The sequence below is a fragment of the Gymnogyps californianus genome, chromosome 25 (assembly GCF_018139145.2).
Source record: "Gymnogyps californianus isolate 813 chromosome 25, ASM1813914v2, whole genome shotgun sequence".
Lineage (NCBI taxonomy): Eukaryota > Metazoa > Chordata > Aves > Accipitriformes > Cathartidae > Gymnogyps > Gymnogyps californianus.
The window spans coordinates 2,074,192-2,208,015 of NC_059495.1; the positions used below are offsets into that span (position 1 = coordinate 2,074,192).

Sequence of the window (133,824 nt, forward strand, 5' to 3'; positions counted from 1 at the left end):
GTGTGACAGAATGAGGTACGTGCTCCAGGCACCAGGAAAAGCACCGGGGCTGCCCTGCTGCCTGGTGCCTCTGCCGAGGTACGGCACACGAGGGCGGGTGGGAGAAGCTCGCACAGCTTCATGAGGATGGCCACGCTTCTGCAAATAGAGATGGGAGATCCTGCGTGTGACGCCGGGCTGTAACAGAGCCAGATCCCAGCTGAAGAACCACATTTACACCTCCAAGCAAATATTTAGGAGTCAGTTCTTGCTGGACTCCCTCAGGCAGGGCTCAGGGGCTTGCTCAACTTCAGCAGCCTGCTGACACCAGGGGCCATGGAGGGGGCACCCTGTGCAGAGCCAGGGAGGCAATGCTAATAGCCCCAGCACAAAAAGGCATCCAACATCTCCAAAGCACTTTCCTTCAAACCCAGAAAATTTTTCCTTATGCCTTTCAGGCTGCAGATCTTTTCAGCATTACCATTTCTGGCAAAGAAAACATCCGTTCTCCTTCTGGTCCAGGAGGTAACTGGCAAGCGTGGCTGGCATTCAGGAATGCAGTTCAGACTTCACTGTGCCAGGGGAGAAATTTGTTTTCTCACTAAGGCTTGTGCCCACACTGTTGCTTGCTCTGACATCCATACACATCCACACAGCTAGCCACACATGTTCAAGCCCCCTCACACCTATGCACCACCCAGTCCCATGCGTTCTTGCTGCTTCATATGTCCTCAAACACTCCCAGTACATCCATCAGTGTAATGGTATGCACATTTGCACTCCTGCAACCATATGCACAAGCACGTGTGCATTCCTGCCTGCATTTATTCATCTGTGTGCACACCTTCTGTAGCCTCTCACTGCAAGGCTGCTGTCAACTACAACTCCCTGCCGTTCCCAGGATGACATGAACACTTTGGAAGCATGCTACGGAGGCACATCCCAGCTCAGTCACTTGTTATCTTAGTCAAGAAGCTGCTGTGGGAGGGATTTCTATTCCATTCTCCTGTTATTACCGCTTCTATGAGGGGCTGTCTAACCAGATATGACTCAAGAATAATGGTGAGCCTAGCATTTATAGAGATTATTTCCTTTCCCATCCAAGAGCTCACCTCTGTTGACCCCCAGGCCTCTACCCTCAGCCAGTGTTATGCTCCAGTTTCCCTGTATTGTCTGTTTACTATATTGACTTTTTCCATCTGCCTTCTGTTCTCTGAAAAAAAAAAGGACGATAAGGCTTTCTTCTGAAAGCCTGACATGGAGAATCAGCTCTTTTTCTTCCTGTGCTGTTGGTGTGAGGGGGCCATGTAGGGGCTGAAGTTCTGGGCCCCTGTTCTTTACATGATTCAAGATAGAAACCACACCTTCCCAGGGAGGCACATGGCTGCTGCTGCACATACCTGTGCAGGCATAATGGCTGTGCATGGTACTGAAAGACTGTCAGCACAAATCTGCCTGACCTTACAAGGTCCCTGAACAGTCAGGCATGGGGAAAATACCAACAAAAAAACCCCACAAAGTCATTCAAGAAAGAAAAGTCCCCTTGCAGATTTACCTTCAGCTGCGGAGCAGAAAATTTTTTTCCTCTTTCTTTTCCTATCAAACACAGAACTAAGGCAGAAAACAGCCTGACTAGAAGTCCCTAAAGGAGCTTGTGAACTTTGGATAGCTCACACTCCTCTCTGGATCTCCAAAGGAAGTTCATATATTAAGACTTGAGTTCTTGGGGCACTCCGCACACTAGGCCAAGACTCCTGGTCTGTGCTGCAAAGACAAACACCAGAAAGGCTGCTGCATAAGACCTTGGGTTCAGCTGACCAAAAATGACAAAAGAGGTTTTGAGAGAGGGAAAGCATCAAAAAGGAATGAGATAAAACAGGCTGGAGCAGGAGGGCTGAGGGATCCCACTGAGAGTGGGTGAAAGTTAGATGTTTGGTTTTGATAAGCACTCATGGCTTTTGAAGTGAAAGATTCAGGACTCATGTGAGGTCAGATCTTTCACTTACCCTCAAACAGGACACCCTGACTTCACAGCCAAACATAGGATAACACACCAAGCACCACCAAAGAGTCAATTGCATTTCAACAATGGTGAACATCCACACCGACATCTTTCTCCATCCACTACTGCAAACCCAGGCAGGCTGCTCACAAGCCTACAAACACCAGTGATGGCTGCTATCATCAGTTTCTCTGTGCCCAGAATTATTCAAATACTCAGATGAGTTGGGTTATTTCTCATTATTACTCTGCTGCTGTGACAACAGTGTGCCTCAGAGATCAGAATCTCTGTACAAGATGCTGTACAAACACACAGCCAAACAACAATCCCTGTGGAAGGGATAAGCAGAGTAGGGGCATCCTAAGTGACACTAAAGCAATTACAAACAGCAGAATAAGCTGTGACTGCAAGCCTGTGTATGTATATCACTAGCATTTCTGCAATGGGGGACAGGCAATTTGGAAAATCCAGCCTGATTTTCTTTGCAAAGCCCAAGGGGATGCTTGGCAGCATAACCTTCTGTCTGAGCAGTGGATACAATTAATACGAGCTGTGCTAATGCAGCAGGCACAGCTGTATTGGACCCAACATTCACTGCTTCTGGTGTTATTTTTAATATGTATTCACTATGCTTGCCTTTGTTGTGTGACAGCTCCTGACCGATCTGGTTTCTGTTGCACTGACCTAGCAGACAGGAAAGGAATCACATCTCACTGGAAGTTGGCTGGAGGAACAGCTTAATGAATACAGTTACCAGGCTTTGACTCGGTTAGGTGGTGAGCCAGCACCAGTCGCAGCGTGTGCCCCGCCTCTGTTTTAGTGCAGTATTACTAGCACGTTTGAATGCTTTCCATAGAGAAAAGGAGCGTGTCAGGAGAGTTTAATAACATAGGGCTGCATCAATGTCAGCTATATCTGTGCAGCACTTCCCATGTCTGCAGCTGCCACTCAAGTTTTTCCACCATCAGAGGCTTGAAGATCATTTTGTCACCATCTGGGAGCTGTTGTAGTAGAGTTGACACTTAACTTGCCTCTCGCAAGTAAGGCCAGCTACCTGCTAGCCCCTAGGACTGGAGGAGCCCAATGGCTTTTTTGTGGCCCTGATGGCTGGATGGCTGGCACAGGATCAGACCTTTTTTGGACCACAAAAAAGCCATTGGGGTCCTCCAGTCCTAGGGACTAGCCATGAGATGGGCAGAGAAGGAAGGCTGTGCTCTCCTGTGTCATACCATCCCCTTGTATCCTCCTTCCCTTGACTTTGTCATTGCTGAAGCTGGATGAAGACTCCAGGAAATCCCATTATACTAGCTGAGAAGCTGTGACCACTGAGGCTAGAAACTAGTGTGTTTCTAATTACTGGAGCTGAGAATTTCCCAAGAGCCTCTGTTTTGGCATCACAGATCTGTTTGAGCAAGGACTGGGCTATGTGACTCCCAGCTGCCCCATCCCAAGCCCAGGGCTCATTCCAGAAAGCAGGCCACATGGTACCTCAAGTGTATCCCACTGTGTTTTGGCTTGGAGGCTGAGAACAGGCACCTCCCAGAAGGGGACCTGTTCTTACACCAAGCCAGGATGCAGCCCCGTTACAAGCGATCACAAAATGTCTCAGACTGGCCCATTTCTGCTGGGAGTAGACGGCGTCAGAAATCTTGGTGGATAACTGAGACATATACCTGGACAAAGGCAGGCTCATCTGTATCATCTCCAAAAGCTGATCTCAACTCTACTCCTGATGAAGTACAGGGACAGTCCTAAAGCAGAAAAACAAGGCTCAGGAGAATTTCACAAAGAAAGCCTTGCTCCAGCATGTGAGCCCTCAGCTGTGTCAGTGCCTCCTCTCCCGGCAGTGGAGGGGTTATCTGGTTTTGAATGACACTATTCATTTTTAAGCAGTGAAAGGACACAGGAACTATCAAGGGTGGAAGGAAAACACCTGAACATTTAGTGAGAGGTGATCTTGCTTAGGGGTTCATTTAAACAATAGCAAAGACTTACCAGTGATAACAATTCTGACGTGTTCAAAACAACACGGACAAAAATACTTAGAGCTGACCCTCCCCTTGGCACATGAGTCTTTGATATCTTAAATTCCCTTCTTAGTGAGGGAATTCAGTTGCTTCTGGCAGCAGTTTCTGGCAGCCCTGGGGCTCTGTGCAAGGATCACCCAAAGCACCAACCTCTTTGCTATGCCAATGGCACCTCCATTCCTGGACAGATAGAACCACCCCGAACTTCAAGCCGTAACTCAGCACCTGAGACAACAGTGTTTGCATTGTGCTTCCTCTGACAGATCATTTTCCATATTTAAAAAAAACAAGACAAATAAATTGTTACAATCCAACAAACAGGTGGTAAGGAAACAGCTTGCATTAAATACTTATTTGTAATGAAGTAAATCTCCTGGGATTAGGGCTATTCTTGCCAATATGAGAAGTTTATCTGTAATTTTCCATCCTTACAGGGAGCGAGCTGCATTAAGACCAAACTACAGCTATTGTTTAGTGCTTCCAGTCCCCCATCTTCACATTAAATCACAGCCTCTAGAAATCAGTAGTGCCTATCTCTCATGATGACACAGATTAGGAGAGATTTTGAGCAACGCGCAAAGCTCTGTGATTATATTAGAGTCCTTGGATGTGCTTGGATTCAGTGGGCTATCACGAAGCTCCAGCCAAGCAGAGCCACTTGAGCAAAGCAAACAAACCACCATGCAATTCAGTTATAGCAGATTGCACAAACAGCAGAAAAGGGCAAGCAAAGAAGAGCAAAAACCCAGCTGTCTTTTTCTGAGGGCTGTGGTAAAACTCCAGTCTGAGTAGCCCAGCACAATCATTGCTTAAGTCACAATTAGTGGGACTTTGGAGAAATGTCCAGAGAGTTCATTTTTAAGGGACTGCCTTGGACACTTACAGCAGGGGAGCACATCTCTAGCTTGAAGAGTAAGATACTGCCACTAGCAGAGTGAGCCTTCCCTAGGGAAGTGGTGGAAATGAGTCTCAGTTTGGGAGCTCATGTCACCTTCCTGAAAAGAAGGGGCTGGGGAAGGAGGGACAGCAAGGATCATCCCTATCTGCTCCCCTCCTCCCCAGTGAGTCCTGTCCAGTGACAACTACTTTCCCTCCAAATGCTGCCTACCTTCTCTTTTGATGAGACCTACGGTCCAACCAAAGGTGACCTCTTGGCACCAGGTCTGCCAAACACATCCCCTCCCCAAGCCCCACATAGTGGTGTTGACGTTTCAAATGAGAATGTGAGGGCAGAGGCATCCAGGAAGATTATTTCCTTGAGCAGTGTAGCTCTCTACATTGATCTCTAATAATAAGCCTGCATGCTTTAGTGTTTGTCTCCAAAATGGACTAATTCAGGAAAAGTAAATATGTCAACTAAATTGCTAAACATGTTAAATATCCATTGTCTTTTTAAGTTCAGGTTTCACAACTGATATAAAACATGATGCATAATCCCCAGAGCCAAGTGGGATTTGTGATACTGCAGAATGCCACATTAAACTCAAAGCTCCTGCGCCAATGATTGCAAGTCCATTTTGCAGTAATGAATTGTTTGTTATAGAACACGTCATAGAGCAGATGTCTCATCAGTCACTGCGCCAGGGACTACAGCACTCTGAGAGGCTCAAAAATCATTCCTGGATTATGGTACAAAATTATGAGAAGAGAGAGATGCGAGTGTTCAATCTCAATCAGAGCAATGTTTCTGTTCCACACGTTAATAGACAATGCTTATCCAGAAAGTAACTGGCAGTTTTCACTGCATTGTATATTGGACTATAAACACTTCAGAGAAAGGCTTGGCTAAGTTAGAGCTCAGAGAGCCAGCCCCAGGGCTTAGAAAGAGAAGAGAGGTGTTTGTCTTCAGCAAACAGGGTGTTTGCTGGAGACCACGCTCTCCTGGCCTTATTCACATCATCACTCAGGGCTTCCACTGTGCCATAAGGAGGGACTGATACACATAGCAAGTGACAAAGCATTCACTTAGGAGCTGAGAGCCAAGATGCAATGAAGTAAACAGATGCAAAAGAGCTGGTGACATTTTCTTGCAAATTCACATGCTCCAGCTCCTTAATAATGTACACAGCTGCACACAAAGTATGCCTTTAATTAACAAACTAGAGCAAAGTAACAGTAACTGATACATGAGAATGAGCCATTAGTAAATCCTCCCTAAACAATTTTCTCATGGACTGGAGTGTCTTCTGCTTGATGATTTCCCCACCTCCATGGGGAGTCCTGGAGGACTCCTGTCTTGCAGATCTTCCCAGGAGTGTACTTGGCTGCTCTGAGTTCCCAGTACCACCTCCTCGCAGGTGAGCCCAGACTTCCCGTTTCAGCTACTCATACATCTCAGCTTCTCTTCTCCTGCAGACTGAAATTCAACTCCTTTCTTCTGCCTCTGCTCTTGGAGGGTGAGTGCAGCCTCACACAAGCACTCAGACTACAGTGGGTGCAACAATGCTCAAGGGGCCAAACAATTATGCCCACGACACAGAGATCTGATGCCTGAGTGGGGAGCACTGCATTCACTTCCTACCTCTGTCCTGGGCCTCCCACATGACCTAAAGCAAGCCATGCACATCCTAACACCCCCAGCCCACTGCCCCTTCCGGCTTTGCTCTGCCTTGTGGGCTCATCCAGCACTTACTCCACTGAGCTCACACTCATATGCATATTTACACTGCCTCACACAGGGATGACCCACAACTCAGCTGTGATTTCTGAGCAATCCTGTCCCAGTTTAAAAAAAAAAAAAAATCAGTTCACAGCAGCCTTCTTCCAATAGCAGCACATCAGGACAGCAATCATCTCTAGGGGCCAGGGGGAGGAAGTCATTTGATCATCTGTCTGATTTCTGGCACACACGTGGCTCTGGTATTAAGATGTATCCCCACCTCACAGCTTTAGGAGCATTACGGGCTTGGGGGGGGGGGAGGGAAATCAGGAGTCTAATATCCAGTTAAATCAGAAACAGTTAAAGGAGCCAGGAACTGTCTTTCACTCCCCACATAATGCTTGGTTATTGTGCTGGTTTTGGCTGGGGTAGAGTTAATTTTCTTCATAGTAGCTGGTATGGGGCTATGTTTTGGATTTGTGCTGAAAACAGGGTTGATAATACAGAGATGTTTTCGTTATTGCTGAGCAGTGCTTACACAGAGTCAAGGCCTTTTCTGCTTCTCACCCCACCCCACCAGCGAGGAGGCTGGGGGTGCACAAGAAGTTGGGAGGGGACACAGCCGGGACAGCTGACCCCAACTGACCAAAGGGATGTTCCATACCATATGATGTCATGCTCAGCATATAAAGCTGGGGGAAAAAAGAGGGAAGGGGGGGACATTCGGAGTGATGGCATTTGTCTTCCTAAGTAACTGCTATGCATGATGGAGCCCTGCTTTCCTGCAGATGGCTGAACACCTGCCTGCCAATGGGAAGTGGTGAATGAATTCCTTGTTTTGCTTTGCTTGCTTGCATGGCTTTTGCTTTACCTATTAAACTGCCTTCATCCCAACCTGTGAGTTTTCTCACTTTTGCTCTTCTGATTCTGTCCCCCACCCCACCAGGGGGGAGTGAGCAAGCAGCTGTGTGGTGCTTAGTTGCTGGCCAGGTTTAAACCACGACAGTTATTTACTTCAATTAGGATAGACTTTCGCAGAGAAACTGCTTGGAGTGGGTTGGGGGGGCGGGGGGGTTGTTGTTTGTTTTTTTAAATGAAAATCATTTTTTAATCAAATTCAACTTGAATGTTACATCCAATTTCCTGAGAGTTCAAAAGGAGAAGGCAGAGGGAGCACAAGTTACTTTCTGGCATTCTTCAAGGTCAGAAAAATCTAGAAAGAAGGAAGAGGAGAATATCTCCATTGTGTACCGATACCAATTAAGTTCAAATTTAAGTCACCTAAGTGACTAGCCTAAATCTGGAGTCTCTTATGGTATTCCAGGGGGGAGAAGGAATTGGCAGAGAGGTCAGATTTCTCAAATGCAGTCTTTTGTACCAATACAGAACACACAGTCAAACCAGAGAGGGTTTCCTTGCCCTGATTGCTATGTTGCCACGTATCCAACCCCTAATGTCTTTTGCCGAGCTTTTTCCACACCACCATCCTACCCAAGCCTCTGTGGAAGGCTGGTTTTGAACACCTTTCTTTCCCAGGAATCCCTCTCCCTGCACCTCTTCCTCATATCCACCCTGCCTGAAATGCGACATGCAACAAAGCCCCTGGCTAGCAAAATTAACTCCTGAACAGACTCATACATCTTTCTTTGAGGTACACATATGTATCTCTGTGTGTCCAAGCTGAGCCCCAAGGGATGAGATCTTTTGTACCTTGTCCCTCTGAGCCAACCCCTCCCTCATTCATGCCAGGAGTACCCAGAACAGGTTTTCAGATCAGCTTACCTGGCCTAGCACTACTGCCTCCAGATGAAGCAATGGAGAAACAAAACAAAACAAAAATCAGACCCTTAATCACTAGTTCATTCTCAGCACTACAAAACAGTCATTATAGCTGGATTTTCCACTTCCTTCCACGTAGTGGAGATCAGCATTTTAATAGACTTAAGGCTACCCACCAAGAGGCAAATTTGATAAAGTGTAATTGCATGTCTGGATATCAGCAGCCTGCCTCAGTGGTGTCTTTCTCCTGCATCATCATATCAACAAATGGAGAATGCGACATAAAAACACAAGCCAAATAAGCCTGGATAATGGTCCTCCTAGGCCTGATGAGCCAGTGGGTCCTCTGGGAGAGAAAAGGGTCTGTCATCACCTGAATTCAGATAATGAAGTCAGTTCTGCAATGAAGTGAACAAATGCACGCACCAGTGACGTATGCTCATACCCAGGGATTCCCCTCTCCCCTACCATCATTGTCCTGGTTGATTTCTCTTTTCTATTTTTAGTTTCTCTTCCTTCTTCCTCTGGGCTAAATTAAAGACAGCTTTTCTCAGCCTCGTCCTATCAGAGAGAACACCCAGCTCTGACACATATACTCACACTGCTCTGCAGAAAAAGATGAAATCATATTGAGATGTGACACATGTCTACAGTCATCTCTCCACTATGTCCCCGTCAGATATGTAGGGCAGAATCCTAGGTCTCTGGTATCACACTCGCACATTGCCTTTCAGCTGGGCTGATTTGCTCCAGTTTTGGTGAAGGCAGATAGGACCAGTGGCAGCACACAACTTCTTCCTCTGCAGCACATACTGGTCTGCTTGCAGGTACAGCATCCTTCAAGGCAGGACCTCTAAGGCCATTTCACGCTAAGTAGTGATAAAAGCTCTGTTCCCTGCAACTCTCACCTCTCCCTCTCTTGGAAATCAGAAACTTTACTCGGAGGATTATCCATCGTCCTGCTGGCTGTTACCACAAGGTGTTTTATCTGGTGCTGTTCCTGACCTCAGTGCATTAACTCAGCACGGGCCTTAAAGCGTACATCCAAGCAGCGAGACTGAGCATTTGCCTTTCATAAATCATTGGGGAGCAGCAATAAATCCACCATAGGATTATCGTTCTGATCTCCCTTCCATCCAGTGGTTGCACAAAGACTGAATGATAAAACATTTATTGTAAACATTCATATATACCTATTAAAAAGTATTTCCAAATGAAGGAGCTTTATAATGCACAGCTCTAGCATGCTTTGGCCTTGCTGCCCTTATTAATCACCTGCAAAGGTCTCCTTTATTTCAGCAATGCAGGACAAGATTCCAAACAATCCTGGAAGCCTCTGGTTAAAATGGGATTGGCTCCTTTAGCTCAGATGTTGCTGCATTCAGGCTTTTAAAGAGAAACTTTTCTATTACCATCTTCAATCTAAGGCAGCAAAATCTAATGCAGCTACAAGGAACTATCAGCTAAGAGCAGAGGTCCTATTTTTTGCCAGCCAGTGGGAAACAAAATGCAGGCAGCCAGTGTGTGCCTGACTGGAAAAACCTTTACACTTTGTAGTGAACCTTATTCTGGAGCAAAGCAGGACTTCTTGAGGGAGGCTACATAATTGCTGACAAAGAAAAGCTTGGCCTTATTTCTTAGCCTGCGTGTAGCACCTTCTAGTAACAAGCTGTGACTGAATGCTGTCTAACACTGCCAAAAACATTTTAATTCTTACAGCTTTATCACATTATTAGAATATTATGCAAGTTTTTAGTTGGTTAGTTTCCATTGTTGATTACTGGTGGTAAATAGCAAAGCAATAAAGTATATCAGTGACAGGTTCCACCACCGGGCAACATCACAAACGAGAAAACTGATTAATCGGGTTGTTGGAGTAAGGCAAATTATTGCTACATAAATGTGTTAGAGATTACTGAGCACTTGGCTAGTTCTTTCATTTTTATCAACAGCAGTTCTCTTCCCTTCAAAAGCTCTTACAGGGGTTTAGCCTCATGGAAATGCTCTTTAATACTCCATCTCATTGCATGCCTTTCCCACGTACTTACTCATTCTCCGTCAGCCTCAATAGATTTTGTTAACTATTCTTTGTGTCTAGTAGGCACAAAACCCCAGAAGGTAAAGCTGTACAAGCTCAGTAGATCATGGATTTCTCATTGCTATGACCATTCCTAGTCAGCAGACTCAAGTCAACATTACAAAAACTTGAAGTACAGCAAAATTTGGAGCATATTCAATGCACATATCCAGAACACAAAACTTATATTCCCTTTAACAGCAGAAAGCCAAAATATTCTGTATACATCTATCCACATTTTACAACTAAGTTCCTGCTTATGTCTTACCTCATTTTAAGCAAAGCATTCCAACAGTTCAGCAAGCTTAAAGACCTAACACTGTATCCCAGAGCAGAATGCATGCTATTCAGGAAAGCAATTGTTCATTTGATTCTGGTTTTCTTCTAGCCCAGTCTCAGGACCATTGCAACTTTGATGAGATTAACATAGGCACAAAACATTGCAACTCTGATTCACAGTTGGGTTTTGCAGGTTAAATTTCAAATAGGCTTTTCTTTCCTGTGATTTTGTAAGAGTTAAATATTAATACATCAGCACATAGCATTAAGCAGCACAGCAGCTTCTCAGCATAAAGGATGTGCAGTGTAAATATGTCAACGGTTTCATTTTCTTTCACCCTTCACTTGCCACTGTACAGTGCCAATAAGGAAGCCTTGCTGTGTAGCTGTTAAACAGCTTACAATGCTTTAGCTCAGCAGTGGCTGCATTTTCGACTTCAGCCGGACACTAGGCTAACAGAGGATGCACTTTAAAGGAGAAATGATCGGCTTGTGATTAATCTACAAAAATAACACAGTGGTACTCAAGAGATCTTGCTTAATTTCTAACTTTTGCTACAGGCTTCCTTAATTTCTCCCTACACAGTTTCTCAGCGATCATAACACTATTCCCTTCTAGTCTCTGCACATCTAGTGCATTTAGTATATACACTCCACTGAGCAGGGATTGTTCTTCATTAGATGTCCATACAATAACTCCACAAATGAACCCCTGATAATCTCAGACATGGCTCTGGGTGTACCTGCAGCGCCACTAACAGTTATGTTGGTGACTTCAGTGAACTAGGCTTTTAAGAACAAGCAGCTTAAGGGCTTAGTTCTTTCAGGTTTTTTTATTCACAACTGATTGACTCAAATGAATTTGTAATTCACCACACTATTAAGATGGTCCCCATTTGCCTTGCAGAAGTTCAGCAAGGCAGAAAGAAATCAGGTTTTTGGGCCAGCTTAGCTTTTACTGACTGAGTGTTGATATTCCATACCTCTGTTACCCCTCCACACCTACCTGTGGAGACCCTCCTGGGGAGCCAGGCCAGAGGGGTCCATCTTCCAAGATGCAGCTGCCATAGAAGGGCCATGGCTCGGCTGCGCACACTGCAGGAGGGAGGCAGGCCTGGGCTGCATCCTGGGACTGCTGTGCAAACACCAAGCCATTTTGTTCTATAGCAAGTTGGAAACCCTGGAGACTTTCATCAGAAATGCCACTAATGTGACATTTATGCTGTGACATATTCTTGTTATTTACAGAGATATCACTCAAGCAAACTCTCTCATATTTCTGTTTCAAACCCTTTCCTGCTCCTCAGACCTAGAGGGGCTGGGCTTCATCCAGGTTTAGCAGGGACAAGAGAGAAAACACCACTCTGCTTGCTTGATTTGGTCCTGTCTTACAATCCCAGCCTCACATTCCCAAGCCCCAAAAGCACCCACATTAGACAGACAGGAGGGCAAGCAAGATAGTTCATTCCAGAATTCCCAGAAGCCCACTTGGTGACTGCGGCATCCCTGAGCAGCTCACCATCCAGGGTGCTGTGGATACAGCATCGTACAGTGCTAACCCCCCTGTGCAGTTAACTCTTCCTTTGCACCACTGCAGAGCTCATCTCCTTGCTCTGCTCCAGCTATTTGCTTTCCTTCTGCTTTCCATTGGCTAAGTCAGGAGCAGGATAACAGCCTGGGTCCTCCACCCCTTCATCTATTTTGGGTGTTTCTGTGGCATCTTAATGCTGTTGCACAACAGCTGCTCTATTGCAAGTGTCGACCTGGGCTATTTTTAGCTGTATTATAGCAAAAGGAAGCTTAAAGGAGGCAACTGTCTTCATTGCAGTCTCAAGAGCAATTTCCAGACATTAGCCATTGTCTACATCAATTCTTTTATTAATTTGAGTGTAGTATTCAGGCCAGGGAATATGTATACACGCACTCTTAGGCTTCATGCTATCCTCAGCTTAGTTAGATCCATTTAATTACCTCCACTAATAAGCAATAAGGCTCTTAAGAGTAACAATTTCCTTCTGCTGATCATTTCTCAGGCTCCAAGACAGAAAATGCTGTCTTTTAACTGGTAGGACTGAGGGGGTAAAAAAAACTTTCAAAAGTTGTGAATCATGGAGGAAATTGCAAGCAAACTTGAATGACTAGGATATTTTTAATGCAAATTCTGATACACTTTGCTGTTTTAATTGCACTGGTTACTTACAAGAAATTTACATAATCAAACTCACAGCCTGTTACTGTAGGGAAATTGTAACAAAGGATGCCCAACATCACCAGAGCATGTTCATTAATGACAGAAGTCCATCTCCACTATTGACAGAGAAGAAAAGGTATGGAGATGGGGTCTGTGGGACTGACAGTGAAGTCTCCCCAAAGCACAGGTCAGTCTTGGCATCAGTTTCTTCCTGGGCTGATTTAAAGGACAGGTAGCTCTGAAAAGCCCTGTCAAACATGTCTCAAACAGCAAGGCAAAAGTAGCTTTACAGGGATGCAATCAAGTGCTTTTTATCTCTTAGATGTGCTCATTTTTGAGCTTTTTGATTCTGTGATTTTATTTTTATTTGCCTATTCTTTAGATAGAATTATATGCTGATAAATAGTACTAACCTGTTTGATATCCTGACTGATGAGTGAAGCCTTATAGACAGCATAAAAACCCTAAACCATCCACTCACCACCCATGTCTGTACTGCATACAAGGGATGACCCGCACACTCTTAGATCCAACAGTCAGGTTTGCCAAGCAAAGCCAGGGCAGTGGCTCCCTAGCAATAAATGCAGATGCTGATCACTTCCAGCTGAGGCAAGGGTTGGTTTTGATGATGAAGGATTTCAGCTGTTTTGAGGTCAGCCTTAGACACTAATATTTAAAAAAAAAAAAAAAAAGGCAATCTTCCCATGCCTGTTTCACCAGGAAGAAACAAAGGAAGGTTTGGAATTTTCTTAGACATCATGCTAAGTGAGCTCTCTGGAGGCCAAGCTACGTGTTTACATGTATTTTGAAATGCAGATGTATTGACGAGAGAGCTTTGCATGCTGCTGAGCTGGAGGACGCATATTCAATGCTGGGAGCAGGTGACTTGCTAGAGTTGACTTTCCTCCCAGCTGCTGTGTCTTTACTCCTAAGGATCTAAAGTCAGATCTGTTGCAGAATCACTGACAGCATTGTAGATTTCCTACTTTTCCCTTTTTGCTACTACTTGTTCCTTCTGTAGACACTTGCCTGCACCCTCGTCTTCCAGAGTACTTGAATGAGAGCTTAGTGCCTTTGCTATTCTTCTGCCACCGGTTAAAAAAGATCCCATTTCTTAAACTCTTCCATGCAGAGTGATCAAAGTCTGACTCAAATGTCTGGCACACAAGTCATAGCAATACCCCAGGAGATTTTATCCACAGTACTAAAAACAGAAGGACCAAGATGCAAAATGCTACTGAAAATGTTTTGTAAGAGAAATCTGGCAAAAGAAAAATCCCATCCCGCTAGTCCCTGGACAGACAAGCCTTTAGAGGATTCCTGTCAGAAGGAAGTTATCCAAGACATTTGCAATTATACAATATCTACTTGCTTTTAAATTATAATGGTACCAGAAATGGCTCATCTACAGCCTATACATTCTCTGGAAAATGTTTTTAATGTAACGAGACAAGAAATGTTTCAAGATCTTAGTGTAAAATTCATGAGTATTTTTGAGGCATAAGCTGAGCAAAAATAAAAGAGTCCAATGGTCAATTTGAAAATATACTGCTTTTCATAGCAAGAAAAGAGTTCCTGGCATGGAATCTGCAGCGAAGACTCCCTCTCTGTGATGGAGGCCATTTTAAACAGGACCATAGAAACCCAGATAAGCCAGAACTGAAAACGCTCATATTAGAAAAGGGCACAATTCATCTCTCTTCTGAAGCTAAGAAAACACAAAACATTGGACTCAATTAGATTTCTAGGCCATGTTCCAATCTGTACAAATCATGCTTCAAAAAGCAGGTAGTGCTGCTTCTCTTGTATCTGAAGGGTAACCTCCAGCTATCTCAAACTCCTGCTGAGCACATGAGCACACACCACTAATACAAAATTTGTTTAAGAAACTGGACTCTCCTGTGTGCCCCTGAAAGAGCATCAGGGCTCTTGGGTGAGTGCGTTTCCCTGGCAGAAAAGCTGCAGAGTCTGCCTTTGCTGATACATTCATGAGGAGCAATAGCAGAGGCAATGCCCTGGCTATTTTCTGGATAGCCCGGAAATACCAAAGCAGTGTGTGTGGATAGCTGGGTTCCTGGGCCCACCTGTGTGTCAGCAAATTCAGAGTGGCTGTCAGGAGAAGGAAGACCCACTCTGTTTCAAGAAAGATTGTCAGAGACAAAATAATTGCAAGACTTAGGACTTTGTACCTCTTGCAACAAATGTCATGGGAAAATGCATGTGCATGCTAGTCATTGGAAAAATTCACGCTCAGCTGCAACGAGTTCATCAAAAGCCACTGAAGCAATTGGTCCTTGATTTGTTGCCCTATGTTTTCATTTAGTTTTCCCAACAACGGCAGCACTGAATATCAGAGTCACTGGCCCATGAAGAAATACCAAATAGTAAGGAAGAGAAGCAGAATATATTCCCCCAGCTAGTGGAGCTACTGAACTGAGAAACCCATGCTGTGGAAGGTACATGAGGGACAGTGTAAGAATGGATATGGTCTAATCGCTGACATCACTGAGCAGCCCCATCTTTGCCTCTTCATATGCCACCTAAGACGCCCACTTCAGAAGCACTCCTGCTTTTGGCCACAGTTGCTGTTCATACAGAACCCACAGCAGACTCAGACAGCACTCCTTAGCACAGTGCCCTCTAAGCGGGCAGGGGCTGTGCCTCTGCCCTGCAGTCAGAAAATGGAGGCAGACAAAGGCTAAGGGATTCGACCAAGTTCATGCAGGAAGTCTGTGTCTGAGCAAGGCACTGAAGTAATGGTCCCAAATTAGCACATTCCCCATCATAGTAGCAATCCCCTCTTTCTTGACTGCCTATACCGAGGCTGTTCCTTTCCCCAATGGTGAATTATATGCAGAAAGTTTGCTCAAACATCTGCAGACAACCTGTCACTTTATTTTCCTTCTTTCCAACTTATTAATCTCAATTCTGTCCCCTTAAGGCTCCTGCCCAAAGCATACGAGACAAGGAAAAAATAACAGCATTTCTTCCCTTCATATTAATGTTTCAAAGCCAACTGACTCAGAATCACTGCAGCAAAGCTGTAAATTATGCATGGCAGACAACCCTTGCAGCCCATCCCCGATCAGAGCAGGAGGAGGCGGGGGAGTATGGCTTTGCCACGGCTGTTCAGTAGTCCTGCCTGTCCGCTTGCTTCTGCAAGGTACAGTCTCACAAAAAACCATCCCATGCGTGTCTCAGAGCCCCCTCTTTCCAGTCTCCTTCTCACTGCTTGAGACCCACCAAATCCTTTGCTTAGGAGCCGCTAGAAGCTCCAGCTGTGAGATCTGGGTTGTCATGTGCTGGGGGGGGGGACAAGGGGGAGGGCGGATTTACAGATGCACTGCGAGGAACACCTCTCATTCTCATGAGCTCCACATCTGTGTAGACAGGGAAGAGGGTGGAAGGGAGAAGAAGGGCTGCATTCCCCTTGACAGAGATAAGCAAGTGAGATGTAGGCTTTCCTCTGATCAATACCCTAAATGGAGCAAGAACGGGGCTTGCTTCAGCCGTCACCGTGAGGATGCCCAAGCTCCTGGCCCAGCAGCTGGCAAAACGCGCCGTTTCCTCGGCTGATCTAGCTCCAGCAAGTCCGAGCAGTGCCCCGATTTTCGCTGCCACGGCGCCGCGCTCCCTCCACCCTCCCCGCACGCCGGGGAGCTGCTGGCTCTCTGCCGCTCCGCACGCCCACGCGGCACGGCCCCGGGGCCCGGCCTGGAGGGGCTGCCGCCCGGCGGCGCGGGCAGCCCCGGGGCCAGGCTTCCTTCCCCGGCTCCGAGCGTGGCCACGCACTGCTTGGTCAAGGATTGCCATCTGCTGGCACTGAGGGGAAAGCCCGTAGCCCTGCCACCGCCCTCTGCTTGGGCTAGCAGAAGACACCCTGCGCTGGAAGCAGAGCTGTGGACAGGGCGAGATCACAGAATCATCGAATGGTTTGAGCTGGCAGTGGCCTTCAAAGATCAGCTAGTCCAGCCCCCAGCAAAGTGCTGGCATGGCAGAGTGACCTCCAGCTCTCCAGGCCCCACCAGCCCTCAGGCAGCACTCCCAGGCACCCCATTGGGTGCCTGCGCCCCAGCCTGTGCCAGCCTGCTCTCCCATCCTGGCACCTGGCCTGTTTACTATTATCTTTTTATTTACCTGGTGCTAGCCATTTGCCAGGTCTCCCTAGGACAACTGGTGCAGGCAGTTAAAATAGTGCACGCTCCGAAGAGGAAAGATCAAAGAGCTGACCAAGTGCAGCTGTAATTCGAGTGGAAACAGAGCAGATTGCAAGACAGGGAGGAAATATGCACAGCAAAGCCTTTCAGCCACAGTCCAGGTTTAGGTTTCTGTCGGTTTCTTTGATGCAGCATGCCTAAGAAATGGAAATGCTGCAGCTGTTCATCACTTTCCCCTGGGTCAGGTGGGATGCTTTGCCTTCAACGGAAGTCTGTGCAGCTCCTTCCCCTCAAGAGGCTCTGTCCCCAGCCTGCACGCTGCAGCTCCCCGCTCCTCCCTTAAGCTTTAAGAGAGTCCAGGCACACAAACTTCTCTCTGCTTTAGCAACTTCCTCTTGCTTTCCTCCCTCCAGCAACATTGCTGCACTTTCATGGCCACGCAGTGCCAACCAGAAGCCCAGGGCCTCTGCGCCTGAGAGCCTTTGCTGATATAAGCAAACTCTTAGGACCTGGGATGTCTCCTCCTTCGGTAGGAGAAATTGGAGGGCTCTGAGCTCATACAGAATCAATCCCATCCACAAAACTAGGAGGAGAGATGTAAACCAATTTTCCTTTCCATCAGTGGATCCCAAAGCATTAGAGAGGTCTGAGGGAGCTGGATTCACCTCTATTTTACAAAAGGGGAAACTGAGGCCCCGAGTGAGGCACATTGCTCAGCTGGCCAGTCGGGGTGGACCTTGAGGCTGCTCCCAGCTCATATCATAACACCAAGGCTCCCTCATCCTCCACTGCTCTGAGCCTCTCTGGGCTCCTCACCCTGCAAACCATCAGCCAAGAGGGCAGGGAACAGCCTGTGCTGTCTCCAGGCCGAGAGCTGTCTGTGAACCATCAGGCCCAAGGAAACACTGAATGTGCATGTTCACCCTGGTGAGCAAGTTGCCATGGTGATCCTTTGGCAATGCGGCATAGATACAGAGGGGCAGTGAAAATGACTGTAATTAATTTAAGGCATTAAGAACGATTAGCGTTTATTAAATGAAGTTTATTGAAAGAAGCACAAAGCAAACAAATCAGATTCTTAACCCATAAAATAATGAAATCTGTTCTTTCTAATGCAGATAATGCTCAATGGAGAAAATAGTCCACGGGAAGGATAAACTGTATTACCAACCATATACAAACAGCAAATCTCATTCCTCAGCATAACAATGTATTGACTGTTCATCTGAAATGAAAACTATGGCCTGTTAATCCATTTCATCCAGAACAAGCATTTCTGAAGATTAAGAGGTTGAGAGGAGTAGGTTAGTTGCAGATAGAATGCCTTGGTTCATGGCCATAAGCAAAGATCACTGTGGTCAGGATTGATAAAGCATTACCAAAGAGCAGGAAATCCATCTGTCATTCTATCAGTCATCAGTAACTATTAAAGACGATGGTCTAGAGGTGCCCTCCAGCACAGGAAGTCCTTGAGACACTAACAGTCTGACAGCAGCACTACATATACTCTATGCTTTTGCATTCATCTCTAAATATTCGCTACTGCTATTGCCAGAAACAGGGTGTGAGACCCAGTACAGTAATTCTAAGCATTGTCATCCATCCCCCTATCTTTATGCTGGGTTTACCAGCATCATTTCTTTGCATAAACTGTGATAATGAAGCATGTGTCATGCTCACTTTTAGTGGGTCACCTCAAAGAGATTAACAGCCTCCTCATGCTGCAAGCACTTGGAATGGTTCCTGCTTAAACACGCTATTGATCTGTGCAAAGAGAAGGTCCAGCAGTCAGATCTGCTCTGCAGGGATCATTACATGACCATCAAACCTAACACAACGCTTCAACCCAAAACCAGAGCTGGAATGGCTCATCTTCATTGCACTACACAAATGTGGTGTCTATAAAATCCACAGCCCCTGACGAGCCAGGGGGATAGATATTTCGCAGGAAAGGCCTGTACTTTACACTGCAGTATAGGATGTGCTCAGCTGAATAGCAGCTCTTCTTTGGAGCATTTTCCAGTGGACACGTTTTTGCAGCTGTTCCTAGCAAGCAAAGGGCCTTGAGTGTACAGCAGGCAGCAAACAACCTCTGCAACACTTTTGAAAAGATTTGTCCTGCTTTATTCCCCAAATCCTCTTCTTGAGGCCTCTCTGGACTTCACAAAGGTCACTGACAAGCGTGGGGATATTTCCCCTCTACTATGATGCCGCAAACACAGAAATCCAAGTGTCCAGTTCCATCATGGGATGGTATAAACTGGAATTTAATTAGGTCACTCCCTGGATACATTAAACACAGATGTCCAGATTCAGGAGATTACAGATTTGTTGGGCATTGATTAAATGAAAAATCAAATATCAGCTAGGAGAGTCACAGATGACTGCTGCAGCCATTCGCCAGCTCTCCCTGAGGGCATCTGAGGCAGGCTATAATTAATATTACAGGCAAGATAAAAGTTCTGGCCAGGCCAGGACGTAATTTAGCATCTATTTATTCTCCAGCATAATTTATTAACTTGAACAAACATAGTGTGGGCAAATTGGTAGCTAATACGTTATGACTTCTCTGTAAAGGGTGTCAGGAGTACACTACACGTGCTGTTGTTCTCTCCCCCCAGACATGGCTGAAAGCTCCACCGCAAACAAACAGAGCCTCCAGCTAAAAATCCAAGTCCAAAGAGAACTTCGCAAACAGAGCTGCCAACTGTCCTCTGCAGGCAGGGAACACTGGCTCATGCCACTGCCATCCCATCAATCCCTGGGAGGTTACACCAGCACCAAGTGCAGAGCAAACCTGGGCCACGCTGCTAAAATAAATGCTTTAGCAAACCCCTGCATTCATGCCCTTGGATTAGTGCCTGCTTTTAACACTGTTAGTGACAGGAAATTCTGACTCGAATTAAATCAATGGCAAAAGTCCCATCGACTCCAGTGAGCCAGAATTTCAGCCTGGTTCCCATAACCTTGTGCTGCAGCATATATAGCTCTGTCCCAAACCAGTTCTGTTGATCTCAGTTCAGCCTTTGTGGAGCACTATTCATAACAAATACGGGCTTCAGAGGCTGGCCTTTGAGAGAGCTGGTATAAATAACCAGAAATACCTAGGCATAGCTGTACAGGAAGAAGGTAGCAATTTCTAGCCAGCTTTCAGGTTCCAGCATTCAGCTTTCCTGTACATTTGAGACAGATACTATTTCTTCTGTGATGTTTGATCAGCCTGTAGCATGACAGAGGCATGAACTAGTCTGAGTCCTGCATTGACTGTCAAATGCTTTTTAAAAAATGAGAAGTTAGTGATGCACGTCCCTTGGGATTCATAGCTGCACACTTCCATTTGGTCAATATTTTCTCCTGAAGGAAGACAGGTGCGGCTTTACCAGAGGGGATGGAGTTTTTTCCATTTAAAGCAGGCCTAGTTCCTTCTCCTCGCTCCAAAGACATGACCAAAAATGGAGATAGCTGTGGAGGGAGCTGTAAGGAGGAGATTAAATTAGTGAAAAGCACAAAAAAATGAGGACTGGCATTGTCTGTGCCTGTGATGACCCCATGCTCTGTCTCCAACAGCCAAACAATATTTCAGTAGCAGTATCCACTGTAAAGCAGGGCTGTACTAATGTGGTTAATGGAGATGAAACACCTTGAGACTAGCAAGAGGCCAAGGAGCTACGTTTCTGATTGATTGGTATCATATGAGCGAGCCATAAGTCACAGGGCACTGAAAGCCTGTGGCTGGCAGCAGCTGTCTTGTCCCAAATGAAGCAGATTGAAAAATCCTAAATTTGTTCTACCAAAAAAAGGGGAGGGCAGTTTCTCAGGGGAGCTTGGGGGGCAAAAGTGTCCACTGGGAAGTAGAAAGAAATCACCTGAGATTTGGGTGTTATTTCTGAAAACCAGAATCTGCTCTTTCAGCAGAAAGATAAGTCACAAAAATAAAATTCTTCTGGCAAGTCATACAGTTAGTTGGGGGAAAAAAAAAAACCCACAAACCAAAAAAAAACCCCAAACAAACCCCCCCAAAAAGCTAATGTCTGCTTTGCTTTTATTTTCTGAAAACAATTCCTTACCCCTTCCTCCATCTCTACAAAAATACCCCCTCCTTTCAGAGTCTCGACTGAGGCCCAGATTGCAGGCAGCCCCTACCCTGGGTTTATCAGGTGGCTTGTTCCCATTGTCATTGACACGACTGTTTATAATCCTATTAATCAGGCTGTGGGCAACTCTATTTGTTACTGCGTCTGTGGAAAGGTAATACCAGCTACACACAGAATACTGATTCTGAGCAGCTTCTAATCTCCGAGTTGAAATAATTGCTTGAAGTTAAGCCTGTCTATTGAGTATAGTGAAGTCAAACTTCAGAGCACTGGGCACTGCCCTAGCGATAGATAGCCTGACAGTTTAGCTTCCAAAACTTCTGGATCAGTTATTAAACCTAGAGCCTGAAACTTAATGTGTTTTGTGTGAGAGATGAGCAGCAAGAAGAGGAGAAAATACACGTGGCCATCTCCATCCCTCAGTGATCTCTCTCAGTCTGAAATCAGACACTCTGGAAAGAGTTGGGGAGTCGGGAGGTGGAAGGTTTCATCACATAGGGTTTATGCAAGGCTGTCTGTCTCTTCCAGGTTGCAGGCAGGAACAGCCACAAAGTTAGAAAACATCTCTCTCTTTTTCCACGATGAAACCCTGACTCCTGTAGTTTAGGGCTGTCTTGAAAATTTACATCAGACTGGAGCTGGCAGCCCAGGTCCTGTCTCCAGGAATGAACACCAATAAAACCGTCAGGGTGTTTACCACGCAGTTCTGAGGAAACCTAACTTTGTCAAAAGCTTTCTCAGTGTTGTATAAGCTCCATCAGAAAACAGCTTGAACCAAGACGAAGGTGCATCAGCATGGGTGCTGTCAGGAAAAGGCTGCCACTGTGATGGCTGACCTCCCAGAAAACAAACCTCAGGCTGAGCCAGGCACTGGCAGAGATAAAGAGAAGGGGGAAAAAAAAAAAAGAAAAGAAAAAGAAAAAAAAAAGCTGAGCAGGTGCAGCGGAGGAGTTGAGCCTGCCAGCCTGTGACTGGGGCACAAGACAGACCGGACCCACTCTCATTCATCCATCCCAGACATAGCAAATAACAGAATTTGTTTCTCCCCTGTATTTAAGACTGCTGCTTAAAAATTACCTCCCTTTTTCCAAACACCCTGGATTTTGTGTTGGTTGCTTCCTTTAACAATAGAAGTTGACATACTCAGCCAGGAAGAGTAAGGAGTTCTTGTCCCCTCTTCCTTCTGGCCGTGAAGCCAAGGAGAGAACAGTGGGAAGAACTAATTGGGATGTTCACAGTGGATGCTCAGTGGGTCTGGAGAAGAGATCAGCCCAGCAGTCTTCCATCAGCTTGGGACTCCGCAGGTCACAGTTTTGCTGGTAGCTCCCCCCACAGACAATCTCTGAAGTCTGTCAATCTCCACACCGCAATTCCTTCTCCTCCACAGCTTAAGAGAAGTAAAAGAAACCTCCCTTTGGCTAGAAGATCCTGAGGGAAAGTTCCATGCGATGTCACCTGATCTGCCCACATATCAGTCATATCTCTCCTGTCTGCCCACGTGGGCCCTCATCACAGCAAACAGGCATCCAGAGGCATTTTGTACAGCAAGAACTGACCCCGAGCTGCAATAGACTTTGCTGCTCCATTATGAGACTATGCACATGGAAAAGAGAATCACCAAAGAACTTCTTATCATGCTCCATTTAGGACAGTGATTTCCCCTCCATTATCAAAAATAATTGCCTGCCACCCAACCCACGCACAGCGCAGTTCCAGCTGCATCTTGCACAGAGAGGGCTTGAAAGGCAAGTTCATATGTGACGCTCACCCATCAATCATTTCTGAAGGACATGCTTTTCTGCACTGAAGGTATATGGAAGCCAGTGCAGATGTATCCTCTCATTTATGTGGTCTTCTCTTTATATCTCCCCTTTCCCTGTCCCTGCACCAAACACACTTTTGCCACAGTAATATGAGAACATGCAGACTGTGCCTTGCGTTTGGCAGGATTACAAGGCACACAATTGGTCAGCGCAGCCAAAGATTGTTCCCCGTGCCATTAAGTCCTTTGTGAGCTGATAAGAAAGAAATGGATGCCAAGGCGCAACACAAAAGCTTGTTGAGACAGGGCTAAATATGAGGTCTCTAATGAAATGGGCTTTTGCCAACATCCACTCCCTCAGGTTCTCATTCAGATATACACTGCTTCAAGCTGCATCTGGGCAGATGAATGGGGCTGCAAAGCTCGACAGGGACAGTGGTTACCAGCAACGTACTCATTTTTAAATGATGTAAAGTTAATGTTCCTGAAGAAAGAAGGTGGTGCCACACAAGAGCATGAGGTCTGGCCCCAGGTACCAGAGGGACCTAATAGAGCATGAGTGTTTTGACATCCCTGTGCTTCAACCTTCCCACTGTTCCCAACAAGCTGAGCTGAACTGATCCTGATTATACCACTTAGTGGTATAGAGCAGTGTTGTGCCTTTGGATTAGTTCTGTGTCTGGGGAGTTTAACCACCAATTACATGTGCCTCACTGCTGTAGACCTGATAACAACAATAATAATCATTCATAGGGGTCTGTGCTGGTTTTGGCTGGGGTAGAGTTAATTTTCTTCATAGTAGCTGGTATGGGGCTATGTTTTGGATTTGTGCTGAAAACAGTGTTGATAATACAGAGATGTTTTCGTTATTGCTGAGCAGTGCTTACGCAGAGTCAAGGCCTTTTCTGCTTCTCACCCCACCCCACCAGCGAGGAGGCTGGGGGTGCACAAGAAGTTGGGAGGGGACACAGCCGGGACAGCTGACCCCAACTGACCAAAGGGATGTTCCATACCATATGATGTCATGCTCAGCGTATAAAGCTGGGGGAAAAAGAGGGAAGGGGGGGATGTTCGGAGTGATGGCATTTGTCTTCCTAAGTAACTGCTATGCATGATGGAGCCCTGCTTTCCTGCAGATGGCTGAACACCTGCCTGCTGATGGGAAGTGGTGAATGAATTCCTTGTTTTGCTTTGCTTGCTTGCATGGCTTTTGCTTTACCTATTAAACTGCCTTTATCTCAACCCATGAGTTTTCTCACTTTTCTGATTCTGTCCCCCACCCCACCAGGGGGGAGTGAGCAAGCAGCTGTGTGGTGCTTAGTTGCCAGCTGGGGTTAAACCACAACAAGGTCTTTGCATTTTCAGAGCTCTTTGCAACCATTAACTAATTAACACCATTAAAACCTCTGTTTAATTTAGAGCATCTTCAGATGGAGGTCATTCTTCCAGCACACAACTGCTAACATGAGATGTCTCTGAAAGCAGCTCTTTCATTTGATTTATATGCATGTGCATGTGTTCCCACCTTCTGACTTCAGAAGAGAAAGAAGAAAGGTGGCAAACAGGTTCGGATACAAATACAACATAGAGACTATACTGAAAACCCTTACAGAGGAGGACCAAGTGGCCTGGAGTCGGGTTACACATGATGAGTATCATCTCCGTTTCAGCCCAGATGGCCAACTGACAAGCATTTGAGTGGGACCAGCCATGTTTGTACAAATCCCAGAGCACTTCATCACACATGCGCCACTTTGACTCCATGCCTTGTTTTCCTCCTGGTCAGGCATCACGCCAGCTATTCCCTTCCATGCACATTCTCCCCTTTCTCTGTCCTGCATGATTTATACAGTATTTAAATAATAAATTGCATGGACATTGTGGAATTTATTGCACTCAGAGTAGGTCATTAAATAAATCACTGTATAATTCACATAAATGAACCTGGATCTTGCAGTGGGAGGATTTCATTGGAAAAATCAATCCACAGAGTTTATAAAATTGAAGGATTGTCAGGGATCTGCAATATTTAAGTACTGTGTATATTTAGGGTAAGAATATGAGAGTGATTTATGCAAGATGACACCTTGGTTTCCACTCACTCAGCTGGACATCTCTGGCTCTGTCCCCCAGCCTTGCCTCTGAAGGATTCTCATCTGGGAAAGTCATTGCCCTCTGAGGGAAACAAAACCTTCCTCCCTAAATCCTCCAGCAGGAATCTTACAGTAGCCCTTATTAGAGCTGTACAGAAACAACAAGGCACAGTAAATTAGTATTTTGTCAGAGAGTTAACCCTGGGGTGTGACTTCACTGTGAGCCCATGGGGTGATAGGCTCCAGCGGACAGCACTGGAAAGTCTCGATGCCCAAACAAACCCACTGTCTTCAGAAAAGGGTCAGTACAAACGCAGGGTAGGCCAGGCCAGGAGGGAGAGACAAGTTGCCTCTAAGGACAGAGAAAAAGTCACAGAGCATCCAGCACAGAAGTTGCACTTAAACAAAACTTCCAAGAAACAAGCTTGCATCTAGCAGCAGCTTAGTAATGATCACTGAAACATGAAGAAAAAACAAGAGCTAAAGTTTAAATAAGCATGTCTAGTAAGAAAGAACGTGTTTACCTGCAAATCCCTTGGCCAAAGCAAACAGGAAGGAAAACCTGGGACAAGGCGAGCTCTACTTTCCTCTAGGACATGACAGCAAGTCAGAAAGATTTGCATCCCAGGGAACTAACAGGATCCACTACCTGCGCACTGAACAATCAGGCTGTGAGAGGCTTAACTAAAGCCCTCCATGTTATATTAATATAATTCTTGGTATAGAATTAACTCTAGTCCCTCTTCACCTTTGATAAATTGAGCACTGGTGCCCACACGTGCTCTCCAAATAGCACCATTTATTAGTTTGTCATTCCTGGATGCTGCTATTTCAGAGGAGATGCTAAATCTTACCCACAGGCAAAAGGATCAACCACAGCCAGCTCCGACTGGCCACAGCAGTTGAACTGGAGCAAACTGATCACACTGTGCCAGGCAAACAGCAGGAGAGAGACCAGGTCAAGTCTCTAAGCTGGGGAATCCCACAGCGCCCCAAAATCAGTGAAAGGCAGGAGTCTCTCCCCTAATTATTCACCAGGTTTCAAAGTGGCAAAAGTGTCCTTCTCCTGTGAGGTCAGCTCAGGTCCTTCTCTTGTGCAAAATGTGGAGGTATTCGTTTATTGGCTTTATGCTCTCTGTTGTTCTTCCTGAGCCAGATCTTCCTTTTATTCATGGTTGTTACCGTTGAGGTTAACTGCCAGCTGCTTTTGGTGTGCTTAAAGTTGCTCAGAGCTTAGCTGAAAGTTGGCTGTGCAGTTAAAGCACAGGAGTGGGAATTAGGAAGCCAGTCTTGGCACTGCTATAGACCCTCTTTATGGCCATGGCACATCACTTAATCCATCTGCACCATACTTCCACCTCTGCAAAAGAAGGTAAGAATAGAAATTTTCTCCTCCTTTGTATCTCTCATATTCAGATGGAAGCGCTTGAATGAAAAGACAAGCCTTATTTCTCTCAGGACAGCAACTAACACAATGACTTCAGGAGACACGTTTCATGTTTACCATAATAACACAAGTAGATGATGATAAAGGGCAAACTGAGTAACTTCATTTTCCCTGATCAGGACAAGGCAGCTGTGTTCTGTTTATTTCCTCAATTTGTATGCTGGCACTGGCAAACTCCAGGCATTTGCAGAGCTCACAGAGCAGAATACATTGATCTGGTGGGGGCTCTTGAATAAAAACATTTTAAAAAAAAGTTTTTCTCGATGACAGAGTAGACATTCACAGAATCCACAAAGCCTGCTTATCACAGTACATGCCATTTTAAGGAACATTTTAAATTTAAAGAGTTAAACCTAAATCACACGTTAGGTTCTTTCGAAGCACTGCACTCTTGAAGTACAACACAGCAAAATGTCTCACAAGCGGTTCGCTTAATAAAGGTCAGTTTCATGCTGTGCATTGGTTGCCAATACAGCCAGGAAATTTTAGGAGTTCTCATCTCCATAAAGGTCTAGGATACTGTCCTCACTGTTAACCAGGTCAACCCAGAAGGAAATATGCAAACAGATAAAATTCTTGTTCACGGTAGGAAGCTGAAATGTGAATCAAGCAAGATGTCCACTGTGCTCTCCTGTCATGCAGTGACAAGCAAGCTCTATGCCCCCCTCCTTACATCTTCCACTCCAGTAAATCTCATCACTATAATTTATGCCTGGATTTGCCCCGCTCAGTCTGTTGTGCCTGGAGTCCTCCTCCATTGGAGGCTTGACAGGCTTCATGCTTCTTAAGAGCCCTGGCTTCCTCTCTGAAGACAGCAAAACTGTGGGCATAACTACTGCTCTGTGGATATAAACCTCCTCTCTACCCACTGTACACACTGGCTAGATCTAAGGAGCTCAGAGACCAGGGGTTCACCTACTGTAGCACATCATCTGCCTCTCGCTGCTCATAATTGAGTATCAAGAAAGGCTTTTGGATTAATTATCAGTTTCCCATGACTGCTGCTTCTCAACAGCATTGGACTGTGCTGATAGATGAAGGGAGGGAAAGAGGAGGGAGAATGAATAAATGAAAGTGAATAAACAAATGCAGAATAAGGTATTTACCAAAGTACTGACCCAGGCACAGAGCACAGGGATTAGTACTGACAAGAGCTTTGTCCTGTACCAATAGCCAACAAAACTGCTCCTCACCCCCACGGGTGCCCAATTTAAGTAAACACGGCAAGCAAAATAATAGGAGAGGGACAATAAGTGTTTTAGCCTGCCCTTACTGCATTTGTGTAACTTTGAAAGTATCACTGGAACACAGCATCTCTCTCAAATGAGCCTTCATCAAACATCATTGTTTAAAGCTAGTGAAAACAAAGCATCTCATTGATATTCACAGGGTAGTAAAGTGTTTTCATATCTTTTTTAATGTTAGCACCTAAGAAATAGCAGGTAATTTACACGTAATTTATCAACAATGAGCAGAGATGTTCTCTGGTTGGAAAAGGGAGCACATATTGTTCTGCTCCAACAATTTACTTGATCAGTATCGTCAAAAGCTCTGCAGTGCCCAAGCAGGAAACAGAAGAGACTCACGGAAGACAAGAGAGTTAAGAAATACTGCAGTGATATTAGTCCCCCATGCTAGACTTTCTGTTATCGAAGATTGATTTGCTACTCATGGTTAAACTACAATTTAAAGAAACGACTGTGCTTTCATCAGCTGAAACGTGTTTAGCCAAACCATAAAAGAAGATACATCATTGCAACTCACATTCCATCTTGCACTGCGTTAAACCCAGAGACAGGCTATGTGTTTTCAGGAAGGTAAACTAGGCCTTGCGAACACTGCCAGGGATTGGCCTAACCAGATTAAAGCTAGCTCTTGTATATCGTGAGGGGTTTATGCTGTTGTATACTATGACGAAGTGAACCCCATCCATATCTTTATGATTTGGATACTCTTTTAATGTATTTTGAGTAATCACTATGGTTGTTTTGGGACTCTCTAGCCCTGTACCGGAGCCACCCTAGAAGGCCAAACAGGAGCAGAGATGGAGTGGATAGTCCATGCAGCATTTACCTTCGCTCAGTTGGCTATGTCCTGCCTTTCCTCCCTGGCCCCAAATCTGACCCGAGGCTCCTCTCAACCCACCACGCCCCTCAGAGCTCCTGGTGCCAGCAGCAAAGAGCAGAGGTTTTGCTCTGTGTGGTACCACTGAGGGTATTTTTGTGATGAGCCAGCTCCCCCCAGTGCCAGCACCTCTCCAGGTTGCCCTGCAGCAGATGGGCAGCCCTGGAGGGTCAAGCTTGCCCATGTGCCTACTCCCTGCAGAAATCCAATTACTCATCCTTTCCATGCACCAGTAATGACCTTGTCACATGGTGACAGGAACACGCTAGCATTCCTCCAAAACACCATCAGGTATTGTAATTTGCACTTTGCTTCCTGCTGCCCTAGCGGAAAATTGCCTTTTTTTTTAATCTGGAGAAGGGACGCGTTTCACATAGTCAGAGATGCTGGGAAATCCTGTGTCAAAGAAGGGAGGAAGCAAGCAAGGATATGAACCTGCTGCATTTTTTCTGAAGAGAGTAAACACATCTCTCTAAATCAGGGCCCAAAAGATTACTGGGACAGCACCTGAGGGAACAGATACATCCCTGGGGGAAGACATCTCATATTGAACAGTCTGGTGTTGATCAATAGAGATGTACTGAAGACAAGAGCAGCTCTCCGATTTCCCCCTGCTGAGGGATTTCTTCCCATGGTGTCTCTCCCACCCTAGGTCTGCATCCATCGCTGACAGCTCAGCAGATCAGCCCATACCATTAGCCCATTCTGCAGTCATGCACCTCATTCATGCATGCTCCAGGCACTTGGACCCTGGTGAGGGAGAGCCTGCCCCGGACCTTAGTGCAATCAGACAGGCTGAGATGGGAAAGGCTGACCAGGCTGCATGCAGTCGACCCACTTCAGCCTTCTTGCAGCTACAGCTACAAGCACAGCGCCCCTGTGAAATGCCCTCTGCTACATCTCACTGCAGCTCCTGCAGCCTTCTGAGTTTTTCCATGCTATTGTTGGACCAGGCAGTCATTGACGGATAGGGACCGCACTCCAGTCCCCGCACTCATGTTTTTCCATCCCCAGACTGTGAAAATACTCTTTAAACTCTGCAGGTAGCAGAGTGGATGAGAAGTCTGCATCCAAACCTGGCACAAGGCAAATAATCTAGCACCCTCTTAACTCAAGTCTGATCTAGTGGTAAGATCAGTTCCTTGTTATCTACTTTTCTTTTTTTCTCCCCCTACTCTTCTCCATCCTAACACAGTTTAAACTCCATCTGAATGATACTTCATCACGACTGATAGAAGTCCCAGCTCATGCAGGGGCTAGGGACTGAAAGAGTAATTGTGCCTTGGAGGCACTGGAGGTATTTGGGTAACACTTCATATTGTACCATGCAAACATAATGTGCAACCTTGCCTTAGAAATGTCACTGCCACTGGCTGTTGAAGCCTCACCTGCATGAGACCATTTGTGAATGGGCACTTGTTATGAAACAGGCTCCATTAAGAAAATTAAATGAGGATTAAGCTTATTTAAGTGTTCCTAACAAAGACCAACATTGAGGTGACTGCTGCATCCTTTGCAGTTGAAGCAGCATCCCTACATTTCTGTTCCCTCAGCTTGATTGCCCATGCTGGGGTCAGCTGAGACATCCACCTCACTGAGCCCCAGCTCCTCATCATCTTTGGGAGTCTCAAGGTCAGGGCAGCCCTGTGGGACAGGTGAGTCCTCAAACAAGGGAGGGTCCTTGAGACCCACCAGAGCCCATCCCGCTGCACTCAGAGAGAATCAGGCTGCTTGTACCAGTCAGCACAAACCATGGCTCCTGCTGACAATAAGTGTTTTGCCACTCTTGCTAAAATAGATTGGCAGTGATTGTGCTTCCTATTACAGCCAGCCCTGACCTGGATGTTCTCCAGTATCTGGGCAGATGTGTGTATGTGTATAAGCGTAATCTGCATGCAAATATGCCCTCACCCACCTCTGGATCAGTTCTGTTGCTGGAGCATATTTGTACCTAAACACAAACAGCTCCATGGCCAGGCAGTCTCCAGGATTGTGGGGAGGAGGGATGGAGAAGGAAAAGCTGAGATTGAGTAGTGATCTTTAAGTGGGCTTTTGATGTACATTCTCATGTCGAGCAGCACGGTAAGCCTGGGAGTCCAGGAGCCCCTGGTGTCCTACAGAGATCTGGGTGCCTTTATTCCACCCATTTTAGAAAACATTTTATTTGCAATGCCAGCTTGCTTTCACAGCTGTGCTGCCTTCTCTGGGACTGAGGTCCTTGTCACTTTGAAGATTCTAGCTATTTGACTGCTTTGAATTCATTTGTTTAATGAACCTCAGGGGGCCACTGCACTAAAGCATTCCCAAACATGTTCAGAGCTTTGCAGTTTCTCCACTAATTAGGCACTCCTTTGAGGCTAAACACAAGAGGTTCTGCTGCTGTGTTTGAAGCCAGCAGTAAGCCAAGACAGTGCTGAAGCTCCAACTCAAGTGAAGCGTTTTTAATATTTTTCCTCCTCTATTTTTTCTTCTCCCCAGTCAGTGCAAAGTTGCAGCCACAAACACAAATGACTCAGGTCAAGGTGCTCTGAGACAGAGGGAAGCATTTTATCAAAGCATGAATAAAACAGCCAAGTTCTGCAGTGCTGTTTTGCACACATGCACTTTTCCCAGTAGACGTTACACAGCTCGCTCTGTCTTCCACAAGCCCTTTCCTCGGTGCCTGTTAACCTACTTACTTACTATTAAAGGCTCCTAGCAGCTAAAACTGCAGATCAGATTGCTCATTAGTCGCTATCCAGGAACACACCAACCTCAGTACTTGCAAGGTCAGAGCATGGCCCAGCTGGCCAACCTCATGCAGCCAGGCACAGGCCACACGTTGCATTACTTACAGGGGCTTAGGGTGGGAAAACGGGGGAAAAGGTCTTCTGAAGTGCCTCAAGGATATGGGAGTATCATGGCTGAGAGATGCAAGACAAAATCCACTCACAGCAGCTTTCCTTAATGCAAGAAAAGCTTTCCCTTCCTTCGCAGTGCCTAGCCCTTTACAGCTTGCCTACCAAAAAGTGAAATGCACATCTCCTGGTTTAAAAAATAAGGACTCATACTTGTCAGAAGGAACAAGGAAAGAAATTTATATCTTTTGCAATTCATTACAGCAACTTTATTACTCCTCGGAATTTCCCAAAAGTAGGAAAGTTCTGCTCAGAATCCACTCCACAGTGCTCAGGGCACCAAGAGTCCTGCAGAATTAGTTCCCAGGCACATTAATTATTGATTAAATAGGAAATCCCCAAATACCATTAGAAAATTATGATTAAACATGTACCACTGATTGGACACATCCTCTCTCCCTTCCAGTCTCACTGTAAGTCACCTTCCTGTTGATAAAGTTCAGAAGGACAAACATAATAGGAGGCAGCAGTGGTAAATAAATATAGTCTCACCAGAGAGCTGGAAACCACCTTCCTGGGATAAAGTTGCAGATACCTTATCCAGGACCCCACATACTGGCTGGAGTTGATGTGAAGCCAAGAAAATTGCTCATTGCCCACCTTCAATTTGGCAGCTGTACCAGTAGCATCAGGCATTCTTCCAGGTGCTGTCTCCTGTCTCAGATATCAGCTTTTGATGTGTCCTATCTATCCGCCCTATCAAGTGCTGCCAGGAAAGGTAACAAGGCAGAAAAACCTCACAGGTTCTTAAAACATCTGTGCCCACAGAGGGCAAATCTGGAGCTGTGAATGGGCTCAGAGTTCAGGCTCATGTTTGGGAGGACAATTCCTGCCTTGAGAGCTCACTGTTAGAAGGGAAGGCAGAGCACAACCAAGTCAGGGACTTGTGCTTGCTCACACAGCTCTTCCTAAGGGCAGATACAAGGGGATACAAGCAAGATCGGTGGTTTGCACTGGAGCTATTTAACTCGCTCCCCTCCCAAGCAGGGAATCAGGACCACAGCAGGTATTTTACACCCAAAACCAAAAGGTTGAGCAATGCTCTCTGCAGCAGAGCTTCCTCAGGTGCAGACACTGCCCCCAGACTCCTGCGGTCCTCCCCATCTCCCCGTGCTAGCAGTCGTGGCATTTCCACAGGCTGCAGCCTGCCAAAGCCTTTGCCAGCTGGCAGTCAAGGAGCACCAGCCGCTGGAGGAAAGCTCTCCACCCAGCCACCACCTCCCAGGCTGGAGAGAGCAAGCCTAGGAAGCTGCCAGGGTGACTCGTAATCCTCACAGCTCTCGCAAGAGGTCACTGCTGTCTAGTTAAAGCCATCAGTGCAACCGCGCTGCTAAGTCCAAGACTCACGGCAGCCTCCCAGGTAGAGCCTGCAAGCCCTTGGACCAGTCTTCGGTCCTGCCAATTCCTAGGACCTATAACATCTCCACAACTGGCCACTGTGGCCTGAGCCATCTCCAGCACATTCTGAGACTTCCTTACCACCTCCAGAAATAGCCTCTTTCAACAGAAAAAATGCCAAATGAACACAGCTTCCCACACCATCCTGTCTCCCTGTGCATACCCTTCTTTGCTCCCTCCACCTGAAGTTTGGGCATCGGGGAAGTTAATAAACTTGGGGATGCACCCCTGGGAGGCAGGAAGGGACCACAGCGACTAGCAGAGATACCCTCCTCCCCAGCCTTTAAAGGCAAAGCTGGTTATGGCAGTAGTGGGGGAGCAAGCCAGGCAAATTCCAGCCCACGACTGCGGTCCCCAGACCACCACAGCCACATCCTCTCATGGAAAGCCCCTCTTGCTTCCTCCTTCAGACCAGATTTCCCCCATACCTTTACTATGACAACACAGGAAACAGTACTTCTAGCTCTCCCACTATCACAGGGCTAGGAACAGCACAGTTCTGCTCCAGCCCCACTTACATGCTCTCAGCAGCACTCACACCTGTGAAGTTCAGCCTCAGCCCTCTTAACCCTTTCAGCCCCTCACCCAGCCACAGTACCCTTCAGAGTCTGCAATGAATATGAAATAGAACCCCCCCCTTCCCAACTACACCCTGCCCCCCACTCAGCACCCCAGGCATTTGGCCATTGTTGGCAATGTGGATATGGATGAGGGCTGTGAACTGCCCACATGAGGAGGACAGCGCATGAGAAGCAGAGCTGGCTGAAGAGACATCCTCTCTTCTTTGCTCCTTCCCAAGGGTTGTTTGTGTGCAGTCATGGCTGGGCTCATCAGAATCCCTGCCTCCTCCAGCCCGATGCTGCCTGCTCCTGCCACGGCATGACAGGGTGTATGTAAAATGTAAATGAGGCCACGGGTGAAAATGGCTTTCCAGGAGGCAGGAGGCAGTGGGGCTGGATCAGAGCCATGGTGCAACCTGGCACCCAGGTTCCCTGCAGCTTGCCCTGCTCCCCACTCCCTGCCAGCACCCCAACTCCCCCTGCCACGGGACAGAGATGGAGCAGACAGCGTGTGTGGGGAAACCTGAGGGCTGACAGGGTTTCCCCACACCTCCTCTCACTGAGCTGCATCAGAGACTCACTGTTGGGGTTAGCATTTGACTTAACAAATTGCGTGGGTTCCCACACAGCCAGCAAGGAAAGGAAGATAGTTTCTAGGGACAGCACCCACCTGATTCCCCACAGGACAGTGTGGCCCACATTCCCAGGTGGGCTGGGCCTAGCTCGGGTGGTTGCTGAGCCCCTCTGCAGTGGGGCAGGCAGAGGGAGGGCAGGTTTTTACCGGCCCCTCTTCTTGGCCCTGTGCCAGCATACACCAACACCGAGACAGCAAACCCAGGCACAGCTGGTGGAAAGCTGCTGCCATCTCCTGGGCAGCCTATCTCCATCCCATCCGGCACCGTTTTCCCATCAGCTGCTTTTCCCAAGGGCTATTGCTCCCTCCTGTCCCAAATCCCTACCCCCGGGGCTACCTGCCTTCTCCTGCAGCCCCCCGCAGCACAGGAGCCTCTGACAGCTGCCTGTGCCTGTGGCACCGAGGCAGAAGCCATCACCCCTACAAACAGGGGAGTACCCTCTGCATTGCATGATAACGCTTCCGTACAAACACGCTTCCTTGCAAAGGCAAATAAACCATGTGACACGGTGACAGGGCGCCAGCTGAGCTCCTGCTATGCTCTGTTTGCATGTGCAGGGCTCGGATCCCATCTAGGCAAACTCCGTTCCCCAAGAAGGCGTCACAAGTACTTGCAGTGACACCAGTACCCCAGTGCTGATGTCTGTCCTCACACCAGACCTGCTAGAGACAGCACTGAAACACCTCCACTGCTCTGGACAGATTTCTCTCCCTTTCCCATGGACAGGTTTGGGGACAGAAGGGACTGTAGTGGAAACCCCAGGAAACCATCCAAATGCTGAAACAGGACGGAGTGCAGTAGTGGCACCAGGACAGCCAACAGGGCTTTCTTTCCAGAAAGGCTCAGCAGACATAAAAAGAAGACAGGAATGACTATGGTCCAGGGAGGGTTGTAGGTGACAGCAGAGACCTCGTCTCCATTTTGCGGAAAGAGGACAAAGAGGAAGCAAGTAAACCCAGTCACTGTTCTGTAGACCTTCAAGTCGCAGAGAGAGCAAGCTCCTGGCTGCTATTTCTCCTATCTCTTGTGATCAAGGATCGTTTGGGGACCAAACTTCTTGGGCTGTCCACAGTGCAAAACAAGAGATTTGCAGTGACCTCTGCATACCTGCCAGGAGAGCTCCTGCACCTGGGCTGTCTCACCTTTCTGCCTCACGCAGGTTTGCATGAGCAAACAGTGCACGTTTGCATAAGGATGTGACAAGCCTATTGCTCCAAAATGACCAGGCTCCATTTACCCAAGTACTACACATATACCCTTCAGCAACAGGCCCTGCCTTCCAGCACCATAGGGTGTAACTTCATGTGTGTTTTGTCTCATCGGTCAAGACGTACTAAGGTCTGCCTACCTTTCCCTGCCTCCCCAAGCAATCCCACCCTGCATCGCCTCCCAAAGGAAGCACCTTGTGGGTTTAGGGCAGGAGCAGGGGGAGCTGGCTGACGAGGTGGTGTTGTGGTTTAACCCCAGCCAGCAACTAAGTACAAAGCAGCCACTCGCTTACTCCTCTCCCCCCCACCCCGGTGGGATGGGGAGGAGAATTGGAAAAAAAAGTAAAACTCATGAGTTAAGACCAGTTTAATAATTGAAATAAAATAAAATATAATAATAATAATAGTAATGAAAAATAAGATAACAAAAAGAGAAAAATAAAACCCAAGAAAGACAACTGATACACAACACAATTGCTCACCACCTGCTGACCGATGCCCGAGCAGCGATACGCCCCTCCCGGCCAACTCCCCCCCATTTATATACTGAGCATGACGTTCTATGGTATGGAATACCCCTTTGGCTAGTTCAGGTCAGCTGCCCCGGCTCTGCTCCCTCCCAGCTTCTTGCACACCTGCTTGCTGGCAGAGCACAGGAAACTGAAAAATCCTTAACTTAAGATAAGCGCTACTTAGCAACAGCTAAAACATCAGCGTGTTATCAACAGTATTCTCACACTAAATCCAAAACACACTGTACCAGCTACTAAGAAGAAAATTAACTCTATCCCAGCCGAAACCAGGACAGGTGGACAGGCTGGCAGAAGGTCAACATGATGGGAAGCTGTACCTGTAAAACCCACTGGAGGAGGGGACAAATGACTAGAAGTTTACATAAGGAAGTACAAAGAAGCAATGGAGGCCAAGCAGGAAAATTCCCTTGTTAAACTGCTCACTTTAGGGAAGTGCCCTTTTGCGCAATGTTTGTCCTTCAAACCAGTTTCCTCCCTTGCAAACTGCCAGAGCAAACCTGCCCTCCCTCTCCCTGCAGCTGACAGCCCTTCTGATGTAGATAACAAGGAGGCTTTTAGGACCTTAACCCTCAGAGGCAAATGCAGAGAACAATCCACCTCTTCTTATTCAAGCCTGGATAAAGCCCCTTCAGGGCTGACGGACTAGGAGAAAAAGCCTTAAAACTGAAGGTTCGTTCTGCTGTTTGTCTGTGGGAAATCCCATGCCAGGGACACCCTGAGAGCCTAGCTGGCAAAGGACCAGGACTGAGGTGTTTCCCTGCAGCAAACCTGGGACGCGTGGGGGGACTGGCAGCCTCCCAGCTCCCTCCTGATGCAAAATGCATTCCTCGTCCAATCTGCAACTCCAGCGAGGCACAGGGCACTGCCTGCCCTACTCCCTCCGCTCTCAGTTTTTCTCTCCTCTCCTGTATGGAGGCAGGAGACAGTGTGTGGCAGAGCCCTCCATCTGCTTTCTGGAAGCTGCAGAGAACTGCTGTGACACTGGTACCTCCAAAGCCCCTGGACAAACCAGAGGTGCAGAGTCCGTCCCAGCAGTGGTAACTCACCCCACACCATGAGCAGGACAAGGAATCTTTTAAAGCCAGCTCAGCAGTCCAAGCAGTAAAAAACATCCTACATTTACAAAACACACTGTTTGCAAAACAGGCCAGTAAATCTCAACTGCCCTGAGTTCTTCACCCAGAGCAAATAGTCCAATAAACCCATGCAGAGGAGCTCAGAGCAAATATACCTTTCCTTGCCCTGAGCTGGGCGTAGTCCCCTTCTTTCATGCAGGGCCAGCAACCAGGTGGAGAGGATGCCCGAGTCGCGGGACGGAGTGTTGTGCTGGGGCCAAGGCTGTGCTGCCCTGTTGTACAGGGTAATTGCAGCACAGACCAGACTGTCCCATCCAGCACTAGGACAGGGAATATAGAGGACTCTCTGTTTGCTGCCTCTGTTCCTTTCTTTCCTCAGCACCCTGCCCTGGCCCTAGCTTAGCCTCTGCTTGACCCAAAGTTTTTCTTGCTGCAACCACAGTGCCAGAGAGACAGCCTGATCCAGTTTAGCTGTAACTCACGTTTCCATGCTCCAACACAGGTGGTTGCATGCAATTGTTCATTCTCTGCAAGACTGCTGCAGTTTTGCCAAAAAGACACCCCCCCACTTGTCGTCTCCCTGCTGGGTTACACGTGGGAGGAGGTTTCGCTTTCCTGGCTTCTGGTCTTCCCCAGACTATTAACTCTCAGCCAATACACTGGAGGATTTCACCTCCATTCCTGAAGCAGAGTCCTGAATTCAAAGCGCTGCTGTTTGCCTGGGGACTCATCCTCCACCCACAAAAAGGAAGATTCATTTAACTCTAGGGAAGGCAAAAAGGAGTGGATTTGCTGCAGGGAAAGGGAGCAGGGACCAGACACCCTCTGTGCCAGTCAGTACAGAAGGCTCTGAGCTCACCCAAGCTGCAGTGCCTCCATTCCCATGCCCAGTGATGCTCAGCACCATGAGGTCCCACTGTTCGAATGAGATAGCATCAGGCTTCCAGGAGCTCCTAGTCTGCAGAGATGGAGCCTTTTGAGAAGCTCAACGAGCCGTGTGGACATCCTCCAGGGACCAGTAGACCCAGAAGACTGGTTGTATGTGGCAAGGGAGCTGCTGAGACACCTCCCTTCCAACTCCTAGGAGCCAGATCACCATCTCAGGCCTTCAGGAAGCCCCTGGAAGACATGAGCCATGGGGGCTGCAGCTTCTGAGTTACTCCCTGAGTCAGTCCCCTGGGGAAAACAGAGAAATGCAATGCGGAGTCTGAGTCATCTGTGCTCATACTTGCTCCCTCAGCACATGACTGGTGGTGGGGACTACTGTAGCCCAAGGTCTCCCTGCTGCTCCTGTCCACCTCCACCTCCGCCTGCGTGGCATCGACAGGAACACGCAGGGCAGAGTGGAGCCTCCCCACAAAAACAAGGCAAAGGGCCCTGCTCCAAATGGCTGTCCCTGCCGGTTCTGGGAGGCAGAAGCCACCTATTGCAAGGAAGCAGAGAATGGCACAAGTTTTCTCGGAAATGGCCATGACTTGACCTTGAAAGAAGCTTGTGGGAATTACAGCTCTAGCTTAAGATTTGCCCACAAACACACAAGAAGACAGGATAAGGAAGGAACCACACCACTTGTGCTAGCAAGGAGAAAGACAGACAAGAGGATAACTTCTGTCTGCTTGCCAAGAGGGAATAAACCCCAAGTCATTCCATGTGGCGTAATGCCTGTAGTGTGGGTGGGAGACAGGGAAACACCCCTAAGTCATTTCCAAATGGTCCTTGAGTTTACTGAGGAATCATGGATTAGAACTGTGGCTGGGGAGCCCAGTGGTTGCTTGTTACCCAGAGCCTGTACCTGTTCTGGCATCTGAAAACCAGACTTTTGAGCTGCCAGCCTGGAAGGGGCCAATTCCTGCTTTCCCCACCCTGGGTCTGTTTCTGTTACAGCCACAGGAGCCATGAGGTGTGCTAGGCTCCTGCTGGCCCTCGTCAGGGTCCTGCAGCTCCTTGGTGGTGTTTTTCAATGCTGCTCTGAGCACAGCTGAGCAGTCTAGGCTCTGCCAGCTTCTGCTCCATCCATGCTACTGCTCCGTCCAAATATTTTGGGCACTTTGGAAGCTCAGACTCCTTATGAGTCCTGTGATTCAAATGCCTCTTTGTAACACACATGTGAGTCTCCCATAGTAATTTCTACTCCCTGCCCTTCCTCCACTGGGCTTCACACCCGTTTGATTTGCTTCATTACATGGGCTTATCCCTGGCTAAATAAATGACTATGAAGTCACCTTTTGGGATAAAAATATTAATTTTATTGCTTCCTGGAGTTCTCCTCTTGACAGAGCTTTCTGGCTATATCCCCTCCCAAAGGCAGGCCTCAGCTCCCACTTTCCCATGGCAAGTTCAACCTCTTCAAGAGCCGATGAGGAACAAGACTGAAAAGCCCCACTGAGTGTACATCATGTAGTAAATATTGTCACTTCCATCATCACTTACAAAGATCTCTTTTGCCCTGGATAAGTTTTTGTAGCAGAGTCTTCCTTGTTATATATGTGACACGATCCCACCCTGCCTTTTCTTTTCCAAAATTAATTCTCTCTGAGAGGCAAACATATCTATTTTCAACTGTTTGTTCCAGTGACATGATATTGAGTCATCCTCACTGCCTGAAAGATGGCACAGAGCTTTTGCAGGAGACTTCAGATGAAACTGCCAAGCGCAAATAGCATCACAAGTGAAGTTGTGCTTGCAAAATCCTCTGCTTCCATTTTTATTTGCTTTTTCCCCATTCCATTTGCTCTCATTTTGCTGACTTACTTTCCATGTTCCTTAAGGTGCTTACAGAAAAGGTTGTGCAACAAGTCGGGGAGAACAGTTCCTGTTTCCAGGGGACTTGCAGCCCTGAGGTCCCTTTGGAGCACTCTCTCCTGCTTCTCTACATTGCGGGGAACATGCAGTGTGTTTCTGAACTCAGCACTGTGCTGCCCACTGACGCTGGGCATCAATGGAACCGCAGACATTGCCCAGAGAAGCTCCCAGTAGGGCAGAAGGCAAGGAAGAAAACCACAAGGAAATGAGGCCCTGCAGGAGTATTTGATTCTGTGAACTTAACAAGCCAGAAAAGCTCAGCTTCTCATTTTCTCCACACTCTCTGCATTAGGGTCAATTTTACCTCCGACCAATGTTAGCATCACTGAACATGCATCAGCTCTTCCAATGCATCCTCTCTTTCTCTGACCTCTTTCCTGCTGCTCTCCTTTTACTCTGCTTGTCCTGAACTCACATATTCTTTTGCTTGCACTTGCACTTTTTCTCCCACTTCTGTTCAACTTTTATTTGAAACATTTAACACAAATGGCTTCTTTCTAAATCTGCGGGCCACTGGCAGGGTGGTGAGGCCTGCCTGGGCGAGGTGCTTTGGGGCTGGAAAAAGGGAAAATGAGCACAGGGAAGGAAATCCAGACCTCCCACTCACCCAGCCACATGGGTGACTCAGCAGAGCCTGGGACAAAGCGGAGGAGGTGGGCTTGACAAAACTACAGCACAAGGGCATCAAAAATGCCTCTAGGAGCTTCCTGGGGGCTGCCAATGATATGTCTGCAAGCGTAAGGCAGATGGAGGGAAAGAAAGGGCATACCCTTCTCCTTTTTGAGGATCCAGCTCATCTGGAGTACCTATGCATTCAGCATATTGCTCATTTTGACTGCTGGAAATAACTGCCCTCAGCAGAATTAGCACTGGGAACAGGTTCTGGAGTGATCTCCATTTCAGGGGAACTGATTCAGGATCATCACCATCTCTAATTACTGGGTGTTACACACTCTGGGTTTCGCTCTGGACTGTACCTGCTGCTCCTTTCCCAACAAGGCAGAAGGCATGCAGGAGGAACCCCTCCTGCTTGCAGACATGGGGCAGTGCTCCCTTTCTCACCAGCACTGATGTAACTCACCGCACATCAGCACCACCCCTACAGCTCAAACACCACTTGCAAAATCAGCTTCTGAAAACCCCAGCCAATGGCCTGCAGGGCAGAATGAGGAAATCCAGGCAAGAGGAAGGAGTGAAAAGAGAAACTTGATTTTTTTTCATATAATATTATTTGAGGGGTACAGCCAAAATGACTTGCCATGGTACCGCTCAAGAAGAATCACGTAAGTGGTCTGCCCCCTAACAAGAACATGCTGTGTTCATCAGTGAAGTGCTGTGAAAGGGGGTTATGGTCCAGGGTTAGAGAGACCATCCTTTCACAGGCTCTTGGCCCTTCACTACCCAGCTTTCTCCAAGCAGGAGTAGAGGCTATATTTGAACACCTCTACAAGGATGTACCCCTGCTGCGTTTTCCACACTTTCTGGAATCGTTTGGGCTTTAAGAAAAGTCTGGACCAGGGCTGGAAACAGGACTGCAGATGCTCCTTCACATTTCCAGCATGTAGGCTTCTGCAAGAGGTTACAGGGACTATGAGCATGCAAGCACACAGCACAGTGTTCACCATTCAAAGGCAGCTTAAGGGATATAGGCATGCAGAGACTTGATTTCCAGCCCGTGGGTTCCTCAGTGACATGCACACTGTCTGTTTTAATCCCTCTTAGGTGGTCACCCCTTTATTTTAATCAGTTCACTCAGAGGCTAAGCAAGTAGAAGGAAGTAATCTCTAAAAGCATGAGTGAAACCTCCCATTGGGGGTGTGTACATGTGAGCTGTATTGGGAGGAGGAAATATTTGCATTTACCTCATCAAAAACGGAGTATATATAGTCTGGAAAATGTGAGGCTTTCTGAGGTGCCAGGTGCAGGTGCGTGAAGCAGAGACATCAAAGTGGATCATGGCAACTTTCCTCTTCTTGGTGCAACTCCTCTTCATTGGGACAGTAATCGTCCCAGCATACACACAGACAGAAAATTGTAATTTGCTCGTGAATGCAACTGCAAGCAATTTCACTGTAATCGTGACACCTGAGGCATACCAGGCAAACACAACCTACCTAGGTAAGCCATCTCTGTCTAGATCTCAGAGTTTTCACACTGCACAGAAATTCGTCTCCTCTGCCCCTAACCCAGCTGGTTTCTTGAGTCTTGTGATGTTCTTAGATGTGTTTAAAACATGTGAGGTCTAACACTCTTTTTTTTTTTTTTTAAATTTCAGGCAGAAGATAGGCAAAGGGCACTAGTTATTACCTCTTTGTTCCTATTTCATGTTCATGTCTACAGGGTCAGTCCCAAATTCTCTTTCCTTCCTTAGGGTGCTTTTTCCTCCCTTAATCCTTTTGCCTAAACTTGCATAGACAGACTTGAATGCTCTTGAAAACACAGAATTTGAGGGGAAGTTGTTTTGTGGGTTTGTTCCCTTTCCTTCTTCCTGAGAATTTGCCCTTCTCAGTGGCAATGGCTGTAAAGACAAAGGAGAAGAGGTTAGTTTGATGCTGACAGATATTCAGCATCAATCATAGAAAATGGCTTTTAATACTACAAAGAACGTAGCCGCAGAGTAAATGGCAGCCTGACCCTGTTTCCCAGACCTGACAACAAATCTCCGTTTGCCTTGAGGTTCAGCAAAACCTAAATGCTGAGAAAATAGTGGAAGAGAGACATCCTGATCCCTTCCTGCAAGGGGGGAGGTAGTCTGCTGGTGTAAATTGGCACAGATTCCTTGAGATCTCACCCAAGGAGCACCCACTGCAGTTGGTTGGTTTTTTAAGAGAGGTGTTTTGTTAATAAATAATAAATAATAAACTGCTGTTATTTCATCTTTTGAGCACAGAATTCGAGTTTGATGCTAGCTACTGTCTCACATCAGCTCCTGTAGCTTCTGACAGTCTTGGTGGCTTTCATTTGAAACAGTCCTGACCTGAAGGGTGCTAAGGGCCAAGAGGGCCACGGCAGCACAGCATGCACAGTGACCTGGGCTGGGAGGCACAGCTGGGGAGTCACTTGTTCCTGGCAAGCAGATCCTCTTGCTTCATTTGCTTATTGTCCAACTTCTGCTTGCAACAAAAGCATGAATCACAGCAACGCTGTGCAGACTAGTCACAGCTGTGAAACAGCAACTCGGAGCAGAGATGTGGCGAAGAAAGGGTGGGATCTGGCACACTCAGCTATGGGCTGAAGGGAGGAACTGACTGCCCAAAAGCTTGTCCGCTTTAGCTTTTCCACCCCCGCCAGTTGCATGGGATCCAGAAGAGATTTACTCACAAGGAGCTCTGGTTTCGCTTACAGATATGGTACCCACAATAGCATGGGCTGAATCTGGTGACTGAGGAGTTTCTCCTACTCTGTTCCCTAACTGGGAGGGGGCAGATAAGGGGGTTCTTCTTCCTGTGGTTGGAGGAGGACTGTAGTACATCACCTTCTCTTTGCAGGCTTCTGGTGCACTCATGTCACATAGAGAGCACTGTGTGAGCAAATACTTCCTTGGCTGAAAACCCTGAAGGCATGGAGTCTGGAGATGGCTGTCTTACAGAACAGACAACTTACTTTGTCTAACTTGCTCTGTTTCCAGTTACAATAAGTGACAACAGAAACCTCACTGACAGCAAGAATGTGACGGGGTATGTACTGCAAGCCTTATCCCCACAAAATGTCTCCGTGGGAGAATGGAAGGTGGTAAACAAGGACAACTGCAGTTCTATTGACACAGCAATATTAAATGCCACTCAGAAAGCAGCAAACTGGATATCTCCAGACAGGAACATATCTTCCGTGGAAATAAGGTAAGACTATACTCCACCTTTAAGTAGTCAGTTGGGACAGTACTTTGTGTAAGCTCTTGGCAATGCCCAGAATCAAGAGCCCACCTCTAGAGCAGGGGTTAAAACAAAGCTCTGGAGCCTGCTCCAGATTTTCTCCTGAAAATACCAAGGAAACATTTTTTGCAAAGCCATATCTAGAGGTCACCCCACAAATGGTCTCGTAGTTTAAAGACTTGCTCACATTAGTAGGGATGTAGATTAGTTCTATGGAAATGAATGGATTGAACACCCGTCTTGTTTCCATTAACACTAATGGAGTTGCATCAGTGGGAAATATTTGTCAAAGGAAACCGTAGCCATTAGCCTGATTGGCCTTATCTGCAGGAAGGAAGAATGCAATAGTTCATTACAATAGTGATTCTAATTACAAGGAGCAGATGGTCACAGTAAATTGCCACCGTGTTACAAGGCATTCCTATCCCTTCCAGAGAAAGGCAGTAAAGCAGCCAAAGTGTAATGAAGAAACAGTGTTTCAGATGTTAAAAAAAAAAAAAAAGTGCAATATGGCTGGAGGGCAAAGTAAGCGAGCTCAGGATGACTTCCTAGCTCCTGCCTCTTCATCTGCTTTTAATGTCCCCTTCATATCCCTACATGGATCTACATGACACACTCAGCTTCTCTTCTTTGAATGTTTCCCTCTCTCTTCCCTCCTTCCACAGGGCGTATATAATCTTCGCTGATAAATCCGCCAAGTTCAAGACTGTGACTCTGAACAAAGGTAAATAAGCTTCAGTTGGGCAGCTCAAACAGCAGGGTGAATGACACACCAAGCAAGGGCTTCATTTGTGCTCTGGTGTTTTGGGAGAGGGGAAAGATGGACTCAGTGTACCTCCAGGTGAAGAATATCTCATCTCTCCAATGGTCAGGAGACAAGGCAAAGACACTAGAGTGCTAGAGCTAGCTAGAGGTTTTTCAGGCTGAACTTAAAACCTTTTCAAGCTTCCTTTCTGCTTTAAGGGACGTTAAACAGCTACAAATGAGAGGACAGGTTTATTAATTTCTGCAGGTATTGGCACAGGCTTCATCCCCCTATTCACTCTGTCATGCAGATACGAAGTGGAAATTGTGGCTTTGCCATCACAGATAATGTTTCTGGTACTCCAGAGAATCCCCTACCACCCAGGAGCCTCGAGCCTATACTGATGATGCTCCATTGATGTCAGTGGATATATTCAGACATCCCACTCCCCTACCATGGGTTTGACCCCTCATTTCTGAGAAATCAGAGTTAAATGCAGCCTCTTGGAGTAGGTCTGTAGCTCAGCTGGTCCTCTGGACTTCTAATCAACCCTGGGGGTTTCCTTCCATTTCAGAATCAGAAACAACCACAGCGCCACCAACCACCACCCGCAACTCCGTCTCCATGGTTCAGAGCAGCTCCTTCTTCATAGCTGTCATTCAGTTGCCGCTGCTCCTTGTCACAAGCAAACTGCTCTCCTAGAAGTCAGGAAGAGAAGATGACCCAGCTGTGCTGCGCCTTTCCTCCTTGCTTGCGGTATGCACGGGAGGGCAGGCAGCTGATCTACTCAGGAAAACTATTAACTTCTTCTGTGTATTAGGATGATAACTGCACTTCTATATTAAATTATAAAGGTCTATTTGACCACAGAGCTGATCCTCCCCTTACTCCCCTCACCCAGGGCCAGCAATCTCAGCTAGATGAAATGTTTCGTAGCAAGTCAGAGATCACTCTGTTCTAGCTTTTCAGCTAGAAAAGCATAACATGGTCAAGAGCAGATCCCATCTAACAAAGGAACACTGCATGAATTAATTCCTTCCTCATCACCTGGGGTTCTGTGAAGCACAAAAAAGCATGAAAATGCTTGGGAGGGAAAAGGCCCTCTTCTCATCAGGGTACCAGGATCTGCTGAGAAGCTCAAGGAGAGGTCTCCTTTTGGCTGTGCAGCCTGGGACCTGCCTTCACAGCATGCGTGTGTGCATGTGTGCATACATGCCTCAGTGACAGTCTGGCACAGTCCCCCACAGTATATTCACCAAAACTGTTGGAAGCAGAATTGAGACTGGGAGGGGACATTATGGGTTTAGGATTCACATGCCTCAGCCAGTTTAAAAACTCCAGTGCAAGCACAGACAAAATAAGTGCGCCCACCAACCCTCCACCTGGGGAGGAGGCCTCCTCGCCAGGACAAGCTGGAGATCCTGCTGGCAGGGTATCCTCCATAAAGGCCCAGGCCTTGGGAATTTATGCTCCATATTGTTATTTGGTCCAGCATCCCCTAAATTTTGTTATTTCAGTGGATGCCTCACAAAGTTTCTCTGGTTTTCTTCTGGCTTTCTGGAATGGCAGGGTGGGTATTTTTTATTCTCATTTTTTAATCAACGGCTGATTTTGCTGTAGGGTAAGATTGTATGGGCCACTGAATGTCTTGGTTTTATTGTTATTATTGTTTGTATTTTTATATGGATAGTGTTTACTTAGGAATTTTCAAACTTCTGGAAAGTAATTTTTTCTTAAACTAATCTAAATAAACTAAGGAATGAAAGTTGGCTCTTGCACCTAACATTATTTCCCGGCTTCACTGTGATGTGGTAGAGGGGTTGAAATGAATCTGAATTCTGTGAAATATTTGGCTTTGACCCGGATGAGCACATAAAGACACAAATAAAGGTGAGGCCTGTACACTGCAATCCTGTACAGGATGAGCCAGAAGGCTTGTTGGAGGGCAGAGTCAGAAAGGCATCCCTGCCCCACTAATCCTCTTGCTGTTCCTCTTCAGAAGACTGAGCCCCAGATCATAACAGTATTTCAATGGTCATGGATCAGAGATCTGGCTTTAACCTGGCCCTACTAGCCCAGAGTTTGTGATGTCCCTACAATTAGCCCTTATTTCTGTTGAATAAATTCTAACTACCAAGCGATGAAAGGCTTACTGCAGAGCACTGAGAGCCTGACAGTAGAGGAGCCTTCATATTCCCGAGAACTTAACACAGGAGCTGGGCACAACAGGAAAAAATTGTCCCTGACCATCTGTATTTCTCAGGCATTCAGCCATCAGGTGTGGTTTAAGAGGGATTTTTTTTTTCATTCCTACAGAATTGTCTGAAATATTAATAGCTAAAACTGGACAGTTGTGATTAATGCCTGGCTTTTATTTGTTACAAACCATGCTAACAAGCCTGTCTTGCTTCACAGATCTGCTTTTGTTACCCAAATTTTTCAACAGATATTCCATTATCCTCCTCTACCAGCATCAGATGCCCCCAGGGCCACCAGCGCAAGGGCTGCTCCCATGTCAATCCTTTGCCCTTTTCATTTCTCTGCTCTTTTGGCATCCCAACCTCTCCAAATAGTGCTGAGGATGGGATAAAAGGATCTCTCCTCTCACTCCTGCCTTTCTCTGATAATATTACAGGTTCAAGTGAAACCCTCTACTGTTTAACTGGGCAAGTTAAACGTGCAGGATGGCTGCTGCCCTTGACCATAGCAGACAGCAATGAGGGCAAAGGAAGGCCAGTGGTGGTCCTGCCAAAGCCTTTCTGGGGTCTCAGCTCCAGGCCAAGGGATTATCTACCCTTTAATTTATGGGAATGACAGGAAGCTTTAAAAGGAAAGCTCCTGCTTTATCACCATGTGCAGACTCTCTGGGCCCAGATTAAGCATATGTACCCAGCAGGTATGACAGGGACCAACCCAGCATATAAACAAGCCTGCGGGGTTTGCATTCAGAGTTCTTCTCCTCAAAAGACCATTTGCCCATGCATTTCATCACACTGCGAAACGCATCCCCCTCCCACACACACAATTCAAAGGGAAGAAGGAAAAAGGACTCAAAGCTGTGTTATCTTTCATGCTTATCAGAAGAGTCATTAGGCTCTGTCCTTCCCATTAGGTATTGGTGTAAGGCCCAACTCAGAACAGCATCTGAGGTGCAGCTCCAGTGCTCAGGGTCAGGGTCGGGCTGCCCCTACAGACGCTGGTCCCAGCGTCAGACACACAGACACAGATACACATACACACAGACTCTCTCTCATGCCCTCTTCCTGATCTTCTGCACCCTCTCAGCCAGGAAGAAAAATAATACACTGAGAAGTGCAATTTATTTGGAAATACTAAATACAACCACTGCATCACCTAATTTCTCCACCTGGCTTGGGCATCTGATCCTTTCTTCAGCACTGTCCCATTTTCTCAGCGCTTTGCAGATGCCAGGGCAGCTGCCGGGACAGGGACTTGCTGCCCATACTCAGCCCTGCGTGGAAGCAACGGGTGCCCTGGTCTGCCCCCTGGGCCTCCTCTCTTCAGAGGTCTGCTCTCCCAAAAGGCAGGCGTGATATCAGATAGCCCTGTCTCCAGCCATCTTCTCTAGACTGTTTTGGTTTCTGCAGCTGTTCAGAGCTGATGCTACCCATCAGCCCAACCTGGTTGGCACTCGCCAGTCGGGCAACTCAGAGGCACAGGCGCAAACCAAGACAAGCGCAATCTGCAATAGCTGTGCTTAGCTCTGTTTCAAGGAGGGAGAAGCATGCAGTGGCGAATTTGCCTACACCCATCCTTGGACCCAACACAAGATGACTTGACAGTGGTCTGTGACTGTTGACTCCAGAGATCAGTCTCCTTCTCCCCCTGAGCCATGCCCCCCTTCTCCCTGCTAAGGCTGGTTTTGCTTTAAAGTGGGAGCACCTTACTCAATTCTGTTGCTTGTTCAAATTTTATCTATCTCAAAAAGCCATGGTTTGCATCAAAGAAAAGATATTTCTCCCTCTCATACTGTTAGGCTTCTCAATGCAAGTGTAAACTTTCACTTGTTTCATACTAATTTCCACTTATTTTCCTGTTTCCTGGTAGGTTGTAGAGTGATTGGATTGTAAAGTCAAAAGTCCCAAGCACAATTTCACAGATGAAATTTTAACCACCTAGTGCCTGGAGTGATGCACTAATTAAACGTTTCTGCAGAATTTAGTAGAAATAAATTTTTAGGGTCCAGCTATTAAAACTGGCATCCATTTCACAGGCAGGGTAATTAGCAGAGATCTGAATATGTTCTATCTTCTGCTATTGCAGTGCACAACACACAATAAAATTCTAATTCGTGCTGTAAAATACTATTCAATTTTAATCTCACTGTTGATACGTCTATCTCGTAAGATTACAGCTCTTTGCTTTGGATAATACATACAAAATTCCTTTTAAATATCCTTGTGGCAATTTCCATTTACCATATTATCTATGAGTGCAGGGCATTCAGAGCAATGCAGTTCACCTCCAGGCAGGTGAACTGCTGGCTTTGTCCCACTTCTCATCAGTGGCATTCTCATTAACTTTTACACTATTCAGCAGCAAATACTAGCATTTCCTTTTACATCCCTGTCTAATTTCCCTGGTAAAACTTACTTCACAAACATAACCAGGAAAAGGAATGCAAAGGGTACTGCATTGTAACTGGGAATTTGAACCCAACATACGGAAATTCTCTTGCTTCAGCAGGAAGGGAAATAAGGGTGAGGCCTGCAACATCCAAAAAGCTCACATCAGTGGGTAAAAGACATTGCTGAGACTAAAACATGTGAAACTGCTGTAGATAATAAAAAAAAAAAAAAAGAGCCAAACATAATAGCTGTCAATAACACTAAGAAAAGAACTAGCATCACCTCAGTGTCCAACCCTGAAGTGCAAGCAAAGCAAGACCCTCCTTTGATTCAGAGCTAAATGTCCCAAGAGACAAGAACATGGCACATTATCTGGCCCTACCACCAGGACAGCTGCCCATGTCTTCCTTTTTTGCCCCAAAGGCTATCATGGAGCCACTCCACCACAAAATCTGGACCAGGATGTCAAGTATTTTGCTGAACTTGTGATTTCTGCAGCAGAAACATACGGCAGAGACCAACAAGGTCTACAGCTCTGTGGATGCATGTAGAGGACAAAGGAGTCATCACATTTAAGACAACCCTTTCTCCTACAAAATGCCCCCTTGGCAGCTCTCTCTCTAGCTCTCTAGCCTGTCTTCACTTCTGAGAAAGCCACAATGCTTTCATGCATGACCAGGAAGGCTGATATGAGAAAGGTCCATGGAAACGAGACAGTTTGTTTCCCTGGCCCATTTCCAACACTCGCCAGAGAGCTGCCCATAAAGAGCACCCAGTGTTAAAGTGCACTGCTGTGGTGCTGGGAGGTCAGGGATCACTGGTGCAGTCAGCCAGGTCTGCTGGATCCGGGGCTCTGTGGTCTCTCAGTCTCGGGCTCCCTTCTGCTAGCTCAATTCATCCAGGACCCAGAATCTAGTGACTTAGTTCAACCTTTGTTCCTGTGACAGTCTCTGGGTCTCACACTGGGGAAACTTCGGGTCATTGTTTGAAAGACTCCATAGCTGGCAGCAAATATGGACTGACAGTCTGATCCACGGCCTGAAACAAGCCTAGGACAAACACAATTCTTCTTTTGTGTTGTAAATCACTTGGTTCCGTTCACAGCACAGCATAAAGCCTTGCTCTGCGCATTTGGAACAACCTCTGGGAGTGCCTGCCAGCTGGAGGGTGGTACAAAGTCAATGACATGGCATCTGACAGGGACTTCACTGTCTACAGAGGCAGAGAAGTGGCTCTGAGGGTTAATCACATGAGCCCTGAAGCCCAATTCTTCAGGACACGTCTATGAAATCTTGAGTTAACCATGAGTAGGAATCTGTTACTGGAAGTATTTAGCTTTAAAACATTGATTAATAATTGACAGAGTGATTACAGCAAATGGATAAAGCTCCATTAAAATCTTTCCCACCCTTCCACTGACTTCCTGGAGTTCCTGAACTTTTAATAGCTGTTGTGCTATCCCAGGTGATACACACTGCCTCAAAAAAATCAGCAGAACCACCCAAACTTCTTGGACTACAGATTTCACTTCTCATTAATATATCTTACCCTAGATATAACAGGAGGAAGTGCATCACTCATTCTGGGAGTAACCCAACGATCAGGATTAAACATTATTTTCTTAATTTACATCACTCCAAAATCCCACTGCTGCAGAACAAGATGTAGTTTCAGCCCTGGGTCTCTTCTTGGCTGTACCTGTCCCTTTCTGGTGGAAATATGGCAATGTTTACTCTCTCAGCAGCCCACTGGGGAGGGATAGGGATAACAGGAGAGAGTCAGGTGATACCTACAAATCTGAAGCAGAAACATTTGGCTCAGAAGTGCCTTGTCTTGGGACAGCATTGTTTAGTCCTTTGCCACATCCACAGACATTTCTATTTAACTTTTTCAGCAGCCATTGAGTTTTCCAAACCAGTGCTTCAGCAGTGTCTGAATAAACAAATCCTACCCCTGGTACAGTAAAAGCCTGCTTTCCCTCCCATCCTATTGACTCTGTTGTACTTACGGACACCCACATCCACACCAATGAAAAGAACACCGGAATGGGCAAAGCACACAAACATCTGAGAATGCCCAAACCATGGCTTTGCCATAAAACAGCTCCGCTTGTACGTATGTGGTATATACTCTTTTCCCCAGGCCCTGGCCTCACTGAGTACATAGGACAAATAATGCTCATGGCAGAGGGAGAGCCACAAAATGCCCCTTAACCCCTTCACTTGTTCTTTTCACTAGCACCACTTTCCCTGTGGCCTTACGCTCTACTTCCAATTGGCCTCCCCATTGCACACACAAAGACTACTGGTAATTAGAGCCACGGATGGAGCAAACATCCTAATGAGCTTTAAAGTACAGTTTGATACATTACTGGATAGCCTAAACAATGACTGCCTGCAGGAGGAGGGAACTGTGTTTGAGGGCCCCTAGGCTTCCTCCCATCTCTGGCCTGTGTCTCTGCAGACACCCACCCCAGGCAGGACCCCTGGAAAATCAGGAACATGCAGTGAGCAGCTAGGAAAATGTTAGCCAGCAAGTCAGCCCTCCAGCTCTCAGCTGGGAACTCTGGGGCAGACAGGGATGGGCCCCCTCCCTCGGCAGCTCACCAGCTCTTAGTGACAGCAGCTCCCTCTCTCCCCACAGCCCGCAGCTCTGTTCACACTGACCTTCCCAACCTTTTTGCAGAACAAAGCTGGGGGCTCCCTGTTGCTTCATTCAACCTCTCATTCCCTCCCAAGGCACTGCCAGTCTTGGGCACCGAAGCAGGCAGAGCTCCTGTGAACACCCCCGCAGCCTTCTCTGCCTTCCAGGCACTGGGCACATACACAAAGAAGCCATGTTACATAGGCAAATTTCAATTCAGGAATCGTAAGATACTGCCAGTCGTCTGACCTCGGAGGAACAGCTCCTGGTGGGGGCTCCATGTCCCACACATAGTCCCTCATCAGAAGCGATGCCTGGATTATTTATTAACTTGGTCATTGTTGGGGCTACAATGAACTATAAATAACAGCCTAGGGAGTGGCACGTAAGACTGAGTGGCAGAACTTGGCTCAGTCCTAGCTGCTGTTTTTCGCTTTGCTGATCCTTTCGTAATGGTGTCCCTTTTGCTGTGCACTGTTTCATATTTTCAGACATCATGGGAAAACAATCAGTTCCCACTCCCCACACTGCAAAAGCTGGGGCTGAACCCAGAGTCCTCCTGTGGTCACTGTCTTTCAAGCACAGAAAACAGAATAAGACTTTTTCTCCTTGCAGTGAGGCAGAATGGGAAAATGTTCCCTAGAAAATTAATTAAAAAGAAGAGCTGCTGCTAAACAGCTTTCCTTTTAAATTGGGCAGCCTCAAACTTTGCTTTGCTTTGCTTCTAGTTGGCAGAACCAAATGGTCACATTAGCTGAAGCACGTGAGCACAAGTGCAGCGCAAGCAACCAACGCGGCCAGCTTCTTGCACAGGCTCCTCATTCACTCAGTCCCTGCCCTGGCACTACTCTTCTATATACCCTGACGATTTATCTTTCCATGTGACAGGAAGGCAGAACTGGGTCTTCCCCCTCAGTCTCTAATAAACACAACACAGCACATTTCTGGTCTTGCTGTCATTATACTGCTATTTACATTTATGCGTACTAAAGCTGGAAGTCTTGCTCCTACAGTAACTCTCCAGGGATCAGCTTTGACCTTTTAGTTGCTGTCTTGGACCCCACCATCACTTGAACAGTTCTCCTTCAAACAATTTCATCACTCAGTAACTAAGTTACAGCACAGAGATGCTTAATGTTTAATTATGTGAGTTAATTCTCTCCTTATATAACTCTCCCTCCCTGTGAATTTGGAGGCCGATTCCTACAGGGACTTCCCTACATGGAGCTCACATGCACCTGCAAAGGTTAAGACCCGTCTAAGCAGGATAAGGGACAGAATACACTGTAATTTCTTGGGACGTAGGCAATTACAATTCCAGCTCTGATACTGCTGACCTCCTTCACCCAAGCCACTACCCAGTCAAGGAATTTACTTCCGTCTCCCCAGATCTGCTGCCATTTAAACTGGAGAGATCAGAATAAAGGATATGAATACATCTCCAACATGCAACACAGCAATAAATATAAATGCCCAAGCTATTGTAGGACTTTGTCAGAGCTATGTTGCACTGCAGTAAAAGATCAGGAATTTGGGCTAGTTTTTTCTGGCCTAGCATCTGAATTCATGCTAATAATAGCAATGGGCTGTGCTATACAGATGTAACTATTTGTTTGCTTGGTTTTTGTCAACAACGTCAACAGCTAAATTACTCTTCTGATAAAGACACCACATGATATGTTTTAGTCTCCATGACTCACTGAAGACACCAAATGCTTTGTGAATCATCATCAGCAGCTATCATCCAGTATGATTTACATCATTTTAGCAAACGGGAATGACATATCACACTAGTGAACTACAGACCAGCAGGAGCGTTCAGATAAGCTGCAAAACCTCCCTGGCCAGAGCCCACACTGAAAAAGGCTGACTGGTTCCACATCTGGGGGAAAAAAAAGGGGGAGAAGAGGCAACAGTGTGTCAACAGTGTGTTCCCTTCATCTGATGCACTGAGCACTCTCTACTTGGGTTACACTGAAATGAACCTTCAGCCAATTATTCACCAAAGCACTACCTTTAAGAGGGGGAAAAAAGCTCCCATGGCAGAAGTTTTGCTCTGCAAAGACAGAAGGTTGGAATATCCCTCATCTCCAGTCTTTTCTTACTATCCCCTTTTAGAAGCTCATCCAGAAAGTTTGAGCAAAGATGGATCAAGGCAGGAGACAGCACAAAATTGTCCTCATATAAAGCAGTCGCGGTTTAAAAGAAAGCAGCCAAAGTATTTTTTGGAACTATAAAAACTGCTTTCTAGCAGAACTGGTAGCTACAGAAGGATACTTTACCCTCAGCCTGTAGTAGAGTGTAGGCAAGGTTAACTATTAGGTAAGCTTCATTAAACCTTTCTAAATGGTGTCGTTTGCTACCATTATTCAGATGCATAATTTCCTTGTAAAGCAAGGGAATTATTACCCTGGGTATCACTTTTTAAATTATATGCATTAAGTTATTCTTCATGGCCATACCTAATTATTCTTCAGGATGTTGCTCATGTGATAAAAAGAATCACACACAGTACCATCGCTTCTGCCTCTGAACAGACAGGTTGATCTTATGGCTCTTAACCACAGGAATTGTACAGTAACTGTTCCCTAACTGGTTTTACATGCATTCCTCTTCCAGCACTTCACTTTCACATGATGCCTACAATTTCAGGAATCTTCATAATAGTTTTGTTAGTGTTCATTTAAACTCATCTCACAGCCTCATCCTTTTGTAACAACTTATGCTGAACAGTGTCGCATCTCCTAATCTCCAAGTGACAGCAGGAACCTGCAGCCCTAATGAATGATGCATACGAAGTGCTTCTTTTGTCTACAAGGCCTTCCCGACATGGGATTCTGATGATGAAGATACCAAATAACTGTTGATCATCGCAGCAGGAACATGAGCTGGCTGCTTTCTCCAGAAAGATGAGAGAGTTTGATCCTGTTCTTACAGAACTCATAAAAACTTCCCTAAGAAAAACATGCTTGATCTGGCTGCTTGTGCCAACAAGCTTTCAGGGGGCTTCAGTGGATACGGACTCAAGGTATCACAGGTCCTCCCCTACTATTTCAGCTGCCCATGATCAGACGCAGAATGGAAAGTCTCCTGTAGCAGGGATGACTCCTCAGCAAGGTGAGGATTATGTCTATATGTCTGTACTTGCCCTGAGCTGACATAGCACCACAGTGTATCAAAGTGAGTACTTGCACTACAATGAGACAAAGTCAGCCAGAATTTTCTAAGACGAAAAGTGTTCTCTCAGCAAAACTTCACAAGAGTAGCATCTTTGGGACACCAGCTGGATAACCAGTCTTTAAGGGCTCACTCGTGCCTACTTCCACTTTCATCCAGGCATCAGGGCACTCTGACACCACTGGGGCTGTGATGTTCCGACTTCGCAGTTTCCTCAGCTTCCCATGCTGATTCTCAACAACATACTATTCTCTTTAGCTCTGCAGTTTGGATTGGGAATTGCTTTGTGAACAACTATATTGCTCACTATACCAGTTCCTTATGCAGAGAAAGACCTGCTAGCCACAGGAAGAAATGAGCCTGTAGCACGGGGGAGAAAAAAAGAAGAAAAAAAGAGAATCATGTAGTTCTCATTCTCAAGAATGTTTCTCTATTTGATCAAGAAGCAAAACAACACCAAAGCTCAGGTTATTAAAAATCATAAATGAATCCAATGTTTAATTAGAGAAAAATCAAAGCCTTTTGCGACTGGACAGGACATACATTTTGCCAGGCCATCTCCTCTCTAGAAGGCTGCTTTACTTAACATGGCACAATTGTGAATTTCACATCAGCTTGGTGGTTTGGGTTTGCAAAACAGGAATGTCTTGAGAAAAAGCAGACAAATCAACAAATTCTGAGAATTCGAATTGCTAGATTGCTGCAAGAATTCTTGTGAAACTTCTGTATTTGTCCTTATGTAATACATAACCAATGTCTAGGTGTAGGAAATACAGCGAGCAGGGTTGAAGTAATCCACTGATCTGATTATGCAGCAGAGTTTCTGACCAATTGAGCTTAAGCTCATTTCACTTCTCAGAGATGGTTTCTTCTCCTTTATAAACAACAATGTTCTGGTCTGTTTCATACACTTTGACTTTATAAAGAGTCCCCATGGGCAGGAGCTTCTTGAGGTTTTCCCAGATGAATACTGCAACGTTCTCTGTGGTGCTAAAAGTGAAACACGAGCAGATTCAGAACTGACAGCAATGGCATCTGAGGAAGCTGTACCCAGAATGTGCCAAGGGGGATGCTAAAGGCCACAGGGAGCCATGCGGGCAGCTTTCACATGATGACACCCTGAATGTAAGTGGGGCTTGAACCACTGCCAGCAAACATGGATGAAATGAGGTCTAATTAACAGGTCATATCTGTCTCCTCAAGCTGTCCACAGAGCAGGCTCATGTCACAAGTGCTAGTCTGCAAAAGGCTCCTCGGTGCGAGCATCCCTTCCTTGGCATGTGGGATGGCAGCTGCCCCAGCAGGCCTGCAGCGGCCCGGCACAGTGAGGCAGGCTGCATGGCAGCGGGGCTGGAAGGCAGGCAGGGCACCCAGCACCTGACATGCACAGGTGTGCCACAGGTGTGTTACACACACAGGTATGAAGGCTGCTCTTTCAGATGTAGGACTAAGCCTTGAAGACTGTTCCTTGACCCTGCAACCAATGCCACGAGGAGTCCCCATCACCCACCTCACAACCTCAGCAAAGTACGGCACATCCTTATCCAGGTTTTTGTGGTCAAGCGGTTCCATGATAGCCTCCTGCAGAAAGAAAACAGTGACAATCTTGTCCCCGTTGGTCAGTGGACTTGAGGTTCAAATTACCATGCACATGGGACTGGAGCAAGGCAACAGTATGTAAAAAAAGGATAAGAGCCCTGCATTCACCTGTTAACTTCCTAGCTGGAGACACGGTACTGCCTCACATCACAGTGCTAAAGCATTTTAGTCTTCAATCATTCCTTAATTTCTTCTTTATTTCCTACCATCATCAACTCACCATGTCTCCACCCTGGTACTAGACAAATTGCTAAGCTCTAACCAATTCTCCCAGGGGATGTGTAGGAAAATAGTGCTATTACCTGCATATATTCTTTCAGGTCTGTCAGGTTTATAACCATTCCTGAGACTGGGTCAATCTGCAGGGAAAACAAAAGGGAGATTAGTAGCCTAGCTACACATCCTTATTACCAAGGCTGCCATGAGCCTGTACAAATCAGACTGTGAGTTATCTGTGCACTCAGGACATCTGAGCCACAAGAAAAATATCTTTCCACCTTCACACACTGAGTTCCAACTCTACTCCTGTGATGTTCCCAAAGGCTAGAAGGAGCATACAAACAACTCCAGTGGTTCTACTCTCTCATAAAAGCTGACACCAGGGAAGAAAAACTCACTGAAACACTCAGTCTTCAAGCAACAATCTAGCATGACCATAAGCAGGAAAACAGGCATTAAACAGCTGGGTTGAACAACCAGGGACAAAACAGAGACCAGCCTGAGCTCAGGGCATCCTCACATCTGGAGAAGGCACAGCTCCAGGAATGAAATCAGGTTGTGTAGTTCACAGCATATTTGGAGAATGTAGAAAGAAGAGGCTTTAAAATTTTAGTTTCAGATCTGAATAGAAACCCCCTTTCCTATGAACTGGAAATCCTCAAAAAGTTGTTTGGAAAACATCAAAACCAAAGTGCTATCTAAACAACTCTGCAGAATACACAGAACAATGACAGGATGAAGGGTGAAAAACAACTGCAAAAGCAGAATTTCCTTTTATATTTGCAGCAAAATACCTTGATAAAATAGCAGACAGAATCAGTTACTGGAAGTGCTAAGCCTCCCTGTGGCTCAGCAGTCATCCAAAGGTGCCCCACAGATCTGACCAGAGCCTATATATTCTGCAGAGAGGCTCTGGCAGACTAAGTGATGTGCCCAGAGGATGATTACAAACCTTGGACTTAAACATGGTCACCTGCAAATCCTTCTTAAGAGGCAAGGTGAATAGGACAGTGATTATGGAAAATGTTCTTCTATAGTGATATGCACAGAGTTTCCACAAACACCCTGGGAAACCTAGCAATTTAGCTAGAACTTCAGTACTGTGGAAGACAGGGACCCATCTATCCTGCCACCCTAAGGAATGGAAAAAAAATGTTGGTCGCACTTACCTCTCCACGCACAGTGACTATAACTGAAAAAAAGAAAACATCAGGTCATGATGACACCATGAACCTAGCAACAAAGTACACTACTGATTGGGACAGACAACCCGTTCATCGCTAATCTACAAGGACTGGTGCAGGCTTCCCAGCAGTTAAAAGTGGGACTGTTTTTACAAAATGAGTATCCACTCCACAAAGAAGTGACTCAGAGTCACCCAGCTCGTGGAAGAAGTCATCCTCCAAGGTCTCGTGCCCAGAGACACACCACTATCCCTGAAGTGCCCCTTGCAGGCAGAGATAAGACTAGATGCTTCTCAAGTACCTATTCCCTATGACAGCCTGTGCCCTGCACACTCAAGGTCAGAGTCTCTTGATCAGCAAAGTCTTCTAGACAACGCAGACACCCTAGGTGCCCATACAATCACCACACCCCCGAGACCATAAGATGTGGGGTCAGCTTATAAGTCTTCTGACATAACAGAACACCAGACAAGGAAAGTAAGGGATGGAGTGGCTGCCAACTCTCTAAGAACTAGAATTACTGCAAGGTGTCACTTCAACCCAAAAGTCCTTTCAATGAAACAGACAAATGCTTGGAAACATCATCCTTACAAGCTCAGCATTCCTTCCCACTAACGCCAGGAGCTGAGAACCAAATCACAGCTCACTGGGGAACTCACAAAAATAGAAAGACAGTGATTTGAGCATGGTTGTGATTCTCCTCTGGGGTGGAAAAGCCCCTTTGTGCTCTTTTTCTCACTCTCTTCCCCCCCCCCCCAAGGAACAGTTTTAGAGGCATCTCCCTAGCTTTCCACCAATTTTTTTTACAATGGGAATGTCCTTCTCATATGAGAAAGCAAGAACTGTTGTGCCTGTAAGTCAGCTTTAAAATGAGGGGCAGGTCTTCCATCCAGCAATCTGTCAACCTGTCTTGGCAAAGCTAGTAGCTCTGTAGCAGAGGTTTCAGGATACCTACAATACACAGTGCTAAACGGGGAGCCAGCCTAATAACTGGAGAGATCTGACTCTATGTGCACAGGTTATAGATTGTAGCAGAAGAACTTGTGAAAACAACATTCACATAAAGTTTATGGGGTGTTTAAATTGCATGTCTTTTGCTTAGAGAAATCTTCATTCAAAACACAATGATTTTGCAGATTATAAACAAGTAGATTTGATTCATGAAGTGACATTTTGAGAAAAATATTTATTATCTATTTAACTTAATAGCTTGCAAATCCATGCCATGGTTCAAACCCCCTGCTGCTAAGGATTCCTTATAATTGTAAAAAAACCCAAAACCAGCCAGTAAAAGCCATACCAGACTGCTGAGACACATGAATCGCTCATCTCTCCCATGCGTTATTCTGCATTCAGACCAGCCTGCCTGAGAGCAGCCTCTGTCCGTGACTACACGTGTAAGCATGGAACTCAACTCCTTACCTTTATAGTTGTGTCCATGGCCATTTGGATTGTTGCATTTCCCAAACACCTTCAGGTTTTCTTCATCACTCAGTGATTTACTGTGAGAAATACAGACGTGGCATGGCAGGATCCATTACAGATGTTCACGGCTTCACTTCAACTGTGATTGCTTTCTAGCTCCTCCATCTATTCACTCTCCCAAATTTAACCCACTAGCTTTTCCTACTCAGGAGGCACAAACAGCACCGGAGGAGTATTTGGTCCATGAAAGATGTTGTTGACAATGGGGTTTTTTTGCTGTGGTTTTGTATTTATATATGCAGGTTTCGTAACAACTGCCTATACCACTGCTGTATAAACACTAACAGCTATTCACATATGAATATGGCAAAATCACTTGGGCTGCTAAGAGGAAACACCTGGAGCAAACTATGAATATTATTATTTAACTAAAAAAGCTTAGGGAGGTTCTCCAAGAAGTACAAAGGATGACTTCCCTCTCTGAATCTTTCCTTTGAAGAAACTGAAGTGCCTACTCCAAGGAGCATTTCAGATCAACGCACTCCTTATGAATATGTATGTTTTGAGAAAAAGGTGACAGATTAGGGCCACAGTGAGTTGCTTACAAACTGCAGGGAAAATTCACCCCATTTAAAAACAAAACTTCAGTTCTTGTTAAACCTAGTTAAACACTGACGTTTAAAATCAGGATTGCCTACTCCGGACTGCAGAAAACGGACTAGAACAAGGAGAACCGGGAGGCGCTCGACAGCAGGCACGCATCCACGCACACCGGCTGAGATGGGCCCCCGCCTCCGTGCGCCCGGCTCCGGAGAGGTCACTTGCAATGCCCTAAGGCAAACGCCCCACAGCTCTGCCAGGCCTTTGTGCCTTTCCACCGAGGACGGCTCCCAGGGCCAGGCGGCGGGGGGGGGGGGGGGAGCCGGGCTGCCGCGGCCGCTCCGCGGGTGTGCCCGCGTCCCGAGGCGGCGGGGCCGGGCGTGCCGGGGCCGCTCACCTGTGCAGCCGGTGGCAGGCGCTGAAGGAGACGGTGCGGGAGAGCCGCGCCAGCCGGGCTGCGGGCGGCGCCATGCCAGGGCCGCGGCGGGCGGTGCTTGCGTGCTGGCGTGGCCGGCTCCATCCGGGCCCCGGGGCGGAGCGGCGGCTCGGCAGCGCCGCCCGCAGGAGCCGCCCGCCGGACGCGGGCTGGCCCGCCGCGGCGGTGCCCGAGTCGCCGGGGGTGGGCCGTCCCCGCCGCGCCGGCCGGGGCGCCCGCCTGTTTCCTCGGGCGCAGGGCTCAGCTCCTCGGACTGTTCCCCTCGGACACTACGGCGGGGTCTCCCTTCGGCGCGCCGCGGCGTGTGGGCGCGGGAGCCTGCCCTCGCCCTGCCCTGACGCGCAAGTGGGCAAAATGCCTGCTTTGTTTATTGCCACAGCTTGGCTGCTCCTCCTTGTCCCCAGCTAATGTCTCCTGCACACATACTGCGATCTTGTATGAGCCAGTGACACAGAGAGTAAATAAAAAAGGCTGTTAAGAGCCACTGTGTCAGTCCTACCAAATGGGGAGGTACGACAACAGCTGCAATGGACCATCGGTGTGATCTGCTGTAGCAAATGCTTTCCTACACCAGCTGTTTACTAGCTCACTTCACTAAATCACTGAGTGATGCAGAAAACTGGAAGCTGTCTGAGAACAGCAATCAAAATCGTGGGGATCACCATGAGGATAAGAAGCAGCTGTTAAAACACTTCTACATGGGCTTCCAGGGGAGGGAAGGATCAGGTCTGAAGGACAGAATGTGGGGCTGAAAAACATCGCTGTTGTTCAAATCGCTGTTGTTCAAATCACTGTTGTTCATCTGTGTCTGAGTGGGCTTGGTACAATGGTACAGGGAGAAGTGATGCTGTTGAGTACTGATGAGCTAACCTTTCAGCTTAGTTCAAATTCTGCTTTAGAGAACATACACAAAAACTATCTTGGACTACATCAACGTTCCTCATTTGCATTATCGAGGCTGCTGGGCTGGTGGATGTGAGGCCCAGGAACAGAATGAGTTGACATGTGCACTGAAAAAAGTGCATCAGTGAAACAACACAGGCTCGAACGGCAGAGGAGCTTTCTATAGGGCGGGACTGGGGTTTGTTGCAGAACCAGATCAGAGACCTGAAATTTGTGCATCCTGCCTTTTGTCTTTTCATTGACGTTCCTCTTTCAAGGCATTTCATCCTCTCATTCATCCTGTAGAGGTAATGTTAGCAATGATTTGGCCTGCAGGCCAACAGTTTGACTTGCTTGTGTTTTCTTATATTATGACAATTGCAATAAGTGTGTTTATAAATGCATCAGTGCACAGGGGTGGGCCTATGAAAGGAAAGTTGGCAGGCTGTGAATGCACTTGTAAGGTGTTTACACAGCAATCCAAAGAGAAGCAGTTCACAAAGCAATACTTACCTGAAGGGACTGAGAAAACTTCATGGATCTGATTCCTACCCACCTAAAATAACTGAGTTCTGTCCATTCCACAGCGCTGTGGTATCTGAGGAGCTATTGTTAAACCTTTGAGAATACCCCGCTCCCTGGTCATGTGCCTGATTCGAGATGGTTTAGTTAAAGTAAGTGTACACAGCAGTCCTTCCCTGCACCAGTTACAGGAAGGGGCTGCCAGGCCTGTTTATTCCCTTTCTATCCTGGCAAACTAATTTGACCTCTGGGATGGTTATGAACCTGACAGACTTGAAGGAGTGCACTCTGGTAATAACATTCACGGAGTTCAAGCAGAGGAATCCCTGAAGTGTGGTGATTTTCAGAAAGCTTGGGAGAGGGGGTAGAACCTGGATTTCTCAGTGCTGCAAGGGTTTGAATGGAGGTACCTGCGTCGGCATATTCCCTTAATTCCTGGAAATTCTTGGTGCCCCAGGGATAACAGAGTGTATCTACCAGTTTTTCAGAGTGGGAAAACTCCAAGCCTCAGGACAGGATCTCTGTATAACAGGAACAGGAGGAAAAAAAGCTCTTAAGGAAGTGGAGTGCAGCCTGTGTGCACGCAACACGGGCAGGGGCTAGGATTGCATCCTGTTGAAGTACAGCTTTATAAACACAGCATGGACTTTGCACTGCAGGGCATCTTTCTTCCCCTGCAATATTGATCTACAGCTGTGCCTTGGGTACTCCGACTGGTTGCAATTAACACAGGATTGCACATGAACCTCTGACACTGCCTTTCTGCTTCCCACCTCACCAAGGAAAAAAAGTTTAAAAAAGAGCAGCAATGGTGGCAGAACTCTACCCGCCGTCATTAAGCACTTGCTTAGCATCATTCGTCTTCCAGTCCTGGGGATGTGACCTCGCTGGGGGTTGTTCCCTCCCCCTGTGGGTGACAGGCTACAGGAGGGCAATTCCACTGACTGACATGGCAAGTTACAGACAGGGGGCCGGCTGCAGTAGAGGAGGGAGCCGGTTGGCAGGGCTGGAGCACCAGCAACGGGAGGTGTTTGCCATCTGGTGGCTTTGTGAGCTTTGCCATGAGCCTCTCCCTCTGCCTTCTCACAGTGCTGCAGCCCTGATGTAGAATCCTTGTTTCTCTCCCTTGTCTTTTGCCAAGACCTGTAAGGAAGGTGAAGAAAGGTCAAAGAGGAGATAAAGCTGGGTTGTTAGGGTAGAGTGAATCAGCTCTGATTTGGTTCTGTTCTGTCTGGGCTGGCCTCCAGAATATCAGGAGTCAAAAAAAAAAAAAAAAAAGCAAAGCAAGTTAGCAAATAGGAAGCAAGGGCTTTCCTTCAAACCCTTGGGCACAAGGGCTCATTTTTTGCTCAAGGAAGTGGTTCAAAGCATTCACCAGGCTTCTCACAATGAAGCAATATAAAAAGTCCTTAAGCCAGGAGGAGAATCCATTCTTCTGGAAGCCTTCACTTTTCACAGTGTCCTTAATGGCAGAGCCTGCAAGTGAACTGCTGTAGAGGGCTTCCCTCAACACACCTACCCACCTACACCTCAGAGTTCAAGAACTGTAGGAGCCTGGATGAGGAAGCAAGCATATGAGAGGGTGTTTGAATTTGATCTGCTCAATTAAGAGCAAAGGGATATCAAGGCCACAATTGAGTTCTACGTGTTTCACACTGGTTGAACTAGGAGGAGGGCAGGAAATGTTAGCCATCAGAGCTGTATCCAGCTATGCTGTTTAAGCAGGAGCATGGTGGACACATGTTGTGCATGTCCACAAGACCATGTAACATAATAAGGCGTGTGTCAGGGTTGCAGCTCTTGCCTCTTGTGGCACAGCACAGAGTTGGCCATGGTTCTGGTGAGGGCAGGGAAAGAAAGGAAGAAACTTCACAAGGTTTTATTTGAGGGCACCGTTAGTGTACAGAGAAAAGCACTACAAGTACAGCTTCTGTGAGTGTTTGCATCTACCTTCCGGAGTTCACTGAAGGCAATCTTTATGCAATGGGGCTGAAATTACATCCCTTCATTGGGCCTACCTGTTACTAGTTGGTTTTACTTCTCTCTTCTGCTTTACACATTTCAGCCAAAGTCACTGCCCTAAGCACCAATATTCTCTTCCCTTCAGAGTTCATTGCTAACAAGGGAAGGTAATGGTCATCTTTTAGTTTCCATTTTCTCCCTTGCAAGCCTTACGCATGGCAGCCTTTGTGAACTGCTGCTAACTGGTCTATCAAGAGAGTCAGAAAATTAAGATAAAGCAGTGGGCTGTTTGAGTGAAGGGGCTTCTGCCTTCCTTAGACCCGTTGCTGTATATTGTTAGGAACAGAGCAGTAACTCAAAGGTTATGACAGAGAAAAAGCAGTTCCTTCATCCAGGGCATAATGCAAAGCTGGAAGGTAAAAGAAAGCAGAGGTTTCTTTCTGAGCCTGATCTGGCCCTGCATTACAGGAGGTGACAAAGTCTTCAGTCAGTGGGAAGTAAAGATGCCGTGGAATCCATAAGGCATTTGCACTGCGACTTCTGCTCGCCCCAATTCTCTGAAGGTCTCTGCGTCCAAGACAAGCAAGAAAGCACTTTGGTTCTGCAGGATGAAAAGAAAGCCAGAATGACTGCCCAGGCTGAACTTCATTCCACTGTCCAACCCACTGCATCTGTTGCACACAAGGGAGCCCAAATGTACAACCAGACCATACAGACTAAACCTGTAAGACAGTTGGCCAGGAGCACTGATAGTCACAGGTGCCACTCAAGAAACACTGACATTCCAAGGTACACTCCTACTTGAAGTTTGCCTGGCTGTGCTTGGCAGTTGCAGAGGCACACAGCTTGGGGAGCATGGTGCTAGAACTATCTGCCAGAGAGCCTCAAATTCAGTTTTGTTGTTTAGAAAGTATACCTAATACTATGTGACTTTGATGAACTAGTAGCAATAAGTTACCTCAGTGGGGGAGACCACAACAGACAAGATGACTCCACTGTCTTCTGCCATGGCATTAGGCACTGGCACAAACACAGGCTCTGATGGGTAGGATCCATCCTCCTGCCAAATCTAGCAAGCACAGTAACATATGGATGTGTTTCATTTCATCAATACTTGTCTACTACAGTTAGCAGAGTTGCAAGTAGTTGGAGTGCTCCCCACAAAGATACCCAGGTGTACTCTGTGCTCCAAGAAACCTATAGTTCAACCTTTTAATTAATTCTTTTGATTCCAGAAGTATGATGGTGCCATTGTTGTGACAGCAAGCCCATTGTGCCAGGCATGATGCAAACAGGCAGTGAAAAGGGTTCCTATTACTCATTTCATCCAACAGTTTGCACTGACACAGGTATAAGCTACAAGCTCAGAAAACACCACCATCCTAGCTGGCACAGCCACCTTCACACCACCCTAGTGCAGACCATGTTGTACCCAGGCAGTGTGGAGAGAGAGGTGCCATGCTAGCAGAGAGATCTATCACCGTCACCACCTGAGGGCATAGCTGCTGCTCCTATTGCAGGCAGAGCCATAGCACCCCAGAGCTGTGCTGAAGGAGGCTGCAAAATGAGTATCTGGAGCAGAACAATTAAAATGGGTGTCTCTTTCTGAGGATTCCTAACTCTCTCTAGCCTCTGGGAAAGTCTCTGATTAATAAGCATTTAATGCTTTGGAGATTATTATTCCCTGCTTAAGGCAGACACAGGAAAAATCCCAGCTTGTGTTTGCACTTGGAGATATCCTAAACCTTGTTTCTTGCCTGAGTTATAAATACTTTGGCAGTTTATCTCCAACTGCCTATGCTACTTGGGTATTTTCTGTACTGTCTGGTAAGAGATGACTCTTCTTTGGCCTGGAAGACACATGCACACTTTATCCAACCCTTTCTGTTCCGTCATCTATCTAGGAACCTGGAGTGATATCGTCTCCTGTTTGGCAAGTGTGCCACATTCATAAGGTGCTAGGTGAGAGATGAAATTAGGAATCTCATCTCAGACCCATTTGAACAAAGACCCCTAAAGAGTAAAGTGCCTAGTACATGACATATCTTCAAGGCGAGTTCAGTGGAATGACTCCCATTGCTGAAACAAGATAATCTCACTTCACCCCACCTTGAAATTCTTGGTCTCCACATCAACCTTGATCAAGGAATCTCCAACCAAATGCCGAAAACCACATCCATAGAAGTAACGGTATCTCCTACCATTGTACCGAGAGTAGTTGATCTGGGGGAACTCCAAGCCCCCAACCTTTTCAAAGCCCTCAGGGTGGAGATTTTCATGGGTGCACCAGACCTAAAAGAAGTATGCATTACATGAGTGTCAGTTTAGCTTTGACTGGGCAGAAGACCTGACTGGTCCCACCAACCCACTGCACAACCATTGTGGAGAAGAAATATTTAAAGATGAGCCTGACATTGCACTGAGGCAGGTGGAAGCACCAATTCTGTCTCCCTTATCTGTTTCACCCAAAGAACTGACTCATCATCGCAGATCTTGAAAACTTCAAGAATCAGTCCAATGTGAAGAACAGGATCAAGTCCATGTATTCCTGCACTGCTAGCTCAGAAAATCCCAGGTCCAGCACTCAGCAATCTGATGTACAAAGTACACACAGAGATGACTCCACTCATAGTGGACAACACATGTTCTATACCACCAAATGCCGCTATGTAGGGCTGTTAAGAGCTGGAAGCAAAGCGCAGTTCTGTACTCAGATGAAAGCATGGAAGATTTTGTCAATGAAGAAGCTGAAGTTTGGCCATTTATCATAAAGGCTCATAATCCACTTGGGCATTTTTGGTAGTCACAATCTGTCTTTGCTCTCTCATTTAAGGCAATGTGGCAGTCTTTGTACTAAAACACTAAGTCCCATCTTAGTAATGACCAAACCTTGCTTGCTTGCTTGGTGGACAAGATCTGAGAAGATAATAGCACAGGATGATAACCCATAAATGGAATTACGTAAGTCTTTAATACATACCTTGCCATCTGCATCTTTCACAGCCCTTGCCAATGTATAAGACAGTGGGTTTAGATTCTTCCCCACAGGTGTGTCTGAATTCACATTCAGCGGGAGAACAAAGCGACGAGGGAAAGCTCGGGATATTGAGTCATAAATCTATTATGGAGACAGAAAGTTATGGTGCTGGAGAGAGGAGAGTGGCATTTCAGGCTAAGTGCCCTTTTTGGGAACAATTCTGAAGTTTTAGACATTCTTCCCACCCCTGAAATCTTCTTCTTCTTTCTATTATGTGTTTTACCAAGTTCTGGTAAGGGCTCTGCTTGTTCCAGTACTTTACAGTAGAAAACAAAAAGACAACCAATTAAATGGGTCAGCATTGCTTTCACAGTAATTAATGCTGAGCTGGGTATGCAAATCACTCAGTTATCCTCCAAATCGAGCATTGGGACCTATGCTGCACTATATTTTATTCAGTTAGAACAAACTTAAACCGATGCTTTTTACAGCCTGTCCACATATGCCCCACTGACGGTGTGACTTAGGCCCTTCTTGCCCAACCAAGATCATGAGCTAACAGGGGGATTACAGAAAATGGGACCTCCGTAGTTAGCCTGCCTTAAGTTAGCCTGCCTTAAGTTAGCCTGCAAGATTTTCCTCTTCTGTTCTCAGGTATGCATGGACTTCATGTTTGGGAAGTCTAGGATAGTGGTGGATTTACTTGGGGAGCAAAGGGGAGGACAAACTAGCAGCCCCCAGTGTGGCAGACATTCAGCTGGTTGCATGAGAGAAATAATTCCACCATTGCGACTAAAGTTCATTCCAGCCAAGTTTAGAATCCATAATACTTCCAAATAGTAAGCCTTCTAAATAAAATAGGTGGCAAGGACCTTGTTGTGGTGTTTTTCGGTTACTTCAATCTGTAACTCACCAATTCAACAAACTTCACTTTAATCATATGTGTTAATCTTGAAACTCTATTTTCAAAACTTTTATGTTTTATGTAGCCACAGTAAATGGATTGGTTGATTAACTCTGCCAGACAAAACATGGTTTAGTCAGCAAGCAAAAGCATTCAGCATGATTTGGGGAAAACAGACAAATCATGCTCAGGCATGCCTTAGTCTTTCAGCGTCAATTTAAGATTCTGTTCTGAAATGACTTGCACTCACGTGCATGTATACAGTTTAATGGCTATGCTACTTGTCAGTTAAAGAACGTGGGTGTTGGAAGCACATGCCTAATATTGACATAAGGACACCTTCAGACAGATCAATTATAGCTCTTTTGTGCTCAGAGAAGGCTGAACAAAAGCTGGAATCAGTTTGCAAAGCAAATGGTCGTATTAACACTATGCTGTACTTGAATTAATGTTCACCACATCTTTGCAAAAAAACAACAAAGGAAAGCAGAACAAAATGACCCTATGGGGACACAACTATACAGTTTTCAGATCAGAATTGACTTGCTTCTAGACAGCTCAGAACATAGAGGAAGTTCAGATTTGTCTGAACATGTTGTAGAAATGCCTGCCCTTCACCCACAATATGGTGGGTTTCCAATAAACACATCTGCAGTACAAGAAACTGAAAGCACCCGCACTTTTCCAATGTATGACCTATGCAAAATAATGCCTCTTACATGGCTTTAAATGGTGCTTTTGACAGTTGGACATAATAAGAAGTGATTTACGAGTACATGCTGTTATGAGGTGAATGTGAGGAACAACGCAGGGGTTTCTGTGATGTTTGTGTTTCTGTAATTTAAGAATAAAGGCTGGTTGTCTGAAGTAATGCCTTTGAACAACAGGGTTTCTTTTTCTTTTGCCCTTTAAAAGTCATGCAAAAACTTATTTTGCATACTTTCTTGGGGGAAAATTTTTATTACACAGGGATATGGAAAATAAGTATCATTAAAAACAAGGTTTTAAAACAGAAGTACATTCTGCCAGGCTGATGGAGATCTGTGTCACACACCAGTTTTAAAAGTTTCAAGGAAATGCTCCATGGAGATTATCTGCTAAAAGATTTAAAAGGAAAGAAAAATACCAACATATCAATAGATCATAATTTTAGTTTTTCCATATAGTCATGGTTCCTTTCCCCAGTTCACATCCTCCGCCTTGTGGTCCCCCATAGTGTTCTCCATTCTACTAACCTGAGCCTCGCTTCAGAAGAGTAACTCAACCACCATGGGGCCTCATCAGATCCTATGCAACACAAATGCAGAGATCTTACCTGATCTAGACCTTCCCCACTCCTCCGCAGATTCTGAAGTTTGTAAGTAGCCAGAGTTGTTCCATCATCCTGGCAGCACAGATCAAGGACCACACAGCCATGATCTTCAAAGGCATTGATTTGATGGAAAGTAGCAAAGGGCTTACTGTACCACTGCCCTGGCAGCACCTACAGTGACCATAAGAGAAGCTAATTTCCTCTCTAAAGATCCTAGCCACAGCTCAAAGAGTTTTCTCTTCTTTCCCCCATTTCATTCCCCACTCATTCCTTGGTATCTGTCTTGTGTCCTTGTGTTACTACAGAATGGCTGCTTTAAGTCAGTAAGTAGGCAAAACCAGATGAAGAAAAGTCAAAATGTAAAGCACCCCAGGATAGGCCCTTTGCTGTCATGACTCCATCCCTATAGCATCATTCCCAGGCTATGACTGACCTTTTTATACTCCATAGTACTTGGGAACCGCATTTCAGTCCCTGTGCTGCAGTCCCAAGAACCCCAAACTGCTTATTTCTGCTTGTTCTTTTAGGGCTGGCAAAGAAATGAATCAATAGAGAGGAAAATGCATGAAGTAATCCCATTTCTAATAAATCTACACCCATGTTTATAAAGCCGATATTGCAGTAACTTCTGGATTGATTCATACAGCTATCTGTGACTGCTACCCAGCACTCTTCTCTTGGGATCTAAGATTCCAGCTACAGCTGCACAGCTGCTGGAAAGGCCAAAGATCCACCTACCTCTCCAGTGTGCTTATTCACCACATGGAAGCAAGTATTGTACTGAGGCTCCCATCTTATCCCTTCAGAAATGGCTTTCCCACGGAGTTTGGAAGTGATAATCTGCAACAGATTCAGCTTGATGGGTTGCTCAATGAAAATGATGTAGTTTTCACTCATTCCTGAAAAGAGAAGGAAGGAGATATCATCCGAGTATTAGGCAAATGAGACGATAAAAAATCTCGGGGGCAGAGGGCAGTGAACAGCCCTTTCTGCCTCGCAGCAGGCTAAATCCACGGAGTTTGAGATAGAAAGCATTCTTACCAAAGCTGTGATAGTAGGAAGGTTTCATCTTATCCATTGGAGCAATGGAGCACAGCACTTTCGCTCCCTCTAATGTGTCACTACAGTTTGACTTTTGTGGAGGGACCTGAATGATATTATACCTAGACCCTGGAAAGGAGAAAGGGTGTTCAACACCACTGAGATGTGAGACTGTCCACATTCATGAAACCAAAGTCAGGCTCTGTTCCTTTCTGTTTCGCTAGAATACTAGGAACCACGGTCATAGCTAAACTGAGCAGAAAACAAAAAGCCAGTTATCAAGTCAATAGAACAATCTACAGAGGATTACCTAGCAAAAAAAAGAAGCTTGAAAGAAAGTAGTAGGATCTTCTCAGTCTGGTAGACTGCCATCTAATTTTACTGTCTGCAATGCATTCCTGATGTTAACTTAGAGTATCCTGTAATAACAGGATCAGGAAGAAAACCAAGTTCATAGCTTGTGTATCAAAGGACATGAAAACTTTGAGCCTTGGTGATGACTGATGCTCATTTAATAAATCTGAGCATATGGGCAGGAAAGAATGGCACATTTGAATAATAATCTATAGTTTGGTCTCTCCAGCTGAAAACAGCATGTGCTGCAAAGCTAGATATTGCTAAAGCCAAAAGGAAATGAAAACAGCAAGAATGAAAAATGATCAAAACTGGGCAACTTTTCAGTGAACTGGAGCCAGTCTGAGGTATCATAATAAAGGGCAGTGGCTGTTTTCACAGGCCTTAGGCACCTGGGTGGAAAACATGTGGCTAATTGTCAAAATTCTTTGGATGAGGCTTCAGTGCTGGATGGGACTTTAAAAATCATTCTTCTGTTTTCGGCCAAAGCTTGGGAGAGGAAGAGGGGAATCTGTTCGATATTCACAGGCCAAAGTCAGAATCATCTGAAACTAATTGCTGAGAGAAGCCATTTTTATGGGACAGATTGACACCCTGAAATGAGAACTAATCTGGTTTGCCATCATTTTGACACAAAGAGAAACAGCAATTTCAGGGTCTCTTTAGACACTGAAATTTCTTCAACAACTGCTCCTTGAAGCAGCAGCAAGAAGCAGCCTGTACACCCTGCCCACAAGCCAGGCCTGGTCATGCCCAATCTTACCATGTTTCCCATAGGAATTACCCATGTTGTATGTTGTCCCATCAGATTCATAATGAGGATGAGCAGTGGCCCCATTCACTGCAACAAATTTGCTCCAGTCTACCTGCAAATGCCAAAGATTTTCAGTCAGTATAGAAGTTTCCTGTTGCTCTGTAGCAAGCCACAGTCTTTCTAAATGTCGGCTTCATGAAAGTCTGAGGAAGAATAGCTTGATGATTACGGCCCTAATGTGGGATCTGGACTTAAGCCTTCATTTTGCCTGCAATCTTCCTGAAATCCTTAAAAATTAACGATATTTCTCTCTGTGTTAGTCCTACCAGTAAAATGGGACTAATAGCACTAGCCACTTCTCTGGGAGACATGAACATTACTAACGGCAGGAAGTGCTGACACAGTGGGAACGTTGCCCATATGAGCATTTTAGCTAGGACCCCATGTAATAACCACAGACAGACACGTGTGAAGAGACAGTCACTGCCCCAAAAAATCACCAAGTTTTTTGAAAGCACCCATAGCTAATTGACAGTCAGTGTTCACTCTCCTCACAGAGAAAACAGTTTAGCTTCACTGTCTACAGCTAGAAGGAACAGTTAAGGCAAAGGTACAATTGTGAGTACTGTTAGCATGTATTCCTAGTTCCTGGGTTAGGGTGTGGTTTGGGCTCAGACAGTGGAGGGGATGTGTTGGGAAGAAAATCTGAAGGAAAAAGTTGGAGGAAGATCAATCCATGCATTGAAACATTAAAGCATGGAAGATATGCTTCTTTTCCAAAAGTTTAAAAAAATGGCTTTCAGGTATCCAACCTGAGACCCTCTGGAAGGCCGCAGTAGAAAAGAGTGCCACACTACCAGAAGCTTAGAAAACCATGTCCTTTTAAGGCATCTCAAATCAGAGAGTTTAAATGTGAAATCATCCCTTCCATTTCTTCACTTAGCCAAAAAATACCGTTCTGCATCTAAAAAGCAGCTTAAGGGGAATTTTTTTTTAATGACAAGGTGGCTCAGCAGAGCTGAACATTCAAACTAAAAATACCCACGCATCTTTTCATCACTGCATTATGGTTTACAAAACAGATAAAATAGCAAATTGTCGAACTCTCCATTTCAATACGCATGTAGCATGCTATACTTCATAAACAGAGTTTCTTCATGACTCACAACTGATCCTGGAGGGAGGGAAGGACTCCTGGAATGCCCCCCTCGAGATGTGAGGGTGCGCTGAGCCTGGTATTTTGTGGTATTAAATAGTCCGTGGTAAAACACAGGCACAGTAGTTAATACTGATTTAGGAATGGCAGAATCCTTCCTTTGTCATTCTCACAGTTGTCCAGCCCAGCAAACACCAAATCCCCTCTAAGGGTGCAGGCAGGGGGACATATAGCTTATGCTGTCATTTCACCAGTCATATTCTTCCCTCAAATACAGCCACACTCCTGTGAGATGATGCACAGAACATATAGGAAGACTTCCACTCTGATTTTTTGTTCATTTGCTAGCATGGGAGAAAATAAAGTGGCAGCTGAACTTTGACTTGACTTTACATTGACTTCACCACCCATTTGCAACAGAGGTGTTAGTCAAGACTTTGAAAGGCTGTTTTGGAGTGTTTGAAGCTGGGGGTGTAAGAAGGAGATGAAGGGAACAGACAGGAAGAATGAAGAGACAAGGCAAGAATACAGATCTGAGATAAGTTAACTTCTTCCTGTATGCACTTTTATTCTTCACACACTGGTGGGTACAGACAAGTCCAGACAAGTAGTGAGTGCACTGGAAGAATGCCAGCTGTACCCAAACGGAAATGAGTCTATATCTGTCTCTCCCCTTGCTTGCTACAGTGGGCAGTGACTGAGTCTTCACTCATGAGAGCTGCCTTATTGCTAAGCAGATTTTTCAGGGACTCAAGCACACCATGAAGAGATGCTTATGGCTATGGCCCAGAGCTGCACTGATTATTTCTTTTGGAATCTGGGTTCCCCCTTGCTGCTCTTAGAAACAGCAAGGAGTGATTCTCCTGTACCACAAGCTAAGCCCCTTAGCCCACCTGCCCACACCTTTTCCTTCGTTTCAAGCGTTTCCGGGTCCACTTTGTACATGAAGATGTTCTCATTGCTGACATAATAGTCTCCTTTATACACAACGTAGTTCACACTGGCATTGTCACTTGGTTCTGAAATGAAATCCTGGAGTTGTACACAGCTCTGTTTAAGCTCACATGACATTATAGCAAGTTAGACGTTTAAACAAATAAACCCATTTGCCATTGCACTAGTGGCATCACACTAATCCTCTGTGACTGATTAGAGAAATCTCCCTAATCTGCAAAAGACTCAGGGAACCTGTCTGCACAGGTGAGTTCAGGATAAACAGACAAGGACTGGTTCTTGTGGAAATCACTGCAGTGAAGGCAAGATAATCTTCATACTTCCATATGCCTTTTGTTTCTGACCTCTTATTTCTTCATATCGCTCTCCCTTTCCTCCCTAGCCAAAATCCTCTCCTCTGACAGCCGTATAAAGAGTGCCATGTTTGATTTACAGCATTAGAAACAAGAGAGGCAAGACTTAAAGCTACAAGTTGGGCTGAGGGGAGGGCAGGGACCCTGTTTGTGTGACAGGGCTTGGACAGGGAATGCTTCTTCTTCCGTATTCTCTTTCTCTTTAAAACTGAGTCAGGGATATGCCTTTTGAGAGCTACATGCATACAACAGCCAGAGCTGTTCTTGCTATTCCTAGGGGAGCTGAGACTCACTAGCCAGGTGGCTGAGAAGAGCTGAGGAAAAAGCAATTCCCCCCAATTGAACATTGTGTGTGTGGTGAACACAGAGCCTGAAGCTGGTACAGGAAAAGCCTGGAGGACAGGCCTTCTTGTAGTGAGGAATAACCTACATGTGTGTAAAGAGTCAAATAGGCAAGGGTGTGCAGGAACAACCTGCTGGAGCTTGGAAAAGAAGATGGGGAATGTAGACAGATAGTTCTGAAATTTATTGAGAGACGTGAGGTGGGGAGTTGGGGAGCTAGGCAGACCGATGAGTGAAGGTATGAGCACCTTTGAAGAGAACAGAAGACATGGCAGGACAGGATCCATCTCCTCAGGGAAGATAAGAAGCAGAAGATGGTCACCCACATGAGCACAAGTTGCAAACTTTAGGTCTGTTATGGTTTTAGTGGAAAGTACTTTGCTTGCATTTAAGCCTGTTTCTTTCCTGACATACACAGAATCCTATAGGTAATGGTACTTCCATTCCTGTACAATACTGTCTCTCACCCTACTCATATCATCTCCTGCACCTTAGTACAGGAAGGGAAGGATTAGCCCACTTACCCTACAAGCTTAGCAAGGCAAGGTGTTTCCAGGGCAAAGCTGCGTCTCAGGTAGAAGGGCAGATTTTAATGCTCATTATCAGGACTGCACAGGGTGTTCTTTGGGGAAAGATTTCTGTTGGAAATTTGCAACAAACTGTGCAATCGAGTGAGCTGAAGTGGCACTAAAACATTAAACTGAATGTGCCTCTCCCAGCTAAGTCTGACACCAACTTGCATTTTTGTTGCTGTTCCAAGGGATCATCTTCTAAGAAAAACATGGGCTTGGAATAGGCCTACCAGACTTCCTCACATCTCCCTTTAAACCTAACCACAAATTCCCCTAGAAAATCTCAGAACATTTCTTATTTCTTAGAAACCATTCTTACGTGGCATCTCAAAGCGTGACATGAAGCGCCCAAAGACACTCTTGCATGGGTCTGGCATTGCCAGCGTCCCGAATTCTGAGACCACGATGCGGTTGTGCTGGCTGTTAGTCAGGTAGGAACTGCTCTGCAGAAACTTGCTCCGATATGTCACTGTGCCATTCTCCAACTGGAATTGATGCAACAGGGCCATGCCATCAAACCAATGGTTAAATCTTCAAGAAGAGAGAAGTAAGAGAGCAAGAGTTGGGCACTGTATGATGTTCTGCTATACTGTTCCTTCTTGCCTTTAGGTTTATTATTGTTTGTAAAAAGCTAATGCCCAGATCCCATGAACACTTAAACATGCATAGCCTTGTGATGAGTCTGGGAAAACATTTGAATTGAGTGAAACAAATCAAGTGTATTTGCAGCTGTGGGACCTGAAGTTAGATGCTGACTTTCCGTGAGATTTGGGCTGCCTATATTACTTTTGAAAGTGGACCTCAGGGACTTCTGAAAATGCTATGTATAAGCTTTTGGGGGAAATAATCTATACTGGTAAACCAATCACTCTGCAGACTTCTGCATAGGGAATAGAAATTGTGCTTTACTGTACAACAAGAATAGAAATGATTACTGAATGCCCAACTGCACAAGAAGGAGCCTTTAGCTCTCAGCTGTTTGCAGCATGCTATTCTCTCCGAAATGAGAAATCTCTGAGACTTTGAGAAAACCTTATGGTCTATCTCTGCAAATATGATAAGATGATCACCTTTGGCCAGTGGCTGCCATCAGCTTTGTTGGAGGAAGAGCTAGGTTTGTCAATTAGCTAGAATGGCAGATTCCAAGCCAAAGGCAGTAGTTGCCTTCTTGAAATATTTTAATATATTATTTTTAAAATGAGATAATTTGCTTCTAAAGCAACTCACACAATTTAGTGCAATCAACTTTACAAATCCTGCCCCAGATTTCAGAATGCTCATGGGATGGACTGTTGTTAATGACAAAGGACTAGGAGTGTGGATGTTTTAATCCCCGGCTCTGTTCCCTCATTATATCATTCTGAGTAGGTCACAGTCTCTCTGTGACTCAGCTTCTCCAACCTTAATAAGTTAACCATGCTCCTATTTTCAAAGCCCACTGGGAGTTTCCAGATGAGGGAGCAAGAGTTCTTAAAAGAATGATACCATAAGCATTTCTTCTTTGCCTTACTTAAAAAGAAACTACAAGGTGCTCCAAACAGTGGTGAGACATTTGGGGGGGTCCCCTTTAGATTTAGGCGGAGCTCAGGCCGGAATCATTTCACAAACTCACCAAACCTGGACTTACTTCTCCTTGCCAAACTCAAACTTCCCAGGACCATTCCTCAGAAGATTGCCATTAATCCATTTGGGAATATGTCCTCTGATCTTCGCTAGGATGGGCTGAGGGGTCTCCTCTACCGTCTGCGTTAAGGGTGAGATGCATTGCAAACCCTTGGGGCTGTGGAAGGTGATTTGCTCTTTTGAGGGGCTTGGCAGGAAATTCTTTACAACTGCAAAGAAAGTAGTGAGAACAAAAAGCAGGTAACTAAGATTTTCACTTCAATAAACAGACAATTGCTAGAGCTTGAGTTTGGATGCCTAGGAGAATAGCATTCAGCATTCTGCAAGCAGCCAAGCTGTAGTGGATATTCAAACTAAAGCTATGTTCCCATAATACCCCACACATCCACAGGCAGCTGAAAATCCAGTGGATTTAACTCTACTGTAGTTAATCCATTAGAGACACCTGTTCTGCAGTCCAGAGGAGGTAATCAAATACGTGATGATAGGAAAGAAGAGAACTTTTAATTAAAAGAAGCTTATAGTTGGAATTTATTTCAATAAGTAATTGGGTTTGCGTGGCAAGGTTTTGGTAGTGTGGGGGCTGCATGGCTGGCTTCTGTGAGAAGCTGCTAGAAGCTTCCCCTGTGTCTGACAGAGCCAATGCCAGCTGGCTCCAAGACAGACCCACCACTGGCCAAGGCCAAGACCATCAGCAACGGTGGTAGCGCCTCTGTGATAACATATTTAAGAAGGGGGAAAAGTTACTGGGCAGCAGCAATTTGCAGCCGGAGAGAGGAGTGAGACTGTGAGAGAAACAACTCTGCAGACACCAAGGTCAGGGAAGAAGGAGGGGGAGGAGGTGCTCCAGGCGCCGGAGCAGAGATTCCCCTGCAGCCCGTGGGGAAGACCATGGTGAGGCAGGCTGTCCCCCTGCAGCCCATGGAGGTCCACGATGGAGCAGATATCCACCTGCAGCCCGAGGAGGACCCCACAGCAGAGCAGGTGGATGCCCGAAGGAGGCTGTGACCCCGTGGGAGGCCCACGCTGAAGCAGGCTCCTGGCAGGACCTGTGGACCCATGGAGAGGAGCCCAGGCTGGAGCAGGTTTGCTGGCAGGACTTGTGACCCCGCGGGGGACCCACGCTGGAGCAGTCTGTTCCTGAAGGACTGCACCCCGTGGAAGGGACCCACGCTGGAGCAGTTCATGAAGAACTGCAGCCCGTGGGAAGGACTCACATTGGAGAAGTTCATGGAGGACTGTCTGCCGTGGGAGGGACCCCACGCTGGAGCAGGGGAAGAGTGTGAGGAGTCCTCCCCCTGAGGAGGAAGGAGCGGCAGAAACAACGTGTGAGGAACTGACCACAACCCCCATTCCCCGTCCCCCTGCACCGCTGGCGGGGGAGAAGGTAGAGAAAATTGGGAGTGAAGTTAAGCCCAGGAAGAAGGGAGGGGTGGGGGGAAGGTGTTTTTAAGATTTGGTTTTATTGCTCATTATCCTACTCTGATTTGACTGGTAATAAATTAAATTAATTTTTTTCCCAAGTCGAGTCTGCTTTGCCTGTGACAGTAACTGGTGAGTGATCTCTCCCTGCCCTTATCTCGACCCACGAGCCTTTCGTTGTATTTTCTGTCCCCTGACCAGCTGAGGAGGGGATTGATAGAGCGGCTTTGGTGGGCACCTGCCATCCAGCCAGGGTCAACCGACCACACTGAGAGCAAGTCACATATGGATATTTGTTATAAGAACCTGTGAGGTTGCAAAAAGAAATCTGTCCCAAGTTGGGATGGTACAGAGAGTAATGTTGAGGGGGAGCCCTAAAAATAATCTCCCAGTGATTTCCGACAAGCAGTCTGCTGAAGAAAGTGACAGAAAGGAGCTAGTCTCACTGTTGCAGACCAAAGCCACAAGCAGAAAGATGTAATTAGGCACCTTGTAAAGCAGTACATGTTGCCTTTATACGACAGTGTTGCTAAAAGCAAGGCAGAGCTGGGCACACCTCAGGTAGAAAAACTGCATTCTAAAACACCCTCTAACTCCACCTTGGTATCACAATCACGGGTGAGTTAAAGAGGTGGAAGAGACTGTACTTACTGGGACATTTTCCCAGGACTTGTAATCTAATCGGCCACTACCCAAGGAGTTTCCAAACATAAAGCAGAGTGCAGAAAAACAACACAGAACACATCAGAAAGAGATCATGATACTTAAGCAGGACATGCTGCTGGCTTTTTTAACTTTTGCTGCATTTAAAATCTTCCTAAGGTCTTTCTACTGTTCAGTCACTAGTGTTTGGCCTTTAATCTTTATAGCCATATTAATTATTGATTCTTCTGTAGACCCAGATTTTCTCCCTTTTTGTTTGCAAAGAAAAGTGTTTTGTAAAGTCCTTGACTGCAAAAGCTTTTGCAGTAAAGCATAAACAGGAAAGAAAAATCAATACAGCATAGAGCAAGCTGAACAGAGGACAGGGACAAGCAGTGTCCATTGCTTTGAGGTTTGGAGCATTGCAATTAAAGATACGGTTCATTTCAACTCCGTGCTATCAGATTGGATGCAAGGATCGCTGTGTATGGCCTCTAGCCTGTGCTATGTCATCACAACCCTCACTGTGCTTATGCTCATTGCTGCTTATGGGAGAAGTCACCAATGCAGCAACATACAATTTAACAAGAAGTGGTGTCTGTGTCAAATCATGGTCAGTGCTGCCTCAGACACCTCTGGCTAGGACTTAATCTGAGCTGGATTTAACCGAGGGTTTCTGAAACAGTGTTGAAAAATTGTGCTATAAAGTTGCTCGCAGTAAGAAGCAGCATTTTTTGCAGCTAAACATAATGCATGGTTTTCCTGATGCTGACCATTTCACAGTGAAGAAATTTTATGCTACCAGTATTCCTTTTAACTTCAATAGTCAGCCAAAATTCAGGATCTCCCAGCTTGGGAGTTTAGATGAGGGAATGTATTGTGGCATTAAGTTCCTTCAAAACAATGTGCTATTTTTAACAAAACTGTACAACATCCCCTACTGAATTAAAAAAAAAAACCACATTTTTTCTGCCCATAGTACAAAGGCTCTTCTAGAAAAAGAAAAATAAAGCAGCTCACTAGGAAGAACATCCCACAGAACAACCCAGAGGAGTCCCAGTGGACTACTCTAAATCCAGGCAAGCCATAGCTTGTTACACAACAAATGTTATGAACATGATGTTAAAGAACCCAAAGTCTTGGAATATAGGTTGTCGAATATAGGTTGTCATGTTTTGTCTACGCTGCACATAGAGGACTCTGCTGAACTGGCATTACTTGAAATGCAGTAAACCAGAAGCTCATAGGCTATTGAAAGGTGTACAGGTCAGTTCTCAAACTCATCAGTACTATCAGATAACAGAAACTCAAAAAAGCAAACGCTGGCTTTTCCCCTTGCACAAAAAAAAACAAAACAAAAAATAACTGCACACCCCCCACCCCCCCCCCCAAAAAAAATGGAAGTCGGGAAGAACACAAATGAAACTGAGCTGAAATACATTTACAGGACAGGACAAAACAGATTAAACAGATTTACTTGTTAAGTAAACACACAATAGCAGAAAAGGATAATTTCTGATAGAGCCTCTTGTTTGAATGCAATACCTCCCTTCTATAGTTATAGGACAAAACCATCAAGAAAGCATGAACTGATTGGAATGCTGTGTGCTTATAGCACACAGTTAGTTATTGGCTCCAGTAGCCTGGCTTGCAAAGCCTCATCAACACAAGGATTGTTTTAGCAATCCATTTAGCTGCAGAGGTGGATTTACCTGGAAAGTACACAGGCTGTTGCCTTCCCTCCCAGTGCTATCTCCTCCTCATCTATCACAGGCTTCATGTCCACAGGTCAGTGGAGTTCCTTTGCTACACTGCTTCATCCTCACCGTAAGACCATTGAGCCCTGAACTAAACTAGAACTAGCGAAGATTTAGGTGTAAGTGAAACACTGATAAAAAAGGACAGCGTGGCATACAGAAATCTGTTCCTGAACCAGGTCTAGTACAGACAAGACCACACACTAAACAGAGTCCAGACTGATACTGAACTTCATTCTGATTTTTGATGTAGCAATTTGTTCTGGTTATACTAGTCACTTTCATCACTGCTTCTTCTAGCCTACGTTCTTTAATCCAGGTGATTAAGTGAAGCTGCTGCACAATTTACCTGTGAGCCCCTGAAACCATGTGGTCACATCTACAGAGGAAATTTGCTATTTCAGACAGGAGAATATCTGCAAAAGAACTGAGTTGGCACACAGCATTTTTCTAAGCTTGCTTCTTTAGAACAGCCGCAGACAGAATGGGTGTTAGGCATGCAGGAAGGTAAATTGCAAGGTCCCTTCAATGTAGTTCTCTGGCTTGCCAATCCTCAAATCCTTCTTTAGATCTCTAATATGGTAAGTCAGCTAGATAAAGAATTCAGGCTGCTGGGCTAAAGCAATTAACCTCAAACCACAAACATCCTCTCCCTCTTAAAATTCAATTAAGTTCTGATTAAATCCTATATGAAGCACTCAATCTGATCCCAACACTAGTGCTTCAGAGTATTTCCTTAGACGTAAGGAAGTAGAGGCTTTTCATATCAACCAACACCTGGCAGGCTTAGTGACTGCCATCAGTATTTGCAGAAATGCAGCTTTAGTAGGTCAAGCTACACTTTGTAAAGATGTAAAATATGCATAAAAAATGAGCGCAACCTGCCCTTAAGGAGACATTTTTGCATCCAAGCAGAAACAAATATGGCATGACCAAGGATGGCACTACATTGAAACTTCCTGGAGAGCAGTGTAATTACACGTGGGAATTTAGAAAGATAAACTTCACAAAAGAGCCTGAACAGGACTGAAAAAGACCTCCTGGGTCATGTCCTCCCGATTGCTGTCCCAGAAATTCATATATATGAACTGTATCTTAAAAGTTACAATGTTGCCTAGCACTTATCCCCTCTTTGGAAGAGTGCTCATTGCCCAGATGATTAGAAAAATCCTTTGAATTTACAGAAGGACTTTATTCATAGGACAGTTTGTCCCCCCTTGTTCTTCTGTCAGCACCATTATGTGGCTTTGGTAGTTCTCCCTCTCTTGTGTTTACCACACATTGTATTTAGAGTGAGGAATCATATCACTTCATAAGCTAAAGCCAAGTTCTTTTCGTTTTCCTTCTCCTGTGATAACCTTGCCATTCACATGTTCATCTTAGTAATCCTTCCTGAAATTTGATCTAGTTAGAATTCATCTAGTTAGAATTAATTTCAAGACATAGTCTAGAAAGTGTCTGAGACAATATACAACAGGCAATATACAACAAGAATGTGTAAATTAATACCCTGTTCTATCAGACCAGAGAGAAAGAAACAAGCATAGCAAGATAATGTACTAACTTTCCTTCTGGGAACCACTAAAATGAGCTGAAGATCCTGACAGTAATGCATGCAAAATATAATCAAATCATGATACCCAGCTGAGTCAAAACAGAAGTTTTCAGAAACATGACAGGTCATTGCGGGACAATTCTGAAATGCCAGGAGGAGAGGAGGGGTGCAAGGAAGAAAAACAAAAAAAAAAAAGCAGGTTTGCTCTGGTGAGTTTGTTCTGAAGAGATTCAGCACAAGAAACAGAAGACAAAAATAAGCAATGACCTCCTCTAAACTTGGCACAACACAAAAAAAAAGTGTCTTTTACTTGTGTTACGTAAACTGCCTCAGTATTGCAGATCACTGGTCTGATCTGGAAAAAAGATGTTGTCAGGGAGTTTGTTAGTATTATATTTTACCTTAGTTATTAAACCATTCTTATCTCAACCCATGAGTTTTACCTTCTTTCCCAATTCTCCTCCCCATCCCACTGGGAGCGGGGTGGGGGGGGTGAAGGAGCGGCTGCGTGGTGCTTAGCTGCTGGCTGGGTTTAAACCACGACAGATCAGTAGCAGCAGCAGCAAACACCACAGGCTAATTAGCACATGGAGCTCAGACCAGAAGGGCCTAGAGCAACTCATCCTCCCCTGTCAGCACAGGAAAGGCTTGCATTAATTCCAAAAAAATGAAACTGCTGCAATACATATGCAGGCCAGTACAATACAGAATAAACACATCAAAGGAAATCGTTTTGTTGCTATTCTGTGAGTAATCATAGCTGTGTTTAAAGAAAAAAAAAAAACAAAACACCATGGCTGCACATCCTACACTTCTTCCCTATTAAAAAAATAATAAATCTGAATAAAGTCTACCCTCCAAATTTAATCATAGTTTAATACTAAAAACTGTTACGTTTATCTGCACCTACTCTGAAATGCACTGAGCAGATGGAACACAAACGCTTTCTACTTGAATGCACTGTTCATGAGCAATTTTAATAAAGGTGTATCACCTTCAGACAAGAGCTCAGTCATAAAGCTTAACTTATTGTAACATCTAGCTACCCAAGAAGACACCAATTGCTGCAAAAGACAGAAGACAGACTGTTTTTTAACGTTGACCAACATGTAAATAAAATTAAATACTGACTCTGCTCTGCTGTTCTGGCTACACTCCAAGACGGAAGAACTTGATTAAGCAGTAAATCAAAGGCACTACAGTCCCAGTGGGGCTTACTGTATTTGCTTGAACATAATACCTGAAAATCAGCACAAGATTACAACCTGCCATCTCAAAAATCTCATTTCTGGACTATAATTTCCATTTTAGCTCAAACCTTTAAAAATAGGCTTAAGATGTAAACTTCCTTCGGCACATCAGAGCAGAGGCAGTGCCAAATACAGCATTTCCTCAAATCTTTTCTAAAGATTGTATGCAAGTACTACAGAATTATCATAGGCTGGCATTGTTTGTTCATGTACTGTTTCCATTCAAAGAGCGGTGTGCCATGATTTCTCTGCCTGTCACAAACTGACATCCTAGCATTGATCATTTATATCCAGAACCAGTGGAACCAAGGACAAGGATCTTGAAAAAATTTCTGTACAGAAGAAGCTACCCCACCTGCTTTGGGTAGGGTGGCAATGAGTCATACATTAGATTGTACTTAAACAGCAACAGGTGGGACAGAAAATCTTAACAGTGGGTGGAGGAAACACAGAAGCCATTTGCTAGCTGTGAAATTGAAATCACATTGGATATAGCAAATCCACTTTGATTTTAACCTACGTATTCAAATCCAAGGCACAGGGACCACCAACATTTGTCTCCACATGCAACTGCACAGTCTAATTGCTTGACTCAGAAGGATGTTCAGGACCAGACTTAAGGGCAGACTTTAGTAAACAGAATGCTCACAGTTGGTATTCTTCAAGCAGGGAGAGTAAAGCAAGAATTCTGTTTTCCCTGAGGGTTCATGCAAATTCAGAATAACCATATAGCTGATGTGGAAATCCTCTGGCGCAAGATATGGGCCACATTATAGTCCCTGTAAATCACAGTTGGAACAATAGGGCAAGCAAACCATCTTTCCCTGTCCCCCCACACCGAACTGAAGTTGCTCTAGCTATTGACTTCTGCCATCCAGACTCTAGCCTTCACCCTCTGCCTTCAACCCTCACCAGGGTTGAACCCCTCAGCTCACCTGAGTGTCCCACACTGATTTCTGAACTGAAGTTGTTGCACTTGCCTTGTGTCTGCTGGGAAGTCCCCGTACTTGACTCCTTGTTCCATCTAGCTTGTTGATTTCCCATTGTCAGGGGCTCAGCCACCCACTTCCTTGCTAGCAGGCAAAGAAGCAAAGAAGAACATAAGAGAAGTGACAGAAAACACAGGGGAAAAGAAATGGAGAAAAGGAGTGGAGAAAAGCTTGTCAAAGGCAGGTAAGGGAGAAAAGCAACTGTGAACTGTGCATACTCTTGCATATGAAATATCTGTTGATTTACCAAAGACACCTGTAGAAATAGATTCTACACTTCAGGGGTGTTTTTCTGCTGACATGAAGAAAGTGTAATTTCTTTGTTAAATATTGATTTACACAATCAAGTCCTTTGAACACTTATCCTAGAAAGGCACTATGAACAGCTGGTGAGCTGGGAAAATTTTGCCGGTGTCACAGGAAACATACCAGATGGAATAAATTTTATTCACACTTTTTTCTTCTATTATCACTGTTTCACTCAAATGCCTGAACAAATAATTGAGGGCTTTCTTTTTCATGACTCAACATTCTCACCTTTTAGCTAAATTGAGACAACTCCGTATCAGCAAGCTTTTGCAAGAAGACCTTAGTAAAAGTCAGGGGAAATCCATAATTTCCAAAAAGATACAGAAAATGAGGCAAGGAAATTTTGCAGGCTTTTCATGTCACTCAGGTAATCAAGACAAGAAACACAGCTCTTTGTGTTCCTATGCAGTTCAGCTTCAAAGCATAATGAAAGAGGCAGAGTGCAAGAGAATTTAAATTTAGCAGAGCGCCCCAGTTTAAACAAGATTATACAGTTGTTGCAATCTGCTAGCAGATCAAAAGAACACCATAAATTTATGCATATAGGCTTTTTTCCCAGCAGGAAAGCACTTTGTCACACCCTGAATTGCTAATACCATAGGTTGTTTTATATAACATTCCTAATGCTAGACAATATTTGGTCATTTAGTTTGCATTAATTAGTCTGCCTCTGAATTTTCTGTCTTCCATCTCACAGATGTAGTTGATGACACATGCCTTACACCAACTCAGTAACATGTGCAGTGAAAAAGAAACCTCTTGGACTATTCCTAAATTTGTATCCGTGGATGCGTTCTGGTGGCACAAGAAGGCAGGTTTGAGAACCTTTCAGATCTTTGGATACCCCAGAAGCAATCCTTTGATTCTAAAGGGGAGGAAAACTCCACCACCACCACCACCACCATCAAAAAGCAGAGATTCTGGTGAATTAAGTCATGATCTTTATTGGTTCCTATTTTGTGATAACAGATCTCACTCTCTTGGACAAAAAAAAAGACAGCTCAAGCTGTGCAATGATGGCACAAATTGCAGAGTTTGGTGGTGATACAAAATCCCTTGGAGTAGTTTCCCACTTGTATGTTCAAATCAAAGCTTCAGTAATGTCGCTGCTCTAAACAATCCTCTCCCTTTCACAGCCCGCTTACACGTCTCACAGCAGGCTCCCTTGCAGAGAGAATCTGCTGCCTACTGGTTTTCCAGCTCTAAACCATCAGTATCTGCTAGTAATCCGAGGGAATCTGTGCAAGGTACTTGCCTCTCCTGCTTATCTTTTCAATAAATAACAAAGAATTTCTAGCTTCTAACAAACACTTCACACTGCTTAGTTCCTAATTTCTGATCAATAGCAATGAAATTGCTCTACCGACCTGTGTCAGCAGCAGCTCTTAACAGCAACAGAAAACCCCTTTCCAAGATGATGGGATAGAAGGATTTGTTTGTTTATGCATTTTACCTGGAATGAATTGCATCAAAGAGCAGAGGAAATGCCGCAAATTAGCAAGCAGGAGGCTGATGGCAGACAAAAGGATTTTGGAAAACATATTCCGCTCGGAAGAAGGCATCAGATCGGAGATGGTCAGGCAAAGGTACCGGTGCCAGGATGATAGTGTGCAGCCAGCGCTGATGGATCGGTTGGAGAGAGCAGCCTGACATCATCATTTCAGAATAAAAGCCGGGAATGTCTGCCCTAGCAGGGCAGGCTGAATGAGTCTGCCTGCCTGCCTGCCTGCCTGCCTGCCTGCCTGCCTGCCCTGCGCTCCGCTCCGCTCCACTGCTACAGCCGGGCCAGGCAGTCGCAGGGCATGGGGCAGACCTGCCTCCAGCCCAGGCAGTTCAGCAGCCCTGAGACCCTCTCGGCAGCTGGGCCGGGTGAGTTGCTGAAGTGCCAAGACATTACTAGTGGTGGAAAAAACACTTTATCACTCTTTGCCAGCTGCAGCTGGAGAAATTGGAAGAAAGGGGAGAAGAGGAGATGTATCCACGTACTGAGGTAGCCAGGCTTCAAGGCAATTCTTGTAAAAATCCTTGTCACCTTGTCTTGTCTTTTTCACCTGTCAAATACTTTTTGTTTTGTTTCAAAATCTGAGTAACCATTTTGCACCTCAAAGAATCTCAAGGATTTAGGAACATTGGTTGCCACACCAGATTAGATCTTCAAATAAGATAGGGAAGGACCAGTGACAGGCTGTGCTCTGCCATTTCAAACTAAGATGGACCTTAGATGGACTCTTTCCTTCAGGATTCCAAGAGGAAGCTGCTAGCATTTTGCAAATGCACTGTGATGGCTATGTTTGTTCCATGTTATTAAGCAGCTCTTAAAAGCTTCCCTATCCCTGGAGGCAGAGCAAGGCAGCATACACAGGACTCTGGGTAGCCCATTCCACTGTCCTTAAAATGGGTCGAATTATTACTCATCCTAAGTCTTCTGCTGCAAATTAAGCTGACTTCTTCTTGTCCTTTCTACAAGACACAGCGAACACCTGACTACTGTCCTTTCTATAACTTATCTGTTACCATACCTTCCCTTGATTTGTGTTTTCTCTAAATTAAACAAGCTCAACTGCTTCAACCTCTCCTCACAGATCATGTTTTCTTTGCCCTTTATTATTCCTGTTTCCCACTCTGCCCACTTTGATTTTAATAAGCAGACCCATCCTCCAGCTAAGACCAAACTAGCACAAAGTAAAGGAGAACGACTATGTTTTTATATCCTATCTGCTATCCTATAGCTAACACATCTCAGCTCTGGTTTTTTCACCACACAATAACATCATACCAACTCTAGCTATTGCACTGGTTTGTAAGCAACATATATGATTCCCCTTGCTAAGCATAGTGCTTTTCCCTTGTCTTTTGTAAATTTTATCTTGATTTCAGATCGGCCCTTCATCTTATTGAGATTATAGTGAATTTTCAATGTATGTTATTGGTAGCATTTGCGACCCCTCCTAGCTTGCTGCCATTTCAAAAATGAACTGTATTCTCTAATGTCCTTCTTCTAAATCATTCAGGATAATATGGAATAAGCGAGGCTTGAAGCAGATCACTATAGGATGCCACCTAGGCTGGCCTTTCAGAAAAAATGAGCATTCCTTTCATTGACTTTTTAACTCATTCATGTAGCCCCTACTTCCTGATTGCTCTCATTTTTATATAATATCATACAGGACAGTGTCAATTACCTTACATCAAGCTATACCCCATCTGTTATTTTTCAGAGTAGTCAGCTACTCTGATAAAGGAATTTCTTTGTTTTTTTTAAACTTATTGTACCCCAGGTGATTATAAAGTCATTGTTAAGAAATTTACTTCAGACCCTCTACAGGATGGGAGGTTGGCTGATTGATCTATGATTCTTTGCTCTCCTTTTTTCTGGCTGTTCACCCTGATGATGTAAAACACCCACTCTGCTCTTTTCCAATGCTGCCTTCATCATCAGGTTTTCAAAGACAATTCAAAGGCAAAACGTAAAGATTCTATGATTAGCAAAATTGAATTCTGATGAGTTCTAGACAGAATGTCATGAGCCTTAAACACATCTATTACCTACTCAATTTGGTCTTTTTCTATTATAATCCACATTCCTACGTCTATGCTAAAAGGCTGTTTCATTTTAAGTAAACAGTCACAATTAGCCTTTTCTTGGGGAAGAATTCTCTTCACTCAATAGCTATGCTGTCTCTGCATTATCTGTTATTTTCCATTTTTAGCTTTTAGATAATAGAAGAGCAATGAGAGGAACTGAGTGTTAGTTTTTCATCACTTACACTTTCCAGACTGTGGAGGTACTCACAGCAAGCTCAGAAATGCAAAAGACTCACTGTCAAAAATCCCCTTGACTTCAACAGGGTTGGAACTTTGTCTAAGATGTTTCCGCATTTTTTAAAAAAATCCATTTATATTCTGTTACTGATCTGTCATCTTAGACGTTCTTGTTAATTTACTAAGGCACTGCAGCTTAAAGAACAGGAGGAGAAGCTTAAAGAAAACGTAGTTACCAGCTGAGCTTTGCTGATCAGATTTGGCAGCTTTAAAGCCAATTAATTTTCTGTTCAAACCTCCTTCAGTAAAACTGGAAAGCGGATAGTGACGGGATGGATGCCAGTTGGATTTCATGTGTAGCTCGTTCCTCAGAGACACAATGAATGAACTTTTAGTTTCACATCAGAAGAAGAGAGTAAAAAATTTGGTTTGTTTCTCCCAATAAATACCAAAATACATGAGAGAGGCAATCAGTGCAGAAACATCATTAGCAGGGTAGACAAATTGTAGACAAATAGGAAAACAGTAAAATTTTATTTTCTAATGGTTTAGAAGAAAAACAGTGTGTAATGAGTGTTCCGATATATATAGCTATTGAGTGGAATACAGAAGGGCAGCCAACAGAAAAACGCACTATATTTTTAGCCAGCAAAATAATTATGGAAGACTCCTTTTTAAACAGGAAGAGATTTATGTATGAAAACAACCAGTAAGTGGGTATTTCCATTGCTGAAGTATTTTTTAACTTCAAAAGAGAAGAGATGGGTTTCTTTTCAATGGATGTTTTAAACTTTCTGAACTTACCATGTCAAGCTGGAACTTTATAAAACTACATATTTTATTCATTTTACTTGGTCAGTGTTTATTTTTATATATATCCTGACGTAGATTCATGCAGCAAAAACAGAAGCTTTGCTGCTCTTAGCAATTTAAAAATTATTTTTTAAAACACCTATTTCAAAATCTTACAAAGCTTTGAATGACTTCCCTTTAATAAGCATAACCACACTGTTCATAATCTCAGCTAGGTTACTATGGCCATACTTACTGACTTTACTTTCAATGTTTCTTCAAATTCTAAAGTCCCCTTACTACCACAGGGCTCCCACTCTAAATTATAACGTGTAATGACAACGAACTGCATAAGAAACCACTGTAGAAAAACAAGAGTCATCATTTAGAGAGGTATGTCTTGAATTTAACTGCCCTTGAATGCCAGACTAAGCAGTTCTTCATTCTTCTAAGAAGTATAGTTTTGCTAATTTTTATTGGATTTTACGAAGTTTTTAAATGGAGCAAACCGCTGCAACAGTAACACTATGGGTCTGTGCCCTCTTGATCCCTGTGATCCTGTGATCCAATAGTTTTCTAAGTTCTGCTTCTTAATAATACTAGAGCCAAAGGTTTGCAATTTGGATATATTAGCCACATCATAAACTAAATGTAGATGATCTAAATCCAGGTGATCTAAAAAGGTTGCATAATTTTCCCAAGCACAAACAGATAACATGCAGCAAGCTTCTGACTTTGATAACAGGCAGATATTTAACGGTAATGAAATTTGTGTAATTTTTCTTTAAAGGCTTACATAAATAACTATAGGTAAATTTCTAAATTCAGACACTTCATAGATGACTATTTGAAACTCTGCTTTTTGTCATCATTATAGATGATCATAGATTTTAGAAACACTTAGCACAATATTCTAGAAAATTTAACTTCCAAAATCTTCTCTTTTTCTCCCACTTTCTTCTGTTTAAACAGCATTACCAAGAGTGATTACAAAACGAGATGTGATTATTAGGAAAAAGTAAGAGACTGGTAAATATGATGTGGACTAGTGGTGAGATTTTTGAAAGTCTTTAGATGCTAAAGATGCAGATAGGCACCTTATGGGATTTTCAAAAATTCCTAAGCATGTAAGGCGCTTACATGCTTAGGCACTTTGAAAATCCTACTAAGTACGTATCTGCATCTTTAGGTATCTAAATACCTTGGAAAATCTCACCCTAGATGTCCAGTTTCTCTCATTATTTTGTTTTAAAGAGTATCAGTTTGACAGGTAGCACATTTGCTTGTGACCTTTATCTAATAAAAAGGGGAAGGGAGGATTGATTAAGTCTGAAAGAATTTAAGGAGAAAATTAATACACAGTACTGGGGTAAAGATATAAATGTATCTTATGCTAGCAACAGGACTATCTGGCACTTTTCTTTATTACATTAGCCTCACAATTTGTACAAATGATGCTTTGTATATTTTACATTTCATCTTTTTTAACAGAATCAAATGACAAGAAAGAAAAAGTGCTCAAAAAACTCCATAAGCATCCTTAAATAAACTGGATATACAGCAAACAATACTGACGTATCTAAATAACAAAATAAAAGAGCAATGTAATTCTAGATTATGTTAACATTATCTAGTTATTTATTGACATTACCAGTAAAGTTTTGATTATATGCTTTTATGTTTATATCAAAATGGCCTTGGTTTCATTTGAAAAGCTGTAGAAGTATTAAAATACATTTTCAAATTAAGACTTAATACCTCTTTATACATTTCCCAAACTAGTATTCTTAATAGAACTCTCCTATTTCTAAGCTGATCTTTTCAATCTATTTATATTCTGAGACAAAATGGAAATAAGATTGCAAGTAAATTCCACTAAGATTTTAGCACCAAAACATTTTCTAAAGAACAAAGAAAAAAAACAGAAAATGGTTAATATGAAATGATCTGAGGTCCTTTTCCACTTACATTGCAAAGTTCTATGTTTCACAGAAATGTTTCTATATTATGTTCTAGAGCAAAAGACTGGTTGTTGCAATAACAGAAAAAAACATCCTTAGCAGTGACGTTAGAAATACCATGGCTGCTTCTGAATTCAGTTGTATTGCACTTCCATAGCCTTAAAGCTAAGCAATGCACAATTCATTCTACTTTCTCTTTCAAATGCTTCCAATATTTTCTAGGGATGGAAGCATATGGACAGCCTAAGCGATGGGTCAACAAGTAAAAAAAGATGTTTTAATGTGTAGAATCCCTTGGAGTCATAGGATTTAAAATGGGTGTTTAGTATTGTTTTTTACTAACTACCACTACCCTATGTATTGTATCTATTTATTTAAAAAATAAGTTGCTGCTTAAGTTGTTGACAGTTTCCTGAACTGCTAGAAATATTTACATAAGACATTTATGAAACATTCATCATAGCACTCATCATAGTTTATATTTTAATACATAAAATATACTACAAGTTTTGCTCTGCATTTCTGCAATCTAACAAACTCCATTTAGCTTTGCAGAGTATTTGCAATCACAGTGAATCTCTGTTTCAGACTCTCCCTTTTCTGTTTTAAGTGATTTTCTATGGTCCTCGCTTCTTTTAAGATTCCATCAAGTTCTTGGACATAAGAAGCATCCATCGCTGCTCTCTCACTTAATTGAAAAAATCTGTAGTTAAAATCAATACTAACGCCATTAATTTTCTCACTACTTAGAACTGCTTTTATGCTTTTCTTAAAAATGTGTTGTCTATCAATACTCAATTTCTGACCAAATTAGTTCCCTGTTGTAACAGAAAACAGTATTTTTCTTTCAAGATCTGTGTTTGATAGTTTTCAGCGCTAATTTCTCTAAACTGCAGCCACAGTAATCCATGTTATCTAGAGAAGTTAGAAAAGTGCTGTACAAATAGGACAAAGTTACTTGCCTTAAAATGTGAGCATATTTTGATAACAAGTTTGTAATTTCTTTGTTCATCTCTGTTAAAATAAAAAAGTAATTTTATTTAAACATTGGAATGAATTCTCATCTCAACATCAAATTAGGTAATTACATAGTTACTTTCAGTATATTTAATACATCACCATTTAAAACTTCTTCCAGTGGTTCAGGTTTGTAAAGGGACTGCGAGCCCTCAGAAAAAGTCAAATCTGTTTTGTCAAGGGAGGACAACTGAGGATTTTCTGAAGCTTCATTCTAATAATAGAGCACATAAAAAAATACAGGTTCTAGGACTTAAAACAAGCTTAGGACAGACAGAGTTTAACTGAGGAAAATAAGAGTTTTAAAAACATCTTGAGAGACTGTTTTCAGGGAAAGTGCAATGTTGTTGGCTTCACAGCATCAACACCATCCATCGTGAACAGGCACAGCATCTAGGGGAGTGGGGGGGAAGTACCAGCTTGAGATCTTTGCTTATATCAGTAAAAGCCGGTGTACTTTAGAAGCTCCCTCTCAAGAAGTCCTGAGTAACCGTGTTGCAGTGCATACCCAATTTTGTTGATCTTTAAACACTAAGAGAAATTTTATAGTCTCATCATACAAGTCATATATGTCTCCCCTAACCTACATAAACTGACGTGGAGCTCTCTGCCCTCTCTCCTTGACGGGAACCCATAGCAATGCCAGAGAAGGACATGGAGGTGGACATGCATCGCTCCTCTGGGGCCAGAAGAAGGGTCCAGGTCCTCCCTCCCTTCCTCATACAGTACTGCTCACCTCCATCTCTTTTTTACGTTTACTTCTATTTTCATCAGATTTTTGTGTGTTGCTTGTCATCATTGCCTGATAAAAAGTACAATGTCATATATGGTAAGTGGTTATCTTGTGCGACTGGAAAATATATCTATATAAAAATGTGTAAAACCTGTAAGCAGTACCTCTGTAAGCTCCCCTGCAAAGGAGCTCTCCTCCTCACTGGAGAGAGGCAGGGCCTCAAAGCACGGCGAGAGCACCGATCGGGGCTGGAGGCAGCGGGCCCAAGTCCCGGGCCGTCCCGGGCCAGCCTGGGCAGGGTGGGGCTCACGGCCCGGGCGCTCTCAGAGGTGCCGAAGGGCGCGTAAGGTCAGCCTCGGGCTGCTGAGGCCGCTTCTGCCTCGTCCAAAAGGGATCTGTCCCTCCCCAGCTCTACCTATGCTTCCCCAGTTCCCCCCACCCTTAAGGACATCTCCCCGCTCCGCGGACCTCCCTCCTCAGGCAGCGCTGGCCCGGGGCGGTTAACGGTCCTCGCGGCCGTCGGCAGCCGTTAACGGCCGGCGCGCGAGAGTGCGGCCGCGGCGGGGGAGCTGCCGGGGAGAGGGGCGCTCCCCGCTCCTCACACGCCCGGCAGCGTCGCCCCGGCCGGCAGCTAAGGCGGGCTGGAGCCCGCCCTGGAGCCCTGCCCCGGCCGCCTGCAGCCCTCGCATTGCCCGGGCCGCGGCGGCTGGAGGGGAGCCGGCTCCTGGGAAGGGTGGGAGGGGGGCCGCCCAGCCCGCTCCTGCAGAGGCTTTGGCAGCCGGGCCCACCTCTGGAGGGCTAGCTAAGGAGAACGTCTGCAAGGCTTACCGCTAAACCGTCTCCTGTTTCAGCGATCCCAGGAAGAAGCGTTTCATCCCAATTATGTGTTTGAGTCAAAGCAGGATGAGGCTACCTGTAGCTATTTAAAGTGTTGCGCTGTCCACTCAAACAATTCCGGTCATATTTCATCTTCTAAGCATCTGTGACGGATCCAGTCACAATTTGAATCACTGGAATGTTTTGGGATGACAGTGAAATGCCAGACGAGGCTAGATGGATCCGTTTCAAAAGACAAGCCATGAATTAGTAAAATCTGAGAGATTACTGTCACTAAAATGAATAACACCACTAAAATTAGACAACTGCCGAGACCAGCTTTTTTTCCTAAACAACGGAAAATAAGATTATTGTTGTTATTCTTATTGTTGTTCTTCACTTCTGTAGGTAAGCTGTATTTGGTTTCATCAAGAAATGACTGAGTCAGATTACATGATGAGGTGGCTTGCTTACCACAGGAAGAAACTGGACACAATGATTCAGCAGAGCTCTTTCAGTATTACACTTCATGTTATCAGCCAAAAATATTAAACGCTGTATCAAGTTACTACTTTCCTAAATTCTGGCTTCATTAGCTACAGTGAAGAAAATTATTGCAAGATTTGAAGTTATGTTGGAGCAAAGGGAATTTTTCCTCTGGGTTTTTTTGCATCTTTAATTTCTATTTTTAAGAGAAGAAAGGATCTTAACCTTACATATGTTATCCATATGGGCTCTGAAAGTCAAAACTCAGGACAAGAAATGAAACTGCTCAAAGAACAAGAACTAAATACTTCCCCAAAGTAGAAACAATATTCAATATGCTGCCATGGCCCGCTTCATTAAAGTCTCAAAAAATATTAGAGATTTTTATGTTATTAGCAATACTATCTAAATATTAAGAAACAGGTATGAAAGAATACTCTAGGAAAATGTTCTTAAAGTGTTTACCTAATTGAGTTACCATTAGTATGTTAAGATATTTTTATTAACAGAGCACTTGAATGAACATAAATGAAACATCTGAATTGTTTTACCACTTGCAGTACCTTATGGATGTGATAGTACCTTAAGGAGAAAGCTCAGACTAAAAAAAATAGAAAATATCTAAGCCATTACTCTAAAAGTAGTTCCAGTTCCTTTAGGATTGGAGATATTAAAATGCCAGGAGAAACGAAAGCTTAAAACTTACAATAGAAGCTATTGTTATGAGTTAGACCCTAGTTCTTATAAATGTAAATATGTACAGACCAAGAGAAGAAAACTCTTTATTCAATGTGCTAAATGACCTAATTGAATTTTTAGGATCTCAAAGGTTGACAAGAAAGACCAAGTCCTCCTTCCTGATAGTTTCGCATAGAATGTCAATAGGCCAAAAAATATTAGTGCCAGCAGTTAATACAAAATAAACAATGTTGGCTGACTGGCATTGGTTTTGGTGCTTTTGCACAGATTTTGGTACCAAGTACAATATCATTTAATGTTTCAGTAGTGATCTAAATGTAAATTTAAACTTAATAAGAAAAAAATGGCTAAATGATAAATAATTATTACAGCATTAATTTTTAAAAAAAGAATATTTTTTTTGCAGTGAAATGAAAAGTTAGGTATCTGGGAACAAGAAATGCAAGCAGTATCACCCAAACGGGGAACTCTCCTAAATAAACTCTCTCTGGTGCCCAAGTTTTCAAAAAATTTTAGAAGTCAATTGGAGTGAAGAAGAGAGACATGAATATTATTTTGAAGCTGAAGAAAATTATTCAGAGGTAGAAACTTAAAGGGCTGAAGCTGTTCATTTTAGTTGAAAAAGACCAAGAGGCAATTTGATCATACTTCACAGGAAGGAACTATTTGTTACGAAATGGCTATCAGGAAAATGTACAGAAACGGGTGACCAGAACCAGACGCCAGTTAAATTTAGAAAGATATATATTTTCCTGTAAGAACCAACCATTCAAATAAAGTATGAAGAGGAACAGTAACAGTTGTTGTATATAGAAGTCAGCTAGATCTAGGTGTTTAAATCAAATTTGGATATCTCTCTAGTATACAGGTTTAGGTAAACACAACTCCACACACGTACTGAATGCCATGTAACAACACAGGAAGTTGAAAGGGGATGATATAATATTGCTGTCTGGTTGGAATTCAGTCAGTGTTAGTGAGTATCTGTAAATGGGATATATACTTCTTATCTGAAAGCAGTAGCTGCCAAAAATGTATTCTTCTTTGTTTGTCTGTCAGAAACAGGAGGCTTTACTCTGTTGATGAATTCTGCTGCTTTTTTAAATTCTTCTGAATCAATTTCATTAGTTAGTTTCAACAACTTTAAAGAAAGAAGATAAATTTCTGTAGCACACAGAGTTTTTGTTTGTCTTAACGTGTCAGAGAAACACACTGCTCCCTGTGGGTAGAACAGTTGAAATCCATCGTTATTAGTAAAATGGACAGTATTTTTATTTTTAGGATTATTATTTCAGATGAGGTTGAAAGATGCACCTTTAACTTCAAAATGATCTCCCTAGTTTTATCATATAGACATTAAAGCATTCCCTACAGCCATGTATTGCGCTTTTTTTGTTTGTTTTCCTCCAAGAGCAGTAACAGGCATGCAAACAGGCAAGCGAACATCTTAGGGTCTTAGGTTTTGTTTTGGTTGGGGGTTTTGGGGGGTGGGGGGTGGGGGGTGGGTCCATCCCGTCCCCGTCCCCGTCCCCGTCCCCGTCCCCGTCCCCCTCCCCGCCCCAGTCCAGTGCTAAAACCTGAGCCTCTTCAATTTACCCACTGAGCTACACAGCTGAATACCCTAATGCCTTGCTAGTCAGCATTATAAACAGAAGATTGAGGCATGGAGATTCCAGTTAACATTGCCAAGTTCTACAAACTAGACAAAATATTGGTTAATTATTCATTCCCAAGTTCACTTTCCTGTTTTTTATGGCCTCAGTTGTCCCATCACTACACACGGTTTGTCATTGCAGTTACAGCAACGTTTGTTGCATTAAGCACTCCACAACCACCAAAGGCAGAAACTTACATTCCAGAAAGCGTCACGCTTTTGGGCTACAGCAGTTAGGTATGAGTAATGGCTATCGCCATTTTACTTGTTTGCAATTAATACATACCTGGGAAACAATTTACAGCTGGTAAATTAGGAGCTATCTATTAATCTGGCTTCGACTACTAGTCACAGTTTCTGGTTGTCCGTTTCCCTGAGAGGAGCCTAAATTCCTCCCCTGAAGCTACTTGAGTACAAAGAGGTGGAAGATTATTTGAAGATTTCCCACCAAACACCAGTGGCATATTCCTTGGTATTGTCGTTATCGAGAACTAGATACACGCAATGTGTTTTCAATCCTAAACTGGCTTCCCCTAAGGCAGCCGCAATGTTACGGGCAGCTTGCGAGTGTGTGGAGAAGGGGAAGTCTACGTGCTGACGGCTAGTACCTGTTTCAAAACTGCTACTTGAGACTTTATGGACCAAGCAAACGGACTGCAAGACGCTGGTGCAGAAACAAGACGTGTCCTGTGACGACGTCTGTGTGAGATAAAGGGAGTCGCAAAAAGCTTCCTTTGTAACCTCAGATTTGCATGATTTTCTTTCCCCACCGAGGAGAGGAAGTGCCGCAGAATAAATGCAGACGTAGACAGATATCTTGGGAAAGAGTCCTAATTTCCTCTGCAGTTTGTTCAGTCGGCTTATTTTGTCGTACAGTGATGCAAGCCGCTACAAAATCCCCCTCCCTACATCGCTCTGACAGCCACCACCTCCTGCAGCACAGATTGCCTTCCTCCCAGTTCACAGGAACGCATGAAGGTGACACGGCAGTGACGCCTGCCTCGGGAAAGCCTCAGCGCCCCTACCAGACGGGACTCCGCAGCCGCACGCCGTCCGGCCCCGCTGCCCGAGGTACACGTGCACGCGCGCGGCGGGGAGCGGGCCGAGGTCGCGTCGCGGGGGGCCGGGCGGGTGGGCTCCGGCTGCGGGACCGGGCGGCAGCGCTCCCCGCCCCTCCGCCGGCTGCGCTCGCCTTTCCGTCTCGCATCGTTCCGCTGCAGCCCGCCGAGGAGCGAGGTAGGATCGCCGCCGCCTTACTCTGCCCTCGCCCCGGGGCGGCAGCGGCAGCGGCAGGGCGGCCCTGCCCGGGAACCGGCTGCCCGCCCGCTCCAGCCACTCAGCTCGAAACTCCGAGAGCAGCCCGGCCGGGGGAGCACGCTGCACCCGGGACTGACTGCGTTAAGCGGAGGGCCCTGCACCGCTGCCTCCCGGCGCGGGGCAGGGGCAGGGGCTGGGGCTGGGGTAGAGCAGAGCAGAGCAGCCCAGCCGGGACGGGGGTACGCCGTTCCCCGCGAGGGGCGGAGATGCTCGCTCCTAGCGCATTTGCGACGCGGGCGGGACATCCCGCTGTGGGACTGGCGGCTATCCCTTTCTTGCGGTTGCAGCAAGCGGCAGAGCCTTGCCCTCCGCCGGGGCTGGAGATGGAGGGCATCCCTGAGCTGGACCGCAGGCAGGCTGTGGGCAGTGGCCCGTCCGCTGGCAGCTCCGCGCCGCGGCCTCGTGGTACCCGCGCTGCCCCGGGCTCCGCTCCAGCACAGGCGCCCAGCGGGGCACGACCCGCCGGGGCGCGGCCCTGCTCTTCTCCTTCCCTGCATCCCTGTTTCTCCGCGGGGCAAGTCATTACACACTGCCTCGAACAGTCAGCTAAAAACTCCTTTCAGCTTCTACTGTTCCTTTCAAACGTGCTTGGTAAAAGATCTAACTATCTTTTACTACGGAAGAAGTGTAGTCGGTTTATGTGTTTTATCTATTAAACCAAGGGCCACCTTTTCCTTTAATCCTTTATCAGTCAGTCCTGCCTAAGCCTTCCCCTCTGCTTTAGAATAACAGAGTAGTCCCTGACTTCTTGGTTTACTTCACTACATATGAGTCATGCACTGTTTGGTGGTGTGGTATTTCGTTTCAAATGCTTCGGTATGCATGTTTGGAAACAAAGATGCAGTTCTCTGCTATGAACCTAGGTGTCTCTTCTGCACAGACCAGCTAGAACGGTAGACCATATAAAAAATACGACGAGAAAAAATCGCTCTCAAATACATTCCTCAAAGTGCTTTAGTAGAGGGACAAGGAAATCACTATCACTCCCCCACCCCAATCCCTAAGATTGTGTGTGTGCTTATTTACTTAAGTTGGCATTGCTCAGTTGCTTTGTATAATAAGTCTTTTCCAAGTGGTGAAAAAGAGCCTTGGAAGCCAGATGTTTTGACTGCACAATAAAATCCCGGCGCAAGAGCCAGTTCTTCCCATTGTTTACCTAGCTCTAACACATGTCTTATGTTTATTATTTCTGTGGCTAGTGCAAGGGGAAAGAATGCCTTGACAGGAGCTGGTAGGTTTGCCTGCAAAGCAATACAGTTGGTTCAGATGTATCTCTTTTCTGCTAGCATAAACAGAAACTTTAGAACAGAATAAAAGGGATGGGTGGAATTATAGGTAAATGGAATAGGTATAGCAAATTTATCACTGTTCTTTTGTTTTATACATTAAACATATACATTGTTTTATCCATTAAACAGACTGAGAGTGTGACATACTCTCAGTTACTATGTCAGAAAGCTAAAGAATATAAAGTTTACCTGTCTGGCTGTTAACTGTATGAGGTTGAGGATATGAACAAAGCTAAAACCAATTACTCTTCTGGAGTTCTTGGAGAGGGTTGTATATTGACATTAGAGGCAGAGTGCAGCCCTGGGCTAGTTCTAAATTAACCCTGAAGTGTGTAGAACAGGGGCTGGAACCTCTCAGGTGCAGAAGCTGGCTGGTCTTTAATGATTAGTTCAGGGTTTTTTTTTGTAAAATGGCTGTTGTTACTCCCAAGGGAAATATATCTTTTCCTCTTCGCTTTTCTCTGCGTCACTCTTGAAAGAGAATAGCTGTGAAATCAAGCTCAGAATTCAACCTGAGTTAAAACAAAGTTACACCACCATAAGCAAATCATTGCTGCTGCAAAATAAACGACATCCCAACTTCTCTAGGAACCTCCACAATTTCAGCTCAAGATGCAAAAGATACAGGCCTTTCCAAGGGGCAGTCAAAGGTGGACTAACTTTTGGGTATTTTGGAAGCTCTGTCTTTTACAGAGGAAACCTGGAAAGATCAGTCTGTGTAGACTTAATATAACTTCTATGGCTTAATGGCCAGTAACAGGGTGCTTAATCCAGTCTTAGTTACTTCCCTATTTGAAAATTAGATATACAGAAAATCAAATGACCATGTGATAGTAAGATAATTTTTGCAGGCAAGAGAACTAATTTCATGAGGTATGGTCATGGAGCTACTTATTAGCATTCTCATAGAAAGAGAAAATGGTAATGAGTTATTATTTATTCCCATGTAATGTCGCATAAGTCAATGAAAAGTTTTGTAAAATAACTTGAAGGATGCTCTATCTTATTCTAAATAACGATAAAAGGCAACAGAGGAGGACATCAATTATTTAAAAAAGCAATTTTTCAACAGGTAGTGAAACATGCCAGCCCTATTATAGTATTCTGCACTAGAAGAGAACTAGCCCAAGAACTCCCTTGCCTTATAGAGTAAGAAGCATTGTTCTTAACTCTGAATCCTCTCCATGTGTTTTTGGCAGAGCAAAGATGAGTGGTGAAGAGATTCTTGTGTGTGCAGTACAACTTGGAGAAAATTTCTGCCTCTATTTTGCAGGTAATTACTACCCACTGCTGAAAGAGACACACTGTGTCTTCTTTCTGCATAGAAGATCAAAAGCTGATATACAATTCAATCCTTTCCTTGGGCTGGCATCCCTGGTTTTGTGGAATCCTTTTTTTCCCCCCATGTTACCTGAGCAATCCTCAAAGCAGTTACAATCCCCACCCACTTAGAAGAATGATAGTTCTTAGATTACGGAGCCAGGCTGTTCACTGCAAAAAGAATCTGAGTTTGAGACAGCTGTCCCAGTGTGTTAACAGGTCAGTACCATATTATTGCTGAACACCTTAAGCATTTAATAACCTTTTCTGTTTGAATACTGATTAAAAATGATTCCTTTATCAGTCTGATTTCACCTAATTTTCCCATAAGCTTCAGTTTGAAGTATTGTTAGCCAAGTATCTGAGTCAGTGCAATACTTATTGCTTCATACAATACATTCCCGTAAAGGACACTCAGAAGGGCTGGAATACTGTGGGGTGGACTTGGTATAAGTGGATAACTTCCAATCTTATACAATAAACTTGCTCACTTAGAATAAAGGTGCTGATGAAAAGAAAAATTTGCATGCCATTTATTCCTTGGTTATAGGTTTAAACTGACCTGAGCTGCTGACCCTTCAGTAACCCTAAAACATTTTGCACGCCTCTTGGTTTGGTGGTAACTCCAGTTCTCAAATGACTGGTGGTTTCATCATTCTGTTGAGTTTTTTATGCTCACAAATAAAACACACTGTAGTTAGAACAGCTCAGCTTGGTGAGTTAGTGATACTGGGGAGTACAACTGGAAGTGCGTGGGTGGCTGGCTGGCTGGCTTCCAATCTTGCAGAACAAAACTCGGTAGAAAGTGGTTTCTTTTGTGGGGGCAGAGCTTAATGTTGTTTTTTCTTTCCTTTTTTTCATTGCTCACTTGGAACCAAGATGATGATGGTAAGCTGAAAGCTCATCATTTACTAACTTCATTATCAATTTTACCTGAACTAACCTGCTCATGCTTACTAACCCATAAATGCTTTGTGTGCCTTAGAGAACAAGTTTTCAAACTGGTAACGGCTACTGTAAAAAAAGAGAGCTACAGCTCACCTTCGCCTTCTGAAGCTGATGTTGCTTTATTTCCTCCTAAGGTACAGGGTAGTGGCTTCCCTACCAGAAGGACCTTTTAATGCAATTCTAATTGTTGGGCAAAAGAGAGAACTGTTGCTTCTGAACTCTAATTAACAGATAGAGTAGCTTCTCTTGCTTATGTATACAGACTGCTGTATTCTGGGAAATCCTTCTGTCTTGCCTGGGTTGCTACAAGCCAGAGGTGGAAAGAATGACATGGCCTTCATTTTGTTTGAGACGGCCATTCTAAGAACTTATTTCACCTGGTATCCTTAATGACAAGATTAAGCCTGTAGCAAACTGTTAAGAGTTTAGGAGATTACAGCTAAAATAGTTGACCCTCTTTGCTTAATATTTCTACAGGGCTGGAATGCGATGCCTTTTGTAAGGAAAAAATTCTCCACAGAGTCCTTCGAAATGTAAATAGCCAGCTGCTTGTAGTTCGACCGGATTTAAACATGGCAGCTTTTGAAGATGTGACAGATCAGGAGATGAAATCTGGTACATCATTTTTCAAATATATACTATAACCATTGCACTGTTTCTTTATTCTAGATGTGCTTTTGTTCTTCATAATCACTGACTCTAAACTATGAGAATGAGAGTAAAGGCTTAAACTTCATTTGTAAGAATAAAGCTAAGCTAAGAGAGCTGAAATTTTGTGTCTTCTGCATTGGTAATGGATTAGATTCCTGGATTAGACTGAGGCCTGCAGGATGTCCCATGCAGAAAAGGGATGCTAAGATTTTTGGTTAGGTCTGATCGCAAACTAAATTCTTAATCCTTTTTTTTTTTTTTGTGTTGGATTACAAAAAGTCATTTTAGGTTTAAACGGACAATGTATTTAGCACTAAAAGCTCTTACTTTCTTCTAACAGCAGTAGTTAACAATGTACTTATGGTTTTGGCTTTGATTTTGGGGGGGGCTCAGCAATTAATTCAGAACTATATTTGTTGAACATATTTATTTAGAGATCACATATATACAATCTGATTTACAGATGACTATTTACAAATCCAATTCACACTTTATGCATGCATGTAAAGGGATTTGAACATCCTACCCACATTAACTGGTAACTTCACATGCTTTCTTGCAAATTCAAAATCTTGGTTATTGAATGACTGCAGATAGTCAAATCTGTGCTACCAGCAGTCACAAAAATTCAAGTCCTGGCTTTCCTGTCAGGAAAAGTATCCTGGGAAGACAGCAGTTTCCAGTGGAATGGTAAGACATAATGCAGTTAAGTTGTTGCAGCTCTCTTCTGAGCAGACTATTAATAACAAACAATTTATATTTAGGCAATGGAATGCACTTCAACATTCACTATTACAAAACTACCACACCTTCAGCAGGGATGCCTGTTGCATTCAGCGTCCAGGTAGAAGACAAAAGTTATTATATGTGTTGTGAGAAAGAATGTGGAAAAACAATGGTTCGATTTAGGGTAAGTATCTGCTTTCCATACCTTATGTGTATGTAAGTAGTAGGCAAAATTAAGAATTCAAACGTGTGAGCTGAAACAAAACTGCTCACGTCTTGTGCTCGGACTAACCTATTCCCTTTTTCTTCCTTAGGAAGGAGAAGTTCCCAAAGAAATTCCTGGTGAAAGTAACGTAATCTTTTTCAAAAAGACATTTACATCTTTTAGCTCCAAAGCATTTAAGTTTGAATACTCACTAGAACAAGGAATGTTCTTGGCCTTTGAGGAAGAAGGCTGCTTAAGAAAATTAATTCTAAAGAAACTGTCAAGAGAAGATGAAGTGGATGAAACCATGAAGATAAGTTTCTAACTTCAGTCAGAATGAGTCACAACCTGACATACTTCAACAGTCTTAAAACATATATTTTGGCTTTTTATAAAAGAAATCTTATTCTTTCTTCATCTGAGGCAAGCCAGTTTTATGTTTTTAGCTACCATAAGTCAGTACAAAAATTAGCATCTTGCAAAGGAAAAGAAATTCAAATTCTTGGCAAAAAGAAGCAGAAGAATATTTTCCAGTCAGATAGAAGGAAAGAATTACGCAATGAAGAAATAAGAACGTGCATGTCTATATAGTCCTGTATAGTCTGATCCTTAAAAATCTTTGCTGCCTGTTGATCAGACAGCTTTTGAATTAGGTGTCTCAGAGATGAAGTAGACCTATTTTGGGGAGGGAGAGAAAACCGCTTAAAATAACAGATTTCATAAGCAGACCATGCACCTGGCCAATAAACACTCTGAGATTACTCCTTTGCATCAAGATTATTTCCTGAGCACCTTCATCAATCTCAGTTACACAGAGACATTTTCACCTTCAACTGAAGTAGAAACAACAGACCATTTTTAACTTACTGGAAATCTTTGCTTAGAAAACTGCTAACTTACCTGAACATTTAAAAGTTCTAATAAAGTTGTTTGTCCTCAGAGGGCCCAAGAAAAAAAAAGAACTATGCTTTTACATAAAGGTTTTTAAAAGTTAACAGTAAATTGTAGGTTAGTGATGAAATGAAACAGACACTTGTCCTTCTAACAATTTGGAAAAAATGTACATATGGCTGGCTCCCATAAGGACCCTATCTTATTCTGTGTATGTGACAACGCAGCATACATTGGGGTCAAGCTGTGAACTCCATTTCACATTTGGAGGTGAGCAAGCACTGGACTTCACCAAAACCAAAATTAATGTAATGCACTCTGCATATTGAATACTGAGGAAATTGATATGGCATATATTATTCTTTTCTTCTACGTATATTGTAAGTGTTGGTCTTCCTCTTCTGTTCCAACTCCAGGCAGTGATAACCTGAACAGTGGTTGCAGCTGGGGTCCTGGGTCTTCAACTTGCCATGCAGAAGAGCTGGTACAATTGTCAACCCCATACAGGCAGAAGTAATCAGAGAAAACAGGAAGGCCTCTATTTGTCATAAAATGGAGGAAAATCTTCAAACTTGCAGTAGAAATAAGACACGTCTCAAGACTTGTTTTGGTAAAAACCAAACCCAAACTCTAATTTCAGGGGCTTTAAAAAAGCAGAGACATGAAACTGCTGTGATAACCTTCATGTGTCTCAGCTTTTCGTGTTATGCTGCCCCTGCCATTTCACCTATCTACCTGCTACAGGAGCAATAGAGGCAGTAAGAAACCAATTATTTAGAATCCGGTACAGCCACCACTGAGTACAGTATCGCTTAGGAAGAATTCACTGGAGGGGCTTAAACTCAAGAATGTATTTAACACACCCGGATACCTAATAGGACTGACTCCCAGTTTGATATGCCTGATCAATGTTCAAAAATGGGATTAGACCAAATGGTTACATCTATCACAATAATTAAGAACAAAAGTTAATGGTAATTACAGGGAACTGATTCAATTTCAACAGGACTGAGGAACACACGTGATTTGTAGAGAAAGCTGTGGTCATTACCTTTTAATTCTTGCCCCAAAACCACAATGAACTGGTCTCAGAGCTGCTAGCCCCTAACATCGTAGGTCTGGACTACTGCATTCCCAGAGCTCTTACATAACTCATTTCTCACACAAGGTATCTTAAACAAATACCACATACAGATGCATCTTGTGTTTGGTCTCAAAAGAGGAAATGTCAAACACTTTCTATGATACATGCTCAGATTGTACAGAGGTACTTACCAATGATTCATACATATGCATTTTCCTGACTATGACAAATAACGAATGTTACATTGGTATCGAAATCAGACTACATCATACAGAAGCAACCATCTCAATTCTGACCACACGATGAGCAAAACAAAAGTGGCCAGCTACATGGTATTTCCCACGGTTACATGAATAAGTAAATAAATAAATACAAATTCCAATCCAGATATAAAAAAAAAATTAAATTAGAAGGTGTTGTAGAATTCAAACAGCAACTTAGGCATTCTGTTTATTGCATAATCAGACTGATGGTAACACACAATTCTCTTCCTCTTACTATTGATAGTACCACAGAAGTACCATCAGAACGTGGAAACAGTTAACCACTCCTTACTGCTATGAAAGTCAGAAAAGATAAAGCAGAGAAGAAAGTTAAAAACCAGAATCTCATTTCCCCCCCCTAAAATGGTGTAAAACCTAAAGACATAGAAAAGAACGCTGCCTCAGTCTCATGTCAAGCTATGACAGAAAGGGTATTTTTGTGGTCTTTTCAGTCACACAGGAAAATGTGTACCAGTGTTTATTTAGAAAACAAACCCAAAAAAATGTTGTAGATGAACATACAGGTTCCAGGGAAACTATGAAAGCCATATGCTATGTACGGCTCCTAAAATTAATCTGCAAAAGTCTTTTTCTTCTAAGTCAATTATTGCTGTATTTTCTAATGGACATTACTCTTATATTAAGTCAAGTCTAAGTCAGCTCTAAGTATTAAGGGCAATACATATTCATAAAAATAGTTTTTGTTTTGTAACATCTAAATGAAGTAATGCAGAGTAACAGTATGAACAGTAACATAACAGTAGGAACTAGTATTTGAACTTGATTTTAGGAAAAAAAACCCCTATCTGCAGCGAAAACATTTTAAGTAACCCCAAAGTAGTAAAAACTATTCAGAAGCACACACACACAATTTCTGTAAATTCTTTATTGTATGGATTAAGAAGAAAGTATTCCCTTTTCTACATCAACTCTCAGGGTCCACTGAGTTACAGGGTGTGCCTTACATACAGCTCAGTTGTGATGTCAGAAACAACAGCTGAATTTTCCACAAGTCAAGTTTGTTTTACAAAATAGGAAACCAAACAACAATTATTTTAGAAAAACACTCATTAAAGCTGCCATTACAAGCAAAGTTACCTTCAGCTATGTAAGTCTGTCACTGATGTAATTAATTCCTCCCAATTTACAGTGCAGCTTAAATCAACTCACTCTTACCTGGACATTATCCACTTTAGATCTACTTTTTCTTTTCTAACATTTTTACTGCTGTTGGATATTTATTTCTAAAAGACTAGTTCTGAACTCGCTGCAGTATGTACATACTATGGACCCTTAGTTTTTCATTTGTTTCGCACTAAACGTGTTGGTAAAAATATGATGAAGCAGAGGCAGCAGTGAACAATTGTGTTTGTCCGGGACTCGGTTGCATCTTAGAGGCTCCACAGCATGGCAACAGCCTTGCAGATACCAACATCATAATAATTAAAGTAGCAGAGGCCAGCGAAGGTAACAGCCGATAGTATGTACAGACCTGTATTGGCCAGTTTAATGGGTATATCTCCATGGACGTAGTCAGTTATAACCTGTCCAAGACCCCTGCAGAATAAGAGGGAGAAAAAGGCTGAAATCAGGAAAGAGCATTCCTCACTGAAATCCACCCAGTTTATGTGAGCATTCTACTAAGATGGCTCAAACACATCTTTTTCACCCGCTATCATCAACCTTTCCTAAAGAATGCCCAGTTCCCGCTCAAAAAGAAGATGCATCTATTTAAAAAAAACCAAAACAAAACAATATCCCACATATTCTATTAAAAAAAAATACATATTGGCTCAGAGTTTTCTTAATAGTACTGAGGAAACAAGGTGTTGAGCACAGCTCTTTCAGACAATAGAAGCTGTAGAATCTGCCTCCAAGAAACAGTGGGCAGCTTATCTGACTTCCAAGGACTGAAGAAAAGAAACCAAAGGAAATATCCTTCTTGCTTGAACAGCACGGCGTGGCTCTGGGATCAGTCATTGTCACAAATGCACAGAAGACTCCAGGATGTATATTTGGATTAGAAAATAGTGGTGACTAAAAAATTAGCATACTCTGGGCTTTTTCTACATCTGTCAGACTGGAAGTGAACTCTTGTCCAGATTTAAACTATCCAGCAACAGGAAGACAGAGGATGCTATTAAACTAAGGGGGTAGTTCTCTTCTCAAAAGTACAATTATATTTCCTTTCTGCAACAACAGATGTCAACTTGGTAAAAGAGAGAACCGTATTTAATGCAACAATTTTCTTCCGAGGATTTTGCCTTGGTCTAGCCTAAAGCTGAAGGACTTGTGTCCCACAAATTAAGACACACTAGTGACCTAGCAAGGTTCAAAGTCCTGCAGCAGATGCCACTGCAAGTGAACACTGAGCTCACTTTCACTTAGATGGGGTTCTAATACCATAAAGATGTCAAAAGCGAGAAAAGGTGTGCAAGAAACCCCTGGATACACAGAAGAGAAGGCAAAAATAGAAGCAGTCTGAAAGGCAAATACCCTCAAACTATTGCAGCTATTTTTCACAACTGGACAGGGGAATAAGGTCAGGAGTGCAAGCAGCACTTACCCACACTTCGAGCCTTCCAACGTGCAGATAAATAAGGCATACTCAACCTGGGATTCAAAGGCTGCCTTTCAACTGTAGTGTTGATAAGGGATTTTCATAAGATCTTTTCTTTGCATGGCACAGTAAGACTGAGCCATGCTAAGACTTCTCAGAAAAACTGGTATGTGACTTTACAGCACACTAATTGGTTCACACAAAGGCCTCATGGGAAAAGACCAGTGGCCCTGAGAACAAGGAAGGGAATTAGTGAGAAATAGCTGATGTGTGGTAGACACACAATCTAGTTCACAACACAGCAGCTTCACTGGGCAGCAAAATCCTTATTACATGCCAGCAAAACCAGTACAAGATAAACATGGCTTCAGGTATCTTGAGTAAGTCTATTGATAAGTTAGTGTTTGGACTCATAGCCCCCTAAATATCTGAAGCACTATTTCCAACATATTTTAGGACAAGATTTCCTAAGGAAAAACATAGCAAAAGGTGAAAGAAAACCCCTCAAAAATATACTCGATACTCTGCAGTTTCTGATCAGCTACTAGAGGGATTACCTGATCTGTTATGGCAATCAACGTTTATGGTACGCAAACGATCTTTCTTCTTTTAAAGATATTCTAGCACTGAATACCTATTAAAGTACAAGAGGAGAATTTTCCTACGTAGGAACACCTTTAGTTTTTAAGACAATGTTTTGCAAGAGTTTAATACTGGAAAAACTTTCCAGCTTAAAAAGAGAACAAAAAGCCCACACAAGTGGGGCAGGAATTCACTCTGATGAAAGTTGTCAGCAGAGCTGCACACAAGCAGCAAGGCATTTTTCTCATGGGGGAAGTCCCCACACTGTTTATGGAAAAGGAATTTCTAGTATGAACAATCCTGACACATTTGTCAACAAGAGACATTCACTAAACAATCAAATGTGCGTGCATGGACACAAAATGTCATCCAGAGAACCCATTTCAACACATCAACCTGCAACAACCCGTTCCATTGCCTGGAATTTCCCCACATGGTCACATCCAGTATGGCACCAACACGCACACACCAAACAAGTGAAGAAATGCTCCAAAGGCAGGCAAGCTTAGCTTTATGTATTTTATATTTTAAAGAGCTCTGCCAAATATGTTCAAGGATAGCCACATTTCAGATTAATTCCGTACTAGATTTGAGGGCTTTGGGAAGAAGCTCCCAGTCACAGTGAGGAAAGTGCAAGAATCCCTGGTACAACTTCACAAGGGCAAAACTGAGATTTAAGAAAACCTGGCATCCCAAAGTACCATGAAGCTGCTTATCTGCTTTATCCCTGTGACAAGGAACTGCAGACCAGTATCAGCTCCAGAACGTAAACGCTGCCAGTTAGGCCAACCACGCAGCTGGATCCACTCCTAACTAGACTCGTCTAGCCTACTCACATTAAAGATCACAGCAGAACTACACTTATGAAGAAGAGCATGAGCAAGCATCCATTTCCCAGGAATCAAGAAAATAATGATCAAGATCTCAGCTTCTTTAGTGGAATATTTGCTATTAACTCTATTGTGCAGAATCTCATCGCCATTGAGATGTACAAAGCGAGCCCACAGCACAGAACGTTAGAACAACTTGTTTTATACAGATCTGTCCTGTTTCTGTTCCCTCTGTTGAGACAACATTGATTCTTCTACAAGATAAAAATGTCCAAGATTCTACACAGCCGGGGCAAGGAAGTCCTCCTAAGATAAGATACTGTGTAGAAGAACACTAGAGAATGTTTATGGATTCCTTAATAGTAATATGTATCCTGCCTTCTGACTGAGAGAACAGTGTGACAAAGAAAGACGAAGGTACAACTAGTCTTGTCAAAGATGACGACTGTGCCAGAACTTGGAGAGTAAGGCCTTTGTTTGCATCTCTTTCCAGGTGTTTTATACTAGATCAGGAAATAAGTCAGTAGACTTACTGCCATATACAGATTTAAGACCTAAGGCTTGGAGCCATCCTGACTATCAGACTTTACTCTTAATTCTGAGGGACCTGTTGTGCTTACCAGTGGCCATGGAGAGTGAGGGCTGCAGCCAGTGAATAGTCCATGACTGGTCCAGGATACAGGTAGGCTGCAGGAAGGAGACCCAGCAAGAGGACACTGACAGCTCGCTCACCTGTCCAGTGCAAAGACGCAGCCTTGGAACTGCCTGTAAGGAGAAGTATTTTTCAGTGCAAAGTTCCTGTTCGAAGTGCTGTAACCTTAAAAACAGATACCTCATCCTGATGAGCACCACACCATTACACGTTTTCTCCGACCTGATTACTAAGCTTTCATCCAAGCAAAACCGAGATGCCTTTGAATTACTGCTATAGAATATATATCTATTTTACAATGTCTAAAAGGTTAATTTTAAATACTCCTTTCTTTGCTGCTGCTAAGAGAGAGAAGCTTCTTTTACTGCAAAAGAATAGAAGCTCAACTGGTAAAGTCAAACCAAACACCAGTCCTACTTTCACAACCTGCGGTTCAGGACTAAGGTCCAAGTCAACCATCACAGGAAAAAAGTGTCTCCGAAGGCAAAGCCTTTTTGTCTAGTGAATTTCCTGACTGTTACATCCTATTTACTACTCCCACCTTTTGAGAAATGGCTTTGAGATCCGGATGGACACAACTACAAGTTCCAGTGAATGGCACATCATGATAACTCTGTGCACAGTTCTGCTCAGGAACCAATATTGCTATCTTTAACTGTAAATAGGAGATTAAACTTCTGGGACCATCACAGTGATATATGGCCTAGAAGTAGCCTGAAGGCCAAAGGATTTCAGTCCTCCAGTCAGTATCAGCTCAGCTGGGTACAATTTGAACCACATAACAGATGACTCTAGAAACAGAAATACCAGTTAGGGAGCTCTGTAACCAACTCTTACTTTTTAGAAGCATGCAAATACTATTAGGGAGGAAAAAAACCCAAAAAACATCTAGAAGGTTCTGGAGCAAACCAAAACCCTAACATCACAAGCAATACTTTGAACCAGAATGTCAGCATCAGCCCAGGCTAAAAACATCAACAATTGACTATGTGAAATTACCTTTATAATACAACACTCCCAAAGTGCTCACCTAACACACAAATATTATCCATCTATCTAAACCAAAATGCAAATGTTTTTCTTCGTTTTTGCAAGGAGAAAGAAATTTAGAAAAGTGACAAGATAAGGAAAGCAAATGACCTGAAGGAAAACATGAAAGGGACCTAGGCTGTGGACTAATACGCTGTCCCTCCACAGCCAAGAACGCTTCACAGCACATGCGTGAAGTCTGTTGTTAATATGAAGTCCAGAACAGAAAGGAAGGAAACGGCTCAACTGTGTTTAAGTCAAGTTCTTTTACAAGCGTTTCTTCATCCTTTCCACTTCTAAGGTGCATTGTAATGGCTACAAAACATCCTTAACCTCCAGTCACAACATTTCCCATATTTAATTGCACAACTGACAGACCAGAGCTTGGTTTTGCCATGGCTATCTTTCATCACCTCTGTGTAGTCTTACCGCATGGAGAGAGGAAAAAACAATCTAAGAAATACTCTCTCCCTGCAGATCAGACTTTTCAGATTAAGCTCAGTGAATCAGAAGCTCTATTGTTAAAGAAACAAGTCACAATTACAGTGTTTTCATATTATTACTACTACTGAACCAGAAAAAATGTTAAACCTTCCTTCTGATTTCTTTTAAAATCCTTCAATCTTTTTTCCACGCTTGAAAAAACTACCACCTTTGTTAATAAGCAGAGATTTACTTTTTTAACATTCCGTTAATATCTGCTATTTAAAGACTTGCAGCGTTCACACGCTTGATACTGACATTGCAAATGTCAGTTTCAAATTCAAGCAGTGTAAAGTCACATATACCTTGTTTTAAATCAGACCTGGGCAGAGTGCAAATCAACAGCCATGCTATCAACTGAAAACACTACTGTCAAAGGTGACGGTAACGCATTCTGGTAATACCAGTAACCCTATCTCACCCAAAAAAAGCCCAAGAAAAACTACTGTGCCATAAATCAATTTCTTCTGCCCTTGGTTACCCACACCTGCCATTTAAAATCTCCTACCTGGCTCAAAAAGTCGGCAACCCTGACCAGACGCGGGTGTAACGGGCAAATGAAGAACACACCCTTTGGCTGGACTGGAGACATCGTTTCGAGGACAGGGCAATAACGGCTCAGCGCCGGCTGACAAACCTGGTGCCCGGTGCCGGCCACAGGGAAGACGAGACCCCCCCGCGCACCCCCGCACAGGGCAGGAGCTGCCCCGTGGCGCGGGACGTACCGTGGCCCTGCTGGGGGGCACTGTGGCTTTGCCGGGCCGGAGCGCTCCGATCGGCGACGGCCGCCAGGACGGCGGGGCGGCGGCGAAGCGTCCTCCCGAGGAGAGCTGCGGAGAGAACGGGGACGAGGCGTCAGGGCAGGGCAGGGCGCCGGGGCCGGCAGAGGCGCCGGGGCCGGCGGGCACTCACCCATCTGGGCGCCGCGGGGCCGCGCCAGCCCCGCCCGCAGCAGCACCAGCGCCGCCATCGCCCCAGCCAGCCCAAGGGCACCGCGCACCGGAGCTGGAAGTCGCTGCCGCCGCGGCCCTTCCGCTTCCGGGCTGGGGGGCGGCGGCAACAGCGGGGCGGCCCCGCCAGCTCTGCGGCGGGGGGCGGGGGGGGGAAACCGCGGCCGTTCCCGGAGCCGCCGCCGGCCGGAGGCCGAGACGAGTCGCGCCTGCGACCTGCGGGCCCAGCCCAAGCCAGCGGTGGCTGCGCAAAAGCTTCTCAGGACAGCGGGAGCGCTCCTTCGGAGATGCTTGGTCGTATCTTAAAATCCACAACGGCCATAGCGGATCCAGGCGCTCCTCACCTGCACGTTTGCTAATGAAAAATCGTTGTACGATGGAACCTATACAAAATAAACACCTTCTTGAACATTTCCTATGATGTACATAAAGCAGTTGCACTGTTATTGCATGACTGACCAGCAGAGAAGTGGCTGCGATAAAAGAGCGAGCAGCTGAAAGCAAGCTGTCTGCCGTACCACCTTCTCCAAGTCTTCAGCGTTAGCCAGCACACAAGGGCATGCAGAGAATGTCTTTTCACTTGAAGTGAAAAGAGGGACAGTAAGCAGGACCTGGAATGAGGACGTAGGGGCGCTGACACTGTTTTGTACTTGTTCAGGTGTAGACTAAAGCTGGAGCTGTGCTCGGTCACTGACACACAACAATCGCATCAGCGCAGTACATTTCCCCGATGGCTACTATTCACTCCAGCCTCCCTTACTTCATCTCCTCTAAGCCCTCCACAGCCACCTGGTCTGATCAGGCAGAAGCACATGGAGAACACAAGGACCACCTAGACTCCTCAGGCCTGTGCTCTGTCCCCGGGCTTTACTCCAAAACAATGACAAAAGCATCGAACATGTCTGGATTTATTTATTTTGTTAAAAGGCTTGGCTGTTCAACTGCAGGGAGAACGGCCCAGTACCAATTCCTCCAGTAATACATTGGGCAGACCAGAGACAGAACACAACACCCACCAAGGCTTCTCTGTCAGCACAAATGGTTTCAGCATCCCCCTAGAGAGAATGAAGGAAAGGCAGGCACAATGGCCAGCCCATGCCAGGATTTGGAGAGAAGTCTAAAACAAGCAAATGCACTGGTGTCTTTTCTTCATCATTATGGAAGGAGTCACCGCACCTTCAGCTGGAATGAGAGCATTCCCTCCTGCTCCCTTCTGTGTCCAGCTGACCGTGTGCATGCCGCCACACAGGTCTGCTTTTGTTGGAGGATGGGAAGACAAAGCTACCGTAGGGTTAAATCCAGTGACATTTCCTCTGTTATCAGACCTTTTGTCTCTCCCCTCTCCTATTTCAAGTCTTGGTCATTGATTTGGTAACCCAAAAAAGCAATCTGTTAAAACTTAATTTTTAAAAAAAATAAAAAAAGGTGCAAACATGCCTGCTTTCCCCCTGCAGATAGCCTATAACATTTTCGTGCATCAGAGGTCAATCTGGTCACAGAAAAAGAATCTGAAGTTGGCAGGACTAGCCAACCTGTGAGACTGGCAACTGCTCCCCTGGTTTTCTGAACGTCAAGTCAATGAAAAGCAAGGGGACACCTACTGCAGCCTGCCCAGACTCCCACAGTTTCTCCCCTGTGGGCTGGCAGGATGTATATAAACCACAGTGTTGAAACAAGTTGTACCACGGGGCAGTGCTGAAAGATAAATACCTGCCTCTGTCCTCTACCTTATTGTTTGAGCTGCAGCCTAGACTCATCAGTCCTCATCTGAGCTATCCTCTGATTTTTCATCAGCAGCCACTTTCCAGTTCTTCCTCTTGCTCCTCTTCTCTGGTACTTCGGTGTGCCTCTCTGACACAGAATTGTGACGTCTCTTTCTCTTTTTTGGGGGCCGTTTCTCTTTTTTCTCCCCAGATTCACTGTCCTCAGAGCTGCTGGTGGTTGAGCTGCTTGCATGAGAAAAGTCACTTTCCTGCCCAGAAGAGGAGGGAGGTTCCCTGGCAGGCACTTTCCTGGTCTTTTTCTTGCGCTTGTGTTTCCCTTTCCGGGTGCTTGAAGTCTCCTCTTCTGAGCACTCGCTCTCCTGGGAAGAATCTGATGATGTTCTCCCCTGCTCCTTTTTCTTTTTCTTTCGCTTTTTGTGTGATCGCTTTTTTTGCTTCTTCTTGTGTGATTTCTTTGTTTTTTTCCGTTTGTGTGACTCACGGGCAGTTTGCTTTCCCAGATGAGATTTCTTCTTCCCATTGATAGCATTTTGTTCATCTCCTTCTTGCTGGTCACTGTAAAAAGAGCAAAGGATGACCAAAAGGAAGCAGACAGGCAGGCACACGGCAGTTGAGTCTTTTCTGTCTCAGTTTTAAGCAAGCCCATCAATTCATTTGGCTAGAGCAGGGAAGCAGATGCTTTGACAGACGTGGAAGCTGCATTTTTGTTTCAAGTACTTATTAACAGCTTGGGTCCACACCTTACTAATACCCCTGTTTAAGGTATTTGAGTCAGAACCAGGGAGAATGTGTACTGAAAGCCACCGAGTGATGAAAACTCATTTATAGCAGGTTACTTCAAATCTGTAAGCCTGACAAATATTGTACTTGATGATTCTGTTAGGTGTCACTTAAAAATATTTAATTCTGTCTAAGATCTTATTTTACAGTTAAGTCTCCACTCTGCAGGATACTGCAAGAATTTATATTCTCCAAATAAGGATAAACACAGAAAATACAGGTACGCTATAGTGGAAAGGAGAACCTGGAGCTGATATTTGAGAGGGTGCATACTGAGCTGATTTGGATTCAGCCTACTACTCTGGCTCTCTGTTGGCCCAGACAGACCTTCCAGATTCATAGCATTTCAGTAACTCAAGCTAAAGCTGAATGTCTAATTACTATAAAAGATGCAATCCTCTCCTAAGACTCAGACAAGGCGGAACGACATTAATGGACTAGATTTTTTTCAGTGCGTGTCTATAACTAAACAGTGCTGCTTTACATTCAAGGCTGATCTACATTCAAAACTTAAAACTCACTTTGTAAAATTCCCTGCATAACCTGACAGAAGTAAGATTCTTGATACATTAGTAAGCCTGCTTGCCTTACCTATCCGTATCAAATTCTTCAGGGTACAACTCTCTATAGCCACTGTGACCCCATCTGTAAGAAAGCAGAACCACCTATTAGAAACAGACAAAGTGTTTAAGGAAAAAATGTAATTCTGAAAAGACAGAGCCACAGAATGAACATGAGTTTAGACAGCAAAGAAGAAGGGCTATCAGAACCTTCCCAACAAAGAAGGAAGGAAATATGACTGATTTGGTTGGTACTATTCAAACACACCTTATGTTCTCAGTCTCTTTTCCATTTCTAATTAGGGAAAACTACAACTCAAATCTCTTTAAAATAACCCTGGAGAGCGCTAACTTGCATTTCTCGAGATTTTTTAAGTTCCTTGGGCAAAGTAATACATACTAAGCTTAGTTGCTAAGCTTAGGGCTGAGCTTTTGCTGCTTACTGTGACTTAGGAACTCTACAGATGAACTCAAATTAGGTATTCTGTGACACTGCAAAAGTTCGTGCATTTTACTTATTCATTCTCAAAATGAGATCAAGCATTATTTTATAGGAGTACATACTGAAAAGAGAGATGTACTAACTTTTTGGTAGAGGACTCCAAAAAGGTGTTTTAATATACAGTTACAACCACAGACCTGTCTGGCATGTTGGCTTCACATTCATACAGCTTTTTATTCCAGGATCGGGCCCTAAGGAGATCATCTTCGACTAGGTCAAGAAATTGTGAGTTCTTTGTTTTCCAGTCAGCCCTGTGACCCTCCTCATCAAAGCCATCACTGCGCATCCGACTGCTGCAGAAAGAGAACAGTTGTCCTTCAGCTGTCAGCTCTGATGGAGAAACTTTCTGAGCAAGGGGTTAGCCCAGTGAGAGGAGCAAAAATCCAGCAAGTCTTGGACGTCCATCTATGCAAGAAGACTTGCAAAATGATATGCTATTATTTTGACAGACAGTCACCATTAACAGCTCTCCCAAAACCAGTTCAGTAGCTAATGCTGGTTTTCAAAACTTAATATGGCCTCTGTGCACAGCAAAATTCTTGACAGAGATGCTCACAATGCAAAATTAGAGGAAGGCGTTATCTTGCCTATCACAACAAATGCAGTTCTCTTCCTCTAGAATACTCTGCAGGAGCAGACTAACAATATGCAGTGAGACATAGGCTAGTAAACGCAGCAAAGGGGAAACTGAAGAAGTAGAACTGACTTACTAGAATTGCAATTTGATCAGGTACCAGGACTAAGACCCCAAATCCACAGAAAGCACCAACAGTTTTGAGTGATCTCACATGCCTGTGGCTCTAGTTTTGTTTCTCACTTGAAATACCGCACTTCCTGAGCCACGCAGCAGCTGTGGACTTAGCATAAGTCTGAAAGGTGTTCTCCCCTGAGATACTAAAACCACTTCCTGCAACATTCACACTTCTGAAAAGTCTTCATGGTAGTAAGCTCTCCCCTCCAGCCCGCCCCAAACCCCAACCCTCGCCCCAAACTCAGCTTGTTTTCATGTAGCTTGCAAGATCCTCAAGCATGTCAGAATGATTTAACAGATACCGATGTGTTATAATAGTGCAGGACCCCACACTATAACAGTTTTGTTTACTGCTAACCTAAATGGCAATACATTAGACCTTCCTCACAACATTCTGACATATCACTTAAGCAATTCCTACCCACATTGCTTCAGAGAGCGTGGCCTACTTAATGTTGTGTTTTGAAGACTATACATCTAGATGAAGAGATAAAAGGTCAGACTTAAGCACAGGTCTGACCTCTTTCCAGGGACTCATTAAGGAGAAACTAAATATATATGTATTTTATGTAGTCTTCATATATTGTAAACACATAGTCATCACAGAATGCTCTTGAAGTATTGTAACGCAAAAGGGTGTAGCAACTAAGCAACTAAGTCAAGACAATTATCTCCTCCACACAACTAAAACCAACCTGGAGGTGTCCGACAGCATTCTGCTTTGCCTTTTCCAGTAAGTCTCTTCTGTCTGCTTCTCCCATTCCCTTATTTTCCACATTTCTGTCTCTTCCTGAATCTTAAAGTCACAGAAGGGAAACAAGTGTAACATTAGGGAAACTTTACAGACATGTAGCATGTAACATCAGCTCCTAGCTCAACACTCCTGCTAAGAAAATTCACAGCAAGCTTTCCTACCATACTGAAACAGATTATTATTTCTAGCTATGACTGAGGTAACCAAAAGGAGAACCTCTTGATGGTAATATCCTAACAAAGCACATAAGAGTAACGGCATCAGAAATGGAGCGTTTGCCTGATTTTGCTGTCTCAGCTGTTCTGGCCACCCTGCCTTGTCATTCATTACCATCTCAAACACACATACTGCTAGAGAATTCAGGATATAAATATAATCTGAAAGGACCAAGCCAAAACGAGAAGTTAAAACTACAGGTTGAAAAAACACAGCATGCAAATACTGAGTGGTTTGGCACAGATTTATGTTTATGGACACTGACTGTAAATGAGTGATTTTATAAACATATGAAATAAACGAGTTGGACCTGCTGAATTATGTCAGGAATTAATTAAATAGTTTGCTAAAGTTAACGGAGTTTCTTAATCTTGCACTAAAATACTGCCTGTGCACATTAACACAAAGTTCAAATTCTTTGATGCAATTAAAAGTACATACACTGCACAACAAGGAAAAAAACAAACAATCAATTAAAGGTTTGCTACTTTTAAAAAGGCAAACCGTAATTTTCACAAAAGTCCTGAAAGAATATGTTTTTCATAGGGCAAATTTTATAGGTAAATATATATACACGTACCCTCGCCAGGATGAGAACTCAAGACAAACAGGGTTAAACCGAAAGTGAGACTAACAATGTTTACGTAGCTGATTTCAACAAGCTCCTTTCCTCTCCGAAAAACGCACCTGCTCTCCCCATCGCCAGATCACAACTCGGGCATTCCGCCCGCCCCACTCCCCGCTCCGCCGGCGGCTCCGCACCACCGGGGAGGTACCAGCAGTCCCGGGCCTCGCACACACCGCACGGCAACGCCCAGGCGATGCCCAGGCCGTCTCCACTCGGACCCGTGGACAAAAGCCGCCTGCAGAAGCGGGCACGCGGCGCAGCCAGGCGGAAGAGCCGCCACAGAGAGGGAGGACAAGGGGCCACCGAGGCCGGCAGCCCCCACCGGCGCCGGCCGTACCTTGTTGTGCGCGCCCGTGTGCCGGATGACGTTCCGCAGCAGCACCTTCCCCACCGGCACTCGGGACATCCTCTCGCCCTGCACGGCCCCGCGGACGCCGGCCCCACCGGCACCGCCGGGGCCGGGCGGGGGCCGCTCACCGGGGCGTCCCCGCAGCCGCGGGCAGGAAGGGACGGGAGAGGCCGGGCCTGCTCTCGGCCCCCGACCGGAAGTGGTCCCCGCGAACTGCCTCCTCCTGGCAGCACACGCCGGGGCGCTGAGCCGCCGCAGGCCCCGAGCCGCGGCGACCACGGGGCGGAGCGGCCCGGCGGCGGCTCCGGGGACAGGCGGGCAGCGTCCAGCTCCGCGGCGGGGCCTGCGGAGGGGGACGGCGGGCGCGGGGCGAGGGTGATGGCGGGTCCGGAACGCGCGGAAGCAGGAGGAGGACGGGGAAGGCGACCGGACCCGCAGAGCACCGCCCTTCCGGTTGCCGTCGCTACGCGACGGCGGTACCCATGGCGGGCGCGGCGCTGGCGCGGGCCGCGCAGCTCTGGTCGCTGCTGGACGAGATGGCGGAGAATGAGCCCCAGGCCTACCGCCGGCTCCTGCGGCAGCAGCGCGCCGAGGCCGAGCGGTTCTGCGCCCCGCCGGAGCCTCACCTGTGCCTGCGGGCCCGTCCCGCGGTGGGTGCGCGGGGTTTGGGGCTCGGCCTCCCGCCCGGGCGCTGGGAGCGGGTACGAGGGCGACTGCGGGGCCGGAGGGGGACGGCGCGGGCGGGGCGCTCAGCCGCGGCTCGGTCTCTTGCAGGGCCTTGTCCGGGGGCCGCTGTTCATCAACGTCTGCAGCTGGAAAAACGTCCCGCCGCCCAAGGCCCCCACTGATCCCGCACCTGTCAGTGCGGGGCCGCTAGAAGAAGTATCGGGCGAAGGAGGTACGTCCCAAAAGAGTTGCGCCTCGCCCCGGATGCATTTCTTCCTGCAGTAGTGCATTGCGTGGCAATCACACGCAGATTCTCGCTGTAACAGAAGGTGGTGCTGTGCCGCGGCCAGCTCATAGCTCGGGGTGGGGGCGGCAAGGCAAGGATGCGACAGGCGTATCTCAACAGGGACTCTAAATGAGTCCTTTCTTTTTGAAAAAAACTGAAGAAACACAAAAATTGCACGCATCTCAATCCTGAAAAGTACTTATGCACTAGGAATCTCTTTAACCACATATACTCATGTTGACTTGGATCATGTTCGCATGCTTCTCCTTGAGCACAGACTGCAGGATCAGCACATGGAGAGGTGTCATCTCTAGACAAGGTTGATAGAATTAGCTCTCTGCCCAGAAGCCACAAATTCATTTCCTTTGCTTTTAAATCAAGTGATTCTAAAGAACACTGGCACATGGTACCACAGCAATAATTCTGACACATAACTTATTTTTATAGAGCTTTACAGCATTATAGATATTGCATATAACCCAGATGTTCTTCAGAGGGGAGAAGAAAACCCAGAAAAAATGGAGCACTTGATCCATTTGACGCTTAAATTTGTTGAGGAACGATGCAACCTTATTCTTTCTTATTTGTACACCATTGAATCATTCAAACTGAAAGGCAGCCTGGAAATGATGCAGCAACGTCTGAAAGGCAGGCAGATGACAACTCCGCATCTCAGTCAGATCGCAAAGAAGGGTATGTAGAGATCTGCTGTCACTTTTCTTTGAGGACCTATCAGATTCTCCAACAAATTTACTCAAGCCTTCTCTCTCTCACCCCAGTTCTTGCCATAAGCATAAACCAAATGCTTCTTTCTAAGAATTCAGAATAAGGCAGTAGTATTCATACCAGACATTTGTTTAACCCTGCCAGCCTATCTGCATTCATCTCTGGTGCTTTATAATTGAGAAACTGTAGTGACACTGGAACAGCAAATTCCCTTTTTCCTTTATCCACTAGACATGGGAACTCTGCTAGGGTTTGATCCTTTGAGGTGCTAAGTTTCTTTTGCTCTAACCTGAGTAAAAGGGGCTGCTACTGTAACTAGTGGTCTGAAAACAACATCTTTTAACCTGTTGGCAAGAAAACCAAATCATGGGCGAAGGAGAAACTGCCAGTAACAGTCTTCAGCTGAAAAATTGCTAATTACAGTTAAAACTTCTGTGATATATTTGTCAAGTGGCATAACGTTGAAGTTCTTAGTAATGGAGTGATTGTCCTGGTTTTGGCTGGGACAGTTAATTTTCTTAGTAGCTGGTACAGGGTGTTTTGGATTTAGTGTGAGAATGCTGTTGATAACACGCTGATGTTTTAGTTGTTGCTAAGTAGCGCTTACCTTAAGTTAAGGACTTTTCAGTTTCCCATGCTCTGCCAGCAAGCAGGTGTGCAAGAAGCTGGGAGGGAGCACGGCCAGGACAGCTGACCTGAACTAGCCAAAGGGGTATTCCATACCATGGAACGTCATGCCCAGTATATAAACTGGGGGGAAGTTGGCCTGGAGGGGCGTATCGCTGCTCGGTCAACGGGTAGTGAGCAACTGCATTGTGCATCACTTGTCTTTCTTGGGTTTTATTTATTGTTTTTTGTTATATTCCTTTTCATTATAATTATTATATTTTTATTATTATTAGTTAGTATTATATTTTATTTTACTTTAGTTATTAAACTGTTCTTATCTCAACCCATGAGTTTTACTTTTTTTCCAGTTCTCCCCATCCCACTGGGAGGGGGGAGGGGGGAGCGTCCGCGTGGTGCTTAGTTGCTGGCTGGGGTTAAACCACAACAGTGATATCTGTGAAAAACTTATTTTTCTTGAAAGAACTGACACTTGATCAGCTGCTACACACTATGGAAGCTGAGGACTGCAGCAATGCTCCTGTGCTGCTGAAGGAAGAAAGTGTGACACAGTCTAAAGCGCATTTGATAGAGGAAATTACCAGTACTGAAATGCCAGAGAAGCCAAGTACCCCTGTCTATGAAATGATCACCGTGAAGGATGCAAACAAGAAACCACTCAAAATTGAACTCAGAATTGAATTGCCTAAGGTTAGCTCTGTTTCTGAGTGTGATCTGAAAATTTCAAAGGTAAGACCAGAAAGAATAACCTTGTGTTTTCTGTCTAGTATCCAATTCCTAGAAATGCTCACTGCTAATTAGTTGTCAAATGGTTAAGTATTTTAATTTTCTTGGTTTAGGATGACCTAATCATTGAAGTCCCTGAAAAATACAAATTACAACTAGATCTGCCAGAATTGGTGGATGAAGAAACAACTACAGCAGTATTTAACAAAGGAAAACGGGTATTGTTTATCACAGTGCCAGTTGCCAAGCCAGATCCTTAAAGACTGCATTATGTCCAGTTCATGTTCACAGATGACAGAACAAAAGCCCAGAATGAGAATCCTAACTTTTAGATGTTGATGAGGTTTTTTTGGTTTATTGACGTTTTACTCTTCAGGGGTGAATACCTCAAATGCCTTTAGAAGATGCATGTAGAAAAGGAAGTCTGGAGGAATACTAGAACCACCAAACTTAGGAAAAAAATAAGTAAAGATTGTAAATATTCAAGGAGTACTTGAATATGTCAACAGCTGTAGTAAAGAATCATGAATGCATACACGCTTTACTACGTCATTCATTTTGCATTAAGGTACAGCAATAACAGTTGTGAAGTCTTTTTGCTAAATAAATTGATTACTGGATTCACGTGGTTAGAGCAGCTCTCACATGTATTTAATGCTGGAACAACCAGCAGAGGTGTGTCATAGGCACTGTGTCACTTGTTCTACAAGTTGCCCTGCATACTGTTGCTGTTCTCTTTAGGACAATCCCTGCTGATCTTAACTGGAATAGGCTTTGTAGTCTTTTCAGTCACTGACTATGCTTGACCTCACTTCTTACCGGTTTGGTAATTGCTGAATGAGACCATAAAACAACAAACCTATTCTGTACTATTCAAAACAGCATACAGAGCTTCAAAGCTCAGGAACGCTTAGTGTGAAGCTAGCAACCAAAACCAATCTTGGAGCACTTCAACTAGGAAAACTATCTGCATTAGTTTACACTAATACACAAAATATAAAGTAATACAAAGCAACACAAAACAACTTCAAGGATTACTAAGCATTACTAGAATCAATTGGGAAAAGGACAAACAAAAGTTTAAGTGATCTTAGTTTCATGATTGATTTGGTAGTATGTCATTCTTACGGCTTCTATGACACATTTGCATTACAACCATGTTTCTGTACCAATATTCATCAGATCAGAAATGGAAACAGACAAATTGGTTTTGAGCTGCAACTTTAAAATACAGGCTAACAAAAGAGCAGTAACTCCTAGCTTTCCCCCTTCTTTGTTTCAAAGAAACTTAGAAGGCTGCATTGAAATACTGTTCAGTGGTTATAGTTGCAAGTTCAAGCTGAAATTCTATCACTGCATGAGCTGAGCTGGGCTGCTGCAGGATGCAAGCAGTACCAGAAGTCAGCATCAGCACTCCAAGCACACGCACTGGATAGGATTTTTTGAGTTGCAAGTGTTCCAGAGTCTGACAGTCATTCAGAGAACGCTTCCGTAGGATAAAACTATTTAGTGTTCTTACTGCAGGAAAAAAGTGAAAGGTCTCTGTAGCCAGAATTTGAGGTTCTGGTGAACACTACAGCAAGGAAGCCAGGAAGTTCACTGCTGCATGATAGTAATAAAGCATGTATTATTTTGGAACATTTGTGATTACAATTTAAGGTTAATAGGGTGAGTTTCACTATCAGACTGAAAGGCTAAACAGCTCTGATTGTGCTATAGCAGTACAGTAAGCCACAAACAACTCAACAGAAGAGCACTGGAACATGTTTTAGTAGTTGTCAATTCCAAACATTTAATAGAACGTAGGTTCGCTAGAGCAAGTCTGGAACCAAAATATTTTAGATCATTAAAGAAAAACCAAAACCTTAATGCACCTTTTTGCTTAAGCCAGGCATGAAAACCAGGTATCACAGCAACCAGACATTAAATAGTTCCCACAAAAATATTTAATTTCCACAGTATCTTCTTTCAATATCTTTAGTGAATTTTGCAGAACTTTACAGGAGACAGTACTTAATGCAATATACAGAATAACAGATCAGCTTTAACTTTTTCTTTGTTTTTTTTTTTAAACTTCTCCCCCCCTATTTAATTCTCCTGGTCACTTTGTAATTACTACACAGTGTCCTTTTTACATTAACATTTCCATGTGGAAAGTGGGATTTAAGAGTGTTCAGCACTGCACCCCTTTCAGGATACAATGACTGGGGTAACTGGACACAAGTCCAATGAACTATTGAAGCATTTTACATACAATATATACATGGATAGAACATTCTGCAGCTTACTGAGGCTGGGACAACATAGACAATTCAGGGAAGAACCGCAGTACCAGTGACTAACTCAGAGCTTCCTATGTTAGAATGCCTGAAAAAAAAAATTCCAAACATTCGAGTCATCACATGATTAATGTCCACTGATGGGATTATTAGCATGTGTGATTTGCCTATATTGGGTTCCAACACACAGATTCTCTTGAACATTCTGCAAAACAGTTACTTCCATGGTATCATAGTCTGATATTAACTTAGCAAGAGGAACAGCAATGAAAGAATTTTCATATAAAAAGCACATGTAAGTGAAAGTCCATGAGAAGACAGCACATTCCCTGTGGTATCTGAGAGCTGTGACCCCACAGATATCAGTGCTCTTTCACCTTACTTTAAAGTGCTCAAAAGGGATGACATAGCCGAGAAGGTCCAAACCAGTGCCAAATTCCAAGAGAGATTTGGAATGCTAGCACTTGGCCTCTGCTTCAGTCCCTTAGTGCATCTGTCATACTCGCCCGCCCCAGCAGAACAGGATAATAAGGGAATTCACCTTCTACTAACTTGCACGTTTCAGTTACCATCTCATCTGAACTCCTGTGAAGAGATGTTTATAATTAAAATTTCTGAGAACACTGAGGTCATGAAATTGCTTGCTATGCACCCCCCTGTTCACTCTAGAAGCAGATGGCAGTACGCATACTGCCTGGATCATTTTTAAATCTGGGATGCTTAACTCTGTTTTGGAAGAGTTTGCAAGTTAACTAACTGTATAAAAATACAGTATAGCTGTAATATTGCTCTGAAAAGCACTTTTGCAAACTTTTTCTGTACAGACTGGTAATAACATTACCAGATAATATAATACATATTTAAAATAAAAAAGGAACTCTCTTAGTAAGTCTGAACACTAAAGTCTAGATAGCTTGTTTAAAACAAAACAGTGTGACCCAGGAAAATTTTGCTTGCATGGTTAAATTATAGCAGCATGGTTACTGGCTTTTCAAGGAAATTCTTGAATTCAGCAAGCCACTGTGCTCCAACTGCTCCATCTACAACACGATGGTCACAGCTAAGTGTAACGGACATCACACTGGCCACATCAAATCTGAAAGGAAAAAAAAAAGAAAAAAAAGGGTTAACACAATTGTCTGCAAGTCAGTGCCACTAACAAAGCGAAAGAGCTTTTATCAGAGAACCAGCAATAGCAGTTGGTGCCTGGTAACAGATGTTTCTCCCTGTGGACTTCTAAAAAAGATTACACTGGAGAGCAGATCATATCCATTCCTCTTCTACAATTAAGAAACACATTTGTATGTTCCCTTTAGGACAGGAAGCTCATCTTTGTATCACAAGAACAGCCCCACACGATCAAAGAAAAACAGACGTTTTACCCAGTAACCTCCAGTTTCCCCACATGTCAGCGATAGATACCTAGGACTGTTAACAAGTTTAAATAATCCTAAATGTTCTCCTGGGTCTATGCTAGTTCAAGCTCCAAGAAAGGCAATAGTATATACAGGCCACTTGAATTATAATCCATCCCTTAGGTTCTCCTTAAATGTAAATTTAAGCAAGTTGGTAAAGAGGAACAGGTGCCTAAACTGTTGTGGATCCCAGACTCTTTTCCACAGCTTAACCCTACCCCTCAAAGAAAGAAACAGCCTTTCCTTAACTTGCAAAGAAGTTGCAAGAATAAATGTATGGCAGACCATTCATCAGTCAATGCATTTCTCTTTAATGCCTGTGTGACCCTTTTATATAAGATCTCACTGTACTTCTTCAGAAGGTACTGAAAGCAGTACGTCAACAATTAATTTTTTTTTTTTTAAATTATAATCTAATGGAAGTGTTAGAAAACTAGCCCTTATTTCAAAGCTTGAATTCAGAAGCTCAGTATATGCAGAATCAGCTGAATACTTACCCTTTCTCATTATCAGCTGGCACTAGCCTTTTCTCTGAGGAACCAACTGCAAGGATGCAGGCTTGAGGTGGATTTATTATGGCAGAGAAATTCTTAATCCCATACATTCCTAAATTAGAAATTGTGAAAGTACCACCCTACGAGAAAAACACATTCATAGTCAAATTCACAAAAGCTGTTTCATGTGGAATATTAATGAACATGGCTGAAACATCACAAAATAGGCTTTGCTCATTCTGAACGGGGCTTCTGAACAGAAGTCAAGGGCAGTGATGTTTAACAGCAATCCGAGTTTCTCACCTGGAATTCATGAGGCTGAAGTTTACCTTCTCGGGCTTTAGTTGCCAAAGAAACCACATCCTTACTAATGGAAGCCAGGCCCTTTATATGTGCATTAAACACAATAGGGGTTATAAGCCCTGCAGGAGTACTAACTGCAACGCTAACATCCACTACGTGATTTCTGCAAGACACAAAGGAGATGCCAGTTACTCTAGCAAGATAACAGAGAAAAAAAAATTTCAGAACTGTTCAGACAACTCTAAATTAATATTAATTTTGCAACAATTATTTCACCTTGCAGACTAGCCTTAGATGCAAGGTTCTTAGCACTTTAACGAAAGCCCCTCAACCTTTGCATTATACCTGTTCCCCTCCCTCCTCAAAATCCCAGCAGAAGGTCTGCTATTTTGCTGTGAACTCTCTACTGAACAAAGAAAGTTTCTGGCTTCGACCGTACCATAAACTTACTGCCTAATAACTGTGTCCATCCATGAAGAATTTGCCTCGGGCACCTTCAAGCATGCCAGAGCAGAAGCTTTAATTATGAAGTCATTGACAGAAAGCTTAATGTTATCCGAGACCTCCTGTAAATAAAGAGATTTGAGGCGTCAGTTTGTCTCTTACACATTACCTCAATTAACTTGGTTAGTCACTGCCATGCAGCCTTGATTAGAAAAAATGTTAGAAAACAATCACACTACTTGTTAAGCATTAATATTTGAAGTGCCAAGATAATTTAGGAGGTGAATACATCTCCATAATTTAAGAAGGTACAATCTTTTTTAATGTATGTTTTTCCCCAAACTTGGCTTAGAATTATTATTTTGCTTAAATTTTCTACCGTTTTTACTCTTAAAAACCTTTTTACCCCTTTGCCCTACTTTCCAGCTGTAAGAATTGAACAACACCAAGCAGAGTACAAAGCAGCCCTCTTAGGGAAGTCAGAATCAGTGCACAGTACCCGGGTAAAAAGTCTCATTCTGCCACAGACAGTCCAGAACTGATCCACAACAGGTAGAAAAGGCACTGAAAAGACTATTTTTTCCAAGCCAAAATGGCATATTTTGAAAAAGCAGGGTGGGCAAACCTGTGAGAGAATGCAGCTTTCCCCACTCACACACTCTCATCATGCCTAAATGCTTTACCTGATTGAGTTCTTTCCTTAGCACCAGTACTTCTCCCATGTTTATATCAACAGAAAGGTAGTAATGAGGTATTGTTTGTTTAGACTGCATCAACCGCTGAGCAATGACCTGTGCATATACAACAGAAGCGATGAAAATAAATCAATTTGGAAAATTCATGACTGTAAATAATGATCTCAGAAAGGAATAAAATCTTCTTACCCTCCGAATGTTGCTGATAGGGATATCTGTGAAGATCCCCGCTGGTGCTGCTGCAACTGCAGCAGCTGCAGGAACTGCCTCTAGTGCTGGAGCCTGCAATCAGAGAAAGACAGCATAATTCACAGTACTATCCAAATATCAATTGTACAGAGTAATTCAGTATGTGGGACAAGTAACGAGGCTAAGTTGCCTCCTGCTTAAGAGCAGCAGATATTTCTACTCTCTAGCCTCACCTCTCCAGTACCCACTAGGTTCTTTGTAAGTCCTATATTCAATTATTAAATGTAGTACTTGAGTGATTTAGAAATGCAACACTGATATACACTGCTACGAAGCTCCCAGAATAGTAAGTCGTGCTAGATGGTTGTTTTACATACAGCAGAGAGGTATGCTAGAGGGCACTCTCAAACTGCACTCAGCCGTGTCCCTTCCAGCAATACACAAAGCAACACTTCCATCACCTCATATAAAAGACAAGCAATGGTATAAGAACAGATTTGTGGCAACAATGACAGCAGGCTGTTGGTTCCTAAGTCTGGCTTTCATTCTAATTGCCTCTTTTCAGCAATGTTAGATTAGCTGGGACTGGGCTTACCGCAATCCATAGCAATGTAGCAACCAAATGAAGGGCTGGGAGCACACAATTTTTTTTCTCAGTGAAATACCAAAGGGACAAATAAAGGAAGAAAACTTCGTCCATGTTTCCGACAGGTTAAGCTTTACAACCTAATAGTCACCATAGTCCACACGGCGTCATAACCCAACCAATCCAGCAAGAGCAGTTCCATATAGTAACTGCATTTCTACAGAGCATTTCTGTCACTATAATAAAATACCCATTCTCACAGATCTCGACCCTACTCACTGGAGCAACCTTTGGTGGCACAAATGACTCCACATCTTTCTTTGTGATTCTACCATCTGGTCCAGTACCTAAAAAGGTCAAAGAAAAACATAAGAGGATTTAAATTATTTGCAACAGGGCATTGCTTCTAAAGGTACCAGTTTTATTCAACAGAGAGAAGTCACTTAACACAACCTCTGGTGAGGAGAGCTGCATACTCAGGATGTTCCTGACAGGGAGGAAAGAAAAGAATAGGCAAGTATGTACCTAGAGGGACAGACACTTGATAGTGAGAGCAAGGAAGCAGAAGGGCAACCTACCTTTCACCTGGGCAAGGTCAATTCCTTTTTCTGCTGCCATTTTCTTTGCCAGGGGACTAACCAGGATCCTTCCTTTCTGGGGAGGTGGCCCAGCTGTGGGGACTGCTGGAGTGGAAGGAACAGCAGGCTGGGGAGGAGGAGCAGCAGCAGGAGTTGCCACCACCTTAACAGAAGAATCAAAGCCATTAGCTTCAGGATCATTCAGCAAAAGCTTTGAAGGTACAGTAAGAAAACAGGACCATCTAATTACCAGTCAAGAGAACAGCAAAAACAGTCACTCATCTGAAAGAATTTTCAGATTCGGAGAAGTCTCCCAGTGCCAGAAATTAAATCAGTAACTTCCTGGGAAGGAGGCCAACTAAGCTGCTGAACTATACACCAAAAAAAGGTGAAATAAATAACTTATGCTCCCAACTTTCAAAGATGAGGCATTAGAATTGGCACGAGCAACAGGCTGGAGAAGAGATCGTAATGAATGATTATGTCCTCCAGTTTTTGGAGAGCAAACTAGCCATCATTTCTTAGGTCACCTATCACCAACACACGTGTTAGCCTTGCATTCACAGAATCATAAACATTATTGTTGGAGCCAGGGCTTCACACTGTCAAACCAGCACAACAGTTCAGATCAGACCTCTTAACGGTCCCCGTAACTTCGCTCACATGCTAAGAATAGTCCTTACTAGTGGAGGAGGAGCAGGAGCTTGTGCCTTCATGTCAGTTACCGCAGTGTCTTGGTAGTCGGCAAAGGCTGGAATATCAGACTCTTTCTCCACAATGATGCAGAGAGCTGTTCCTAATGGCACATCTCTTGTTCCTTCAGGCACCAAGATTTTTGCCAAGTAGCCTTCCTCCTGCACTTCAAAGCCTGTAAGGGAAAGAAACAAAACTGGTTTGGTGCCTGATGCAGCTGAAGAGTTCCTCTAAATGCTGCTTCTAAGGACTTTGGTAGCTAAAGCCTTATCCTATATTTAGTAGGCAACAGAATCCTTTTCAGTGCAACTAGTAGGGAAACGTCTCCATGCAGTGTACATTACTAAGAAGGATTGATGAAGAAATAGAAGTGTTTTTAGGAGCTCCAGTGTTTAGCTCTCCAATGGAATGAGAAGTTAACAAAACTTGTTTTAGTTGCCTGACAGTTTCATGTCCCGAGCAGCTAGGAGAACAGTAGGCACAGAGGCTACTCTGGATCCTCCCCTTTTAAGGGCACCTCATCCATTCTTGGCTTTGGAGTTGACTCACCTATCGTGGCTTTATCTGTTTCAATTTCTGCCAGTAAGTCTCCCTCATTCAGTTTCTCCCCAACCTTCTTCTCCCATCTCTGCACTGTGCCCATTGTCATGGTAGGTGACAGGGCAGGGAGAGTGACCTGTGAAGCCAGAGAATACAAGAGAATCAGATTCTGGTAATCCAAAAGGAACAGGAACACAGTTTTAACTCCTGACTAAATTATGCCAACCTAAAGAAGTAGCCAGCCTTTAATGCACTCCTAGATCTGGCTCCATTACAGCAAAGCACAGTGCTGTCCCATATTGCTGGCTTCTTTTATCAAGGCGCAAGCAAGAAAGCAAGCAAAAGCAAAGAGCAAGAAATCTACCTATCAAAATAATTATTACCACCATCACATTGGGAGTGTCTTACAGCTGCTATCTGCAAGGCTAAAAGGAAGACTGAAGCAAGTCACTTTGTCTGTGACAAACAGGTTTGGCCCCTTTAAAAGCTATACAGACTTGTCTTCCAATAAGCACTCAAAGATGCTGTAGGTTTGCACACGCATATTGCTGTGCAACAAATACAGCATATGTGAGTACAGCTTCAGAGCAAAACTGGACAGATAAGGCAAGCAGTGGGAAGTAAGCAAGTTTAGTAGCTAAAACACATCAGATTAAGAGCCTTTAATTAATTCTTTGTTCAATTACTGACTTTGCATAACGTCTCAGACAAATCAGTTCCCACATGTATCAATGGTGGAATGAGGTTTAGTATTTCAAATTTTCTTTTTCAAAGGAATGCCACAGAAATACCCCGCTACAAAGTGCTCAAGTACAACAACAGTGGATGTACACTTCAATATCTAAGCAAGGTAAAAAGATTATCCACAAATACAACTCATTATTAGTCACCCACAAACACCTCTGATGTGTTCATCAGAGTATCACAGACTTGAATTCTGCTCTGACATGTAAGCAGGGCCTTCAGAACTTATTCACACTTAGCACAAGGTCTTTTTATACCAGAACTGTCCAAATAATGCAAATGTAGCTGGTTTTTTTAGACTGCATAACAATCCTGGAGACAAGTATCTCCTCTAGTAGTAGCTGGGATGCTAAAATAATTTTCTGAAAAAAAGCTTTCTGGGACCTCCCCAAACACCTGCTTTAAGCATGCAGCAATTCAAGCGGCACACACTCCTGCAATTACAGCTAGTAACTTCCCACTCCAGATAGTATTTATGACAAAATGCCCTGGGGCTAGCAATGCCAAAGACAGAAAAAGAGTGCAACAAGCCTTAAATCATCAGCAATGCTCTCTTACCTGCATATGAGGAGGATAAGAGCTGCCAGGAGCCTGAGGAGAAGGCTGAGTTAGTGGTGAGGGAGCTGCAGCTTGAGGGGGAGGCACTGAGGCTGCAGGGGGGGCAGACGCTGCAGAATCCAGAGTATAATTTTTAAAGGCATCAACATACTCAGGCCTAGAAGAAAACACAGAACCGCAAAACCAATCAGATGACTGTCTCTAAGCCTTTCACACAAAGCACCCAAGAAGCCCCAAGAGAGAAAATTCAAGTCAAGGGTTAGCAAAATACATACTTTTCTACTGTGATACATATTATGGCCCCAATAGGAACATCTCTTGTTCCTTCTGGCACCAGGATCTTGGCCAAGTAGCATTCCTCCAGGCTCTCAAAGCCAACTGTTGCTTTGTCTGTCTCCACCTTTGAGAGAGAACAGGATATCATTATGGCAATGGAAAAGACCAGCGAGCTCAGAGCCTTCTAGTCTGATAGTGTAGGGTCACAACACACACAGTTCTGGAAAAATCACCGTGACACCAGCTCTAGGAAAGTACGCTCTCAAACAGGTTAAGTGCTGCTCCTGCTCAGAAAGAGGAAAAGCAGCAATCAGCTTTGAAAGGCTGTTAGCCACTTGTTCCCAACAGCATCTGTTGGGATCTGTGATCTTGAACCCAAGATCTGCATTCAAGTGAGGGCAACCAGGGACAGAACCCAGGATGCACATGCAGCTTATTAGAAACGCAGCACAGCCTGTGCCCCCAGGATACCTCTGCTATGAGCTCCCCTTCACCGATCTTGTCACCCTCCTTCTTTTCCCAGCGTGCAATGGTGCCCATCTGCATCGTGGGGGACAGAGCTGGCAAGGCCACCTGCAAGGAATAGGGCAGTGTTACAATCCTGTCAGCCCTGACAGTAGGAACCCCACACATAGGGCAGAGATGGATCCTCAGCACAGGCTGGGACATGGGGGCACAAAGGAGAGCCTGTCTGCAAATCCCCAGCAGGTCCGGACTGCCTCCAACCTGCTGCTAAGACCCAAGGGCAAACCAATACTAGGGTGCTGAGATGGGGCTGACCAAGAAAGGGAGAAGCTACACCAGGGGTCCAAGAGAGATACAGGGAAAAAGGACTGGGGGTGAAGGAGGTGGTACCCGATGACGGTACAGGGACTCGGGGCAGGGTGGCAGCAAGGGTATGAGAACAGCAGGAGCGGGGAGAGGAGAACTGCAGTTCCCCGGGGCAAACTGAGCTGCCCTGCGAGGGGAAGCAAGAACCGAAGAAAGTGAAGGGCCTGCCCCCGAGGCGGGGGGGCGGGGATACGAGTCTGTCCTCCAGGGGACCCCAGTGGCTACAGGGACACGAACACCAGAGGGTATGGGGCGCACCCAGACTGCCTGGGATGGGGGGGGGGGGGCCTCTCACCTTCTGGTGTGCTGGGAGACTGCAGCAGCGGCACGGGACGAGCCGGGGCCAGGCAGGAGGCAGCAGGAGCCGGCCAGGCCGGTGCATGGGGCCGCGCCACACTGGGCCGCGGCACAGGGGCACAGCCCCGACCCTCACCGCCGCGCCGCGGCCGGCCCCAGCGGCACTGAGCGCTCGGCAGCTCCGCACCAGACCAGGAGCTCCCGCCGCGCCCCGGCCTACGCGTCGCGCCAACACCCGCCACATGCTGGAGCCGGAGCCGGAGCCGGAGCCGCGGCCCCGCCGCCGCCGCCGCTCGGTGACCTCCTCCGTCCGAGCACGGCGGCGCACAGCCCCGCACGACACTGCCGTAAAGCGCGGCGGACGGACGGACGGACGGCGGGGTGGGATCGGCGTGTAATGGCGTCGCGGGGGCTGCGAGGCCGCACTGCGCAGCGGCGGGACGGCCTGGGGGTGCGCGGGGCGGGGAGGCCGGTTATTACGCGGGGGCTGCAGCGGCCGTGGGAGCCAGCCCAGGCAGGGGAGGCTACCTGGGGGCTGTCCCTAGCGGCCCCCCCGTCTGCCCCAAGGCCGCAGCGCGTCCCCGGCGCGGTGTGCCCCCGCGGCCGGCAGAGCTACCGGAGGCTCCCTGGGGCACTCAGGAGACGGGCGCGTCCCTGCCCCTTCGTAATGCTGCATGCCGGCACGGCCCAGCGCTTCCGCAGCCTCGCGGCAGCCGAAGGGCTAGGGAAGCCTGGTTCGCAGAGGGTGCAGCCTCGTGGTTCACAGCAGTGACAGGAGCTTGTCCAGCAGTGAAAAAATTGGGCTGTAGCCAAACCCATACATCGTATCTTCGTGCAATACCCACCCAAAATTGCAACAGGCCCTCTTGGATTCTCCTTGTCACTATCACATGGCCTAACTTTTAGCAAGATCTCAGAAAGCTATACAAATCCAGAAGCTATTCTCTGCAGTGGTCGTGATGACAGCTTCTGTCCTGGATTCAGCAGCACGGGTTCCCCCAATCAAAGGCTTCCCCTACACTTTGAAAGTAACAGTGTTTTGCAAGGGGTTGGAAAGCACAAGGGTGAAGTGCTTAGCCAGCTAGCACCATACATAATAAAATCCCATGACATGCATTGCTGCTTTAGCCACGCTAAATGATTTAGGAGTGGCTGCTCCTAAGCATACAGGACTGGCTTTGACTGAGCTCAGCCAGTTGCAGCAGTTTACACACCCTTGGGGGTGGAAGCAGTGAAATTTGCTATCACCAAGGCAGCTGAGCAGAGCTTGTGTTTTAATTTTGTATTGTTCATGCCAGTTTTAAAAGTAAATGTAGATTTTACTAACACTCTCAGGCTGCTCTTCAGAGCATGTAATTCTAAGTCTGCTAATCTCGCAAGTCTCAGAAAATATATGCTTTCCTAAAACATTGTGGAAAAGTGATAGAAAAGGTTTTCTCCAGGATCAATGGGAGGCTAACCTTATGCACTCCAGGTGATCTATGCACTGTATGCCTATCTCTGCCTTCTCATTTCAAAGCCATCTTCCCCTTCACAAGACTGAACAGACTCAGTCTGCAAACCCCATTTTATTGAGATAACTAACTGCTTGGTCCACTAATCCAAGGCTTAACCAGTCAGGTATGACAGATAAAGCTTCACTTTCCTAGAGAACAGGCTTTAGAATAACTGCCCTAAGTGATGAATGCAAACATCAGTTTCTATGAAAATATAATTTTACACAGAGCATGTATGTTACACAAGCAAGTTACAAGTATAGGAATAGGAAAGTAAAGAAAGTTGGACAGAAATAAACAGATTCAAAACAGTGAAAAATACAAGTCCTGGATATGATATTAAGAGTGCATCCCCAGAATAAATCCACTGAAGTCAGTGTTATAGCAGTGCCAAACTGATTTAAAAGCAACTTCTTTTGCTTTTATCAGAGAGAAACATCTGACCAACGGCTTTTCCACCTGATACCTCTTATCCCCATGCCTAATATTCCTTACCTCCTCCAGACCCCTTTCTGTCAATGATGCAAAGGTAAAAAGTCTGAAGAAGGCTGCAGTGTCAATACAGAAATAA

The 133,824-nt window shown here is 44.7% G+C and overlaps 8 protein-coding genes and 1 long non-coding RNA gene across 13 annotated transcripts in view; 2 read left to right on the forward strand and 7 right to left on the reverse strand.

Annotated features, from left to right (window-relative positions):
- Positions 1-13,419, reverse strand: part of LOC127025914 (uncharacterized) — an 18,743-nt gene extending 5,324 nt beyond the window's left edge. Inside the window, exons 1-2 of one of the 2 annotated variants that reach the window (XR_007767717.1) lie at positions 13,347-13,419; positions 11,749-11,877 (exon numbers count right to left, since the gene is read on the reverse strand). This is a non-coding gene — a long non-coding RNA (uncharacterized LOC127025914). The remainder of the gene's footprint in view (positions 1-11,748; positions 11,878-13,346) is intronic. The other variant, XR_007767716.1, reaches the window with a different exon arrangement.
- A 41,759-nt stretch (positions 13,420-55,178) lies between these two features.
- PTS (6-pyruvoyltetrahydropterin synthase) lies at positions 55,179-60,243 on the reverse strand. The gene is made up of 6 exons (XM_050911031.1): positions 60,170-60,243; positions 59,170-59,249; positions 57,733-57,755; positions 56,647-56,703; positions 56,256-56,326; positions 55,179-55,735 (listed from the first exon to the last, which is right to left on the reverse strand). The coding sequence occupies exons 1-6, from the start codon at positions 60,241-60,243 to the stop codon at positions 55,594-55,596; spliced, it is 447 nt and encodes a 148-aa protein (XP_050766988.1). The 3' UTR covers positions 55,179-55,593.
- Positions 60,244-63,786: 3,543 nt separating this feature from the next.
- Positions 63,787-85,370, reverse strand: BCO2 (beta-carotene oxygenase 2). The gene is made up of 12 exons (XM_050910986.1): positions 85,294-85,370; positions 75,921-76,125; positions 74,613-74,824; positions 72,976-73,091; positions 70,926-71,028; positions 69,809-69,937; positions 69,506-69,666; positions 68,771-68,938; positions 66,555-66,692; positions 65,684-65,866; positions 64,533-64,643; positions 63,787-64,175 (listed from the first exon to the last, which is right to left on the reverse strand). The coding sequence occupies exons 1-12, from the start codon at positions 85,307-85,309 to the stop codon at positions 64,062-64,064; spliced, it is 1,656 nt and encodes a 551-aa protein (XP_050766943.1). The 5' UTR covers positions 85,310-85,370; the 3' UTR covers positions 63,787-64,061.
- A 5,528-nt stretch (positions 85,371-90,898) lies between these two features.
- Positions 90,899-92,325, reverse strand: TEX12 (testis expressed 12). The gene is made up of 5 exons (XM_050911072.1): positions 92,270-92,325; positions 92,109-92,174; positions 91,475-91,586; positions 91,318-91,369; positions 90,899-91,043 (listed from the first exon to the last, which is right to left on the reverse strand). The coding sequence occupies exons 2-5, from the start codon at positions 92,169-92,171 to the stop codon at positions 90,899-90,901; spliced, it is 372 nt and encodes a 123-aa protein (XP_050767029.1). The 5' UTR covers positions 92,172-92,174; positions 92,270-92,325.
- Positions 92,326-96,185: 3,860 nt separating this feature from the next.
- IL18 (interleukin 18) lies at positions 96,186-105,121 on the forward strand. The gene is made up of 6 exons (XM_050911084.1): positions 96,186-96,831; positions 99,566-99,639; positions 100,566-100,574; positions 101,112-101,249; positions 102,050-102,195; positions 102,326-105,121. Exons 2-6 carry the CDS (start codon positions 99,573-99,575, stop codon positions 102,539-102,541), a joined length of 576 nt encoding a protein of 191 aa, XP_050767041.1. The 5' UTR covers positions 96,186-96,831; positions 99,566-99,572; the 3' UTR covers positions 102,542-105,121.
- Positions 105,122-105,322: 201 nt separating this feature from the next.
- On the reverse strand, positions 105,323-111,560 carry SDHD (succinate dehydrogenase complex subunit D). The gene is made up of 4 exons (XM_050911085.1): positions 111,503-111,560; positions 111,316-111,420; positions 109,047-109,191; positions 105,323-106,011 (listed from the first exon to the last, which is right to left on the reverse strand). The coding sequence occupies exons 1-4, from the start codon at positions 111,558-111,560 to the stop codon at positions 105,846-105,848; spliced, it is 474 nt and encodes a 157-aa protein (XP_050767042.1). The 3' UTR covers positions 105,323-105,845.
- Positions 111,561-112,437: 877 nt separating this feature from the next.
- NKAPD1 (NKAP domain containing 1) lies at positions 112,438-118,488 on the reverse strand. Of its 4 annotated transcripts, none has more exons than XM_050911082.1 (5): positions 118,431-118,488; positions 116,553-116,653; positions 115,244-115,399; positions 114,636-114,689; positions 112,438-113,819 (listed from the first exon to the last, which is right to left on the reverse strand). In XM_050911082.1, the coding sequence occupies exons 2-5, from the start codon at positions 116,633-116,635 to the stop codon at positions 113,297-113,299; spliced, it is 816 nt and encodes a 271-aa protein (XP_050767039.1). In that variant the 5' UTR covers positions 116,636-116,653; positions 118,431-118,488; the 3' UTR covers positions 112,438-113,296. The 4 variants fall into 4 exon arrangements, with proteins under 4 accessions (XP_050767039.1, XP_050767038.1, XP_050767037.1 ...); XM_050911081.1 differs by lacking the exon at positions 118,431-118,488 and adding an exon at positions 117,793-117,894 and having other exon boundaries at positions 115,244-115,396; XM_050911080.1 differs by lacking the exon at positions 118,431-118,488 and adding an exon at positions 117,793-117,894.
- Positions 118,287-121,448, forward strand: PIH1D2 (PIH1 domain containing 2). The gene is made up of 5 exons (XM_050911079.1): positions 118,287-118,505; positions 118,579-118,702; positions 119,204-119,449; positions 120,573-120,838; positions 120,949-121,448. The coding sequence occupies exons 1-5, from the start codon at positions 118,287-118,289 to the stop codon at positions 121,093-121,095; spliced, it is 1,002 nt and encodes a 333-aa protein (XP_050767036.1). The 3' UTR covers positions 121,096-121,448.
- A 1,315-nt stretch (positions 121,449-122,763) lies between these two features.
- On the reverse strand, positions 122,764-132,001 carry DLAT (dihydrolipoamide S-acetyltransferase). The gene is made up of 14 exons (XM_050910965.1): positions 131,756-132,001; positions 131,101-131,202; positions 130,629-130,753; positions 130,354-130,510; positions 129,061-129,187; positions 128,502-128,686; positions 127,819-127,981; positions 127,520-127,587; positions 126,655-126,747; positions 126,454-126,561; positions 125,777-125,892; positions 125,327-125,489; positions 125,027-125,163; positions 122,764-124,210 (listed from the first exon to the last, which is right to left on the reverse strand). The coding sequence occupies exons 1-14, from the start codon at positions 131,999-132,001 to the stop codon at positions 124,081-124,083; spliced, it is 1,920 nt and encodes a 639-aa protein (XP_050766922.1). The 3' UTR covers positions 122,764-124,080.
- Between the last annotated feature and the right edge of the window lie 1,823 nt (positions 132,002-133,824).

Bases quoted from the DNA above. Each gene is read 5' to 3' on its own strand.
- PTS (XM_050911031.1), bottom strand. From the start codon at position 60,243: ATGGCGCCGCCCGCAGCCCGGCTGGCGCGGCTCTCCCGCACCGTCTCC. The intron at 56,704-57,732 runs GTAAGTGCGACC...TTTTCCCTGCAG, and splicing joins TAGTCACTGTGCGTGGAGAG to ATTGACCCAGTCTCAGGAAT. The intron at 56,327-56,646 runs GTAATAGCACTA...TTCTTTCTGCAG, and splicing joins ACCTGAAAGAATATATGCAG to GAGGCTATCATGGAACCGCT.
- BCO2 (XM_050910986.1), bottom strand. The intron at 69,938-70,925 runs GTAAGATTGGGC...TCTCCTTTCCAG, and splicing joins TAATTCCTATGGGAAACATG to GGTCTAGGTATAATATCATT. The intron at 64,644-65,683 runs GTGGGGTGAAGT...TGTGCTTGCTAG, and splicing joins TGGAGACCAAGAATTTCAAG to ATTTGGCAGGAGGATGGATC.
- TEX12 (XM_050911072.1), bottom strand. From the start codon at position 92,171: ATGATGACAAGCAACACACAAAAATCTGATGAAAATAGAAGTAAACGT. The intron at 91,370-91,474 runs GTGATGTATTAA...TTATTTTAACAG, and splicing joins ACTGGAAGAAGTTTTAAATG to AGATGAACAAAGAAATTACA. The intron at 91,044-91,317 runs GCAAGTAACTTT...TTTTCAATTAAG, and splicing joins AAATATGCTCACATTTTAAG to TGAGAGAGCAGCGATGGATG.
- IL18 (XM_050911084.1), top strand. From the start codon at position 99,573: ATGAGTGGTGAAGAGATTCTTGTGTGTGCAGTACAACTTGGAGAAAAT. The intron at 101,250-102,049 runs GTACATCATTTT...ATTTATATTTAG, and splicing joins AGATCAGGAGATGAAATCTG to GCAATGGAATGCACTTCAAC. The intron at 102,196-102,325 runs GTAAGTATCTGC...TTTCTTCCTTAG, and splicing joins AAACAATGGTTCGATTTAGG to GAAGGAGAAGTTCCCAAAGA.
- SDHD (XM_050911085.1), bottom strand. From the start codon at position 111,560: ATGGCGGCGCTGGTGCTGCTGCGGGCGGGGCTGGCGCGGCCCCGCGGC. The intron at 111,421-111,502 runs GTGAGTGCCCGC...TTCTCTCCGCAG, and splicing joins GCCCCGCGGCGCCCAGATGG to CTCTCCTCGGGAGGACGCTT. The intron at 109,192-111,315 runs GTACGTCCCGCG...TTCTCCTTACAG, and splicing joins TGCCCCCCAGCAGGGCCACG to GCAGTTCCAAGGCTGCGTCT.
- NKAPD1 (XM_050911080.1), bottom strand. From the start codon at position 117,861: ATGTCCCGAGTGCCGGTGGGGAAGGTGCTGCTGCGGAACGTCATCCGG. The intron at 116,654-117,792 runs GTACGGCCGGCG...TGTGACTTTAAG, and splicing joins ACACGGGCGCGCACAACAAG to ATTCAGGAAGAGACAGAAAT. The intron at 115,400-116,552 runs GTTGGTTTTAGT...CTCTTTCTGCAG, and splicing joins ATGCTGTCGGACACCTCCAG to CAGTCGGATGCGCAGTGATG.
- PIH1D2 (XM_050911079.1), top strand. From the start codon at position 118,287: ATGGCGGGCGCGGCGCTGGCGCGGGCCGCGCAGCTCTGGTCGCTGCTG. The intron at 118,703-119,203 runs GTACGTCCCAAA...TTATTTTTATAG, and splicing joins AGAAGTATCGGGCGAAGGAG to AGCTTTACAGCATTATAGAT. The intron at 120,839-120,948 runs GTAAGACCAGAA...TTCTTGGTTTAG, and splicing joins GTGATCTGAAAATTTCAAAG to GATGACCTAATCATTGAAGT.
- DLAT (XM_050910965.1), bottom strand. From the start codon at position 132,001: ATGTGGCGGGTGTTGGCGCGACGCGTAGGCCGGGGCGCGGCGGGAGCT. The intron at 128,687-129,060 runs GTGAGTCAACTC...TTTCCCTTACAG, and splicing joins AACAGATAAAGCCACGATAG to GCTTTGAAGTGCAGGAGGAA. The intron at 125,164-125,326 runs GTGAGAAACTCG...TTTTTCTCGTAG, and splicing joins TTCAGCCTCATGAATTCCAG to GGTGGTACTTTCACAATTTC.